The sequence below is a fragment of the Cinclus cinclus genome, chromosome 3 (genome assembly GCF_963662255.1).
Source record: "Cinclus cinclus chromosome 3, bCinCin1.1, whole genome shotgun sequence".
Lineage (NCBI taxonomy): Eukaryota > Metazoa > Chordata > Aves > Passeriformes > Cinclidae > Cinclus > Cinclus cinclus.
Genome location: NC_085048.1, coordinates 60,321,041 through 60,465,219, shown reverse-complemented (window position 1 = coordinate 60,465,219; position 144,179 = coordinate 60,321,041). Strand labels below are relative to the sequence as shown.

At 40.5% G+C, this 144,179-nt stretch overlaps 4 protein-coding genes across 12 annotated transcripts; 2 read left to right on the top strand and 2 right to left on the bottom strand.

The window, feature by feature from the left end:
- The first annotated feature begins 23,288 nt into the window (after positions 1 to 23,288).
- On the top strand, positions 23,289 to 59,281 carry EZR (ezrin). Its single transcript, XM_062490073.1, has 13 exons — positions 23,289 to 23,342; positions 40,912 to 40,995; positions 45,948 to 46,043; positions 46,846 to 47,120; positions 47,924 to 48,007; positions 48,698 to 48,844; positions 52,164 to 52,260; positions 55,224 to 55,387; positions 56,292 to 56,422; positions 57,092 to 57,252; positions 57,527 to 57,619; positions 58,541 to 58,792; positions 59,117 to 59,281. The coding sequence occupies exons 1-13, from the start codon at positions 23,331 to 23,333 to the stop codon at positions 59,279 to 59,281; spliced, it is 1,761 nt and encodes a 586-aa protein (XP_062346057.1). The 5' UTR covers positions 23,289 to 23,330.
- A 2,226-nt stretch (positions 59,282 to 61,507) lies between these two features.
- On the bottom strand, positions 61,508 to 94,178 carry SYTL3 (synaptotagmin like 3). Of its 2 annotated transcripts, none has more exons than XM_062490070.1 (16): positions 94,147 to 94,178; positions 90,239 to 90,792; positions 88,613 to 88,828; positions 85,295 to 85,359; positions 82,715 to 82,766; positions 81,237 to 81,309; positions 80,158 to 80,230; positions 76,693 to 76,817; positions 73,114 to 73,260; positions 70,205 to 70,383; positions 68,022 to 68,124; positions 65,674 to 65,841; positions 65,368 to 65,491; positions 64,036 to 64,144; positions 62,940 to 63,145; positions 61,508 to 61,713 (listed from the first exon to the last, which is right to left on the bottom strand). In XM_062490070.1, the coding sequence occupies exons 2-16, from the start codon at positions 90,346 to 90,348 to the stop codon at positions 61,583 to 61,585; spliced, it is 1,881 nt and encodes a 626-aa protein (XP_062346054.1). In that variant the 5' UTR covers positions 90,349 to 90,792; positions 94,147 to 94,178; the 3' UTR covers positions 61,508 to 61,582. The 2 variants fall into 2 exon arrangements, with proteins under 2 accessions (XP_062346054.1, XP_062346056.1); XM_062490072.1 differs by having other exon boundaries at positions 65,368 to 65,467.
- Positions 94,179 to 96,814: 2,636 nt separating this feature from the next.
- Positions 96,815 to 101,937, top strand: DYNLT1 (dynein light chain Tctex-type 1). 2 transcript variants are annotated; one of them, XM_062488889.1, is made up of 5 exons: positions 96,815 to 96,877; positions 99,604 to 99,645; positions 100,813 to 100,936; positions 101,158 to 101,235; positions 101,524 to 101,937. In XM_062488889.1, the coding sequence occupies exons 1-5, from the start codon at positions 96,851 to 96,853 to the stop codon at positions 101,592 to 101,594; spliced, it is 342 nt and encodes a 113-aa protein (XP_062344873.1). In that variant the 5' UTR covers positions 96,815 to 96,850; the 3' UTR covers positions 101,595 to 101,937. The 2 variants fall into 2 exon arrangements, with proteins under 2 accessions (XP_062344873.1, XP_062344874.1); XM_062488890.1 differs by lacking the exon at positions 99,604 to 99,645 and having other exon boundaries at positions 96,837 to 96,877.
- A 6,661-nt stretch (positions 101,938 to 108,598) lies between these two features.
- On the bottom strand, positions 108,599 to 139,781 carry TMEM181 (transmembrane protein 181). 7 transcript variants are annotated; one of them, XM_062488884.1, is made up of 17 exons: positions 139,651 to 139,781; positions 126,821 to 126,924; positions 122,863 to 122,924; positions 121,570 to 121,654; positions 120,887 to 121,005; positions 119,733 to 119,852; positions 117,632 to 117,712; positions 116,587 to 116,686; positions 115,743 to 115,873; positions 115,046 to 115,137; positions 114,035 to 114,092; positions 113,281 to 113,383; positions 113,134 to 113,185; positions 112,417 to 112,499; positions 111,221 to 111,310; positions 109,572 to 109,638; positions 108,599 to 108,677 (listed from the first exon to the last, which is right to left on the bottom strand). In XM_062488884.1, exons 1-17 carry the CDS (start codon positions 139,779 to 139,781, stop codon positions 108,599 to 108,601), a joined length of 1,557 nt encoding a protein of 518 aa, XP_062344868.1. The 7 variants fall into 7 exon arrangements, with proteins under 7 accessions (XP_062344868.1, XP_062344866.1, XP_062344867.1 ...); XM_062488882.1 differs by having other exon boundaries at positions 119,733 to 119,874; positions 120,885 to 121,005; positions 121,570 to 121,660; positions 122,869 to 122,924; XM_062488883.1 differs by having other exon boundaries at positions 121,570 to 121,660; positions 122,869 to 122,924.
- Positions 139,782 to 144,179: the final 4,398 nt, after the last annotated feature.

The following is a 144,179-nucleotide window of genomic DNA, read 5'->3' as shown; positions in this document are numbered from 1 at the left end:
CATAGTTTAAGGTAAAAATCAAAAACCTGAAACTTGAAATGCTAGTAAAATTCTGCCTTAGGGCTTGTACCGAAATGGTTCTAATGGGCAACAGAGGATTAGGATCATCTTCAGAGTGACAATCATAGAGATTGATGTGGCTGTTACCACAGGGCTACCAGCAGCCATCTTCTCCCCCTTGCCCAGGGCACATGGAGCAGACAGACCCAGCTAGGATGGGCCTGGGGCTAATAGGGAGTTGAGAAATTACTGACAGGGAACTGAGAAATGACTAATAGGAAAGCTATAATCACGTCTGCCTCTTCAGCCCTGACAGAGTCTCACACAGGCACCTCAGCAGGCAATGGAGCAAAGGGCACTGTTCCTAAAGGTCTTCAGAGTGTTGTCTGCCACATGTGCTGACCTAGCAGGGTAGATCCCAGTCTGAGAGTGGAATATCAGGAATGACACCATCCAAGGACCTCATCCACACCACATACCCTCAAAAGTGGACCTCACTGGACCACTTAGATGTGTGACCTCAAAGGCAGGCCCTGCCTTCCACCCATCCTCAGCTAGAACTACAAAGGGATAATCAGGGTAGCTCTTGCTTAGGTGGAAAAGCTCCCTTAGAAGGTGTCACCCTCTCTGTGGGTGGCTAAAAATCAGAAGTAATGAGATGTAACCACCAACAAATCCACTCAGGTGGTTTGAGGATCATCAGGTGTGAATGTGTTAAACTGAGAGTCTATATATGGTTTGAGGTCAAAATTAGGCTAGCACAGCACAGGTACAAGTTCTAAAGAGGAAATGTTCCCCTGTAAACTCTGGGGTTTATGTCACAGTGATTCAACATACAGGGCTATATTTTTCCATTTATCATTAATTCCTTAAAGTATCCTAGTAGATGTCATCTCTCTGAAACTAGAATTTTCCATGCTCACCCCACTGCTTGCTAGTATTTGAGAACAATTACTCTGGTTCTTTTGGTGACATGCAAGATGAGAGTCAAAGGCTAGCAGTGAAAATTTGGTTTAGGTGTTGAAGTCAATGGGACCAAGACTTTACAATGATTTTGTTTGAATGAGAATGGAGACTCTTATCATGACTTCATATAAATCAGTCTTATTATGGCTTATTTTATCTGGTTTAAAATAAATAAGAAGGACATTAAGGTGTGGCATGTGAGAACCATAAATATTTTAACTTCTTTAGTGGAATATTAAATGTCAGTTTTTAGGGATTACTCATTACTGGATGTCCTCTTGTATCTTTACAAGAGAATTAGCATCACTAGGAGGATTGCTGTGGATATCTGCAAAAGGGTTCAAGTCACTGAATGCTGACTTTAATATTTCTTTTAAAAATAGTCCAAATCCCAACTATTTAGAAATAGTTGGGATTTCACCCCCCACCTGCTGTAGTATGGGTGGAGGGCACTTGTAGAAAGCTATGTGAAAACTTACATGTAGATATTTTTCCCATAGCATCATTCATATGCGAGTGCTATTTTTACTTCACTAGAATTTACAAATACATCCAAGCCTGTAAATAATACCTACACTTCAAAATGTGCACTTAAGAAAAAAAAAATTATGTGAAATTATTACTACACTGAAAAAATTACCTTGCAATAAATTTGCAGAATATATTAGAATAGGAAAGCAAATTCTCTTAACCCTAAAATATGGTGCAGTCTCTGTTCTTTTGTCAACAGCTAATGGTTTTATTTGATAAAAAACCTCATAAATCTGTTTCCATACCCCCTAAATGACATATTTGTTTAATGATAACAGCAGCACAGGCACCAGGAATGCTTATTTGATGAAAAATATTTCTTCACATGGATAAGGCGTACCTAAGTTTAAAAGAAAAATATTATAATGGCCATTCCCAAGACACATTTTGCAAGTGACTCTTGGTGAAAGGACATGACTGTGCTCTGCAGTCAGCCTGGCAGTCACATTCCTTCAGCTGAGTGGGAATTATTTAAGTTTGCTCTAACTTAAAGATAGCAGTAGCAACAGAATTTACTTAGGAGCCAGACAGGCTCCTGTGCCAATAGAATTGCACTGCACTGACCCAGAGAGGGCATCTTGCTAGTAGACAGATCAGTGGTTGGGCAGGTTCTGCTGCATTTCCTTCCACTTGCCCCAAAACATTTGCACAAAGCAGCATTAAAAACATGCAGCAAGGACAAGCCGACAAATGGGCAAGGAGCTGGGGGTACTAGAGGGTACAAGAGCCCTGCCTGACAGGTGACAGCTGGCCCTGGGGTCTCTGCTGGGTAGCAGAGGCAAGTGAATGTCCTGAGGCTGGAGAAGTGAGTTTACTCTAGGGTGACCAGCCTTGCAAGATGCCCACCCTCATATGGCCAAAGGTTAAGGAAGAAGAGAAAAGCTCCAGCGTGGGTTTACCTGATCCCCATGGGCCCATGTTCTCCATGGGGCTGGGGAGCCACCTTCTTCTGTGCTAATCTTCTTCTTACAGCACAGTGATTGTGCCTGAGGTTCCCTGGCAGTTTTGACACACCCAATGAAGAGCAAAAATATAATTCACTAAAATGTAAATATTACAAATCCAAATGAATGTATTTTCACGTGTATAACTGCCCAAATAATAAATACTGTCTAGTTCTGGTTAGTGAAAAACACTGACTGAATGAAAATGTTATATATGTACCTGTAAATCAGCCCTGTCTGAAGACATACCAGTGAATAAAGATTAATTTTTCTCCTGGTAAATTAAAAAAATAATAACTTTTCTTTCTTTATGCCTGTGTGGCACCACCTCTGTACCCTTAGACAATTTATCAAAGATTTCCTGTTCTGAAGTCTCAGCTACTGCCCCACTCCAAGAAAACATTGCTGCCCTCCAAACACCATTGAGACACAAGATCTCCTGTCATCCCAGTCACGGATGACTTGCAGTCCCTACAAAAGTGCTGATGAACTGCTCCATGGGAACCTACTCCCCGCGGCTGGGCTGAAGGAGCTGCCTGGCTTTGCAGACACTACAGGGCTATAGCAGTGTCTGTGAGAATGCACCAAACAAGCTGAAGGAAAACTAAAAGGGAATCTAAGTCAGGTGTTGTTCAGGAGCTGAAACTCACAGGAGTCAGGAGAGCTCTTCCCTAGTACTCTGAGAAATTTGCATGAGCTTAATAGGTGCCACAGCAGCATGGGACTTGAGACTTTAAAACCCATCCACCACAGGGATGCAGTGCCAGAAGCCCTGACCTCTCCATTCTTCCTATGTGATTTCAGACTTGGGACTTTTGGACACCTACTAGCAATCTGAGGCTCATTAAAAAGTTACTGGAAAGTACAGAGGGTGGCTAGGGAAGTGGTATATGGTATAAATGTATGTTTAGTGTGGGGCAGGTGGAATAATTGTTCTGCAGCCCTTTTTTGGGGATGAAGCCCAAACCCTGTTGCTGGTTCTGTGGGACTGAGTTCCCTATTCCATTCCTTCCTGGCCTGTGTCCTCCAACTAAAGAATAAATTCAGTTTTACTGTCTTTATTTACAGTATGTGCTAACTCACATCTGGAGAAAAGCACTAGATAAAGCATCCAAGCCCAAGGTAGCTTCATGTCAAAGCAGCTTTAGAAGAACTACTCATCCTCATGAAACAGCTGTCTCTGAGGGGCTGCTAAAGCCACAATCTGCATGGTTATCAGCAACAGAGGTGGCAATCATGTAAAAGAAATATGGCTTCTCAGCAGGATGGGCTTGCATGGTCAATCTCTGTAAGCAGCTGCTGTCTCCCATTCCATATGAAGCCTCTTGCTGATCTCCTATCAATCAGCAGAGCAATGGGAACACAGGTGAGACAAACAGGAAGAACAACAGCTCTACTGTTTGGCTTTTGCCCACATCCATCCTGAGCTGGATCCTTGTACACATGGGAATTTGTGCCTCCAACCCAAGAGGACACTGCTATCAAATCCAATCCTTATGGCAAGGACACTCCTCAACAGAAACAGGTCCTCTTTTCACTTCTTAGGGAAAAGGCCTCCCTCATGTTATTACCCCCTGCCTTACGACTGATACACTGGATTTCCACTATGTTTAAAAAAGCACATCAGAATCTTTAGCAGTTCTCCAGCCTTGACAGGAATATTTTTCAGAAGACCTGTGCCTGAATATTGTTCAATACCATGGGATGATCATGCTCCTTTTCTCCATGTGATTTCAGGGCACTTCCACCCCTGAGCGCTAAAATTCATCTTGTTTTTAAAGAAAAAAATAAAAAAAAACCCCAAAACCTGCAAACATTCGTATGCCCAAACTGACTCCTCAACAGGAAGTGTAGGTGGTGATCCATCTCCTTCCACAGCGAGACTGGAATAGGAGCTCCCTGTGGGGCCTCAGCCAGACTCCGGCAGAGGTGTGGGGCTGGCACCACTCCACCCCCCACACCACTTCTGCTATGCTGGTACCTCATCCTTGCTCTCACCCTTCAGTGTCAGAAGGTTCACAAGGTCTGGTCCCGTGCCCCAGATAATAAATACAAGCCCTTGCAGATGTGGAGTGTCAAATTTATAACTGTTCAGGCAGGTATTGCTGGTATTTTAATCACTTTCTCAAATGGCCCATCTGTCTCATTCTGCCAGCACATGAGGACTGGAGCTCCACAGTTTCTAACTTCTAGTGTTTAAACAAACAGCAAACCTTTTGGCTTGTGGCCACCTTCAGAAATACAGATTATTAATATTTATTTATATCAAATAATTAACTAGGAAATACAGGCACGACCAGCGCTCAGCTTGATAATGTGGTATTATACAAACACAAAGCAGAGCAACCTTCCATCCCTCAATCGAAGTAACAGGCAGGAAAGAACAAGAGAGGCACAGAGCATAAAGAAGGAGCATTTCTGTGTCACAAAGATTTACTGCAAGAATAGTTGTCTATGACTTACTAAAGATAGGGGGAGAAAAAAAACACGTTGAATGAAATGGTTAAGTGTAGGGGTGACTGTGCTGGGTCAGAACAGCAGCATTTGAAGTCCAGACCAGGACTATCTCCAGAGCAGCCAACAGTAATTGCGTAATGATAGCATGAGCACAGGGGAGGCTGCTCCCCAAAATGCTTCCACAGGAGGAGGATTTGCACCTCGAAGAGTTCCTGAATCAGAGGTGTTTGTGCTGAACATCCCTGCGCAGATTTTTCTTCCATGATCATGTTTAATTGCTTCTTTAATTGCTTCCCGATATTCTGCAGCAGAAACTTCCAAGATTGTTGTATGAAGAGGTACCTTCTTTTGAACCTGCCACCTCATAATTTCATTTCACAATCACTCTTCTCCCCCAGCTGTTATGCTAAGCATTTCAGTAAATACTTCTCCTTTAATACAGTGGCAACTAAAAAAAGAATAAATTCCTATTTAGAGAATTCAGCTGTATGAAATTACATAGGCATGTATAAAAACTACATAAGATACTCAGAAAGATATCTTCCCATGAGAAAATGCATATTCTTTATTATCTTACCAAGGTCTCACAAAAAAAGTAAAAAACCCCGCAAAAACCAAAAACAAACAAAAACAAAAAACCAGACAACAACAAAACTAAACAAACCAAATCCAAACCCAGTGATCCTATTGTAGATACCGTATCTGAGAGTAGCAAAGGACTATGTGCAAGTATTAGAGTGAGAACAGGTGCAGTTGCACAGTGCAGACCAGGAACACGTGTTGGGAGCATTTCCACAAAACCAGCACAGCTCAAGCAAATAGGAACACATCTTTGAAGGGGTCCACTGCAATTTCAGCCCTTGCAGTCTCCAGTATAGTCAGGAACTTGGTATATTTTTAACATTTCCCTTATTGTGTGTTTTTAAAAGAGGCACACATCTTCAAATAGGAGACTATCTGCTTTCATTCTGAGTCACGTCAGTTTCCACCCTTCTGCTCTCCTCACCTCCTGGTGATGCATCTCCATCTTTCCCAGCTGGAATAAAAAGAAAATCCCACCTTAGGTTTCTCCATGGGTGGGTTTGGGTTTATTCATTCATCGTACTTGTCTGTACAGGCAGGGCAGGCCTGTGTCTTCACAGCAGCAGCATCTTACCCAGAAAGGGCCTAGCCTGTGCTATCTCTGCGGGCTTCTCACACTAACGCAGGACAGATGGAAGAGCTCGGGCCAAGGCGATAAGCTTTATCAGCCCGCTTCCTTCGTTGGTACAGGCAGTCTCAGCTCTCAAACTGATGCTGTTTTAAGAGCACACACACGACACGGCTGCCAGGACGGGCTCGGGCTTTTCCCGACGGCGCGGCTCCCCTCGGCTGCTGTAGAGGGGGGTGAAGCGCACCCTTTGAAGGCGGGAATGAACGAAGACCTGCAGGAAGAGTCAGCGAGTCCTTGAGGGAGGACAAAGGGACAAAGCCACACACCAAAGGCCCCGAGGGTGTCACACCCTACCCTAGGGCTTCTCCGGCGGGCTGGGACCGCGCCCAGTCGACCGCTCGGGGCGTGGGTGAGCCGAGGGCAGGGCGGTGGCAGGGGAGGGCCTGCGCTCCACCTCCGCCACACCTGCGCCGGGCGGGCGGCGCCATTTATAGCGCGCTATTTCGGGCCGCCCAGGGCCATTGGGCAGCGCCGCGTGACGGCACCGCCGCGCCCGGGGCAAAGTCCCGCCGCTCCTTCCCCTCCTTCTCTCCCCTCCTTCCCGCCGCTCTCGCCGCCTGGGGGGCACGGGCGGACACCGGGGCTGCTCCGAACAGCCCCGCCGAGGGGCCCCGTGCCGCCTCCCCCTGCCCCGCTGGGGCCCGGCCGGCTGCGGGCGGTGCCGCTGCCCGCTCGGGATGGCGCGGCTGGGGCAGCTCCCGCCCGCTGCTGCTGGGGAGGGGAGCAGCGCCCGAGGGTGGCAGAAGCAGGGTGCCAGAGGCGTGTTTCAGGCCGTTCGTCCTTAGCCAGAGCCACAGAGCGGGAGAACATCGGCAGTCACTTGTCCCTGTCCCGGGGGCAGCTGGGCTCAGGTGTGAGCCTGGTGGGGAGTGGGTGCGAGGGAGCAGTGACAGCAGGCACAGCTGCCCTGGGTGTCGGTGTAACTGTGAAAGTGTGCTATGGCACCTTGATACCCCCGACACCAGCAATAGGAGCGTGCAGGGAGCGGCCCGGCTGTGTCCGTCTGTAGGTGTACAAGCCACCTTCACAGAAACAACTAAGTTGGAAAATACCTCTGAGATCATTAAGTCCAACCTATGACCGAACACCACCTTGTCAACTAGACCATGGCACTCAGTGCCACAGCCAGCCTTTCCTTAAACACTTCCAGGGATGGTGACTCCACCAACCTCCTTGGGCAGCCCATTCCAATGTCTAATCACCTCTTTTGTGAAGGCAATTCCTCCTAATGTCCGTCCTGTCTCTAGGGTTTGAGAGAAGAGACTAACCCTCACCTGGCTACAACCTCCTTTCAGGGAATTGTGGAGAACAATAAGACCTCCCCTGAACCTCATCTTCTCTAGGCTAAACAACCCCAGCTCCATCAGCCACCTCTCATAAGAAATTAGTTGTGTTGCAGGCCCCTCACCAGCTTTGTTGTCCTTTTCTGAACTTTCAAATAACCTTAATTCAGCTTTTCTGATTTGGGGCTCTAGATAGGAGCTTTCCCACATCCCCAGTCCTCAATGACAGGACAGCAGAGAATCTGATGGTTCAAGTCACTACAGATTTTATTTTTTAATACACAGCATGATCTTTTTTTTTTGCATATCTCTTTGTAAACATTTAACAAATGGGCTGAATGTTACCAGGACTCAGTGCCATTCAAAAGTATTCTCCAGAACACCTCGCCCATAAAAGCCATGTGTGACTTTCCTGCTCCATTTATAGAGATAGTGTGTGATGATGGTTGGGATATATGTTTTTTGGCAGCTTCAGTCCCTCAGGTCTCCAGCAGGCCTGGTGGACTCATCGGTGCACACATGAGAGGAGGGTCAGAAAACTCCACCAGGAAAGGTGGAAGAGCAGACTGCTATTTCATGTGGTCAGAGAGCTCCACAGTAAGTAGTGTCAAGATCCAACTGCCCAGTATTGTTACATGAGTGTGGAAGTTTCTCCAGTCCACCAAACTGTTCAGTTAAGACAGCGTTTAAAAAAGGTGCAATTATTGGCTCAGCAAATGTAGCATGGGACAAAACAAGCTGTGCAAACTGAGTCTTAAACGAGTCATCATCCCTGAAGTTCTTGGATGTAACTCTCAGGAGAATGTAGAAATCAAGCCACATGGAGCTGGGTGCCTGAAATCCCCAGTTTTCTACAGCCAGTAGAAAAAAATGCTCCCAGCATCTTCTGGGAGCAATACAGGTTGGAAAAGCAAGAACATATTGGCATAGCCCTGAAATAGTCATTTGTGTAAGTCCTTCATTGCCCACAGGATTTTTTCTACACTGGTAAAATCTGTGTTAATCTGGAGCCTGAGCCAAAAGACTCCTGGGCAGTTTCTGCCAGGTCATAGGTCTATCACATGCTAAGCACACAGACAGGGAAGGATGTTTTACATTTCTTGTCTGCTAGCAGATATAGTAAATAATCAATTAGTTGCACTTTGAACTATTTAGTTCACACCTTTTCCTGACTTAGACTACATTTCTGGCAAGTAGAGTGCAATACATAAACTTTGCAGAAGCTGTTTCTGTTTGTCCATGTCCTGTTGTAGGGTTTCAGAACCCACTTATGTTATGGCTTGAAAGTGATTTCCAGGAGTACTGAATTGTTTAAACTAAAGATTATGCTACTGTTTGCCTGGCAGTGTTTTGTAATGTCTAAAGAACAATCCTGGCTATGTCTTTTGTTCGTGTATTTAGTAGCATATCATTCTTATACAGGCACAAGTTATGTGTATTTGTTCTACATATGAAGCACTGTTAAAAGAAAGAGAAAAGCATTCCTTCCAACAGCTGCTGCTCATTAATTCACTAAAAAAAAAAAATCTACTTCCAAAAAGCTGTTCACTCAGGAATTAACATGTACTATTCTGTAAGTGTTCCTAAGGTGCCGCACTGGGACCACTATCAAGCTATATACAAGTGTAATGTAACATTTTATACATTTCACAAAGCTGGGCACTTCCACCACTGTTGATCATATCTAGAAAGTGAAATTGTTGAATTTCTTGATGCTCACATTCTAAACTTCATTACGAGTCTGTTGTAGCCTATGAGAGTCTTTTCAGGAATTTCACTGTGCTTGAGGACATGCCCTCAGTGCATAAAAGCTCATGGAATCTTTTATAGAACCCACTTCCTAGTTGTCTTTACTGGGAAAAAAGTTTAGAAGGGAGCAGAACGTTAAGTTTGTGGATTTAGTATAGATCTGCCTCATATCTGGTTAGCTCTGCCCTTGCCCATGTGTCTTCAGTTGTTTTATCTAAACAAAAATAAAACTAGATTCCAGTTTTATAAAGGTCTTTTGAAGAGACTTTACAATGATAAGAAGGTCAAGGTTCACTGGCATCATGATTTCAGCTTTATTCCTCAAGAAACTCTTTTGGAAAGATCCACACTTCCCAAATGCTTAAATTTAACAAAGTTTAAGGAGAAATTCAGGATTGTATTATCAGCTTATAAATCCATCTGTCAAGTAAGATCTAACAAAAGCTTATGTTTGGATGCAAAGATTTTACTGCCTTTGAGCTAACAGTATCAATTGCCTGATAAGTGGAGCATTTCTGCTAATATTTGGAGAATAAACCTTGGCTGCTGGGCTTATCCACTATCATGAAGCAAAGGGAAGGATTCTCTAAGCTCCCATTGACTTAACTAGGAATTAAATCAGAACCTGTGCCAAAAGTAAAATGCAAGTAGTTCTGCAACATTAAAATAGTGAAACTGCATTGTTAGTGGAGATGTTGATTTGTGTGGGTTTTATCACTTAAATGTAGTAATTGTAGGGTACTGGGATTGAGCAGTTTTGCCACACCACAAATCAAAGGCATCATCAGGGAATGTCAATGAGGTTTTGTGCTCATGGAGTCTTGTGTGCTGTGGGTGGTGGGAGGGGGGAAGGCTGAGTAGTGCTTAATGATTAGATAGATCTAGTTTCTGCCTTGCCAGTGCCTTGGTCAGCAGTGTAGTGCACACCACTGAGTTTTCTGCGACTCCAGAATGACAAAAAGTGAACTGTAACTGATAAGGAGCAGCATGTGATAGAGGGAAATTTGGAAATTACATTATAGGCATGAAAGAAGCTAATTTTATATTACAGTTGTTTACACAATGTCGTGATAAACTGCATGAAGTCAGATTCTACCTGCCTCATTAATAAACAATTTGTTATGCACAGGAAAGGCAGACTGAGGAGTAGTATCTGCCTTTGCATTCAGAAGGCTCTTTTAACAGGCTAATGTAAAGGGGTGCTTAAATAAAATTGATTTGCCATATGCAAAAGATTTCTTACCAGGCTGGCCAAGTTCTTGTCACCCTAATGAGAGGGCAAAAATATGTTTGCAAAGCCAGTCTTGTTGCAAATCTTGCTGCACTGAAAAATAATTGCAACTTTTTTCATGAAAACATGAGCTCCAGTATTCAGGGAAACAGTGCACCATTTTGCAGAATGGAGCACGAGGTCATTTTGGGTGCATGCTCATTAAGGAAAGGAATTGCGTTGGAATGTAGGAGGGTTGAGAGTAAGAATTCAAAGCTCCTATGCCTGCAAGAAAACAGAGTAGTATGTATGCCACGGTGACTTCTGATGTACGGACACCATAATGAAATTCTAAAAATGTTAAGGATATAAATTAGCTGTACTGAAGATCACAATCACTATAGGCTGTCCATCAGCTCTCCCTGAGCTCATCAGTCAGTATTATCCTTGAGCATGTACAGGAATGCCTGCTGGGCCTGGGCTTTACTCAGGCTCCAGTTCAGCAAGACTTTTGAAGGACATGCACAGGGCTAAACAAGCCTTGTAATTTCACTGAATCCTGGAGAATGCCAGCAAGGCTGAAGTCAGTAGCCTCACAATTAGGTACAACACGCCTTGCCACTGGGTCCCAGAGAACAGTTAACATATGCACATTAAGGCATGGGAACACTGCAAATCCAAGGAGGATCTTGCAGATCCCAGTCTCAGCGTAAGTCAGTTCCATTTGCTGTTCAGAGTGAAGCTGCACTGTGAGAAATCTGTCAAGAAAGAAACAACTGAATAAATGACCTTTGAAACTTGAACTGTGATTTGAGGGATCAAGAACAGAGGAATCTAGATCTGCTTCTAACACAGAGGTAGCTGTAACAGACAATACAGAATGCAGAATGATTTATTTATTAACACTTATAACTTTGAAGAGTATTTTAAGGCACTTACAAGAAACCACCCAGATGCTGGGAAGTAATGATTGTCCCTTGGGCTTCCTTTCTCACCTGATCCTGGGCCTGACCCTGACCCTTGACTGGATGAAATCCATGAGTGTTTGGGGTAAGACCAGGGTCTCTCTAATGCTATATTCAAGCTGCACTGAGCAGAAGTGCTGTGGAACTAACACAAACATTGAATTTTAAAGAGCTGAGGTAATTTTCACTTCCTCAGTCTTTTTAATTAGTAACACTGATTTATTTTTACGCTGTTGCAGGCTGGTAACAGTGCAGTCTGGGGCTGGACTGAAAATGCTTGGTTTTCTCTGAAGCATTGTGTTTGCTCACCCGAATGTGCCAGTACTTCCACAGAAATGCAGTCCTCAATGCAACTCAAGTGTTTACTCAACACTGTTGTAAAGTGAGCAGTAAATTACTTCCTTTATGGGTAGACCTGTGGGTACATTCTGCTTACTGCTATATTAACTGAATATTAATGATTAATGAAAAAAAAGACATTAAGAATAGTTAAACCAACTTGTTATAATTTTTAGGATAATATAAATTTTACTGACTGCTGTGGCAGGCCCTTTGCATCTTGCATGTACTGCCCTGTGCACATGCTCCAGTGAAGGTCCTGGGGTCCTGGCACAACCCACGGTGGCTTTTTCTAGCCCTTGAGCCAGCCTGAGAATCTTTACATTACAGATCAGATTAAAAGGAATCTGTTATTTTAAAGACTTTCTCTTCAGTCTCCGGGAAGACAACAGGCGTAGGCATTTAGTTTGATTTGGAAACAAACAATTGTATTGACCAGGACCATCTCAATTTTCCCTGATTACCTCAGATTTTTATAATTGCTGATTGACTAATTTGTTCCATTCACATCATCTCAAGTTTTCTAAGAAACATAGGACTCACCTCTTCCACCTCTACTCATGTTTAAATAAGATTGCACAAGAAATCAGGTAACAGCACCATGGCTAAAAGTAGCAGAATCAGGCCGGTAAGATCGATTTTCAGATGACTGGCACACACATGGAGTCTAAATCTGGTGTTTGATAAAGCCCCTAAAGAGCTGGATTGCTGTGATCCTGTCATTGGGTTGGCAAAATCAGCCTGATTCTGTCCTCACACAAGTGCAAAATAATTTCTGACTTTTTCCCCATGTGCTTCATGCAGGTCTTTGGATTACACTTAAACCATGAACACAGTTCAAGGTTATCATTTCACATTAACAAGGGTTGGCTGAGAGGCTAATCTAAAGTAACCAATTAAGAATTACCATGGAAGCCTATCACAGTGAAGTAATGGAATTTTCTCCACTAAATATCTCGGTTACTGGCCTGGTCCCACTGTCTTGACTCTGAAGTGTTCTGACAGGATTGCAAGTTCGAGTCCTGTGGGAAGGGGCTCACTTACCAGCATCACTAGCTTGCATTGAAACAACCTCCACCTTTCATTCTCTTCTCTACAAGCAAGGTTTCACTGTAGCTGAGTTTACCATAAAAGGGTTACTCAGAATTACTGTATCTAAAATTATTCAATTACCTTTTCCCAAATATTTTTCCTGATATTCTGAGATAGCTTACAGGATGCAAGTTCGAATCTATCAGGGTGTTGGACACATTGCATTTCTTCTCAAGGGAGAAATAAGCGAGTTACCAGAAAAACAAGAAAATAACTTAAATGCACATTTAAATCTTGCAATGTACTTCTCAGTGTGAGTTTTACTTCTTGGAGTTTTTTAAGGATAGTCATTAGAAAATAAATCTTTTAACCCCGTGTAGTTTCGGCAATCATTTTCCCATGCAATAGCAATTTAAACAAAATTGTTTTGACTAAAGTTAAAAATCTCAATCTCAGAAATTTACAGCCACAGTAAGAATCAGTGGTTAGAGATTTTGGAGCCAGCAGAGATTATTTTGATTATCTGCCTTAGTCTAACATGAAACTCAGGTTGTCAGTCAGGAATTCCAGTAACTTTTGTTTAGGACTTTGTTTGAGTTAGATTGTCCTGCTGAAATTTAACACCTGCAAAAGCAAACAAACTTTTTTTTTTTTTTTAGTTCTTATTTAAGCCATTATTTACTTACCATTGATGTGTGGTGGCATTTGAAACACAATACTTAATTGCTACTTGAAGCACAGAAAAAGAGATCGTTTCAAATGCTATGCATTGGAAACCATGGGGAAAATGGTGGCCATAACCCTACTTGAAACAACACCACTATTTTGAATGTCCTTAGCAGTGCACTAACTATATTGCACGCTGAATTTAAGACAATTTCTGTAAAGTGGGCATTGGTGTTTTTTTTTTTTTTGCTTTAACATTCCTTTCTTTTTTTTTTTTAACTAAGGGTGCAGACTGAACTCTGAGACAAGAAAGAACATTGTGCAATACTCTGTGCTGTTATCTAAAGAATATTGTTTCTTATCTCTCTGGATTTGTACAGCACAGCATGGCTAAACTTCAGTGATGAGTGAGCAGTTATTTCAGGCAACAGGGGTGGAGGGCATTGAGAGGAATGCAGGGAAGGAGTACATTTCGATATCTGGAAAGATAATACATTAGAAAATCATTCCTTGTTGTTAGACTGCTTGCTTGTGGGATCAGGAGAGTTCCCCTAACTTTGAACACAAATTGAAAAAAAAGGTGTGTTGTTAGAGATGATTGCACTGGGAGAGAAATAAAGTGTGTGAAGTGCTTTCGTTAGTCCTGTCCACATGACTTTCTGAAAGCACCTTAGGTGCAGTTCTCCAGATGGTCCCTGAACCCTCCTGGGCACATCTTCTCTATGGAGAGTCCCTGCCTGTGAGACCAGTGTCTTGCTTTGCCAGTGCATCCAGCTGTTACTCCACCCTGTGAATCAGCTGTACATGCACACCCTGTTTTGGTGTCATCTCTAAGGCCCTTTCTGTGTTTTCCTGCCTCACCATGTCAGACAGGTAAAGGGAAACCAAGCCAGTGGCCAGGACTCTCAGTTTTCCCATTCTGTGCTGCTGTCCTGCCTGGTGGAGCAGCCATGCAGGGCTGGGCAGGGAAACCACCCTGCAGGTCTGGACTGCCGTGCAGACACAGAGACAGCTGAGCCTTTCTTGCAGGCTTTTGTAAACAGGGCTCAAAGACCACATTCTCTATGAGGGGCAGGCAAAGAACTTGCATCCCTAGATCCAGGGCACTCAGACACTCTGAAAGGAGTCTTTCCTGCATTCTTCAACATGCTGGATCAGAAACAGGCTATGATAGCTGGCACAGACCTTACTGTGACAGCAGCCTGAGTGCTCGTGGCACTACATCAGAATGCTGCAAAAGAAGGCCATAGCTTGGTGCTGTACTTCCCCCTCCCTCTACATCTGCCGGCAGGCAGAACACAGCCAGGGAGTACAACAAAGGGCAACCCACTTTCTCACAGGAAAATGCCGAACGTAACAGCATAGCATGCCTTAGGGACAATATGGCTCTACACCCAGCACTACAAGGTGTTCTCAGCTTTTGTGTTCCTGGTCTCACTCAGGAACAAACTGGGCCTGGCTTTGGAGATGATCCAAGGTATGACTATGAAGATTTCTAATGGATATATGTTTGTACTAAATTACCCAAAGCGAAGTCCATAAGGAGAAAAAACAAGGTCCATAAGGCCAAATGCCATGAGTAGGAAAACCAGACAAACTTCTTGGATACAGAAACTCTACTTCATTTTTGATTGCTGCAACAACAATGTTTTTACTGTTCCAAGATAATTAAACATGCTGAACAATTAGCTTATGAAGCACCATCTCTGGAGTCACCAAATCCTCACGCTCAACTGATACCAGGTGGAGGGACACAACACCCTACTTCTGGAGTCCAGTCACCCTTCTCCTCCCACACTGGAAGTGCTTGAAGGTGAAAACAACAGTAGACCAATGAATCTGGCTCCAAAGGTGTTACTGGTGAATGCTGAGACATCATATAAATAAAACTGTAGAACAGAAGGTGTTCATAAGGTTACATATGATAGATTTTCCCCTATCATCTTGACATTTCTCTTTTATTAGGAGACCAAATAATTCATCATGCCACCTGCAAAAGATAACCAGCTTATTAAATAAATATACTGCTGAGCTGTTTTCTTCCTAGGAACAAATTGAGTCTGTGTGAAATCCTGGTTACATCCAAGGCAGCATGTCAACTTTATTTTGAAGGCTCGAGTGCTACTCAGTTAATAATACCCAGGTCCTGAGTTACCTGCTGTGAACAGGTGAAATTCACCCAGTATTTTAAAAGAGGCATACTGATACTTTGCAAGGTGTTTTGGCGAGTTGCTAGCCAACATGCTACAAGACTTGTTGTTTATCTTTTGTGTCATGCGTCAGAGGTAATTACTTCACAGGGTAGGTGTGTCACTGGGAAGAACTGAAAACTCCCTTTGTTTCAGGTTACCTGCATGCCTCAGTGTGGCAGGTGAGCAGTAATCAGCCTGATCCTCTTCTCCTCCAGCAAGGCCTCACAGAAGTTATTTGGTTTGGTAGTCTCTTTGTTTCTGAGTTACTGCCTTTAAGGCAGCTGGGGATGATTAGATAAGGTGACTGTGTATTTGCAGCCTTGACATAAAATGGATTTACTTTGCCCTCAGTGTTTAGCAGGGTGGTTGAAAACCAATTAAGGATATATGTAGCCATTTGTAAATTGTATATGAGCTGTTTGCTATGAAACACAAGTATTTTTTTCTCATGAATGAATATTTAATTGAGGTACAGTTCCAGGTAAGCCCTTGCAAACTGTCAGAGTTAAAATTCAGGTCTGGTGAAAGTAGGCAGTGTTCTGCTTTGTTTAGAAATGTCACACTGCTTGTACCTCCCTTGTACTTGGTCTTACGTCTTCATCAGTGCCCGCCTGTTTTCAGCATTATTGCTATCACAGAGCAAACAGAGGATTTCCTAAGAGACAGGTGGATACTTGTACTTCAGACTCCAGCTTGGTGTCTTACTCATGATACACTAAGGTCAAGACTACCCTCCTTTGTCTGCCTGAAGAATCTCCAGTAGTGTATCCTCTCCTTACTCAGTGCTGAGAGCTCCCTGTGCAGCCTGTCCTTCAGTTGGGAAGCTGCAGTCTGAGGGAAGAACAAACAACTTCATCTCCTAATGGCACTTGGAAATGTTCATGTCTGCAGCAAACACAAGTGATGCAGAGTAGGAGAGATAATGTATGGACCAGTAATAAACTGCATCCCAAATATTACGTATTTTCTGTTTCTCTTGCTATTACATGCAGCCTTTAAGGCTAACCAGTCTTAAACTACAAAATAAACCTGATCTCTAATGTTCAAAGGGGGAGAGCCTTGTTGCACAGAGCACTTAAATCAGGCTAGGCAAAATATGGGAAGATATCTGAAAGAGCTAGTCCTGAATGGCAAAATAGGCTAGAGTGATATTTGGGACTTCTGAACCTTACCTAGTAACCTCTGCATCATGGAACTTTTTTTTTCTGTTTCAGTGAGAGAAAAATATGAGAAAATGGTCTGGCACCAAACTGCAGAGTAATGCCCAGCTTATATTACTGACTCAGCCAAGGCAAGAGCCATGTTAGATGTTTTATTTTTACTGAGTATTTAACTGTGAATTGCCTTATAGATAATGCAGCTTCAGAAATTGAATGAGAAATACAAGTACCAGTCAATGCAAACAACTTTCAAAGCTTACGCTGAAAGAGCACTTGGCTCTGGAGAGAACTGATCAGGATATAGAATCACTGCCATTCAGTCTTGAGACTGGGGTTTAAGGCCTTTCTAATGTTACATGCTGGATTTGAGAATCACCAGGTGAAACTCAAGAGTTTAGTTTATGCTGAAAATCAAACAATGTGACCTTAAAACTGATTTTAAAAGGTGTGAGTCAGTATGATATTGCAGGAAAAGAAAAGGTGCCATGTCTATTAATTGCACATTGAACTTTGCACTCTTGGCTCTGAAATTCTGAGTTTGGGCACCCTTAGTTAAATTGAAATAGCTCATTTCTTGTGATTTTGAACTCTTACAGCCTCATTCCCACAGTCAGAGCAATACAAATGTCAGGAATATGTGTAATTATAAAACAACCTGAAGTTTAAAAAACAACTGTACATAGACTATAAACTATTTTTCCCTCTGTCATCCAGTGGGCATGTGTTTTGCCTCCACCTTCCTCACCACTCTCACCTGCTCTAAACACAGATCTGTGCTGTGTCTATGAAGCACATGAGCTAAGTTAGTTAATATTACTTGACATGCAGTTTCTGTCAGCACCATCTTAACATATCTCTACTTTGATGTTAAAATGCAAAACCAACCAAATGATAAGAAGCAACAAAAGCCACCACCAGCAAAATAACAACAAACAAACCCCTCCCCCCCCCAGAAGTCACTAAAAGAGCTGGTCCCATAGAAAGTGCTCAGATATGCAGGGGGTATTTGCAGTATATGGCACTCAGCTCTGCTTTTAATCAGATTTCAAATAGAAAGCACAAAGGAAAATATCAAGGTGAAATAGAGATTACCTAACCAGGGGAACTCCCTTCCTCTTTCCTTTCTTATCATAAGCATTAGGATCATAATTTCATTTCAAGACGTAAAAGCTGTGTTGGCCTTAGTTTCCATTTGCTTTGAGCCTTGGACAAACATGGCTTGATTTACACATGTGGTATAATCTCTACAAATTCAGTATGTCATTAAATTAATTTGTCATTTCACACATTTTTAAACAATGGTTTGTGACATGATTGTTCTCATTCAAGACATTCAGAAAACTCTCAGTGTTTTTTCTATTTGTTTATTTGTTTGTAAATCAATAATTCATTGTGGATTTCAATTACAAAGATGATTGCCATAGACTTTCCTTCCTTGGTCACATTCATGTATAAACCTTTCTTTACTTTGGGTAATATTTTATCTGTATTTTACCTACCCTAAGTCTTGCCTTCCCCTTCCACTGTAAATAATTTTTCAGTCTCAGTGTACACAAAATGTAAATGCCAAATTATGTTTTGTTTCAGTTGAAAATAGGATTTTATTGCACACTTTGCGTCACTCCCTGTGAAAGTTCCCTGTGGAAGAAGAATGTGTTACTAGAGATTACTTAGGCAACTTTCTTGGGAACTGAAAGCAGACTGTGTTTGGGACTTCTCAAAACTTATTGAGAAGAAACATGATCTTCCTTTAAGCTTTTATCTCCTTTTATGATGGGTAAGAGCAAACCAGATAAAAGCCTGAAGTCTTGTCTGATTGTTTTTCTTTCTTACATTTAAAAATAATCCTCCATAAACTTCATCATATATACTTTACATCATAATCTACCATGTCCTCATGGGGCTCCATGATGGTCAATCAGAGAGCCAAATAATCCCAAGGACTACTTGGGGGTGCTGCTGGAAGACAAAATGTTTGCAAAGATGAGGATCTCCCAGCATGTAACTGTTGGATCATTGAATGAGTTTTATTTCCAGGCCTAAATGTACCTAACCTCTTATGGGTGCAGGAATAAAAGCCCCAGTCTATGCTTACTGAAAAAACTAAACCAAAAAAAAAAACCAAAACCAAAAATAAAAACCCAACCAAAAACCAAACCAAAACAAAACAAAAAAAAAAGCCACCAACAAACATCTGAACCTGGAAACAGCTTTTCATGTAGGAACAACAAACAACTGAACTTGCCGGCAGCTTCTTGTAGGAGCAAGCAAAAATGAGGCACAAGCCTTGTGCTCTTTTACACCATTTATCCCCTTCAGAAGAAACCCGGAGAATGTCTCAAAGGGCTTTGCCAATAGATGCTGGTCCACTGTGACCTCAATCTGTCAGGTTTTCAGTAAGCTTGGTGTGGGTAGTGGGGAAATAGCTCTGAGTGCAGACAGAACTACAACTCACCAGATCTTTGGTCACTCTTCCTGAAGTCTGACATTTTAGGAATTATAATGCCAAAATTTCAGAACATGCAATGGGTAATAAGGTGCTTATTCAGTGATGCACAGTGAAAAATAAACTATTGTCAGTATTACCATATTTTTTTTTCCTTTTACAGCTCTTCCAATTGACAGAGAAAATCAAAGACTCTTGACTGTCCTAAATGAAAGCAAACCTCCTTAGTTCTATACGTCTCAGAACGTGGCATCCTTTCCATTAACTACTCTCATGAATGTCCTTTCTTTTAGCTGCTATACTAAATAGTCTAGTCTAATAGCATAGTCTATGAGTTGTCAATAGGACAGAGTTAGCTAGTATGGATTTTTGTTAGTAAAAAATCTGCAAACAAACCAGCAGAGATGCTGCAAAACTCTTCCAAATATGCCTGGCCTAACCTGGATGAAGCTTTCTATTCAGAGAAACAGGGAGTTTAGATCTGTCTTGAGACTATTGATTCTGCATAAGCAACCAATAATGATGGATTTAGCGCACAAGATTGCATGTTTCCTAGTTCCAGGATGATCTGGCTTAGGAAGTTTTGTGTTGACTGAAACTTGGCTCGCACAAAGCCTGTTAAGCAAAAGCCACTTTATAGTGATAGGACTTGCTTGAGCAAACCCAGGTAAGTACTTGGAATTCATAGATGATCCACATCAAATTTAAACATTATTACAGCTTAAGGTATAACAGGAAATTCAAATGGGTCTTCTCTCCAATACAGGGAAGGCAACTTGATGAGGATGACACAGTTTGGTTAGGGGTCAGTAAGTCACAGGAACTGTTACAGGGAAGAAGACAGAAACTGGGTTCTGCTGCTGACCTGCTGAGCAATTGGAATTTGTTCATCACCTCCCCTGCCTTATTAATTCCTGTAAATGTCTGGTAATGCTATCCTCTTAATAAAGCAGGTTAAGAGTAAGTGCTGGATCAGAGTGGATCTTAATCCTGTGATTTAAAGGCTTCATTTTGATTTGGGTCTTACGCTTAATTGTGAGGTCTGACTGAAGATGATGGTGGCCATAAAAGCTCTCTCTTGCTTAGCTAATGCTTAAATCTAGAAGTAACCAAGTTCCTTACAGTTTTCATGTGGAATTTTCCCCAGATTGTGTGTTTGTATCTGTTTTTTCTATGTTTGTTCTTCTGCCCCAGGATGTCTTGACGTGGGTTGATTGTTTTGTGTCCATTCCATGCCTTCTCCAATATTCCCTCGCACACACTCCAAAGGGGATCCAGTCTCTAAGCATTCTTAGACAATGCTTATTGGTATTATACATTATGTCCATACTCTCAAAATTCAATATACTGATTTTCAGAGCACTCTCAGGAAGTCCAGAGAACCAAGGGTTTTTACACCCATTCTGGAGCAGAGGGAAACTGGTTTGTGTCTGGAAAGGATGAGAAGGCTTCCGTATAAAAGAGAAGAAGGGGCTTGTATTATATACAGTCCCATCCTTCTAGGTGGGAGGTGGGGAGAGAAATAAAAAGGAAGGAGCTGAGTGACCCAGCTGTAGAAGAGAGTTTCATACTGTCACAAGGACACATACCTAGCCAAATGTTCAATAAGGCACGGAGGTCTGCAGGCAAGAGGGTTTGAAAACACACCTAGCATGAGACAAAAGCCCAGGAAGGAGACAAAGGGTGTTTAACACATACTCCAAGCAGGCAACTGTTCTGGTTCCTTCCGCTGAAGACAATTCCTGTATAAGCTCAGTATGTTCACGGTGGCTGGTTTTGGGTGGAGTGGTATTGGGCAAGCTGGTAGTTATGGATGCCATTGAGGTATCTACCTTTCCCCATGTGTTGCAGGTGACTGTGGGAGAATGGCACAAGGTTATGTGCTGCAGCAAACAGGAACCTAGAGATTGTATGTTGCCACACTTAATTATTAGTCATCTGAATTCCTTCTTTTGCCCCTAGGTTTGTGTGGTTAGGAAGCAATGGTAAGCGTTAGGAAAAAAAAAAACAAAACCAAAAACAACAATAAAAAAACCCCAAACAACAAAAACCCAATAAAAATGGGTTTAAGCTTGGATATGTAACTAACACATGGAAACAAATACTTACCTGACTAAACATGATGTATTAAATGAGACATCTCTCTGACATGGAGTTGCTTCAACATGAAGCCCCAGGGTGATGGTCTCTGAACCCATGTTGAGCTATGGATAGGGAAGGATTTTGGGAATTAAAATCTCCCAGAATGGAAATGGACTTCCCATTAGATCCATGCAATATTTTGTTTCAAGGGGACACAGACATGTAGACTTGTTTTGACTTTTCTTTTTGCAATAACAGCCAAAATCTGGACTGTAAGACTATGGCTTGAAAATATCTCATCTCTATCATTTTCCATCCCCACCCCCCCCACCCCACCCCCCCTAAAAAAAAAAAAAAGCTGTGTTCTTACAGCACTTATTGGAACAGCTGTTCCTTGTGCTTGACAGCCTATCCAAAACACTGTGATAATTTGGTCCAGCTCATTTCCAGTGCCATCGTACAGCATAAGGCATGAATCCCACCATAAACTTATTGCATAACAGAAGAGCATAGAAAGTGTCCTCAGTGTCAGTATATTTTGTTAAATTAACCTGACACAAGTAAATCTCAGTGGAATTGTTTCAACTGAAAATGGAGGCCATATCTGTTTACCAAGGATGTTTGATCCCATGGCCCTTTTCATGGAAGCTGTTCAGCTTAGATTATTTCTTCTCACCTGCTGTTGCAAGCTGCCACCCCCATGGCTCTGTTTTGATGGTAAAGCTGCCTGTAATCTCTGAGGATCATGCAACAGGAAAGGAATATTACCATGAATTCTCTCAGCCTCCAGCTCAGCTCCCCTCCCTTTCACAGACCTGACACAGTAATGATTCTTATATTTTAATGTGGCACAACCAAGTGTTTGCTTGGCGGACTCTGGGGGAAGACACCATTTGGATCTCTGCCAAAGCAGGACCAGTATTGTTTGGGCTGTCCTTTTTGTCACCATCCCTTGATATCTCCCAGGCTCTCTCCTGCCCTATATATTTTCATGTAGTGGTTTGTTATTCACCTTGTTCTCTGTCTCCCTGTTCCTGTCCTACATCCTATGCCAAACAGACAGTGGTTGAAGACAGCGACTTGAGTACAGGCTGCACGATTTCCTCAATCTCACAGCTCAACTATGTGCCATTGCTGGCACAGTGGAAGAGCTGTGTCCTACAGGCCGTTGCCCATGACTATGTAAATCAATGTGCTCTTGTGACCAGCGAAGCAAGGAGATGCAGTGGGAGGCCAGCAGCTCCTGGCAGACACTATCCACAAAGTGCATTACATTCACGGGTGAGGAGGGAGAAAGAACGAGGGGCAGAGACATAAACTTTGTTATCTGTGTATGCTTATCAGTTGTTATGCTACTTGCATGAACTTTTTTGGGCTTTATGAAAAGTCAGAACCAACTGAAGTATACTCTATAATTTCTGAGCTAAGATGGATTTTCAAAATTTCCTTTTTTGCTGACATCGCTGAAAACATGTTTTACTACACAAAGCAAGCCTGTCTTCTGTTAAGTAATCATATTTTCTGACCTCGCACTTCAATAAACACAGCAATTATTACAGGCATCATCCCCGTGCCGGACGCTTTCCCAGTGCCATCCACCGGCACGGCACCCCGGCAGGTGCAGGCAGGGGGGTCTCCCGCGGGGCCGGGGCCGTGCGGGGAGAGGCCCGCAGGGATCCCCGCGCCGTGCCCGGTGGTCGGGGCGGCGCCGCCCCCCGCACCTGTTACCCGCCCGTCCCCTCACGGCTCGGGGGCTGCCGGAGGCTCCGGGACGCGGTGCCCCCTGAGCCCCGGGGACGCCGAAGCGAAGCCGGCGGAGGTGCCCTGTTTTTGGGCGAGGCCGGTGCCGCGCTCGGCAGGCGCCGGGGGGAGCGGCGGGCAATGGCCGGCGGCGGTGAGTCACGGCCGGGCCCCACCTGCCGTACTTAACCCGCCGCCGGGCGGCCGGCGCCGCACTCGCGGGCTGCGCTGCCGCCGTGGCCGGGAGCGGCTCCTTCCTCCTCCACCTCCTCCGCACGGGGCGCTCGGCAGAGGCGAGGCAGGCGCTGCATGAACGTTTGTGTCGAGAGCAGCAGAAGCACCAGCAGCCCTCAAAATGCCGAAGCCGGTGAGTGGGGCGCGGCGGGAAGGAGGCGCTCCGCGGGGCCGCACCGGGGCCCGCCCGCCCGCCCGCCAGGCGTTGGGCGCTGGGGCTGCCCGGGCGCCCGGCGGGGCGGTCAGTCCCGGGTGTCGAGGCGCGGGCTGTCGCCGGGCTGGGTGGGTTGGGTCCCGGTGCCTGCTCCCCGGGTCGAGACGGGACGGGGCGTTTCGACTGGAGCGCCCTGGGAAGTTCTGCGCGGCGAGGGGAGGGAGCGGCGGGCAGCCCGCTCGGGAGCCACATCAGCGGCTGCTGGCAGCGGGCGGGATCGCTAGGGCGGCTGCCCGCGGGCGCAGGGCCGCGGGCAGGACGGAGGCGCCTCGGGTGGGCTGGAGGATCTCCTCGCTGTCCCGCCGCCGGGAAAGGGGACACGGAGCCCCGGATCTGTGTGCTCCAGAGACTAGGCGCTGGGTTGCTCCGCCTTCCGCGCTAGACGTGCACAGAGCTCCCGAGTAACTCTGAAAAAGAAGAGCTTCCATCACGCTCCTGCTTAACGAGAAATGATACAGCTGCGTTGGCTGCCATTTAGTATGCTTGTGGCCTGTGCATTTATCTACAGGAAGCATGTATACATCTGTAAACATAGGAAGAACCTTGTTCCCTCCTTGTTTTGCGATCTAAAAGCTAAATGCTGGGGACTCTTAATCAAGTTCTCCACACTGGTCTTTACCAGTCATTATCGAAGACCTGTTTCCTTTTTTGGTTGGGTGTTTTGTTTTTGTTTTTGTTTTTTTTTTGTTTTGTTTTTTTTTTTTTTTTCAATTGAACGGTCTTTTTCATCCCTCCTTCTTTCTCTTGACACCACCACCTCCTCACCTCTCCCCCTCCGACCTTCTAGTGGACCTTTTTGTTTGTTTGTTTTATTTTAAAGTCTGCTGCTACTGTGCTGGTCAGAGACAGTAATTCCCTTGGGGAGCCAACTGCCTAATGCAGAGCTCCGAGCAGTCGTTGGAGCAGACGCACTTTTGAAGAGCATAATCAGAACAGATTGTTGTTACTGTATATTTTCAATAGAGGCAATAGTTCTTAAAATGCAATGCAGCAGAGGACTTATATGAGTATTAGCTCACTTAAATGTGAAATAAGAGCAAAGAAGCTTATCTTTGTGGTAATAAGTAATTGATGCTTTGCCACCATAACATTAAAGTTAGTTGAACTTTTTTTTTTTAATTTAAGTATTTAGGTTAACTTACATTGCTGTTTCTGTAAACCTACAAAAAATAAATAACGACAAACAATAAAAACCCCAAAACCAACCCAACAAAAGACAAAAACACGCCAAAAACAAACTGTACTCAGTCCTAAGAAGTTATAAATCTTCAGTCTCCCTGGCTGTATTTCATCAGTAGGAGGTGATATATTGCTGCATATAATAATGTCTAACTGAGAGGGCCCTTCTGTAACTGGGGAAGCAAATATCTAATTTGCAAAGTATGGATATAAAAGGTTGTGTGTGAATAATCTCTTTCTGCCTTGTTAGCTGTTTGCTAATTACAGAGTGCTTTCTTGAAATATCCTGGTTAGAATAGTCTAAAATCCTGGTTTAGGACTAAGTCGCACTGGAAGCCATGGATAGATGAACAAAAACTCTTTAACATTTTTAAAAAATGCAGCTGTGTTTACCCTTTTGCTTGGCAGGGCTGTGTTTGTATTCCCTAAGAGATGGTGATTTTTCTTTGTTTCTTGGCTGACTAGCCAGTGAATAACAAAGGTGGATGGTGTAAACCACCATCCATTTGGGAAGGACAGTAGTACTGTAAAGACTTCTGAGATGTGACCTACTGGCTGGGATTTATGGGCAAGATTCTGTCAATACTTTGCAAATATAAGCTTTTTTCTTATTTAATCTGTTGTTCAGTGGGGCTAACTGCTACCTTATTGTAAATGGAAAAGAGGAATTTTGCAGAGGCTATTTTAGTAAAACACACTGTTCAGTCTGTCTGCTTTAGGCTGAGACTGGATTTGGATCCTTCCCAACTCAGCTCATTTAATCTTAATGCAGTTAAATAGGATTCGTGTCAGTTTGCATGGAGAGAGGATGTAAAGCTGTCACTCCAGAGGCAGAACTGTGCTCAGGACGAATGTGACAACAGCCTTTGGCATGTGTGAGGAATGATAGCACGACCTCTTGGGATGCGCAGGAAAGCAGTGTGTTTCTACTGGGTGTTTGGCACGGATACTAAATATTTATTATCTGTGCTTGTTTGCATGTGTATTGTCTACATGGCATAAGTAAATACAGTGTTGCTTGGCAGACTTCATGCTGCTGTGTGTGAGGTCTCACACCTTGGTCATCAGTTATTTACAAGTAAAAATTACGTTGAGAGAAAGCAAAATTTTGGCAACACCTTCCCCTCTGGCCCCTCCACCAACAACCCAATAAGATAAACCTTTATATGAAACTGTTGTTTCAACAAAAGTTATAAATGCATGCACAGAGTTTATTGACCATGTTTGTAGTTTATTATTTCACACTAAACAAGTAGTAAATCTATTCAAAGTAGGACATTAGTGATTTTGTGTTTTAATTGAGTACCAAAGTGAAGTGCTAGAAAACCAACTTCCCAATCCTGTGGTAACATTTGGTCACAACTGGCTGTATCTGATGCATGCTTACCATGCTCAAAATAAATTTTAGCAAAAGTCCTGAAAATTATACTGAAATAGGTATATTTGTTAATATAAACACATATTAATATATAATTTAAAACAGCCATTCTGTCATGTGTAACAGTTACAAAGTAACGAGAACTCTTCAAGGTGAGCTATAAATATATAACCTATACCCAGTTCATGAGGGTTTATGGCTGGGAGTTCATCAACAGTTCAGATGCACAATTTCTCTCTACTCTGTACAGAGGTTAATTAGGCTTTGCAGGTAGTGAATTGTTTTGTAATGAAATGTAAAATGTGTCGTCTTGTCCAAATCTTGCTGTGTTATCTGGAAATTAGTGAAATGCTAAATAAACTTACTTGCTCAGCCTTGCTTTGTTTCATTACTAGAGTGTCTGTGTGCTCTCTGCATTTTTCCTAAATTCATGGTACTAGTTTATTTTTGGTGGTGTTTTAGGTGGATTATATCCTCTTGCAAAACAAACCAATTAATAAATTGTGGCTAGAACAGCATGGCTGCGGGCTAATGAACAGTGCTTACCAAAGGAGAAGGAAATGTGATCTTAGGTCTATAGAGCTGTTAATTTAATGTGATCTACCAGCATTCTTGGTTACTTTGTTGAAGATGAATTTTTTTTTTTTTTTTTGCGGGGGGAGTTGGTTTTTTTTCTGTTTCCTCTTGGAGGGGAAAAACAAAACGTAAAGCTTCACAAGCAATTAAGTTAGCTTTGTAGCATAGCATTTGATTGATGTAGTGTCACACAAGAACTTCTAATACTTGTGTGAATGTGTATAAAACTGGCAAAGAGGACAGCAGTAAATGCAGTCTAGCAGCTTTTGGCCCTAAAGAGAAAATATAAGTGAATAATATCCAGAGGCACCTTTTTTTTAATACCATTATTAATGGCCTGTGGTCAGAAAGCTGAGCATAGTAATGAAATCTGTTCATGTCATGCTGTTGAGGGGGAAGTATTATTGATGTAGAGGTCCAATATATAAAGGGGATTGAAGGACTGGAGTAATAAACTCCTCTTGCATATAGTTAAACTTGGAGGGGTGGGGAAAGAAAGCCCCTCATTAAATGGGCTAGAAGGTGATGGATTAATCAGTGGTAGCACAACTGTCCTGTTGTGCATGTCATCTGCAATGTGTAGGGCTTCTCTAACAAAAAGCATTAATCAAAGGTTCTAGGGAGAGCTTTCCTTTAATGTAGCTACTTACCTGTGCCCAGGACAGACAAATTTAAAGCAAAGCTTAGAGGGTGGATTTGGGATGACCAGAGACAAAATTCCACCTTAAGACAAGAGGGTGCTTGGCTATTTCAGCCTGGTAGGATTCAAGGAGTTATCTCTTCCTTCACCTGTGTAAAATGTAAGGAATTTGAATGCCAAAGAGGAGAAAGAATTGCTTTAAGCAGAATTTGTGGTTTAAGAGACTTTAAAGTTTTAGAACAGTTAAGCATGTACATGGACGGGGTAGAGGGGGGGTGTGGGAAGAAGAGGGTTATGAGTAGGTAGGATTTTTTTTCTCACTTCCTTGTTGATCTTTTTAGGCTATTCCAAGACCTAACATCCTTACGATAAAATTTGACAATACACAATTTAATGCTGCTGCCTGTAGGAGTGGGGAACTGGAACTTGTGTCTCGAAAGGGTTTTCCAGCTCTGTGTTGTTAATAATGAGCTGGTGTGTGCTAGGCATTAAGTGGTTAGACAAGTCCTCCATACCTGTTTGATGTTGAATATACATACATGCATGCTATCTTCAAGTTGTGTTTTCAGAATACAAGTCTTCTGCCAAACCTTTATCTGTCTGGGAATGGACTATGACATTAAAATTTAACAAGTTTTGATAAGCCAGCCAGAAAAATATGCAAGTGTAGTGACAGGAATTTATTTCTAAATATAAACAATTAATATTAGTAATTGTTCTGAGATCTTCTCAATTTATTCTTGACTATGTCTTCTAACTACACATAATGGTTTTATCTCAGAGCTCTACAGCAGATTCCTGTAACTGAAATAAAAATACTTTTTCGTATCTTTAAGTGTCGCTATCAATTAAAATATTCTTAGCTTATGGATGGCTATAGATTTAGTCAAGAATAAAATATTACCCTTGTAAGCACCAATTGCAGTCTATCAGGTGATACAGTGGATGGTGTATTTGATACCAGGATATGTATACTGACTCTGGTGCAAAATGGAAACCCAAGGAAGCTTCCATTTGCCAAATGTAAGAACTCCCTTATGTTTGCCAAATGTGTCACTCACTGCGGCAAAAGAAAAGTGAAGGATTCTATGAGTAGTAAATTTAAGGAGATGAGTAAAGTTGCAAGAAAATGAGTTCACAGTTTTGCCAAAACACTTATTTACTGCATGAGCTGAGTAAGCATTTCTGAGGGCAGTTTGTTGTGGGATGTTAGCTGCTACAGAGAAACCAAGGGTGTTAACTGTTATGTTAGTCACTAATTAAAGAATTTCTTAGCCTTCTTAAAGGTCAAAAGGAGGAAGATAAGCCTTCCTGTTCTGTTCTCTTCCTCCACCCACATGAACATCTTCCTTTGCCCATGAAAAAAAGCTGTGGTATGTCAGAACGTTTTGAGAATAAGACTTCTTGATGACCACTGAAGATTCCCACATCAGTGTCTTTTTTTTTTTTTTTTTTTTTTTTTTTTTTTGGCACGCTGTGCCCGAAGAGTTTTACATGCGCTGTAAATCCCATAATCACTCGATTGCCCTTGATGGAAGGCAGTGCTGCCCAGGATCACTGAACCATGCTGCACACTGTTAAGTAATGTACTTTAGCTGTGTTGTGTGCTTGCTTGGTTTTTGCAAGAGATGACATTTACCCTGTGAGCTGAGAAGTACGAAGAACAGCAGCATGTTCAACTAGGAGAAGGGAAAATTGTTGCTCTAGGAGGCTTCAAGCAAGGCATAGCTCAGTGTAACAACTAACCATGCTGCCTCCATATTGCTCATCTGTTCTGATCCAGATTTTGTTTATCTTTCAAGTCCTGCTTCATTGTGGGAAATTCACTTGGCTTTTCTGCATCTGCTCTCATCTTTGAGATAGCATGACTAGCCATGTGCTCAACTGAGGCTGATGGACACCTCATAGTAACAGCTGTCCATTAAAGAAAAATCCTGACTTTTAAGAATTAACATTCAGGACTCTGCCTTCTAATTGAGTAAGAGAAATTGTTGCTGATGGCCATGGACTTGTATTTGGGTACCTGCTGTGTAGGCTCAGTGTAAGAGATGGTGACTGCCCTACCCAAGGCTTGGAGCCTTTTGCCTCCTTTGAGAGGAGAGTTTGTGATTGCCCTGTTTCGTTTGTGTGCATTTAGTTATCCCTCTCACTTCCATGAGCAAGTGCTGTAGCTATTGTCTAAAACTCTGGGGTGTCACTATCACCTTCTCTTCCTCTCTTGTTTTTGTATGAAGAAGTCCATGCTTGTAATTGTTCTAACCTCAGTGTGAAATGAGTGTGAGAGTGTGTTCTCTGGGGATGAGTGGGCGGATGTCCTGTTGCTGAATCCTGAACAGGCTTACAAAATTACTCTAGGGTGGCTCAGTTCTGCCAAGAGACCTCTGCCGTGTAGATGCCGAGAGCAGGTCTGTGAGCTGTCTGCTACCTGAAGAAGCAGAGATGAAAAAATCTCACCTCTGAACCCGGGCACCTGAATTTAGCCTGTATAGCCCATAGGTGACTTTGAGCCTGCACTGTAGGTTCTGGGCTTCAGAGTTATTTGTGGGAGCTAAAATTGCTCTTCAATACCTAGCTGAATACACTTGGCTGGCTTAACCTTTTGTCTGTAGAGAGCTTGTACAGAGTTCCTGCTGCACAAACTGTGGTGTGTGGTGGGATGATTTGCATAATTGATACTCAGTGATCTCAATGTGGGGGCGAATAGTTTTTCCTCCATAACAACTGTCACAGCTGTACAGACAAACTCTTGAAAGGTACTTTTTCTGCCCTCACTGTGCTCAGGGTACACTTTGGGAACCATTGGAGCATATTTGTTTGCCATCACACATCTACAGTGAGGGGAGTGGGAAGAGTTTAATCTCAGAAGCCCTTAAGCTGTTTTAGGGGTTACAAAGGGGTACTCTGCCAATTCTTGCAATCACTTTATGATCTGTAACTGCTCAAGAGCAATATTGTTGTGCTTAGGTGACATTCCAGGACTTGTCATGACCTACCTTTATCTGGGAGCAAATAGTACCTATTGAATGCTGTTTGAAGTACCTGCTTGAGAAGTGGAAGCATTACAGTGTATTGCACATAGATCAGATTATCGAGCTGTCAGAGGTGATTACATCGCATAACCCCACTAAGAAATTTCACAAATGCCATGAAGTGTGTTCCACTGAAGTCCCTGAGTAAAATGAAAGAGGTTGATATGGCACAGGTAAAACAGAAGGGTGGAATATCAAACAAGGATCTCTCTGACAAAAGGATTTATATCTAGAATACAGAATGAACAAACATCATTACTGGGTCTTGTGTGCCTTGTTGTGCTGCTATTTCTCCCCAAGTAAATGGAGTTTATTTTCATTCTGCACTTTGATGTCTATATGAACCTGGCTGGCCTTGTAGGTCAAGCAGAAGCCCTTGTAGCCTAACAGCATACTTCTGATGTTGGCCAAAAGCTGATGCCTGAGGAAGAGCATTTCAAAGATACGCACCATTGCTTTCCTCTGGTGTATTGGAGGTTGAAAGCTCCTATATAATGAGTTACTAAATGGAGTCCAATCTCACTTTGAAACCCTGTGAACTCCAGCATCCATAGTGTACTTTAACAAAGGCTGTCCTAGATAACCTTCACATTGTTTGGAAAGTTATCTACAAACCTCCTTGCTACAGTCCTATAGTTTTTTTTTTTCCTTGCTCAGTGTTGATGCCCTGTAGTTATTTTGTTGGTAGAACCATGAACACATGTTCCTTGTCTAGTTTGTTCATGCAGCTCAGGAGTTTATATGCTCTTACATCATAGCCTCAGTTAATTTTCTTCCAGAGTGAGAAGTCCTAGCTAGCTTAGTTGATCCTTGCATGGTAATTATTTGAGCATCCTTGACCTTCTTTCAGTTCACATCTGATGAAAATATTGCTTTGCATCCTGTAACATCTCTGTCTAGGAAGAGTATAGTTACTGAGAACGTTTCTCCAGTAGCTCGTGAATGTCTTAAACTCCCAGGTCATAGTCCTGTGAGAGAGTAAGTGACAGATAATCCTTGTGTTCATTCAGCCCACCCTGGTCCAGTGTAATTTGCTGCTCTTCCATGCCAGAAGAACAACCACCACAGGGTGTATTGAAATTGTTGAGAGCTGTGTGCTGTCAGACTGTGTTGCTGCTGTCAGACTTCTGACTGTAATGGCTCTGGGTTTTCCAAGCCCTCTAGCTCAAATTGCCCTCTAGAACATAGATCTCTGCATAAACATTGGAATAAAAGGCACCAATATTGGTGCTTGGGTTCAGGGGAAGCTCTGAGGATCTTGTAGATTTATTTAGATTATTCACACCTTCACTTAGCACTATTCACACCTGCCCTGGTTGTTGTGAGTTGGTACTGTGGAGTTCACCTTTTGCAGAAATTGTTGTGTGTTTGTTGCTTCCAAGTGAAAAGGCCAAGCAGAGGCATAAAATGGTGTTTGTGTTCCAGATCAAGACTATAAGATACTAATTTATTTTTATTGTTCCTCAAGGGGATTACAGAAGGATGATATTGCTTTATGTAGTATAAATATTGGAGATGCTAAATTGTTGAGAAGACTCTGAAATTATCATAAAACTTGAGATCTCAAACCTCTGTATTGTCTGCACATGGCCCCATGCTTGTTTCTGATGGAAGACAGCAGAAGATCTGATCCATTCTGGATTCTGAGCAATTTCTTGAGATAAAGCTTATTTGAGGATTGTTAGTGGGGCTTGCTGTAAACTTCATGTGTAAAGCCTTAGTCTTGCAACTTCATTATATTTAATTAGATGCAGCAGCTGTCATGATAAAACAGTCTGTGTATGCAGGAGTTTGATCCAGCGGCCTCTAGCTTTCCTCTGTATTTATCCTTTATGTACAAAGGAGCTATTGTTGCTGCACTCTGTGTTCCTAAATCCATCCTAGCATCCATTGAGGGCAAGTGACACATCCAGGCAGTGGTGCTACGTTGACCCCATTGTCACTGGCTGTGTGTTCCTCCTTTAAAGAATAGACTGTTGCTTGTACACAGAAAGTTTGAAAATTCTAATGGAGTATAATACAGCATCAGAGAGTCTTTAAAGTGAACATTAATGTGTTTCAATGAAACATCATAAACCCTCCTGCTTCTTCATAATATCATGTTCAAAGTGAATCATTCTTACATCCCTCGCATAGTGAGGGCAAGTGTTTTGCATGAAGAACACCTGGGCTCCCTAAGTGTACAGGGCTTTGTTCAAGGGCAGTATCCTGAGGCCTTTCAGATTTACTCTGCATTGCTTTATGTCTTGCCAGAACATAGAGCTGTGCCTCGGTAATTTCACATTGGGCTCTGCCTCTCAGTTTTTCAACTTGTTCCTAGCTCAAGACAGAATGAGGCAGTTTGCTTGTTAGGAAAGTACTGGGGGGAATCTTCAGTGACTGGAGAAAGATTTTTTTTTTTTTTTAATTGTTTTTGTTTGTTTGTTTGTTTTGTTTTGTTTTTTCTGGAAAGAGTACTTGCTTGATTTTACTGTTTCACCGAGCAGTTATTGTTAACTATACAAAGCTGACCAAAGGTGGAGAATGCTGGAAGTCTGTCTGGGGCCTAGGCATTTGGGAGCCAGGGCTGTCAGAGATGTACTGTCACTTGCCCTTGCCACACCTGCATGAAATCATCATGATCTTTTGGCATGCAAAGTGTTATTGCTTGACCTAAGATAAAGGAGTGAATTGCAGCCATAGCTGCTTCTTGATTTTTCACGCAGATGCCTACTCTGCAGTTATTACATGCTGACAGAAGAGATAGCAGGTCTTCATTAAGGGAACTGAGATAGGCATGTAATTTAATTTGGCATCTTCTGCACATCTAAACATAAAAAAGTTTGAATTTGCATTCTAGGATTATGTTCATGTTTAATTATAAGGATGTTTTCATGCTATATTACAAAGAAGAGTTAAATGGCATGGCTGCAATACTAAACTTGATGGATTTGCTTTCTTGTGACCTGTTTGTATGTGTAGGCAGGGAGGGGGAGATTAATTCTAAAAATTCCAACTGCTTTGTTAAAACTGGAATTTCTGGATAACTCCCCACACCTGGCTATTGAGGGTTTTCCTACTCACATGAACCTCCCTCCCCTCCCTCCACTTCACCCAGAAGTCTAGCTTTCAGATTACACTCCAAAATTTTTCTTGGCTTCCCCTCAAAGTACTTTCTCTTCCGAAAAGCTGTCACAAAAGAAGTCGTGTTTTTCACCATAAATGAGAGCATCAAATACCTGGGCTCCTATTGCCTTGACTAAACTTTAGATATTTCAGTTAAGTATAACTGATATATCTATTGCTCATTAAATACTGAGGACTAGTACCCCCAAAAATATGGTTCTGCCAGCTGTTGCATTAAAGCTGACTAGTAGTTAAGGCTAACAATTGTACTGGACAATTTTAAAGTAACTGCTAGATTACAGATTATTATATACAACTCAATTTAACCTCAGTGGTATTTCTCCCTCTCCTGGGGAGGTAAGCAAGATTTTAAGGAACAAAGACCAGGCAACTCAGCTCTAATTTTACCTGTTGCAAATGCAGCAATACCTAACTGCTTCATAGACTCTGAGGAATTCCATTGGAACGTGACTTAATGTTCCCATTTATTTGCAATGAGGAAGCAATGTTTAACACAATGAGATCTGAAATGGAGCACATCCTTCAGTTCACAGATGGTTTTTTTGGTTTAGCATGGTATGCTGAGAAACTGGGCCGGTCAAATGGGTGCAACCAGCTTGCCTTGTCGGCCAAGGGGGTGACGGTGAAGCTGTCCTCTGTTCCCATTTTGTGAGCTGCTGAGGCTCTTTTCTTCCTTGTCAGCTAACTGCTCCCCAGTGTGCCAAGGGAAGGCTCGTGGCTGCTGTGCTGTGCTGCCACTGCCCTCTCTGAAATGCTCTGTGTTGGGCAGGTAGTGCATGGAAGGTTCTGTCATGGGAGCAGGGGAGGAGTGTGTGAAAGGCTTTCTTCATTGCTGGGCAGTGCAGTTCTTTCCCATTCTCGTAAGAATCAGATTCTCCTTCCCCCAGAAGACAAATGGTGGGTCTGTAATTTGCCTTCTCATTTCAGGTTCTTGGACATCCTTTAAATCATAAAAATGTAGCACTGGGAAGGACTTGGACCTACGTTTTCTGAAGGCTGGGTGGAAGTGGCTATGTTGTATCACAGTATCTTACCATTCCAGTAATTATTGTTTCTTGTCATGTTACCCAGCCTGCAATAAGAGGGCTTTTTGCTGGTTTTTCTCCATGTGGGTTTAGAAGTTTATATAGTCTTCCATATAAAACATGTCATGCTTCAGACAACTCCCATTTGGAAAGGGGTCAGTGACATGTTTAAAAATAAAATCTAGTTTGGAATAAACAGAAAACCCCCACAAACAAATAAAAAACCCCCAAACACACACAGATTAAAAAATCCCCAACTGGCAATCAACCCAGAAACACTAGACCTGTAGATCAGTGTAGACTTTCCTTGATTAACTTGCCCCCTTCCAAAAGAAGCATTCAAATCTGGGTGACAGCATTCCATCTAGCAAGTCATCAGGCAGGCAGAACAGAATATTCACCTTCTGTAATGCTTCCGGTGACAAATGCACTCAAGAATGTAGTTTTCCCTTCTATGTAATAGCATCACACCAGGAAATGTGGTGTTTTTCTAGGGATTATAATAAACCACATCCTTGTCTACAGTTCTGCTGTAGCCCATTGTTTGCAAGCCTGTAATTTGTTCATCTCTGCCTCTTGTCCATTCTCACCTCTCCAAGTGTAACAATTGTAGCCATTTTTCAGACCTACCAACATCTTTGAATTCCAGTCCTGTCCTCCCAAATGACTTATTTGTTCTTGACTAGGTGCAGTTCATTATCTTGTTGGTTTATTGCATCTTCCAGGGATTGTGAGAAAACTTGGTTTTCTTATTTCCTCAATTCCACCACACTCACATCCCCTTTTCAAGACCTTGGCTTGACAGGAAAAGGTTAGAATATGTGTCCCTGCAGTAGTTCCAGCAAGATGAAGGTGCTGAGCCCAGCTGAGAGGGAAGCTGTGTTTTGGCAATCCTGCAGCGGTGAACAGAATTGATAATTTGCTTGATATTCATGACCTTCTGCTCTGAAAGAAGCTGTGGAGAATGTAGGTGCACAACTTGTTTGGTTGTAATTTCACATGGCTCAGATTTGTTGAATGCCTAGTCTAGGTTGCATGGCACCACATCAAATATGTTATTAGATGTTATTTGATCCATCAGGCAGGTTATTTTGTCAGAGAAGAAACAGAATTGTCTCCAAATGTTGTGTTCTTGGTATGCTGGTGTTCATAAATTCTTAAGAAGTGTATATATATCATAAATTAAACTAGTATTTCTGCAGTTGCTTCTGTGTTATTTGTGCTACTTACTTCTCAGAGTCCATTACCTGTTGACTTAAGTAACATGTGGCGTACAGAGGAATGCAGATCCTGAGGTGTTAATAGATCACCTCTTAGCTGTGAAGTTGCTAGGATTTTTTTTCCCTTTGGAAGTTGAAAATTTTCCCATAACAGTTTCCAGGAGCTGGGACAACAGTTACTCCATCAGTTAGGACAGTATCTTTCTTCGTTGTTGGACCTGGAACCAGTGAACACTACTGAGTGGAATGTGGAAGAATAGAGAGCAGTTTCAGTGCCCTTCTGATGCTGCTACATGAAGCTGTTTTTCCTATTACCAGATACTTAATCGCTACACACGTCTATGAACAGCTCTGGTTGCTAAGGTCAAAATGAGATTACTTTGTCCTTGCAGATGCATTATAGCCCAGGCCAAGAAGCTTGCCTATTATTTATTCCATTATTAGTTGCTGCTTGCCTGGTGAAAGAGTAGACCTGCAGAAGTGAGGATTAATGCTACTACTTTCTTAATACTATTATTACTCCTTGCTTCCTCCTTGTTAAGACTTCTGTATTCCTTCAGCACAAGCAAGTCCATATCCATACAGTCCTGTGTGTGTGCAAGAAGGCTTAACAGCTCTGCACACCATTTTTCATAGAATGTGCTGTGCAGTACAGCACTTCAAAATCTGTCTGATCTGCTTAAATGTACCAGTGACTCCTGGGATTTCAAGACACCCAGTGACTGAAGAAACCACGCATGTCTATCTGAGTTTCTCCACTGGTGATTGCCACCACTTGGAAAGATACTGCACTTGGAAACCTGCTGTTTAGGAGACTCTGGTCTTTCTTCCTCCTTGGAAAGAGGAAGAAAACATTCCAGAGCATTGTCTAAGGCATTTAGACCTGCCTAATGATAAGTGACACAGTTAAGTACCGGTTTGTCCTGTGTTAATGGATAAAAGTTGGTATTTAGTGCTCTTTATCTTTTGTATTCACTGAAATTAAATTGTATGGTCTGATTTAAATGACTTGCACAACTTCATGGTTTCACTGAACTATTTTATTATGCAAGTGAACTATTAGATTACATGCATCAGAGTGCAAAATATCCACAATAGCATAGTGTGTCTGAGAGCTGTGGGTTTGTTCTTTCCCTGTTCTCCCTGCCCTTTTCCCTTTAGTGTGGGATGTTTTTCAGTGGAGCTGCAGTATCAGCACAGCGATGGTTAACTTCAAAGATACCATGTTGTCTGCCATCGGAGACTGGTTCTGCACCAAGACACTCAAGAATCTGATGTTAGAAAAAAATACAGCTGTGTGTTCAGAGTGCCCAACGCACCTGAAAACTGAGTGTTTGTGAGAAGATGGGGTTGAAGACGCAATGTCTTCTTGGGTTTTTATTTAGGTCTTGAATCTTCCACAGAGATGCCACTCAGCTGGTTGGCAGTGTTTTGCCTCCTTAAAAGTGTGTTTTCTGAATGTTTTTGAAATGGCACTTTAATTTTTCAGTTTACTCTACTGATGTGCATGGGCTCTGAAAGGCTGCACCTGCCCCACAGATTGATCTACTGATTTAGCATTAGAAAAGATGATGTTTTAGTGAGAACAAAAGAACAAATGCATGACTTAAGGGCATTGCTAAAGCACAGAAGATTCCATTCTAACTACCATTGATTTCCATAGTGTTACAACCCTTTAAACTCTACTCTGAAGTTCTTTGTAGCTCTGGTCTTCATCTTCTATTCTCTTGTCCAAGTCGATAAGGTAGCTAACATGTTACAGTCCTGTATGAAGTCATGAAACTAGTGTTCAGTCTTTCAGTGTACTAAGTTCTTCAGTTTCACAGAGTTTCCTTTTAATGCAAACGATGTTGCCTTTACAACAGCATGCTTTTACACTTCTGGATCAAATTTGTTAGCAATTTTATGCATCTTAAGATGGGGAAGAGGAAAAACTTGTGTTCTATAATGTTTTTGTATGCACAAGCAAACCTTAAAGGCCCTATTTGTCGTTTTAAGTATGTTAGCCTCAGACATAAAAGTAGAATTATTGAATAGTTAAGGTTGGAAGGGACCTTAAATATAATCTGTTTCCAACCCCCAGAATAATGAAGTGTTGTGACACTGACCAACAAGAAAAAAGTCACATCTTACTGTCCAGGATTTTTAGTGTGCTTTGTGCATAAATGCACATATTTTTTAATATAAACCTTATTTCATGTATAATAGCCATGTGCTGTTCTCTTCCCTCCACACCCTTGTGCTCTTAAAAATGAAAAGTTGTTTTCATTTTGGTAATATTTGCAACATTGTCCTGGATTACTGCCAGGATTTGGTAGGATCATACAAAGGACATGCCTTGCCTAGACAGGGTGAACAGGACTTGTGAAAGTTGTTCTGTGTCTTCCTCTTTTTGTTGCTCATGGAAATTAGTTTGAGTTGCTTGCTGTTTTCTTCCCCAACAGTACCTGAATTGGTTAGCACCTCGGGTGTTGATTTAATCATCCTGGCGCCATGGGGAGTTCCGTCTGGTCTGAGCTGAGTGCCAAAATGATCCACTCTCAGTGTAACAGGCATCAAGGTTTCTTCAGGCTGTCTAAACTAAGGTTGCATGTGGGTTAAGGTCTGTTTGCTGCTTTAGTATGAGTTTGTCTGTGGCTAAAAGCTTGTATGGAGTGGTTGTAGGACATCCATTTGGAAACACTGTTAAAACCATTATGTTCTTGAAGTCAAGGCTATGGTTTAGAGATGAGAAGCAGGAGAGCTGAACAGGGCAGGAAGGAGACTCAGAGGATATTCCCAGGCAGTCATCAACTCATTGAAGGGACAGAAGGCCCTGTCTCTTCTTGTTCTGCCTGTCATGTGGCTGGCAGTTTGTCTGAGGGCACATCGGGGAAATTTCTCTCTGTCCTGATGGTTATGCAGCCCTTAAAGAACACCAAAATTAACCTTTACTGCAGGCCCCAAGTGTCCTTGAAAGCTTTTTGGATAACCAAGTAGTCATGTTCCTGCATGCTTCTGGCTTTAAATGCTTTCAATGATTGAAGTGGAAAAACAGATTCCTACAATTTTTGGTCTTAATACTAAAATAATTCTTAAAATATGTAGCAGCTAAATGGCTTTACAACTAAATAGCTCACTATATAGCTGATCCTACAGTCTATTAGGGCTGTAGTAAAACAGGACTGGGGAGTTTAACTTTTTCTACTAGCAGATAACCACTAAGGAGAGATAGAGGAAAAAACATACTGGTGTGAGCTGGAGTTTTGTACTCAGCAGCATTCTGCAGATTTTCTGGTAAGGATTAAGAAGTACTTCCTTTTAAGTTCTTTAGTTTGTAAAGTGATACTTATCTTACACTTCTATGGTGTTTCAGCCATAAGTACAAATAACTTGCACAGCACAAAACTGAAGATGATGAGCAGATGTTTTCTTGAAGTGGGTAGAAAGGGATTAGAATATGATTAGGGATTTATTGTTGAGAGGGATTAAGCAACAGGTGTTTTTAAGGTCACATCTTTGAATTGCAGACTTGCTGTTCCAGAGAATCTGATATCTGAACTCCCCCTCCCTTCCTACACTGGAAATATTTCTTAGGAAACCTTTGGTTTTTAGGGCACAGGACACAAACCTTAAGCATAATTCTGAATCTGTTATGATCCCAAATGCTACAGTTAGGTTTTCCAAGAACTTTTACCTTCTTGCTTGTTCTTCCATTTTGCGTTTAGGGATTTATTATTTTTTTAAAATCCTCATTTAAAGGACAGTGCTTTAAAAACACAACTTGAAAGTGGCATCACTAAGTCATGTCTAGTTCTGTTCTGGGGTCCTTGGAAACTGCCTTCAGTCATCTTTCTTTGGGAGGGTCCTCTGTCATACCGGAGCAGAAGAAAAGGTACAACTCTATAAAGATACTTGATAACTTCATAGAATCATTTAGTTTGGAAAATATTTCTAAGACCAAGTTCAGCCATTAACCTAGCATTGCCAGGTCCACCATTAAACTGGAAAAGGTTGGTTAAACATTGTGTCTCACTGAAAAAGGAGTGCAAAGCTTTGTAATGTTTTTTACTAAAACTAGCTGAAACAACTTGTTTTATTCACTGTTCTGTGTTAATTGTAACATTGTTACACCTGATATTTATCCTAGAATTTAAACATACGTAATTAAGTTGCTGGATGCTGCTTAAGGCCAAAGCTTTGTAGTGAGTGATTCTGTTCCTCTCCTGCCTCTTTTGCCTCTCATTTCTTCAGATGTGTGCCAGGCTCTCCTGGTCTCTTAGCCTTAACTTTCTGCATTTACTAATTATTCGGAAATTGTCATGAAATCTCATCTACCTGTACCTGGCATGTTGTCTGGCCTTGTGTTTACATTTCTACTTTTTTGTCTCTTTTCTTTAAAATACTGAGCTTAAAAGCTAGTTGTTAGCATAACCATACTACACAGTCATACATGTTTGAGGTTTTTAGATTTGTTTTTGGACTGCTGGATTTTTTGAGAAGTAGTGTAATATTGCAAGCTGTAGTCAGCAGTTGGAGATAATCCTTTCCCAATTTGCCATTTTACTGGTCCTTGTGCCATTCCTTGTGAGATTAGTTGCTGCTTTTGCATCCTGATTAACTGCTAATAGACTTTTTGTAGTCATTAAATACTCTTACCTTCTGCATTCAGTAGTAACTTCTGTCTTGCAGCCTAGTGTCATTGCAGTGAATCTGGTTATATTCTTCCTTCACTGACAGCAAGAGCTTATTGTGGTATCATTCAGTGCTTGTTACTGCTGTTTTTATGTGCTGAGGAGAGGATTTTTTTGAGGGAAAGAATGAACGTGTATCAGTTTAACGCTGTTTGCTTTATAAGAATAATCTGCAGCCTTTTGCCTTTAAAACCTCAGATTAATTCCAGCTCTAATATAAATGGAAGTTAAATTATAAGTCTTAAATTTAATTTAGTCATTAGGGCCTTTCGTAATCCACGGGATGGCCTGCAGGCAGCTATACTGTTCACTCACAGTAGCTCTTGGTCCAAGAGGGTTTAGGCCTGGAAAGGGTCAGGTCTAAAATACCCTCCTGTTGAACCAGAAGATCTGTCCAATCCTGTGCTGAGTAGGAAAACCTGTGGAGCAATTTGGTTAAAGCAGCAGAATGGGTGCCCCAATTAAGTTTGCTGGTGTGATAACACGATTCTAATTGAGGCTTAAGTGTGTTTATTATAGAGGTTATTTATAGAGGGAGTGCATCAAAGCATGGAGACTCTTGTACACAAAGTACTGTGTTAACACCTAGAAATAACTTTCAATGCATATTAAACAATGCTTTTTTTTTTTTTTTTTCCTTAGATCAACGTTCGAGTTGTTACTATGGATGCAGAGCTGGAGTTTGCCATCCAGCCAAACACTACAGGCAAACAGCTGTTTGACCAGGTCAGTGGAGGGTTGGTGTGGGCTCTTGTTTAATTTTGGAGTATGTTTTGGACTATAGTGTGAAATTTCTTAAGATGGATTCCAAATCTTTCTTCTCTCTGCCTCCTAATCAAACGGCCCCAGTCTGAATTAAGATCTCTAAATTCCATCACAGTAAAAAAAAAAAAAAAAAAAAAAAGGCAAAAAACCCTTGCAGGTATGTTATGTTCCAGTGAAACCTGTCTTCCTAGCATGTTGGATGATGAACTGTCACAAGGGATCTGAAACACTTAGCATAGGTAGCATGGAAAAATGTACCACTTGCTTTGAAATACTGTTTAGCTCTTATATAATTCTTAACTTCTAAGGCTGAAATGTTGCTCTCGTGCATAAAATTCTTCAGAATCAGGTCTTCAGGTGGCTGATGAGGGCATTGGCATTGCTGCATTCATTCAAATGCCGGGTTGAAGGAACCACTTGTCATAGGTGTTTGTGTTTGTCAAAAGACTGGAAAACCAGAAGAGTTTGTGATCTCTGTGCAGCATTTACAGGTAACATGCCTTGTAAGAAGCCCCTGTTCATCAGGATGGAGTGGAGATTAGTGCAGCCTGCCTTCAGGGATTCCCAAGGAAGTGGAGGGCTTGAGTGGCCAAGACTCTCCTCCCTTACTGTTATTCTTCCTGTTACTTCTATAACAATACACAGGTCTGTTTGAAGATGGACCTGCAAAGATAAAGACAACTAAAACAAACTGTGTGTTATTTGTGAAACTTTTTTGTTATTGACTTAAGTAGCTGCTGTTATAAAACTGAAGCAAGGTCTAGATTTTAGCAGAAAAAAAATTACTTACTGCTCTGGAACTAAAAAAAAAGTTTGCTTCTCGCCATTTCTGCTGTAGACCTGAAAAAATAAGAATTGGTCGATGAAGACTTCAGTCACACATTTTAAGGTGTTCACAAACTGTTATTTGCACTTCTCCCCTTGAACCCACTAACCTTGATAGCTACGGGTGGTTGAGCTTTAACTCAGGTAGGCAGTACTGGCCAAACAGCGTCCATTCCTTCTGAGGTATTGTTGGTACAATTTCATGTTTCAGTGAGTTAACTAGAACTTGCTAGGCCTTATGGCAGTTGTGCATTGAGGAGTACTTAAAAAGAAAACCCAAAAAAAACCCCAAAATAAACAACCCATAAACCAGTTAAAAAAACCCCAGAATTCCAAACCCCCCAGCAAACAAATAGGAGAATAAAGGTTTTGGTGAGTTCTTGAAAGAATGAGAGAAGGAACTCAAATATTAATCACTGAAGAATTTTACAGTACAAAACAGAGTACTCTAGCTTGTGTTTAGCATTAAATCTAACTTTAATTCCTTTTGATTACTACTGATGTGGGATAAACATCAAGTATTCATTGAACACAGAGGCCAAAGGGTTCATATGGGTCATTCATTTTAGAGTTGAGGTCGATGACCCTTGTGGGTCCCTTCCATCTCAGAATGTTCTATGATTCTGTGACTGGAAATTTCCTGAAGTGTGTTTGAAACCTGCATTTTTATGTAACCAGTGCCAGTTGTTTGATCTTCCAGAGGAGAGTCACAAAGTTGATTAGGGAGATGGATCACCTCTGCTATGAGGAAAGGCTGAGAACTGGGGTTATTCAGCCTGGAGAAGAGAAGGCTTTGGGGTGACCTAATTGCAGCTTTCCAGTACCTGAAAGGAACCCTCAAAAAAGTTGTAGAGACTATTTACTAGGACATGTAATGACAGGGCAAAGGGGAATGGATTCAAACTGAAAGAAGCAAGTTTATATTAGATACAAGGAAGAAATTCTTTACTGTGATGGTGATGAGGCATTGGAGCAGGTTGCCAGAGAAGCTGTGGATGCCCCAACCCTGGAAGTGTTCCAGGCCTGTTTGGAAGGAGCTCTGAGCAACCTGATCTAGTGGAAGGTGTCCCTGTGCATGACAGGGGGGTGTAACTAGATGATCTTCCAGCCCAGGCCATTCTATGATTCAACGATTCCATTCATGCTGATCACAATGGCATCAGAGTAACTTCTTCCCCCAACCCTTTCATGTTAATCCAAAGGAGAGAAATTGGATTTTATCTCCTACAGTATGAAAATCCAAATTACTGAAAGCCAGGGTTTTAGAAGCAACGCTTTGTTAGACTGTAAGTATGTCATTATGACAAGCATTCAACAAGTACTTCCTTCCTCCAGATATATATTAACTAATGTTTGCATCTACTGAGAGTCAGGGTCATCTCTCTGGCAGAAGAGAAACTACTTTCTCTGCTTCCAGTTGAGAGGTTTGAAATCCTGAGAACATGGAAAAGGCAGGATGTTTCGGGTTCAAGATATTTCTATTTTAGCTTGCTGTATGGGTACTTTGGGATTTCTGAAGAATGCTTATTGCAGTGCATAGTGCATGATTGGGATCGACCTACTCCTCACAGAGATTTGCTCCTTACATCCAGTGGCACGGGTTTAAAACCTGTGATTGTAAATTCTTATTCATATATCATACCTTGTTGGGGGGTACTTCTGCATATCAAGGGAAGGCTGAGGGTAGAATTGTGCAGCACAAAACCAGAAAAGGTGAAGACCACACATTCTCTCTTCAATTCTGATGAGCAAGCCTTTCACTAGACCCTTATCTCAGGTGGAGTTTGCACTCAGATAAGCCCTGTGGAGGCAACAGGTTTTCACAGGTATGGGGAGTGGCCCAGCTGGAACTACAGAACCACTGTGGGGGTTTTGAAGAAGCAAGCTATTTTTAAAAACTACAAGGTGGTCTCTTGGCCTGGTTGTCAACTAACAGAGCTACTCTGGCAGTGCCCTTACATTTTAGACTTTGCTAGCATGAATGTATCCTGCATGTAAGGTGTATTGTAACTCCTTTTACAGGAGAGGGAAAATAGTGGAAACCTGTGAATATTAAATTCTGCTCCACTCAAGCCAGTCCTGTGCAGAGTTTATTCTGCAGTGAGGTCTGAGGTGTCCCAAGACCCATCCCAGTGGGCTCTGCAGCTGGCTGGAGTACCTCCAGGTAGTCATGTGCCCTCCTGACCATGAGTAAAAGAAATTCAAATGGAGCAGAGTGTAACTGGCATTTTCTGGAAGTGAATGCATAACTGGATGGAATGAGCAGACTCAAGATTTGCTGTTTCATGCATTTGAGGAAGCAGAGGAGGTGTCTCTCATCTTGTATATAATGCCTCATTTCTTATTTCTTCCTTGTGTTGCCATGGAGGAAGTTTACAGAACATTTCCCGATACAAGCTAAAGCATTCCTTGTTCTTTGTATTGAAACTCAAACAGTCAAATTATGAAGATTAACGTAATACTTTCTCCTTCCTTACTTTTAAATTTTGGGAAGAACTTGAGGGGTTGTAATTTCTGCAAGCTTTCTAACTCTATTTATGGGAAGTGTACTTTTTCTCTTTTAAGAGACATTCGGAGATAATGACCTGATAACTGCTTGATTTATGCAACATTTTATTTTAACAAAGTTGCAACACTCTTTTGTGCAACAAGAAGTACCACACTCAACATACCCCTGGTTTTCTGCTAGATTTCATAAAAATACATCCAGCTGTCAGAAAACGTGTCTCTTCCATGATGAAACAAGCCACTTTGAGGGAGGGAGGAAGGAACAGGAATTTTAGTCAAGTAAAAGCTGAATTATTTTCAGACCACATCACTTCTTTTAAAAGGACATGGAGTTTGGGGTTTTTTGTTTGGATTGGTAGGTTTTCTTGTCTTTTTGATATTGTTTGGATTGGTAGGTTTTATTACATTTTTTATAAACTCTAGTTAGTTTTATCTAACGTGACATTGTTTCTCTCAAGTCTGCTCTCCAGCCAGAGTGTCTCCAGCAAAACCATAAATGTGGAGGTGAAAACAGATCCTTGGTTGAGGTCTTGTTGAAGTAATTCCACATTCTCGTGTCTGTCCCACTTCCCTAACTCGCAAAGTGGTTTTAAAAACTTCTTGCCTTACACTCAATTGAGCTCCCTGTAGTGATGCCTGCATCACTTTTTGAGGGACTACTCTGCAAATAACATCATGATAATGTTGGATGGATCATTAAATGATCCAGCTATGTTACATAGTAGATCTTTGCAAGTTTTGGCTGTGTCTAGAGCACAGCTTTACAGGTAGATGAGCTGCCAGCCAAGCACGTGACTATAAGAGCAAGCTGTCAAGAGTAGGTGAAGGTCAGGGACTTGCTTGCTGTATCCTCTATGGAGGGAAAGTAACATGTCCAAACAAGACTGCTTTACTAGTAAGTGTGCCAGCCAGTCAATGAATGGTGTTTCTGTGTCTTTTCAGCTGGTAAGTATTTACAATATATGAAATTAAACGTGTCCTAATGTGGGGGCATGGATGTATTTTTGTCCTTTATAAACTCAGCCTTTTGGGGAATTTAGAAAAATAATAACCTTAACTGAGAATACTTTCATCTTGTTTTAACTCTGAGCCTCACAGCAGCAGTATGAAGCACCTCTCAATTGCTTTCTCTAGAAGGAATAGTCTCTGCTGAGTGGCAGACAAGGTCACTTGAGCCATTAGTACTTCTAACTAGATGTAGTTAGTACTAATACCATTAGAGACCCTCCCACCAAAAACTTTGGTGACATAACTCATCTGCTTCACTAAGTACAGTTTTAAGATGGGTCAGGAGATAAAAGCAAGCAGAAGCCCCACCTGCTGTCAATGTATCTGTCTAGCAGTTGGTGGCCTGTCACTTGCAGTTTGTCTCACCTGCTTTTCCCAGGATCATCATCTTCTAGAAACTGTGTAGGACAAGTATATTAGCCTATGCTGTCATTAAATTAAGAGATGTCAAACGAGTAGGTTTAGGCTGTTGCCTGCACCCATCACAGGTGATGTGGGACTCGAAAGGACACCTGGTCCTCAAGTCAAGTTTTGCCTACAATAGCTTTTTCTTTTTTACCTTTCTATTTCAGGTGGTTAAAACCATAGGTTTGCGAGAAGTGTGGTACTTTGGTCTTCAGTATGTGGACAACAAAGGATTCCAGACGTGGCTGAAGCTTGATAAAAAGGTAACAGACTTTGGGCTAATTGCTGGCCAAAGGTTAAAGCTTGTATGATTCCTGATGTGTTATTGGCTGAAACTTTATACACCTTGTGCCTGCTGTTGATTGTGCCCTAATTTTCATAATTCCACGATTGTTTTCAGAGATAACATTGTGATCTCCATGGGCGAGGTGTGGCATGGTAGAAGTCTGCCCTTTCACTCTCTGAGTTGCAGGAAGCATTTGCCAGATGTGCAGCAGCACCTTGATATTGTACTTTGTTGGGAGGAAGCAGCTGTGCTTTCTGTGGCTGGAGGAGCACCTTGTCTGAAGATGGGCTTAGGCTCTGCCTGTGCAGGATCAGTTGTGTGCTAACTGGAAAAGAGACACTTCCAGGCTGGGCAGTCAAGTGCTGATGCCTCTGATGTGCCCCTGTTTGTTTATTCTCATCTCTTATGAGGGCACGAACTGCTGTTCTTGATGGGGCAGTCAGTGACACACCCTGTTTAATGTCAGGGGGCTGTTCTCTGTCAAACACACACAGTGCTGGGTGGGTTTGCAGTCTGATACAGCACAGTGAATCATTCTCCAGTCACCAGTTTTTGCTGCATAAACAGGATTTAACTGACTTAGTCGGAAAACATAATGCATCTCCCCCATGTTCTCTCCTACCAGTAAGCAGCCAGAAATAAGGAATTCCACTAAGGAGTTGCCAGTCACTCGCCTCTTATGGCAAATGCCCCAAATTCTTTTTTTCTGTGTAAAAGCAATCTCTTCTATTGTTTGCAAAAAACCACCTGCTCAGTTGTGGTGTCACCTCTGTCCTCAGGTTTCTGCTCAAGAAATCAGAAAGGAGAATCCCCTCCAGTTCAGATTCCGTGCCAAATTCTTCCCAGAGGATGTGTCTGAAGAGCTGATTCAGGACATCACGCAGAAGCTGTTCTTCCTCCAGGTGAAGGAAGGGATCCTCAGTGATGAGATCTACTGTCCTCCTGAAACAGCAGTACTTCTTGGCTCCTATGCTGTGCAGGCCAAATTTGGAGATTATAACAAAGAGGTGCACAAGCCTGGATACCTCAATTCAGAGCGTCTGATCCCCCAAAGGTGAAGGAATTGGCTGATGCAGTCTCTCTCTCTTTTTTTTTTTTCTTTTTTTAGAATTTCAATTGTAGTTAAATGGAAAGAATTTAATTTGAAAGCATGTTTGGGTTTTTTTAAATTGAATTGTATATAATTGTCTTTCCCCCTTATTTTATTTCTACCTGTCATGTTTGAGTAAGTTTTTGCTTCTCCTTGGGTTGGTTAGAGAGGAAATATAGTTGTGTATTCAGCTTTTATTTCTTAAACACTGCTGCCATGCTGGTAACTGTGGCAGTATGAATGTCTTCTCTTTAAGAAGAGAAGCATGAAGTCAAGAATATGTAATTCCTGAAGAAGGTTGTGTTGGGTTGTCCTTGATGCTTGTATACAGTCCTAAAAAACTTGTATGTGGAAAGCATGTTTTGTGGCTGGCTACGCAGTCCATCCCCACACAGGATCATTGGATGTTACCAGACCAATGGCTTCTGTTTACCCTTTCTGATGATACTGCAGCAATGTCTAATTCCAGGGATTGCACTAACTTTTGCTTTGCTTTAATCCCCTGGTGTCTACAGTATGTGTGTGATTTGTTTGCAGAGTTTTGCTTATACCTCTCATGTGTCTGGTCAGTGTCCAGAAAGGCTTTGCAGAGGGTTATTGCTCATTCTGAACTGCTCTGCTTCACAGAGAACATCTTTGGGCTGAGTAGGGTTTTCCTTTTGGCTACAGTAAGGCTTCCACCAGGATGAGAGAACACTATAGCAAAGATCACCATCAGTGGATACTGCAGGACATCTAATCTTGCTGATATCTATTTCCTTGTGTAGAGTGATGGACCAGCATAAACTCTCCAGAGAGCAATGGGAAGAACGGATCCAGGTGTGGCACGCTGAGCACAGTGGCATGCTCAAGTGAGTGTTTTGTGTTGGTCCTTGGGCTGGTCACCTTGCTGCTTGTTTGATTACCTTAAGTTTGCATTTCTACAGTGTGGTTTTGTTCATCTGTGGTTTAGATTCTGAGTTGCCTGTCTGAGCCTACTCCTGATGAGTAAGCTCATTTTTAGTAAGCCTACTCATTTTTTTAGTTCAGTACTGAACGGAACTTTTTAGTTCAATATTGGATCACGCAGTAAAGCACAGTAGTATATGTTGTACTGGTGCTGAGAACAGTGTGGCTTCATGAAGATCTTGAACCTGTGCACATTGTATTAGTGATAGCTTTGAGTGGGAAAAAGAGTAAAGGTGTATATCAAACCTTGGAGTCATTGAAGCATTTGCATTGACAGATGGGGAAAGCTCAGATCCTATACCTTTCCTACTCACTGTACCCTTGAGACAAGGATGAATGGTGAGAGGGGTGAATGTTGCTGATTTTCTGTCTGGAAATACTAGGGGTTGGTGTGGGGGAGTATTGTGTGTGTGCTTGTAAATATGATATCATAACTTCTAAAGTGAATCCCAAATGGTGAGTGCTCAGTTTTAAGTTCTGTGTTTGAAGTGAGGTTTAGGAAAATTTATTTTTTTCTTCTGAGGTGTTTGTGCTTTCTGAGATAGAGCAGGTGTTGGTTTCTCATTTATCTGACTTTTTCCTATCTCAATCAGAGAGAATGCCATGCTGGAATATCTGAAGATTGCCCAAGACCTGGAGATGTATGGAATCAACTACTTTGAAATCAAGAATAAGAAAGGAACTGACCTTTGGTTGGGGGTTGATGCTTTGGGGCTCAACATCTATGAAAAGGACGATAAGTAAGGCTTTTGTTTTTACCTCTGATCTTCCAAAAAGGGCTGTTTTGGGACATTTCTCATTTACAGGAATGCTTGTGTTCCAGTTTTGGATTAGTAGGTGAAGCTAGGAAATGGGCTTTCACATCCCCTGTGCTTTTGTGTCTTTCCTGACCTGCTATACCTGCTGTATAAAGAGAGAGATGTCAGTTTTACGAAATCTCCATAATTGTGCACAGTGGTGGAGCTGAATCCTGAACTGAGGAGTTTACCAGGTTTTTCCTCGAGTCAGGTCACTAAGTTTGCCATCAGTGGCCACAGCATGAGAACCTGGCTAGGCTAAGGTATCTGCAGTGTTCAGACACCCAAGGACACTCCTGTCCTGAAGTTAATGATGGATGTGTGCGCAGCTGCCCATTTCTGAAAAAGGCAGATTATGGGGTGGACACAAGCAAAGCTGGGTGACACCCAGAACCCAGGGAGAGGCTAACCTATGTAGTTACTGTGAACAAGGAATAAAATGAGGGCTTGCTGAGGTATGCGTAGTTTTAATCAGCCCTTCTGGTAAAGGCAGAGCCATTATTAATTGGATAGTAGGTGGGAAATGATAGACTACTTCTATAAATAAACATAATAAGAAGGTGAGAACAGCTGTGTCTAAACCTGCTAGTCTCTTCTAATACTCTGCAACTGAAGGATTGAAGGGAGTTAAAATAGATATTTTTTAGATGTAGCACTGCTGTCTAGAATGCTTTCATTTCCTCTCCCCAGTGTTTCAAATCTTTGTTTCAAGTCACTAATCTGTAACAGACTATCATTGAAATGCAGAAAAGATTTTACCTGTTCTACATCTTTGCCACCAAAAAGCTTTGAATGCAACCCAAACATTGATTGGAGCTCTCTGGATCTTCTGTTGATAAGGCAAAGAGAAAGGCAGACTTTTCTGCAATGCTAATATGTGCTGTCACCCAGAAAACAAGGAGTGTCACTTGAAAGAAAAGTAGTTTCGCTCATGTAATACTTCAGTCTTGAATGACTGGTCTAGCTATGTAACCATGGTCCAACAAACAGGTTTTTCAAGCTGTAGAAGCAGAGTGTAGCCATTGACTGTAAAGACCTATCGAGAGCCTTTGCAAAACAAATACAGTGCTGAAATAAACTGCTTATTTCTGCTGTAACTCTTGCCACTATATAATTAAGTCTTTCCAGCAGATATGGGGACTAGAAAAATATTAATGTGTATGGCACCTCTGGTTTGTAGGTGCAAAGTTTGGGGACTGAGGGGAAGGATGAAGAAGCAGAGATTTCATTGTTGAAGTTTGACATGAGGAAAATGAAGTTGTACTGTAGGTGTGTGAGCCTCTGTACAGCAGTGCATTTCAAAGTCCCGTTTCAAGGTATATTCAAGCTTTTTTCCCCCCTGCATTAAAGGGGAAAATCTGCAGTAGAACTTATAAATGCATGAATTATTTTAGTTGTCTAGGATTATCTAGGATTTAAGAGTTTGTACTAATGTGTTGGAGGCTGGAGTAATTTGTTAATATTAGCCTACTCAAATAATTTTCTTTACAGTTCTTAATGTTATACACACACACTGTTGCATAATCTTGAAGTTGAGTTAGAGGTTAGGGAGTGGAAAGTTCTGAAGAGGGTGGATTTTATTCTTGATGTCTGAATTTAAATGAAGCGAGGGTTTGTTGTTTTTTTTTTTTTTGTGCTTGAAGCCAGCAAAATCTTTTGATGTAGTAGCTTTCCATCTCTTTGACAAAGAGTGAAATTTTTCCCAAAATTGCTTTTATTTTTTTCTTTAATCATTGTGCTCCATAGAATTCTTACAGAATTTGAGTGGTCTACTGTGATGATAAGCGCTTCTGTAAGTGCTAAACATTAAACACTTGTCTTCGAATCATTTGCAAGAATAATTGTGACAGAGACACATATGTTGGAGGGGTTAGAGAATAACAAGAAATTGCTTGTTGGTATTACTTTTTATATAAGATGCAATTCTTAATCATTAACAGTTATCTCTAGAGAATATACCCTCCACTGATAAGAAAAGAATAAAAGAATAATAATGTGATATTAAATATAAAAATAAAATATTTGGTTGGGGTAATTAAAGGACTTTTATTATAGTCAAGTGCACAAGTCCTTGCAATGTTAGAACTTGCTGCAGAGCTGATCAGGAGTGTGAAGGTGAAGTGTTGGAATGGCTCAGAAACATTTGATCTGGTGACAAGCTGGATGCTTTTTATATGCAAGAGTCTGGAGAAATTAAGGCAGAGGAAAATCTCAAATGTTTAGTGAGTCATATAGAAAAATTTCAAATAAATCAACAGACCTGAATTTCTCAGCAGCGAGGAAGAGCTGGGAGTCTGAATCTTGCTCTTTGCTTCATAGGGGAGCTTTTCAATAGTGGGGAGCCATGTGGCACAGCTCACTGCATGACCAGCAAGTGAAGTTCTGCTTGGTGACTCATGGGATGGGCTGAAAGAGCAGTTTGTATGGAAGGAAAGAACAGGGCCCTTTGTTACTAAACTTGCCTGTAATCTAGGGGAGAGGACATCTGAAGGGAGGGTGTCAAGAGGATGGAGCCAGGCTCCTCTCAGTGGTGCTGAGCAATGGGACAAGGGGCAAGGAGCAGACACTGATGCACAGCAAGTTCCACCTGAACATGAGGAAGAACTTCTTTACTGTGCAGGTGACCATTCACTGGAACAGATTGCCCAGAGAGGCTGTGGAACCTCCCTGACTGGAGATATTCAGGATGCAATCCTGTGCAATGTGCTCTGAGCAGGGAGGTTCCAACCTGACCCACTCTGTGAAACAAAAGAAAATAAATCTTCTCCTACCACTGGTGCCTGTCCATCACTTCAGAGTGAAGGCAGCATGGAGGTGACTGGGCTGTCTGTAACAGAGCAGGCTAGGTTTGCCTGTGGGTGCTGTAAGGTATGGGGAGCAGCTCAGTTACTTTGGCTTGTGCCTCCCATGATGTGTGAGAGGCCTGTGCAGGGAAGTGCTGTAAATGAAGTCTGCATGCTGTGGATTTTGGGCCCAGAGTTAAAAGAAACAAGCTTAAAAGCAGCTGGGCATGTGGCTTCAGTAGAGACTACCCCTATTACATAGCCAAAGGTCAGTAGGGTGGCTGATGAAAATGAGAAGAGACTCAGTAAGAGAGGCTACTGGGCTTCTTTTCCTACTCCCTGTAGTGTTCTGGTTCAATTACTGTCTCGTCTCTGTTGGGAAAGCTTTGTGAAACATTTCATTCCACCAAGTCTCTGTGCAATATGAGAGAAAAATGTTTATTGCATCATCTCTGAAAACAAGTTTTTCTTCTTTCCAGACTAACCCCGAAGATTGGGTTCCCCTGGAGTGAAATCAGAAACATCTCTTTCAATGACAAGAAGTTTGTTATAAAGCCTATTGACAAGAAGGCACCAGTAAGTATATCTAGCAGGGACTCCTGGATACTGCATATGAACAACTGATACTGTTTCATCCCAGAATAAAGTCATCTTGGGAGAGGAGAAAGCCACAGCTATTCTAGATGCAAAATAAGCATTTGTATTTAGAGCTGCTGGTTTTTTTTTATGCAGCATAAATGAAATAGTGATAGTTAACGTAGAAAAAGATAAGAATTTTACAACTGCAGAATCCTTTTTATTTCATATATTTATATATGAAATATATATTCATGCTCAAACTTCAGATTCTTTGCTAATTCACTATTTCTGTGAGTCCTCTGCATATCTTTCAGTGCATGGAAGCTGATGGGTAAATTTTATTTTTGTTTTTTCATTTAAAAAACCCAAACATCAAAAAATGTTCATTAAAAAATTACAGAATTAGTTCAAATCCTACTGCAAAACCACATGGATGCATATGGCTTCCCATCCATTACTGCTCACTTCCACACTACTAAATAAAATGTGGTGTTAATTGCCTTTCTTGAACACCAAGGTAAATCTCAGGGATATGACTTCGGTGGAGAACTGAAATGTAGCTACCTGTGAATGTTGCTTTTCAATACTTAAAAGTATGTTTTCAGAGTTATTTTAGTGAGGAGTTAGAAACTTAATTTGACCTGTTAAGAACATTAAGGTGGAATAACTGGTATAGGTGGATGTCATTCTGTCATTCTTGTGAAATTATTGGAGTAGTTGAGAAAGACCTCCTCTGTTCTTCTTCCACTCCAGTACTTGGCCTTGGTGGGTAAGTACAGCCCAGAGAAATAATAAACAGCCTGGCTTTGGCAAAGGATGATGGCTTATAAATATCTCTAACAGAAGAAGATCCTCCCAGTAATTTAAAGGATACTAATGCACTGTGTGTTGCAGGAATTTATTCCTTCCCCCAGATAAGAACCTGGGGGAGAAGAGCTTTTTTCTGTGATGCTGTTAGTGAAAACCAACAAAACTCCCCAGAGATAGAAAGCTGGTCTGTCAGGCATGCTTTTCTCAATAGAAGAGCCTCTTGCATCTGTTGTACATAATTACAAAACACAGATCACAGCTTACCACCCACTCCCCAAAGAGTAAATCTGAGTTTGAAATGGAAGGCTTGCAAAAGGCTGATACAGAAATGTGTTAGCATTGAAAACCTGTTATGTTTCCTCCTTCTCTGCCAATTGTTATTTTCCCTTGGGCTGGTGGTATGTTTAAAGTTGTGCCTAAAAAAAGAATTTACCTGGGCACTAATTTTGAGTATTCAGGAAGTTGTCTGGGTCTTTTTGTGTGCTTGTGTCTCCCTTGAAAAAGGCAGGCGTTACAATTACAGAAAAATATTCGGTCCACCAAAGTTGTGGGTTGGAAGCTCTCTTTTAATTTGGAGGATTTGGAGGATGCCTGTGTTCAAATTGACAGTAATGTAGAGTCCTGTGGCACTTTTCCCAGGATAAGCTTTTAATTTTTGGGCTTTGTCTGCCCATATACTCCAAGATCTTCAGCACATTATCTTTAAAATATTGAGGTGGAATTCTCCCAGTTGTGTGACATCTAGGGTAGGTGGGGATGAGGAAAGAAAGGGATTCTTTTATATTTGTATTTGGATGTTGTGTCCCTTGATTATGGCTTTTAATGACTAATTCAAGCACTGTCCATATTGTCAGTATTTGCTTCCATGGAAGTGAGCTTTGCCTCAACATGGGATCTGTTCATCATGAAGTTCACAAACTATTTGTCTTTACAGTTACTTGTCAGAAGTAGGAGGTTGGATGAGAGGCTTACAGTCACAATTATCGGGATCAGGCCTGTGCACCTCGGAATGGCTCTGGCAGGATTTAGTGGGAGAGCACAGCTCGCTGCCCTGACTGCCTCTTCTGCAGCCAGTGTGTGCATTAGTGAAATGTGTTGGAGAAAATCACTCTTTGTCAGCATGTTCATTTTAATTCCACTTAGGAAGCTTTTAATTGTTTAGTATGACTTCTGGTTTTCCCTGAGATAGCCACAGTTGTGCTCTTGAGCTCAGGGAATTAAGAACATGATCACTGCTTCCATTGCTGGTTCCATCTCTTGCTAACAGTGAGGCAATCCATTAGAGAGTAGTTCCAAGGAATGGGCACTGGTTTATGATGCTAATGTGACAGCTTTCCCACTGTCCATGTATCCACACAGAAAAGGCACAAGGATATTTATCTACTGTGTAAGTTTAGACTGTGGTTGTGGACTCAGAAAAGTCATCAGGGAGGTAGTTAACTTGGGCCTTCCGTATCCCTTCCTTAGCTGGTTTTCTTCTGTAAAGGTCCGATGATAAGACAGATAATAAGAAATTTGAGAATGTCCTTTTTACTGAACCAGAAATTTTAGAGTATCTTGTGTTGCATTATTGCCTGTGATATTCCAAATAACCTGTGTGGTTGGTGGTCAAAAAATTAATTTTCATTTGACAATTGTAACAGCCTAGGTCAACTTAACTAGAAAATGCCATGGAATGGAAAAGAATTATATTGAAAGGTGTCTATCTCTGAAAAAACACATGTGGAGCCTTGAATGTCGATTCAAATAGATCAAGAAATTCTACAGAGTTGCATTTGTAGTTTGATCTTTTTCTTTCCATCACAAAACTGCAAACTAGAGGTCTGTTGCCCAGATATTTACCTGCCAACCCAGAACCTTCTGCAATATCAAAAAATCTCCATTTAAAAGAGACTTCATTAATCTGGGGCTTTCTCTAAAAGATGCTTTTTCTAGAAGAGTAGTTTGTCAATTCTATGTAGATTTTAAATGGAGAATATAAATTAAAATACAAATTTGGTTTCAGATTATATTTGCTGTTTCTGCTGCTGTGTTTAAATGGCCTCACGTGTATGTCTGGATTAGAATTAAATTAGTGGCAAGATCTGTCTGCAGTAGCTGGGAGAAGAGAAAGTGTCTGGAAGAAACTGACTGTGGTGTCTCTCTCCTAGGACTTTGTGTTTTATGCCCCTCGTCTGAGAATTAACAAGAGGATCCTGCAGCTCTGCATGGGCAACCATGAGCTGTACATGCGGCGCAGGAAGCCCGACACCATTGAGGTGCAGCAGATGAAAGCCCAGGCCCGGGAGGAGAAGCACCAGAAACAACTGGAAAGGTGGGCCTGGATACAGGCAGCTGAGGTGGCATGGCAGAAATAAATGACACCAAAGTGCCAGGGTTCAGCAAGCAGCTGTATCCCCCAGGCAGGGGTCAGTAATGTGGGAGATGCTCTGAGCCATCCCATGCTCAGGAGGAGCACATGTGACTCTGGAGTATGGGCAGGGATTTGGGGTGTCCTGCAGTGGACTGTGTTACTCTTCCTGCTTATGCCTACACAGTCAGCTGTCCTGGCTGCAGCTTCAGGAGCTGCAAGGAAATGTGAAAGTAAAGGCACAGCAGGCTCTGGTGTGGTGATGTGCACCTAGAGTAGGGTCTTCCTGACTCTTGAGTGTTGGCATCTGATTTATGTGCTGGGCCATGGGATGGCTGGGAACCTTCACTGGGAGCACATTGGGAGTACACTGTAAAGACAGAAGGAACTGGGAGGTCTCTTACAGGTGAGGAAAAAGGAGTAGCAATTCTACCACTGGCAGAGGGTTGCTTATGATTCAAGAAATAATGCTGCTTTTCTCTTGAACTTGTGGATGGTTTGTCTCCATTCCCTCAGTGCTGTTGTTTTCACATCTCCTTGGCTTTCCTTACGGCAGAAGTAACAAAGTTACACCTCTTCTGCCTTGCAGTACAAATCCTGTTTTTCCTCTCTGCGTCTAGCAACTATTTGGTGTTCTAAATTTCTGTGGCAACCAACAAAAATACAAATGCTTTTATGAAATGGGGTATCTAAAACTGAACAAAAATTCTGAAGAGATGATGGAATGGCCTATTTCTGTCTTCTGGCTCCTGTTTCGTGGCAGCCACTTTCCCACTGAGCTGCCTGGAGAGATTCCAAGCCAGCTTTCTTGTCTGGCAGTAGCTTGGGTCTGAAAGTGAGCTTCCAGCATGAAATGTGTTTCTAACAGGAAACAACTAGAAGATGAAAAAAGGAGAAGAGAGACAATTGAGAGGGAGAAAGAACAAATGCTGAGGGAGAAGGAAGAGTTGCTGGTGAGGCTACAAGAGTATGAAGTGAAGACTCAGAAAGCAGAGAAAGGTAAAGTACTTGTCCTGGCTGACCAGGCCACACACCTATTGTGCTCCATAGAGGGGGGTTGTATGGGTTGCTGTCCATGCCTTGCCTAAATTTGGTGACACTGGGATCACTTGGCAAGACTTACTAATGTCTGCCTATGCAGCTAAATGTATAAATGTGCATCCAAAGTATGAAAGTAGCATAAAATCTGCAGATTTTATTTGGGAACCAAAGGGCAGGAACTCTTTTCCCCTGTTGCCAGGAGGATTTAAGTAGCACAGCCTCTTCCAGCAGTGAGCAAGAGTTCAGCCCTCAAGTTCTTTTTACTAACTCCTAACAGAAGTACTTTGGGAACAAATCTTTTTAAGTGAAATGGAAGCTTCTGTTTCAATGTACAGAAGAACACATTGGAGGCAGTGACATCTGCTCCATGCAGCAAACTCTCAATTAAGGGCAGCAGAGTCATGTCAATGTTACAGACTTCAGTGTAAGCATCTTGCAGAAGATTTAATTACAGTGCACATCTGACTACTTCTGAATCCAGTTATTTGGTGTATTATGCAAATAATTACTTTGAGGAGCACAGTGAAGGGAGTATTGCAAGCTGGAGTAAAGTCCTGTCATGACTTCTGCAGTTCCTTAGCTTTGACCAGACTTGTAGACTAACCACATTGATGTGTCTCTTTGCAGAGCTGTCAGATCAGATCCAAAGAGCCATTCAGCTGGAGGAGGAAAGGAAACGGGCCCAGGAGGAGGCAGAACGCCTGGAAGCTGACCGTTTGGCAGCTCTGCAGGCCAAGGAAGAGCTGGAGAGACAAACTATGGACCAGATAAAAAGCCAAGAACAGCTGGTAAGACCCAGTTATTTTGAGAACAAGATACACAGGCATGTTATTTTGCCCTTGAGTAAGGCAAAGCCATCATGTCAAGGGAATAATAGTGCAGTGAAGTACTGGACCATCATTGTGGCACTGGTTTCTATCATAAGCAATCTGATTTTTAGTTCTTAGTTTCCTTTTCAGTCTCTCTGTTAGAGCTAACAGTATTTTTTATTGTGTTTGGTGTTTTGGTTGGGTTGGTGTTTATTTTTAGAGTCCTTATAATTCCCATTTTATTTTTCAACAGGCTACAGAGCTTGCAGAGTATACAGCCAAGATAGCACTTCTTGAAGAGGCAAGGAAGCGTAAAGAGACTGAGGTTGAAGAGTGGCAAATCAGAGTGAGTGTCCACTTTACAAATTGCTCTAAAGTTCTGTGCTCAAGCAGAGCATACTGTGGTGCTTAGCCTGCTGTGACTTCTCAAACCTGTAGAGGCATACAGCAGTGAAGAAGATCAAACTTGTGATCAACTTGTGCAATACCTCTGCAAAAGCACCTTTATCCAACAACCCTCCAGTCAAAACTCAGAATGAAAGCCTGTATAAAAACCTAAAAATGTAATCATTGTCTTGGAGCCTTGGAGAGGAAGGGGCACATGAATTAATGATGCATGTAATCCATGATGTAATGTCTGAAAACATTACTTAAGTAAGTCAAGAGAAGATGCTGCAAATGCAGCCACACTGCAGGTATCTGTTTTGAGGAATGTGTGCTGTTGTCAGTGGCTTCCTGGTAACTGGAGCAGGAGAGTTTAATAAACTGCTGCACTAAAACCAAAGACAAACCACACAAGGCTTGGAGTGCTGGTGCTCCCAGTGCACTGTAAGACACATGGGAGGGCAGAACCACTGCAGCAGCAGGGAAGGTGACTGCCTGGTGTGTAATTGCACTAAAAATGCCAAATTAGATTCCCAAATTCTTCCTCTGTGGAGCTTGTGTTTCTCCAGCCCACAGCTCTTCAAATGCATAACAGAATGCCAATGACTGTAGCTTTCCATAGGACTTTGTCCTGGGCTGTTTTATTGGAAGAATATTTTTTGTTCAGGCCCCCTACTCATTACACAGTGGCTGATGATGATAGCATCCCTAGCAAAAAAAAAAAAAAAATCTAATGGTAGAGTACCATGAGCAGCATACATTTAATTCTCTCTTGCTTTTCAATAGTAGATTGAAAAAATTAGGAAGGTAAGCATTTAAGAGTTCATTAAGCTGACTTAAAGCAAGAAATGCATTTAAAAGATTTTTCACTCTTTTCCCAAAGGCCAGGGAAGCACAGGAGGATCTGGTAAAGACCAAGGAGGAGTTACACCTGGTAATGACTGCTCCACCTCCACCCCCACCCCCTGTCTATGAGCCAGTGAATTACCACGTCCATGACAACTTGCAAGATGAGGGCTCTGAGTACTCAGCCTACAGCGCCGAGTTCTCCAGCGAGGGCATCAGGAACGACCGCAATGAGGAGTCGCGCATTACTGAGGCAGAGAAGAACGCACGAGTGCAGAGCCAGCTGAGGGTAAGGCACTGCTTGGAATTGAAACAATCAGTCCTGGACAACAGGTCCTTTAAACACTTGGTTAAACACACAAAGCACGACAGTTTCTCTTTGTTTACAGTTCCTATAGTCTGAAGGTATAGGCAAGATATATAAAGATGACTCTCATTGCTCAAGCTTTGCAATTGCTTAAATCATCCATAATGATTCTGGAGACCCTAGGTCATATCCACATCGTGGTTTTGTCCAGGCATCAACAACTGTCAGCTCTCCCCAAAGAACATGACTGACAGGAATGGAGAGCTTCTCACATATAACCTGTATTTATTGTTTTTCATATTGCAGGCACTGACAGATGAGCTGGCCCAGGCTCGACATAACAACAAGATGACCCAAAATGATATCATCCACTCGGAGAACATGCGCCAGGGACGGGACAAGTACAAGACGCTGCGGCAGATCCGGCAAGGCAACACTAAGCAGAGAATCGATGAGTTTGAGGCAATGTAAAGATGCTTGTAAGAAGACAGGACTGTGGGAAAGGCAGATCTTAATGCTGTGTTCTTGTTTTGGGGTTTGTGTTGTATTGGTTTTTTGGTTTGTTTGTTTTTTTCCCTGAGGAGGTGTCACTGTATGACACTTAACCAATGTTCTCTAAACCCAGAGGTGTTTGAATCTCCCTTTTATTCTGAACCTGCTGTGAAATTTGATATAGTTTAAAACTTATTATACCACAGATCCTGGTAACTTGCTCATGCCTTTGCTTAGTGCCAAAAGGCCTTATGTCACATCCCTCTTTAAGCAAGACAAATTTTAACAGGCCATGCTTCTATTTAAAGATGTGTGTCCTGTGCAGGTGCTGGATTCAGCCTGGTCTAAAAGAAAAGCATCTGTGGGTGAGTTTCGTGCCATATGTCTTTGTATTATTAGCTACAGTGTAAAGTGTAACAGCTGAGAAGACAGGTTGTGGAACTCAGGATTTGCAAGCACCTGTATGTGTGTTGTACATGCATGCACAGGGACATGTAGATCCTGTTTTTACCTTGGTATTGATTCCCATGTTCTACCCTCCCCTGGGCGCCCCCCCCCCCCCCCCCCCAAAAGAACTGACAACACCTCAGAACTACTTTGTGTAGAAATTAGATATTTTCTAGTTGCTGTTCTCAACTGGAGAAATTGTGCAGTGATGGCTCAGAAGTGGCATAGGCACACTGATACCCTCTTCATGTAACAAGTAACAAATACTCCTGGAATATAAGACACCACTGTGTTTACATTCCAGCTTCATTACTGATCAGTTATAGTGTAGTATTTATATATATAAAACATGCAATATGTGAATTGCAATACTAGTTAAAGGGAAATAGTTTTGCTCTGTATATTTTGTTACTTTTCAGATTTAATAACTTACATCTGTAAAAATGCCTGAACAAGACTGTAGTCTGATACAGTGCAACTGATTATTTACTATAAAGCATTATTTGTAAAGATCATTTTTTTACTTAACAAAAACTGTTATATGTACACATGATCCAATATATACAATTTTACTGCACCTATTTTTCTAACAAATTTTCTAATTTTTTTAAATGTTTGATTTAAAGTTTCAGACTCCAAAGATGAAGGGACTACTTGTTGATATCACAGTTGTATTCTCTCTAGTAGAGAGCATTTCTGTGACCATCCTTCCCCCACTCTTCCCTTTTTTCCTTGAAAATCTGTTAGAAAGTGAGATACAGTATGTTGTCACCTCTTCATTTAGAATAGCTATGCTGTGTTATACTTGACTTGAATCTTGTGTGGGTTTTTTTTTTATTTGCAGCAGCAACCATCTAAATAAAAGATCTGCAAAGTAACAAAGGCGATGGAGTGAAGTGTTTCTTGTGTGGGACATATTTTGAATAAGTTGTGCTACTGCTCTTTTAGTTCCTGAGCTTAGTTTATAAGTCTCTGTGTCTTTAAATTTCAAATCCTTAAAAGCTACACTGACCTAGAAAGGAAGAAGGGAGAATACTTGCATAAAAGTATAACACAGCAGCAGTAGTTAGAGTTGTCCACATGAAGAAATTATAAACTTAACAAAAGGTTAGCTATGTGCTGTGTACCTATGGATCATGGCTGTTAATTTTGTCTTACTGTGGCAGCTGATAAGAAGGAACTTGGTACACCTGCCCTTATTCCATTGGCTGTAGTCCCACCCTGTTACTGACAGAGAATCTATAGATTTAACTTTCTGAGCAGCATGCTGTAGCACACATTTGAGAGACATGGCCACAGGCCAAAGCTTTTTAAGGTCACATGAAATAAAGTGGTAGCATAGATAATGCTGAACCACAGAGACATTAGCATCACCCACTTGCAGCAAGCAGACAAAGATAAGCTGTTTTTGAATTCTGTGGCTAAAACATCAACATAAGAGTGAAATAACTTTATTGTCGTAATAGTTATTTTTCTCTCCAGTAGTTCTAGCTGCGATTCAAATTAAATAATAACAGTTCTGCTAGGCCTGCAAATAGAAAGCTGCACATTGTCTGGCTCCTGTTGCTTTGTCAGCATAACGCATCTCAAACTGAGGCTGTCACTCCTGAAGAAACAATATTATCCTTACACTCCAGCTAGAGACATGCTAAAAGCCTTAAGTTTTGAAGAAATAAAACATTCAGAATGTCACATACTTTCAAATACATAATTCTATTCCCAAATAAACTGGAATAGATGCTGTTGCAGTGTACATCTCCCAGACTTGAAGTGTATGTACCATTTCAGTTTAAAACATTGGACATGGGAAAGGAAAAGTTTTGTGATAATCTCTCATGATTTAAAGTTTTCCTTATTTGAATGCAGTACAAGTAGGAAGTCCATCCACGTGTTTGGGTTGTGGAGCACTTCCTGCCATTGGAGCACTCCCTGAGAAGGAAGGTCCATAGTGCCAAAGAATTCCTCTGAAAGAAAGCAAAAGGAAAGATCAGAGTTACTTTTCATTTGGCCACACCCAACTTCTGGCCAACCCTTTCACCCACTTCTACATTCTGGTATTTTCAGCTGTTCTGTAGCTTCTAAGGCACTAATTGCAATAAATAGTATTTATACTTTTGAACTATAATTTACATCCTGTTAAACTGGGATTTCTCTCTTCAGAGTGCAAGCTGCAGCAAAGAAAACATTTCTGGATGTATGAGTAAAAGCACAAGAGAAAGTGTGAATGTGAAATGTGTGAAAGTGCGAATGCTCATAATGGCAGAATGGCACTAAGTCTCCTGCTCCAGTTCATTCCAGTTTTAGGACTTGGATCACTTATAAGCAGATAGTCCCTGCTTGAGCAGAAAGGCAAATGCTGGCTAGGATAAGCAAAAAAAGTTCATGAGGAAGCCTGCATGATAATACTAGTGACAATACTAATGATAACACTAGTGATAATCCTCTGAACTACATGCTGATACCAAAACAACATTTGACCCTTTCCTCTCAAATACTGAAACCCACAGCACTTAACTTGCTGGGAGAACAAGGGTGGCAGACTTTTGAGCAGCCTTCAAGGGACAATGCTTCCCTGCTCAACTACCAGTGAAACAGGGTCCAATTCAGTGAGCAGAGGGTTTCTCAGACATTGGTCCTGGGAAAGAAAGCTCACTCTTATGTTAGAGCTGAGCCCAAAACTTCAAACTTCCAACAGCCCCTTCAGAGCAAGTTTCAGCTCCTGTATTTCACTGATTGGATTGATTTGCAGATATAAAATAAGCACAGACATAAGCAAGGTTGAAGTCAATGATATGATTGGTTGTCCTGCTTCCTTTTGATGAGCAGTTACTTAAAATAAGCCAATTCATAGAAAATAATTAAAGGAATAAGTCTTTAAAAATATGTAGAGCTCTGTGTGAGTCAGAGCCACACCATTTCTGGGCTTGTCTTTGCATGGCTCTGACCCCTAAAAATCACCATGCTAACAAATGGCTTTCCTGAAAATTTCCACTGACAACCTTGAACCTGAACAGAAGCACAAGCATCAGCTCTTGTATCATCAGAGCCCAAGAGGACAGAGGGGGGGACTGCATGTATAGGCACCTGATAGCAGGTAATAAATAGCACAGTGTAAATATTACTGCTTGGGATGGAAACTGAATGCACTTTTCCCCAAATTACCTTCAACTTCCCGTGATAAAAAACTTACTTGCTCCAAGCTTGGCTCCTCCTAGGAACTGATCACTTGCGCTGAAATTTGACTTGTGCCAGACAGTCAGGTGTAGACACGATTGCTGTAGCTGAGATGGGGTCACACCATCGAAGACAAACAAGTGTTTCCACTGTGGACAGGCTTCTTTCTTCAGCACAGGAGACTTCTGCTTTACCTCTGCTTGGTCTGGAAGGGTAAGACAACTTCCCCACCCCCAAAAAAAAGAGTTAGGTTACTGATTTCTCAACCAGAAAACAGAACAATTTTGATAACCATCTAGAGCCCTTTGGTTTGCCTTACATAGCAAAAAACTTCAGCCTTAGTACAAGGTAGAACTCTGTGCTCTTGTGCTTATTTTGGGACCTGCACCTTTCCCCACCAGCCTTTAGTGCAGGTGCAAACAGACTCTTGTAGTCTGCTTTGACTCTGCTGTCACTGACTGCTGAAGGAGTCTTTGCTCTACGTGCTGCTACCCAATAGTGCCCGAAACCTGCCTTTCAGGAGATGAAATGCTCACCCATATCACCAAAGGCAGGTGCCACAATAGGTGAAATGGTTTTATGAGATGTAAGTTTACCCCAGTATCATCCTTCCATCAGCATCTGATGCCTGACAGCAAGGAAGTAAAACAATCCCACATACAAGCTACTCAGCACACTGAAGAAAAATTCAGTTCCTTCTCTTTCAAAATGTCAAGAAGGAAGAAAAGTCTTCAGTGTATCCAGAGCTATACTTCATTCTGCAAAGGCACAGCTGAAACTGTGACAACACCCTCTTTATTTGCACCCTTTTTCCACTCCCCTAATATCTAAGAACACATACTTAAACTAGTGAACTCTACATCTAATGCCATAATTAAAATCTAAAATTCAGGACCAATAGGACAGGTGGGAGCCATCACTACCCTGCAAACTGCTGCTGTTCTGCAGACACCCAAGTGTCATTTAGTAAGTGTCATTACTAGGAAGTCTGATTAAGAGTGTGGGCAATGCCACTTGCCCATGCCAGTCTCCTGCTGAAAACATGTTAATATGTACATTTGCATGGAACGCATGTGACAGTCTCTATTTGAAGTGTTAGGTCTCAGACATACCCTTTAACAAAGGGGCTTGGCATTCCAGCAGATCTCAGCATGGACAAGTTCTTGGCCCCATATATCATAACCTGAAGCTGGCAGTTGCGAACTCCTTGGTCTTTGTTTCCTGAAAAAGGAGCACTTATCACATGAAATGCCCAGTTAGTTCAGCTCATAGCTTAAGATGCTGCTAAAAGTAAGTAGGGGAATGCCCAAGTGGCACTACTGAGATAAGGAGTCATAAGGCTGGACTAGGAACATTTCAAAGATTTGAATGTTTGTACAGTGAATGATTCACACACAAAGCAAACCAAGCAGTGAGCAGCAGGCTGCTTTGTGATCCCTGTTCCAAAGACAAAGCTTTCTGTTGTGTTTGTGAAAAGCAAACACAGGGCAGTACACACAGAAGCATTTTTCTGGAACAGTCAGAAGCAGGGGAGAGAGCCAAACCCATGATGTGATACTGCTCCACTCACAGCTCAAAGCACAGAGCAGAGACCCAAAACACAGGCATGCATAGGGAGGAAAAACAGAAGATACAGAGTTGGTAACCTTGGAGTCATTTGGAACAGGGAAAAAAAAATAACAAAACAGTTTATTAGAGCTTCCTATTGGTCTCTACCTGCTGCTGTGGTCCTGACACAGAGAGCACTACTAGAGCTCTGAATGCCTATACAGTTCACTATGGCCTAGGGAGGTAAGGAAAAAGAGGTTTTCCTCGCCATCCCTCCCTCCCAAAGTGTTTATTTCACTCCACCAGCAGATGCCTGCTCTGACATACTACAGCAATACTTAGTGTACCTTACAAGTTTTCATTACTAGAAACTGAATCCTGACTATGTTTTGAACCTAACACCTTTCAACTGAAGATGAGAGCACTGGGGGAACCCAAGGATGCTGGTCTGGTATCCTTGCAGATACTTCCCTTCCAAATCTTCCCCAAATCGGCAGTCTCTACCTTGGACAGCAGAACTGCTGTTTCACCTCCAGCATAACCTCTGCTGGTAACATCATGACAGGCACAAGTTTGGAAAACAGCTTGATGTATCATACTTCTGCCATTATAATGTACAACTTTTGTTGGCGTTTAAAAGAACAAATATACAAAGCTTGAAAATGCTTTGAATTAAAATAATCTAAGCTATAAAACACCACAAAGCACCATTTGCTGTAGCTGTTAAAAAAAAAAATACAGGAATATTACATGGACACTTTGCCAGCCCTTCATTGATCTCAATTCTTTTCTAGCCAAGGAATTCATAGAATCATTGAAACATTTATGTTGGAAAATACCTCTAAGATCACTGACAACAACTGTTAAGCACTTGTGTATGCCAAAACATTTTATACCTTCAAACTGGAGGTTTTGATACTGGGCTGGTACCGACAGCCTTACAGACACAAGGAGCTCACTGCTGTACTGGATAAGATCATCTTCAGGCTTCTCAAGCTGAAGAAAGGGACATACAGAAGTCTGCATTACTTCAATCTCATTCTCACATCCTTCTCATAGCTTATCTGTGTTTCCAACACATCTTGCTCATGGGCTGGATTGACAGTTTTTTCCCCTCAGTAATCTCATAGGGGTGATCTTTCTCACAGCTTTCACTACGTCTTGCTCTTAAGGCACAATTAAGCACAAAAATTTAGAGTCACCTTGGGTTTGAGCGGGTACCAGTCAAATTGCATTGAGTCCTCTTCAAAATTCCATGCTGCCAGGGGAATCACCACTTCCCCCAAAAACACCCTGTATTTGAGAGCTCCTGCATGCCACACAGAGATCTGAAGCTGCCGACTTCTCAGCTGGGAGTATTCAATCTTGTACTAGAAAAATAAACAGCATTTACAGAGCAATGCACAGGATGAATGCAAGCCCACACTCATCACCTGCTCCCAGGAAGCCCAGCCACAGCATGAAGTAAAGGCCTCTGGATGCAGACAGAACCATGCTGAGTAGGCTGTGCAATATGAAAAAAACCCAACTACTTATATATTATACATGCTGAATAATGCTCATTCAAATAGGAAACAACATTCCAGGAATACCTTGACCTGCCTTACTAAAGTTTTTGATTATAAATTCAAAACTTTAAGTAACTCCAGACCACTTTTGCTGGGGTTTTGGGGTTTGTTGTTTTTATTTTTTGTTTGGGGGGGTTTTGGGGGTTGTGGGTTTGGTTTTTTGGTTTTTTTTGTTTGTTTTGTTGTTGTTAGTTTGGTTTATTGGGGTTTTTTTTGTGTGTGTTTTGTTTATATACATACATATATATACACGTGTGTGTATGTGTGTATATATATATTTCTGTTTACACTCCAGAATATGGCTGCTCTGGAAGCCAGTTCAAGAAGAAGAAACCTAATGATGGTTCTTAAAATCCCATTCTGGTCAGCAGACATCTACTTAATGCAGTCAGCAGGGGCAAGGAAGTAATTCAGCTGACAACTAATTAAAGCCTTGATCCACTCTCTGAACATAGTTGGAGCCCTTTGAGACATTGCTGGGTATCTAATACACCCCCTGAGACTGGCAGACCCAGCCCACAGGTGACCTGCATGGAAAGCTGGAGGCAATGGCACAGGCAAGGAAATCAGTACCCGTATTTAGGCTGCTGAATCACAAGCTGGGTGTGGGCTCTGTGGCAGATCATCCTGACTCACCCTGGGTTCCAGTGACACCCAAGAGCACTTGCACAGCTCTCACACATGCAGCTACCTCCAAATGTAGGTGCCTTGACCTGCAGCTGAATCCCACCCTGTTGGATCTCAGTGTCATGATGGAGTTCATCTGCAGTAGTACTTTGCACTTTTGACCATTTTTGCTGCTCTGGATAAACTAATAATTAAACTCTTTTTAAATATTTCTAAGTAAACACTGTTAGAGTTTATGCAGCCAGCTCAGGCATGGCTCTCACTCTCCCTTTAATAATTTCTGCATGACTGGCATTGAAAAAGGACTATAAAATTAGGACCAATGATTTCAACTTCTGACCGTTTTTTTCTGCTAATTTAAACCCTATAGACAGGCTTTGGGCTGTATAAGAATCACATACATTATAAGAATCCTTTTATGTTATTATCAAACTTTAACTACAGTCTTTACAAACATATTGCTTGTTTCATTCACTATTGATTCTTGATGTTCACATACACCAAGAGTGAGGTAACACAAACTTTTGTGTAGTTCAAGAAGCAACACAAGTTTGCCTCTTAACTAACTTTGCATCATATCTCTTCCAAGACCATATATTACTGAAGTATTCATCTTATGTCCTACTGCAGCTTGCCAATACACACACAAAACATTGGTCTGCAGTGATCTGAGTACACAAGTGGAGCTGGGAAAGCTGGGATCAACCAAACTAATGCAGGCTCCCCAGCTGACAGAACTCAGCTTCATATTTAATGAAGTGTATGAAGTAAGAATAATGATTCTTGTTTCCTATAAACAATTCTAACAAGGATGCAAGAAGCAATACTGAAAGTCATTAAGAAGTTGAAATCATAACTACTCTTCTCTGCTGGGATTATTAATGTTCAAAATTAGACAGTACAAAGAAACTGCCTGGTATCAGTTGCAGAGGGAGAAGGAAGCAAACACTGTTGTGGAGACAGTGGATTTCGCACAGTTAACTGTACAGAGACACTTCCAGTGGCACTGACCAAAAGAGTATCACTTGTGTAAAATTCCAACTATTCTGCAATACACCCAGTTTCTGAATGTACAAGAAAAAGCATCTATGGAAGACAATTTGCTTTTGCCACACGGTAAATCAGAGCAATACTATTCACTAAAAGTACTTTATTGGACAAAAGCAGACTTCTCTAGTGGTTTGCAATTTATTGTTGCAGCTCCAAAAGCAATTCTCTTATTTAGACTGATAAAACATAATTTTAAAAATTAATATTTTCAGTGACTCCTAAATTTTGCCCATCAGGTCAGTTCAGAACTTGCAGAATTGTACCATGGAAAAACACACTTAGCAGCATGGAACTGCAAACCATACCTTCAGAGTCTCATCAAACTCCGGATCTACTGTGCTCTTTTTAACAGCTGTCTTCCTCTTACTCTGAGGAGATTTATCAGGAAGTAAATAAACTTTCACATACCTTGGAGATAAACATACAAAGAAAGCGATCAGAAGGGGCAGGGAGGACCAATTAGATGAGAGGAGATTTTTCTTCAATCTTAAACAACTTTGACTTTGTAAGCTCCCAAGCAATAAAATGACAAAATATCATTTATGTATTTTCTTAATACAAGTAGGTAGGCTATAAGGATCCTTATATACCATTCAGCTAATGTGCTTCAATTCCATTGTACTTGGGAAGGGATTAGGATCTGAACAGGAATCCTGTTGTCCTACTCTTGGCCTCTGATCAAACAGCCCCCTAAAGAAGTCACCTTGTCAGTTGTAGTGACAGTTTTATGATGAAAGCAAACAGCATATCATGTGTTCAAAGAAAAAAAAAATAAACTCAATCAACTTCAGAATCACTGCTGCTTGTCCCCCAACATCCATGAAGAAAAAACTCATCTTCACAACATCAGGTAAATACAGAATAACTCATAGGTCTTACAAAAGCCAATTATTCTAACAGCTACCAGAATGGAAATGAGAGATTGTCTAAAGAGCTCAAAATTGCCCCAACATTGATTGAAGAAAAAACAGCCAAAAATTTTTCTGAAAGCTGAGTTGGATCAATATCAAGCACCAATGATTCATACCCAAAGATTCTCAAGTGTAGGTCAAGTGAATGCTAATACTTAAATATTCCCCTTAATATCAGTTCAGTGGGCTGTACTTGTGTTACAGCTTCAAAACGAAAGAATTTCAGCAACAGAGAGTGCTTCCAGTTTGTCAGGGAAATGAGTGGCTGCTTAAATAATACAAAGCATTTTAAAACTGTACTCATACATATTTCAGATATTATGATTTAAATGAATTTTAAAATAGCCTCTTGATTAACTTACTGGGTAAATAAAATCAGCTGTATATCACATAATCAGAACTTAAACATATTCCCTATTTTTTCCAAACTCATCCACAGGTAAAGTTACTTTTTAAAACATACAGGTACTAGAAGATTTAGCATCTTGTTCTATGAGCCCAGACAATTTTAATTAAAACACAGCCAGCCAGACTTCAAACCAGCAAATAAGCTAAATAATTAATCAGGGTTTAAGCATCAATTAAAAGCCTGCTTTTCAGCAAGCACGTCAAGTAAGCGTGTTGTACTTTTTCAGTTAGCTTGGAAACCAACAGAAATATATAAATATATGCCCACAGAGAACATAATGTTTACTACACAGCACATCCTACATTGCCTTTCAGGCTTCCTGCAACTGTTTGCCTGGCTTAATTACCAGGGGACTTGGAGAACCTTGACCCACTTCTGAAGTGCTCCCTAACAGGCTTTCTCCACAGGCTGTTCTTCCAGCAAGGCACTGCTCATCACCAAGCTAATCTTTATGAACATTCTCTGCAAGATCTGCACAACATCCATCATCCTTCTAGGTGAAGGTAACTGCAAATCCATTATTCCAATGTGGACACTCAAGTGCTCAAACACGGTGAGACAACAGGGGCAAGAACAGGTAGTCAGGGATTCTACCAGGTGATTTTCTATCAGTGGCTACTGCATGGTCAGAGAGGACTCTTTAGTGATAAACAGAGAAATCCCCAAGGCTTAATTATCCAACCAAGATTTTCTATGGCATATTTTATGCACAGTAATATCTACTTCTTCCTCTTAAAATATGTTGTAGCAGCTGAAATTTTTACTTTTATCACAGAAGATGGAAGCACCCAAGTAGTATAGCAACCATTCAGTGACCCACAAAGGGTCAGCAGATGAATTAGAAGCAGGACATCTCATGTTTCAGCCACAACTTCAGAACTAAAAACTGAACAGCTATTCCTGAAGCCCAAAATTACTCACCAGCAACACACACACCCAAACTACCTGCTCACAGGCAGGGCAAGAGAATTCCTAGAAGAAAATTATCATAATGGAACAAGAACTGGTATGAAACCTATTTGTCTTGCAGTGTGTGCATGTTGGATATTCTGAAGGTGCCAGTATGGCATACAATTATTTATCAATCAATTTCACTCAGAACATGTATAAGGATTGTAAAAACCGGAGTATTTTCTTTGTGTTTCTTCTTCTTTACAGAAATACTTACGGGTTACACTTTTTCTTCTTCTCTTCTCCATAAGCCAGGTTCTTGCATCCCTTGATGCAAACTTCCAAGATGCAAGGTCTGAAGTTGTACTTTAAGGCAAACTCTATTTCTCCTGTGATGTTAGCCTTGCCAAAATTTCCAGAGTCAGTGCAAGTGCTGCTAAGACTATATAAACTCCCCTAAGAAAAGAAAAATGTCTGGTAAAAGCAGCTTCAGATCAAATGGGACAAAACATTTATTTCCTTCAATAGTCAGTATCTTTATAGACATCACTGTAAAGCTACTGCAAATCACAAAATTCAGGGTAATCTTCATAAAACATTCCATTGCTTCCATAAAATCCCTGAAAATCATGACCGTAATTGTGATTCTACTGTTTTCCCCTCTTCTCTTAGTAAACTTTCTAGGCTGAGAAAATGCTTTATGTAACTTCTGGATCTAGAAACTGTTTTCGTATAAAACTGCTACGTTGCTTCCCATGAGAAAAATGAGCCAAGTGTCTGAAATGGAGTGAAAAAACCCTCTGAAATGTAAAAACATTAAAAAAAACATTGAATGAGACTGCATTTAATACACAGCTCATAGCAGGGTACACTACCAAGACATTTGGTTCTACTACATATTAGAGGAAATAAAGTGGCCTGCACAGCCAGTAAATACTTCACAAGATGTCCCAATTCTATATAAAAATCATGTAACTCTGTTTTGCAGACCTTTCAGGAGAGATTAAAATATGAATACTTCAGCTGTTGTGTGTGGGTGCATAAAGATGATGCTCCCTAGTTCACCTCAGCCACTTTGTTCTCCATTCATTTTCTTCCGCCTTTGGGGCAAAGGTTTGGATGTTTTATATATATGGTCCCTCCACACATATAAAGAGCATGTGTGTCTAGCATTTACAGAAGGCAGGACACTACAAAGAAGGAAGGGAAGAGATCAATCCTTTGTGTGGCCCAGCCCAGACACAACTCTAGGGTGACATCTTGCCTTTGCCGTAACAAATTACCTACTAAGAACAGTTTGATCTCTATTCATTTATAATGACATTCTTTAAGGTGAGATTTTTACACAGCATTTGTCATGAAGGCACCACTGTTGTGATCAGTCTCTCAGCAACTCTGCCCTAGATTGCTAAGATATCTGTGTTAGATCACTCCTCCCCCTGAAAATAAACACCAACCCACACAGGACTTGTTGACCGAGGAGCTCTGCATTGAACAACCCAGCAGTGTGCAAAGCAGTGTTTGCAAGATTGTATCTCTCTTCCGTGGAGATGCTTTTCTTCCTTTGTACAGCACACCAAATATTCAATTCACACCAATGGATTTATTAGATTAACAAGACCATCTACTCTCTCTTTTAAGCTCTAAGCAACACACATGTCAAAAGAAGGGCTAGAGTGCTTACTGAGGAAATCAAAAGAAGTGCAAGGACTGTTTTGACCTGATGCATGTCGCAAATAGTCTTGCTCCCTCCACAAGAAGTGTATCAGCGTAATCAATCTGACTAGCAGCTTTGTTCAGCTCTGCACTTTCAATCACTAACATTTTTATTCACCAGACCAGAAAATGCTTATTTTCCACCAAAATCATTTATGGCAATGGAATGCAAACAGAGTTTTGCATAAAAATACTCCTATGTCCTAAAACAAAGTTCTGTAAAAGTTCCTCATTTATATTCCACAGAACACCCTACTTATTTAGGAAGGCTGGATAGGTGTTATGGTTAATGATGTTTAGACTGAATATCACTATATGTGTCTCCCACCTGATCAGGCATCCCATACATTCTACATGGAAGTCACCACTTTTGGTTCAGTGAGCAGAGATTTGACATATTGTACTTCTGCTGGCATGACAGGAAGCAATGCCATGTCATGCTCTGGAAGATAGGTTTTTTTATGGAGTGGGCTTCAATACCCAATAATTACCCATGAAGAGAAGTTTAATGGAATTTGACCTACACCTTTATAAGATGGTAGAAAATATTTCAGTTTTAAGCCAGAACTTTCTATAGCCCAGCTCAAATGGTTGTCATTGGAACCACAAATGGAATACAAAACTCTTCCATTTGTCAGCTTAACACCTCAGACTCCACAGTGCAATCAGCTGTGAGAAAGCACCAAGGTCCCTGTGTGTATTTCTGCTTCTCTGTCAAGTGAGCAGGGTGGTTTAATTTTGATTCTCTAAGTCATTCTAGTTCCCTTCTTTACAAGATCAGTCATGAATTCTTTGGATACTTCACCTTGCTTAACCTCATCACTAATAGACAGAAATTAGCTTCTACAGTTAATCACAGAGGCTTTAAAGCATGTGCTGAATTCATTTATAACCAGCTTCCTTCTCTCTCATTTGCAGTATTCAAAATGCCATCCAACAAAGGATAATTCAGTGTCATCCACTAAGCCTATGAAAGGCTCCCCTGGCTTCCATCACTGTCAGTTTCCTCTTCATTCACTGGCATTCTGACATTTGAATTTCCACTGACATTTCCAATACCACAGTTCTTGCAGACTGACAAAACCTTTCTGGTTAAACGAAGCTTGAAAAGAAAAAGTCAGATACTAGGTGAGAAAGCACCACATTCATAATCCTGACCCTAATAATCAAATAGGAAGAATGTTAGCTGCATTTGCAAAATTCAGAAGAAGCTGCTCTATCAATTATTCATTATCAGTGGATGATATATCCATCAATTATCCATTATTAATTTGCCTCATGCTTCAAAAAGTTCAGTGTTACTATGAGGACTGTGCCAAAAGGCTCCAGTCTTTCACCTTTGAGATAGAAACGCAAGTGCAATTCTTCCTTCATTTTGTAATATAATCCAAAATATAAAAGCTTTTGCAGAATGTTGGTGTATCTGTTCCCTTTAAACAGCTCTTCTGGTGTGTTTCACGTTTAACTTACATGTTTTCTGCCATCACAGAAAACCGTATCACTTGTGGGACTGGTTGTCATGTCTTCTTCCTCCTTGCAACAACTACTTTTGCTCTGGGTTTCACTGTCATTTTGGGCTCCAGTGATGAGCTGTTGCAGACTGGGTGTACTTTTCATCTGTAAGAAATTCAGAGAGTAATATTTTTTTTTCACCTTAAGAAAAATGTCTTGATTCAAGAATACTATCAGAAGAAAATTCAGTAAATATCTACAACTGACTGATTAAGGTCATGTAGGTGACACACCTTCAAAGATAATGTAGTACCTTAATTTAAATGTTGATTTATAACTCTCTCAACCCAGTTAGTGATACACTCATTATATTAATTGTTTTAAAATCAACATACCATCAGCTAACCTAAGGGTCAAAAGCACAGCAATTACTGACAGCAGTCTACTAATAACACACCAAAAGTAGCAATATACTAATAAAAATCCTTATTAGGCCTTAACAAAACAGTAATTTTGGAAGAAAACATAATATTGCCTCCAGGAAATGAAAAATTGCATTTTGCAACATACATGACACATGCCCATACTTACCTATGCAAGAATGAAAGTTGAAAGAGATTTAAAAATAGAAACAGACTGGCAAGTTTCTATTGAGCTTTGTTTATAGATAAAGTTTAAATTTCCACAGTGTTCTTGACTTTGCTTTGACAAAGTCCATGCACCTTTCCAATTTTCCCATGAAAACCCTGATAATTTCTGAGAGAGTTATACACATACCAGAACTCCTTGAGATTTATCTTCAGACACCTGTGTTACCAAGAACAATGGCTAATAGAATGAAGTGCCAAAATACAAATACACAGGGCTGGAAATACACTCAAAATATTGGTGTTTCTGGCACACCATTTCCTGGGGATAATACAACCTCTGAAAAGTATTTTGACACCTCACTGGATAGGAAAAAAAGCAAAGTAAGAATTTTTACATGGTTAGGATCTAATAAAATTATTTATTTTGAAAAGTTGTGTAACAGTTTACCTGAAAGACTGAAAAGAATATAGTGTGACTGAATCAACAGAAAGGACTAGGACTTATTTGCAGAAAGGAAACGAGAAATGCGAAAGAATCCCTCCTGAACAGTCAGCAGAAAGCACTACAGAAGGAGGACAAGAGATGAGATAATACAGTGAGATTACTTCTGAAAAAAAAAAACCAAAAGCAAAACAGGATGTGCAAAAAAACCCTAACCAGCCTGCTGTTATTGTAACACACAGAAATAGTGATGTCTATTAAGTGTCCTGCCTTAAGAATAGATGCAAGAATTAAGTTACCATGTGAAAGAGAAACATACAGAAAATGCATTCAGAATACAATCTCCAAAAAAACCCCAAGCAAACCCAAAACAGCAGAAAACTGTCTTCTGCTTTATAAAACCTGAAACACAACCAACTTCACTTGCTAACCAAAAGCTACCACACACAGAATTTTAGCTTCTACTTGGATCAGAGAGACTTTGCTGTTGTGCAGTATGAACATAAGATACTGACAAGGCAGCACAGCTACCAGTGCTAAACTCAGCAGCAGGTCTCACACACCCAGCCCGGCTCTAATGTCTGCTTCTGTTGCCACAGCAGAGGTATCCCACAGCTACCAATGCACCACAAACAGCTCCCAAACGCGGCACATGCCTGCTTGTTCCCCCAGTGAGGCAGGGAACTGCACTTCCCTTAATAAACTTAGTGATTTCGATGATGAGAGGCCCTCAAAATCCAGATTTTACACTGGCTGCTACTTCTTGCCATTGGACTTGATTTTTTCACTAACACTGAGGTTGAGTATAATCTCTTTAAACTTCAATCTGAAGCAATCAAGCTCAGCACACATCACAGATTTAGAAAGCTTACTTAACGAAAAGTGTTCTTGAGGTTTAAGTCTTAAACACTGCGCATTCAAATTTGTGGTTACAGTTACTACTTCACAGTCATTCCTTAGAGAGTTTCTAGGGGGAAAAGCCACTGTTCTGAATCATGCTCTGAAAATGAACGTTCTTTCTGGGGTGGAAACCATAACAAGATTTCAACATGATATTTTCTTAAAAATATAAATAGTTGTTTTGCAAGTGTAATTTAAAACAGATTCTATCCCATAACTTAAGGTATAGTTTTACTAAGGATGTAAACAGCTACCCTTCCTAAAGGAAAATGAAGTTGGACATTTACAAGAAAAATATCAACAATAATTCTAGAAAAATAAAAATTCTATCTTAAATATAGTCCAATTGGTTCAAGAGAAATAGTGCTCTGGCACACAAACATTGAAATCTATTTTTCAAAACCTGCAATGCAAAGTGTGGACATAAGTCCTAAATTGTTAAATAAGCAATTAAACCCCACACAAATAATTTGGATTCTCTTACTAATTCATTTCTGAAGCCAAAGAACCCATATCCATCTTTTAAATGTGCCGTATTATTCATGACCAGCATGCAATGAAGCATAGTCTGAATTCGCATTGTCTCCAACTGTGATGTTTTTCAATGCATTAGAAGAGCAGTGCTCTGTCTGTGGAATAAAGTTAACACCCAAAGTGTAGCTTGCCACAATGAAAGCAGCACTCAAGTAACCAATAATTGTTGCCAATTCTATTGATAACTTAATTGCATACAAAAATCACCACAGCTAATTTCACTGAGTTCAGACCTTGCTGGGCCAATTCAAACTGCCCAGTCCATGCAATTTGGCATCCTCTCTCTTCCATTTATCAGCACCTAACAATTCTGAGGAAAGTGAAACAGTGCACAAAGGAGCTGTGAGCAATGTGTGCCACAAGGTCTGGCCCAAAGCAAGGGCTTTTCTCAGCATCTAATCCAGGCACTTAGCAAACCACATTGACCCCATTCAGATGAACAAGGCAATTCAGTAAGTACCCACAATGTGGAAAACAGTATGGACAAAGTTCAGTCACTTGAGAGCTGAAAGTGTACTAAACAAAATCTTCAGTGTAACTCTAAAGCAGAAATGTGAGATCATCTTCAGTCCTGCACAGCTCTTAGGAAAACAGATGACTGGATTTTTCTCAGACTTCTCGAGAAAACACTGAAAGCTAGAGACTGTAACCAAAGCAAAAGGAAAAGAGAAATTGCTTAGCAACTAAGAGCAATGCTTTCTCCCTGCCAACTTAAAAAATGCTCAGAAAACATCAGGATGGGTTTGGGACGGTCATAGCTTGTCCTGTTCAGCAGCAAAAGGGGCAGGAAGAAGACAAGACAGAGTACCTCCCTGCAGCCCTATAATCACATAGAGCAGGTATTAATTCAGCCTCTAGAGAATCTGTGAGCACCCGAGAGCAAAATGTCTCGTCCGCCCCTCTCTTTGTAAAAATTGCAGTCTAACACTTCAACTCTGGGCTGACATCAATCATGCAGAATCTGTCAAAAACCTTGTGAAGAAAAAGAGTTCCAACCACAGTCAGTGAACATAAGCTACATCCTGTTCATAAAATAAAAGCAAAATTCCACTGTGCACATGATTGTTCTTACAAATATATTTCACTCTGAAACAGTTAGCAGTTAGAGACTGTGTACAATAATATGGATACCTTGCTTGTAATGTTGATTGCAGTGTCAGACTGGCTCCTTCTTTGTTTTCTTCTTTCCACATTCTTCCCATAATCTGTGGTTAGGACACATCTGTCAGCCATATCATTCTGGGACTTTGATATTTCTGAAGTGAAAATAAAGAGAAAAGTTACTATAACAAACTTTGCAAGTAATCCTATAGATTTATAGGCTAATTCTGTAGCTTTCAAACTGTCATCCTGCACCATCAGCATTGATCTCCTAAGAGTAATAAACAGATGAGAAGACAAGTAGTTGTCATATTGTATATCATTATATTTCACCTGCCTAAATCTTTTATGCTGTTTCAACTGGAAATTATACTCCTTGCTGCCTATCCTTATAGCTGCTGCAAGGAATTGTAAGCCATCAAATACAGTTTCATCTCAGAAGCAGCTACTGCAGTCCCTATGTATAGTTTGATTTGGTTTGGGTTTGGTTTTGGTTCAGGATAAAAGTAAAACCATTATAACAACATAAAGCAACACGACAATGAAAAGTAAAAAGAAGATCATATTGGAAAACATCTAGAAATGTATCCAAAATATGGATGAAAGGAAGGCTATTACATACTCTAGTCCCAAACCACGTAGAATTTTAAGAACCTGGGTAGCTCACATTGACTTCAATAAGCTTATCCATATTAATAATGTTATATCCATACTAAGTACCTTGTTGAATTAGCACTTCAGTAACATGTAGCTTATTGGCAAATAAATCAACAGGACAACTGAACATTTAATGCCCTACTTTTCACTTCTTATTCCTCAGTGTACACTCAGAATTTCACTTAAAGGGAAGGGCAGCACTCATCCATGATTTCTGAGGTTGAATATGAGCAGGCTTAACTGCAGATACTTTGTTGTCAATCCCAGATAGACTCTCATGAAGAATTAAAAATTCATAAGTAGCACATGAAATAGCTATCATATGTTTAATTCATACAGAAGAAATAAACACTTCTCTCACAACATGAACCTCTGTGGAAGAACTTCAGACAGCAGACAATACAACATTATGGTATTCAAAAACAATGGCACTCAAGTATGATTTTTAAAGGCACTCTGGGTTAGTTTTGTTCTTAGCAATCAGTCCTCAGATGTTTACTGTACTCTGTGTACACCATTAAGACACCATGTGACCTATTCAAAGGCAAGCTCAATTAAGCCATCTCTGTAAATGAAACCAGGTTTTTAACATACACAGTGAAATCAGAGATCATAAAAAAACTGGAATTGAGAGTTCTAATGGAATACATACAATCAGAGTATCTTGACCAGCAGGAGAGGCAGAAACACCAGCCTTAACTTGCCTCACGCTCTTTTACAAGGAACAGGTTACAGAATGGGTTATTGTGCAGAAAACACAAATGTTCAGTGGTCATACCTATTCCTCTTTTGGCTTCTCCACCCAAATATCAGTAAGACTGACACTCTCTCTTGTGCCAAGGGCAATTTTTCACTGCAAGTAAAACTACAACCAGCAATTCATTTTACATTCACCAAATGGCCACCATTGGATTACAATCTCCTCTTGCTGCCAAACCATACTGGAACAGGAGGTAGCAGCATAAAGGAGCAGACTGTACAATGGCAGCTTTGTGCTGCATGCACTGATCCCTCGCTCCTGCTGCTCTCAGACACACACACAGACACTGGCTCCAGTAAGAGAGTCAGAGGCAGAATGAGGTTCCTCAGGTTTATTTACTGCAATACACAAGAGCTGGGTGTATTAAATACCTCTGCAAACCAGGACACTTATCTAGATAAGATACAGAGTACTAACTTTAGACACTGGTGATCAAAAATGTTTATGAGCACAGTACCAGGTTTCATTTGAGAGGTAATATTGTCTGAAAAAGCTTTTTTAAGTTAAGAAACACAAGTCTTTCTCTCTGTAAGACTTCCTATACTTTTTAGTTACTGACTTCAGTGATTGCAACAGCCTGTTACTTCCTCCCAAATTAAACTGCTCCACAGTAATTGAGGATGAGAGCACCTGAGTGAGGTGTCACCCATAGCTGAACTGAACTAACAACTTGCTTCCATCTCACTCTGCAACTCCTGCTCTGCTCTTCTCCATCTCTTATATGGCTCCTGATCACATGGACCAGCACTCTGTTGTACATGCTCCAACATATATCTTACCTTGAGCCCACTTAACTCACCAAAACAGCAGAAAAGTACCTAGTTTTGTCTAGGTTAATGTTCTTCCCTTAGCTAAACCAGTTTCCAGAGGGTTCCAGATTCTAATTACAGCAGTATAAGGCTCAAAGGAGAGAGAAAAAGATGTGAGTGGAGTAGAACCTTCCTTTTGGTAGCAGGGAACTAATAAATTAGTTTGCTGCAGTCCCGACAGTCTTTATCAGTAACTCTGGGATATGGCCAGGCTTCAAACTAACAGAAAGCTGAGTAAATTACTTTGCACTCAGTTCTATGCTGCTACTATTACTGTATCCAGTGTCTTGCACCACTGCATGATTGTTTAGGAGCAAGTCACCATGTCTCTACATAGCTTTAATGTATTCTCACAGACACAACATTAAATTTGCATATTTAAAGAAGAACAGGTCTTTAAGATCGCTGGAAGAAGCTAAAAGAAAGACCAAACAAGAGCTAAAACAAGAATTAGGGGGAAAGGCAGAAAGGCACTGAAGCCAGATTTGCTCAGGTCTGATCTCACATGGGGTGTTGTACAAGTTGAAGCTAGTAAGAAAATACTACTGTTTGTTCAAATCCATGCCAATCTGCAAGCACCTGTAATCTTCTTAAGGCTCAGAAGTTGTTTTCCTCTGGTCACTGATACCTTTAATTTGTTTCTCACAAAGGCTGACTGTCCTCAGTGTAGTTAGCCTTAGAGGTGCGCACACATTCTGCATCCCTAGCAACAGCAGGCAGTGTAAGAGAATGGGTAGAACCAAAAGCATCAGAACGGAACAGGAGTTGTTTGGACTGGAGAGCACTTAGAAATGTGCACTGAAAAATTCCACACAACTAGACTGAGAAAAAGGAAGGTAGTCCTCCTGAATACTGCCAGTGAATGAAAATATTAACTCCTGCTAAATTATAGACTCTTTGACCATGTCAGTTGGGGTTTGGCCAGATAACATGAAGATCAGAAACTGGTTATTATTCTAACATGAATTAAATACGCTGCATCTGAACACCTGGTAAATGAAAAGAAAAAATATAGTCTTTTCACATCTTTACAATAGTGGCGTTCTGGTTTGATCTCATCAGTTCATTTAACAACTGGCAGAACATTGAAGGAGAATTAGATTTCTTGTATTATTTTTTCAGGTTACTACAGCCTTGGTGTTAATAGTTTCAGCCATTACTTTTTAGCCATTAGTTTTTTTATAACAACTTCTTGGCCAACATTGGCCAAAAAAATTGAAATATTTGACTATGTTATTCTGGAATGACAAGATGGTGAAAGCTACTTACTTTTCATATGCGTTGTGAGAGACAAAAACATGTTTTCCACAGATTTATTAAACCTTTTAGACTCTCCAAGTTCCTGCAAATGGGAGATGAAAAGAGTAAGAAAACACAAAATATTTGTAATTTTAAAGTTTCCATGATTACATATCTACACACCATGTAACAATCAGATGGTAAGGCTGCACTTTACTCCTTTGCTCACTTCTGTAGACAAATACATTTGAGGATGTACATTGACATAGTGGAAAACTATCACACTAATGGATGAAGATAGAAAGTAACCTTTTCAGTTCCACGGTCTTTCACATATAAGTAGAACTCCTTGCAGAAAGATTATAGATTATAATATATTTCTATATTATATATAGAAAGAATAAAGTAAATAAATTAAAAGTAACTTAATAAATACAGCCAATTACATCACTGATTTATTGTAAGGTATTTAATACTTTTATCTATTACAGAACAAAGAGTCTTCATCAAACTCCAGGTAAGTACATAAGAATGTTTACAGAACTGCAATGGGCTTCAAAACCAGGGCCTGAGGATCCAGTCCAAAATTAAATGAAACAGTAATTTAGTGCAATTTCTGTGAGTTTCAAGCCACGTTCTACTATTCTGTCCACTAGAAACTGCAATGCAAAGGCAGCCATTCACTGTTTCTCATTCAGCAATGAAAGTGATATGTGACTACTGAATGTCATAGGAACATGGGATCCTTCAGGTTTGAGCAGAACTCAGATCCCAGCCCAGTCTTCCTGTGATGAGGCACCAAAACCCAGATGCAACATTCTAATGTCAAGTAGAGTGGTTAACCACTTCCCTAAAATACTGAAAACTAATTGAAAACAGCCCTCAGCCACTAAACTTTCTCTCCCAGTACCCATGCAGCATAAAAAAAAAAAAAAAAAAAAAAAAAAAAAAAAAAAAAAAAAAAAAAAAAAAAAGAGACAAAGTAACAAAAGGCTTCATTTATATTGCAGAATGTTACAGCAGATATTTACCACATTTCTGTGCCTGACCTTTTTATATGAACGACAACCTAAGTGGTACACTTATATGTATATTTTGCAGATACATACATTTCCCATCACATTGGCTCCTGCTGTTGATTCTGTGAAAGGAGGTGGAGTTGGAGGTACAACAGAAATTTTACTAGAAATTTAAGAGATAAACAATGCAACTAATTAATATATTATGCCAACAGATGAATAAACAAACCATGTCCATATACGTTATCTTCATTACCTGCATTTCCTGCACTCTATAAAGGTCTAGGTCAAGATCCTAGGTCTGTAAAAGTTGCATCACAGGTTTATTGCCTGTTCTTAGGAATTAGGACTAATTTTCTACCTTCTCAGTCTTGGGACGCTCCAGGTAAAATTATTAAATTAGAGCTATCAGGAAGACCTAAGTTAGAATAGGCTCCCTAGACTTCTATATGGCTGGTAGTGTAACAGTCTGAGTTCTAAAACACAATTCCTGTAAAATGCACCTCATGTCTTGTTCAGAGATGTTTTCAGAAAACAGTCATCTTTATTTACAATACTAAAAGGATCCTCCCTTGCCTGGGTTCAGAGCTGTTAAAGACCCTTTAAACTTTCCTGCCATTCCATCTGTGGTAAATAATCCTGGTCCGTGAAAAAAAACAAAATCTGACCGATTCTGTTAGCACAATCACAGATTCTAATGTAGCTGGTTGTCTTCCCTCTTGAGTCTTTTTAAGTTTTTACCACATCCAGGTAAAAGCAAGTCTTGGTTAAGATCTTATCCAGCTGAATTTAAGTTTCTTTCTCACAGAGCTGTGCCTTGCCAGACAAATCTATTAAATTGAGACCATCTCTTCATATCTTATTTTACACTGGGCTTTTGGGGCTTTTTTTTTCCTGCTTGGTTTGGGTTTTGGTAGTAGTTGTTGCTGTTGCTGTTTGGTGTTGTGGTTTTTTTGCTTGGTTTATTTTAAGGCAGAGGGTTCCTTTAATAACACAACAAGCAGACTTACTTCATTACGTATCACTGATAATAATTTAAGTCTGGTCATGCCTTAGCCTGTAGTCAAAGTATTAATTCACTGCAAACTACATTTTTTTTTTTTTTAAAGTTTGGTAAGTGAAAGTGTCTATCTTCTTGTCTACTATTTATTGTAAAACTATCATATTAGCAATATCTCCCATTGATCAAATGATGCTGTTATGACACCTAGTAAATAACTTTCATTTACAGTAATTTAAAAATATTTTGCAAATTTAAGAGATAATTTTATAAACAGTTATGAAAAAATATAAGCAGATAAAGCAAAGATAATGCACGTCCCTCCATTTCAAGTAAGATGCCATTACTCCAAACATGATACTTACTCTGTTGTATGCAAGACCTGTTCTGTTGATTGCTGACAGCTAAAAGTGAAAATTTTTCTATGCTTTTACTATTTGAACTCCAAAAGTAATTTTTTTTTTCCATAATAAAGGAATACAAACTACTGGTTGGTTTATAACATAAAATATATCACCCATACAAATTCACAGTGTCCTAGGACTGTTTGTCCTTTTATGAGTCTCACCTCAGACTCTGGTAAGATTCCAAGAGCTTTGCACCAACTGTTTCATGTCTGCCTGTGAAGGAGGGAAAAAAAAAATCCAGAGAGCATTTAGTAGCAACATCAGTTACTTATACCTGTATAACACTTTTTAAAATCTGTGCGTTTCAGGAACTGGTCTGTGTTTACAGAAGCTCATGCACATGCAAGTCAGGAATGAAGTTAATTCCCAACTAATGCACCAGCACATGTGCCAAGCAACACAGAAGTTTCTGCTGCATCTCAACCTGTACCATGGTTTCACCCTCCCCTGTTGCAGATGACACACTCAGATGAACTCTTCACAAATGCTAAGGACAACCACACAGAGATCCCAACATCCCCATTCCTACAGGTTGCCAAGTGCTCTCAGCCACTCAGGGTCCAGGAGGCAGGTGGTGCATGGGGCCATTGCACTAAAGAGCACTTCAGCCACAAAACTCAAACACTATGGGAAGCTTGAAAACATGCACAAGAGCAGGCACATGGTCAACTCCTATACCTCATGAAAAATTTTTTACACTTTTCCTGCTAGAAACCTGAGCAATGATGAAAATGCTTGACCAGCTCACAAACATGAGCAAGACCCTTTGCTAAGAGCATCCCTGCAGGGAAATGGCAACCTTGGCACATTCCTCAGGTGAGAAGCCACATGATCTGAAGACACCAAGAAGCAAGAGCTCTATCAGGCATGAACAACGAAGACTCATAAAACGGTCATTTTATCACAAATATAACAAATAGCAAACTGAAATTATCTGTAGTGACTTTAATCACTGATTAAATTCCTGATACAGTAACTAGCATGTGACCCAGCTTTTGCTGAAGATGTCATTAATTATAACATTGCTTACATAAAAGTAACAGACCTTAGTAGTGATAGAAACAATCAGGTCATGGATGTTAGCATTTTCAATCAGAATTCCAGAATCCTCTCTTATTGATAAATAAGATTTGCTATCTTAAATTGATTGGTCGCTAAAAGTAATCTACCACTTTTATGAAAACATTAATTTAGTCTTTAGGTAGAAGATACAAAACATTAATAAAAAGCATAACAATAACCTTTTTTACTACACAACAAGAGAAAACTTCACTTTTTTTTTCCAGTTAAACTTACTTTCTAATGATTACTTCAGTTATGTGAGATTTTCAAACCAAAAGAGGGCACTGTCCCTCCAGGACTGAAGGATGCATAAAGGAGGCTGTGTTTCAGAATCTGTCACTTTTTAAAAACTCCTTTAAATATATCAGTTGGCCTAATCAAAAGAACTAAACAAAACATATTTCTCCCTGCAGGTTTATCTTCTGTATAGCCTTAGATCTGTGTGACTTTAACAGTATTACCATTAGACTAACTAAACAAAATGCTTCAAGAACCCACAAAGCCTTGATAATTCGAAGGGAGAACTAATTTATTTTGCTGGGAAAAGGGACAGTCAGTAACTTGCATTATTAGATACAATACCTGAGAACATAATTTTCCAATAATAGAGAGATTGATAAAATCATCAGCTTTATACTCATTGAAAAGAATGAGGGGAAATTATTATCAGTGGTTATTGGATGAAACTGTTCTTTAATAAAATCAGTCAATTAACACTTGAAAATCAGAAACTGGGTTAGCTGTAGTGGACTTGAGTGAAATCTTTCAAATTTTAAATTAATTGCTTTAACAGGAACTTCTGTTTCTTAAGATGCTGCCTTTCATAAACACCTACTACCCAAAATCTACCTGATTATGCTCTTCCATTTATAAAAATTCTTCCTATTCACATTTCCCAAGAGAGATTTAAGGCCTAGTTCTTTCATTTTTACCAACTGCTCTTCAACATAGATGCAGATACTGGAAGTGAAACTGTATCATTTATGTATGGTCAGGAACAAAATGAAGTAGATGCCTCTCTGAAGTGGCACTTCAAAGAAAAGAGGAAACAAATCTTCTCCACCTTGCTATTTATTGTAGGTGAAAACAAACATTAACAGCTCCTTCGCTAGTAAAACACATTCCCCATAGCGCAATTCATTCACATCCTCTATAATTTTTTAGAGCTTCGTACTTTTAAGGGCACTGAAAAGACTCAGCACAAGCCAATGGCACAGCCAACTGGCTGAAGATAACAAAACAGTGTTTAGCTCTCTGCTGATTTATAGCTATATATGGGGGCTTTTATTCCATTTTATCATTTCTTTAAACTTCAGAACTTCCTCAGTGAAAACAACTGAAGTTTAAACTTTGACAAATTATGAATGCAAGATCATTTTCTTCCTGTATATATAAAATTTCTATATCAATTTCACATCACTATATTTCTTAGAAGCCTTACACACACATTAACTCAATTTACATGGCCAGCAATTTTCTTATTTTTATTACTCAGACAAAATAAGTTCTACTTTTAAATGCATTCTGCTAATTTGCATTGATGTTTTATTTACCGCAGACAGATGCACTGCATGGTAAAATGGAAGAAACATTGGATACAGTGTCAGACTACATTCTGTGTTTCACTTAGATGGCAACTACACTAGACATAGCAGTTTGTGATCTGTTCCAGTGATTACCTTCACCTGGATATTTCTTTGCTCGTTCCTCAAAGAACCATTCACCAGCCTTCACTTTCACATCTCTGGAAAACAATCAAAAGAGATTAGAATCAATATGTTTGCAAGCACATTTCTTCAAATATTCAGTTACCATGTAACAATCCTACATCCTTTATTAATCCTACCATAAAATTAAGATTTCATGACTACTTAATCCATTGGCTCAATCTATTGATAAACAAGGACGAGATGATATCAGATTAAATAGCTCTGTCAAAATAAGGTTTTCAGCAAATCTTACTCTTCCTGAAGCCTGCAATCTGAACTCACCCATTATTAGAGACAAAAAAGAAATAATCAAGGATAGGATTTTCTGGATCCTTCAGGCTCTGAATACTCATCTAAATGTCTTAGTAATTTTTAGGGCATTATATAACACCTCACTTCCTTGTCAGTTTGTGCTGCTTGCTATAAGATGAAGTCTCACTGCAAAAATTTCCTCAGTGCAGGCACTGCTAAACTTTCTTCTCTACCCAGTCATGGATTTTCCTTCTATAAAATTAATCTCTTTAGTACCATTCCCTCTGCCAAAATTGCTTGAAATTGGCAATAGCATACAAACAGTAAATTCATGCAGGGCTTACCTTCTTAAGAAAGCAAAATCTCTAAACACAAGAGCTAAAGTGATATCCACCAATGGTTCAGGCAACAAAACCTCTGGGTCTGCCATTTCACACTTCACCTTATGCTGTGTCAAAACAGACGAACTATAGGTAGAATGCTTTTTGTTCTTTCTGTCACTTGATTTTAACGCCTTTTAGGCATTTAAATGATATCTTTCTAAGTAGTAATGCAGAATATTTTTTTAAATCACTACCCATGTAGACTGTACAATTTATTTTCATACCTAATCATAGACCCTTGTGCATAACTGAACACAGATGAATCTGAAAATTAGGTTTAAATAACTGAGACAGGATAGTTACTCATTTTGGATGGAGATTGATTAACTAATAAATGTCTGAAATATCTGTCTTAAAGGGCTTTGCATTGGTACTGCCTTGATTTTCATTCAACCCCAGCCCTCCTTTCATATTATTTCCACCACCCCCTGATTATCTTCTAGAGTTTAATCTCCAGGTCTGCACAGAATCATGTGATAATTGAATCTACTCAGAGAAGTTCTGGACACCCCTTCCTGGTCTAGTGGAAAGTGTACCCAGATGATCTTTGAGGTTCTTTCCAACCCAAACCATTCTATGATTAATTTGACCACACAGAGAATTAAAATAGATCTGAAAATACCTTTTTCTTTTTTGATAGTGTATTGAGTTAAGACATGATCAAAAGTCTGAAAACAAAACTAATAAAGAGCTTTTGTCAGGTAAAATAGACTAAATTCCTCCAAAACAAATGCCTTTCTAGACTCCTAGAACACAGGATTCCTTTGAAAAACCTCTTCCAGATGAAAAACACAAACTTTGCCGGTTCACGAGGTTTTCAAAATTTCTTATTTTGTAAGAAATACAAAATTTGCCTATCCCCACATGCTCTTTCACTGAGGTGTTTAAGCACATTCCTTATAAACATGACCCCAGTATCTAGGGGAGAACCTCCATAGTGCTGCTGCTATTTGGTTCAAGAAAAATTACTCTAGTGATAAACAAGACCCAAAATTACAGTTGCTTGGAAACCAGCTCTTACCTTTCTTAGCCATCCTACTTTCCCCTCACCAGGATAAGCAAAAGGTGCTGAGTACCACTTAATACATTGCAGCACTCCCTACCCTTCTTCAGATTTGCAGCTTTGATGTAAAGCTCACTGAAGGCAATGGAAGAAGTCTGACTGAATTTAATTGATTTTACACCATGACTAAAGATCAAATGTACTCTCTCTTCACTATAAAGAGAAATTCAATGACAGCTGGCATATCCATCTTTTATCTGTGAGATTAAAAAAAAAATTCCTGAAGGAAAAACATCTTTTAATTAAACTAAATAATGTTTTCTTGGTTTCACCATTAAATATCTGGACAAGCTTATTAAATAATTAATGGTATACAGCACTAAACAAAGCAGTTTAACAACCAATGACTCCCTATCGGGGATTTCTGCTGCGGCCATCAAATAACTGGAAACTAATCTAAAACAAGAGGAAGTGGAGAGGGTTATCTAGACAAGGATATGGAAAGCTAATTTTGAATTTTCAGTTTAGTGCATGTAGCTTGAAACACAACAAAATACACACACCAAATTCTAGTAACTATTTTGTATCAAGTGTAAATAGCACTGAAGTACCTATTTTGCATATTAGTTGCTAAATAAACTGAAGATTCATAGAATGTCTTGTTGACAGTTTACAACTCTCTTCCAAACTAGAAAATATTACTTCAAACTAGTACAAATTTGTTTAACTTGAGACCAATACTTTCCCTTATATTTTCCTCTGTTTAAATCTCATTTTGGCACCTGCAGAAGGACTGGAGGATTCAGCTTGTGTTGGCATAAAGTAAATTTTCACCCAAACCCTCACCCTTTCTACAGGGGTATTTATTATCCAGCAAAGCTTTTGAATAATTTCCCAAATGATCATTTTTCACCTACATTTTATTTTTCCTCAAATGTGGGTATACATCGAAACCATTTTGCTTAGAAAGACTGCAATGAAAAGAATGGACTATGATCCATTTTTGGTATTTTTTTGATATTAAAAAAAGATGGACCAACACAGTAAAAGAAAGATTGCTTCCTGTATCCTGAAATACAAAAATGTGATGCAGCAAAAGAAGAAAAATCATTTCAAAGTAAACAAATCTGTATTTCTAACCATATTTGAATAAATCCTAGTAAAGTTATTAATTGGTTTTGCTCTTTAAAATTTTATAACGCATGACTTCAAATTATTCATCAATCAGGTTTCTCACTCCAGTGGTAACAGGCAGAAAATAACAATTAGGAAATTGCTAAGAAATTGCCAATTGAAATTGAAATACTACATCAAAGCACAGCATCTTCAAGCAGGTTGTGAGGATGCATTGGTTCAACACTGCGTAGGGGAAGGAGCTCTCTCTGTGGCTCAGAAACTCACAACTGTTTCTATGCTTTGCTATTATCATCTTTGTCACACTCCCAGTACCTCTGGCCTACCCTGAGGATCCATTTTGCTAAAGACAGGAAGGGAAATATCAGCTACGTGAAGAATAACATGAAGTTCCCATCCATTTCATCACTACCAGGACTTCAGCCAACATTCTCATTACACCAGTGGCTTTAACTGCTCAAGCAAAACCAATGGGGATCCATCGGATGAGTGGCGCAAACCAGCAAAATTCCTTACCCATGAGCATAACAAATGGTGCATTTCCAAAGGCAGGGGCTCAGGCAGACACGGCATTCGGAGCACACACGATGACTGCATCCATTGCACACTGCGCCTCTGTTCATCAGCAACCCCAGCGACTTCTGACAGCGAGCACAAGATCTCTCCTGGTACTCATGCCTTGCACTTTTTGCCCCCTTCCACCGAAGTTGCTGCAGATGCAGTTTCATTTTCCTAATTCCACAGGTAAAAAGGAGGAAAAAAAATTACAGAGGACAAAATCCTCATGTAAAGCACAAGTTAATAATACCCTGGCTGTGCAATACCATTTCTAGTGGGAGATATGCCCTCAAGCGTGACCTCTGTTGAGCACTGTTTCAAATGTGCACACACAGCATTTCTGCAGTGTGACTGTGTGTGTGTGACCAGAATTGTGCACACTAACAGAGAAATAGTTAATTATAATTGGGGCTTTGTTCATTTCAGGCCCACTCAGCGCAGACCACTGAAATCATTGTATGCAAGCTGTTATACATTCACCTACAAAAATTAGACTAAATGATGCTCCCTTTCATTTGATTTTTTAAAAAAAAATATATTTATCCAAGAATTAAATATTCTACCAAGTAAAAAAAAAAAAGCATAATAAATGCATCATCTGAAAGCTAAAAACCAAACCAAAACAGCACAAAGCCCAAAATATCAAAACCTCTCATTGTCTTCAACCTTGCTTCCATTTCACATAACCAATAATCAGGATCTATGTTTTTAATTGATAGTAACATCATCAGCAGTTGGGATTTTCTAACCAATTCAGACTTTCTATAAAGCTCTTCACATAATTACTATTGTTTTAATGTTGTTTTATGTTTAATATGTCAAATAATACTTACATAAATGTTGGATGTAAAGAAAGTTTAAGTTTCCACATTTAATAGACTAAAAATGTATATTTTACACCAATACCTAGTTTTACAGGGGGATGCAATATCACAGAGCAGGATACAAGGCACTGGGAAACCCTTGTCCTAGATAAGATATAAAGGAAATAAAGTGCTGGAGAATTATCCTTTATCCTCACCAGCTGAGATACTGTCATAGTGTGAAATTAGTAAATAAAATCCTTTCCTAACCAATGACACCTATTGACACAAGTAACAACCTCCAAGGTGGAGTGGTGTGTTTGCTGCCTGTTGTGTGTGAGAAGGGACTGGGATGGATTTCGCACAATGAGCAGGAATCCAATGATTCTTAATTCTTGGCACAATGTAAGCTAAACAAGCCAGCCAAAGATTTGAACATGTTCCATGAACATGTTCAAAGACTATACATGTGCATACATAGGAACATGATGAGAATACCATAAAGCCTTCATAAAAAAGATGCAGCCAGCAACTAAACTTTCTATGAAGGCTGGAAGTAAAATTCACCAAGTACATTATTCAGTGAACAGGATTTGCTGATCTTTAGTGTAGAATCAATAGAATGGCAAAACCAAGAGACTCTGGATAACCTTAGATTTCCCAGAGAATAACAAGAAGTTAAAAGACGGAGCATGTTTAGAGGGACAACAAAGTGGAAGAAGAGTAATTCAGAAGAGAAAACAACAAAAAAAACCACACAAGATTAGGGGAAGAGCAATACCTTATTCTTTCCTCCTCCATTTTTCTCACCATCTGGTCACGGTATAGGACTTCCAGAACAGCCTCTCGTTCTAGTTCCTTAAGGAAGTTCAGATTAAATTCACAAGCCATTTTTGCCAAATTTCACTATTTCACTTATTTCATAGATTCCTGTCCTATGAGTTTCACTACATCCAGAATGCTGGTCTGGGTGTTTCCTAAATGCCTGTGGTCTTACTTAATTGTTGATGTGTTTCACTGTGTCATACCCTTGAAAAGAAGAGTAACTTTGCCCATCTTCACAGGGATCATCATTTAAGCATCTGCTACCCAAGGAATACAAACAGTTATCAAGGCTACAACAGTCTTGACTTTTTCACATGTCCTTTAGCTGCCTTTTCTTTTATTTTTTCCACTGAAAGCGGTTCCAAAAGAGATGAGAGCTTGCAGCAATGTTCCAGATAGCACTTGAACACCCACCAGATGGAGGAACAGTTTGGCAAGAGATGGAGTAAAGAAACGGCAGAAATAGTTTGGGTTTCTTTATCTGGTCTTGTAGATTTGGGATTTCTGGGCCTAAGGAACAAAAGAAAAAATAAAAAAAACCACAAACATTATCTCTTCTCTCCAAGACATTTCAATTAATTTGAAGGATACATTTTGTTATACCCAAATATTTCATGCAGCAATTAAGTCACAGGAGAGGTTTTAAGCCAGTCCTGTTCCTCAGAGGCTCACCATTTTGTCCATTAACACTCAGGCACATACCTTCACAGATTTTGCAGAGTCAAAATAAAACAATCAATAAAAAAGCTTAAGTTAGTTTTGAATATAGGCCTACAGGCCCCATGACAGTCATACTGCTTGAGACAAATTTTTTGAGAAAAAAATGTCCCTTTATAATCTCATTTTACTGAAAAAGACATCACAAGATTAAGAGGAAAAAACCAAGACCTCTAAGTCACTTCCATCAATTACCTGTATCTGTTAAGTCTAGATAAGCAGTTTGATACCAAAGAATGTTATCTTTGCTAATATAAAGACACCAAAAAGTTGATATATATTATTTCTAGCTGAGTTCACTAATGATTTTGGTCCCAAACTGATTAAGTTAGCATATGCAAATATAAAACTGAAACAGAATCACAGCTGCAGTTTGGATATATTCTGTGACCTCCACTTTTGCAAAGCTCCACTAAAATATAAAATAATTTTAATATACTTTGCAGCAAAGTCAAGAAAAAAGATGATTATTCAACCTAAACCAGCTTACACACCACATTAATTTTCAATATTACTAACATTTAGTGCATGTTACTAGAAATGCAAGACAATCCCACTTATGGTGGTATATCCCCCAATATTAAAGGTGTGCATAAGAGAACTGGTTAGGTGTTTCAAACTTTATCAAACTTATTGGTCTGGCTCTCCTAATTTATCTTAATAAAATCTTACAGCTCAGTTCTAGGCAGGTGCAGCCAATAAGACAGAAGAGTAAAGCTTTCCCAAAGCAGTTACTGATGCTTCACTGATGGACCCCAGCTGAGAATCTGACCAACCATCTGCATTGCTGGATCATTATTTTCAAATACTGAGTTTTAAATTTAAAACAACAAAGGAAAAAAAAAAAAAACTCAAACCTTAGACCACCAGAAGTACCCACTAAATCATCAGATATATACTGACAAAGTATTTCTGTCAGTGCAGGGAATTACTTTACATGCAGCTTGCCCCAATTAAGTTACTTAATTTTCCACCAGAAAAAGCAGATGGTAATAACATGTATACATAAACAGGTAGCATTCCATTTGTGTATGGGGGTTTTTTTTGGTTTTTTTTTTTTTGGGGGGGGGGGGGGGGGGGGGGGACGACACCTTTCAAAAGACACCAGAAGGACAAAGTATTTCAAAGAAGCTTGTGTTCAAGGAAAAAAAAAAAATGGTTTCCTGTGGAAACAAAAGAGACAGAGATAGGCATAATCATATTTTATTTCCTTAGCAACTGCAATTTCACAGGAAATTACTCATTTGAAACAAAAAGACTGAGCAATTTTTTAACACAATATATGTCATTTTTAAAGGCCTCTGCGTCCTTCACCTGCTTTCATCTTCTACCTTATGAATACCTCCTGGGATTGATGAGAACGTTTCAAACCATCAATGCCATTTAAGTCAACATAATCTAAAGAGGAGTCAATACAAACTCTAGTGTCTCTGGCCTACACAGGATACCGAAATAGCCATTACAGGGCAAGCTACACTTGCCATAAACTCCCAAGATTTCAGGCAAGTCTAGACCACCACCAGAAAATCCTACTAAAGCATCAGTAAAAGCTAGCAAGTACATGGCAGTCAATACTAAGTGCATCCAATAAAACTCTGCCCTGATGATCTTATAAGAAATACATGAATGTCTTATAGAGCTATTAAGAACATACCACAGTAGAAGAGTTACAAAGAGTAACACCTGTAGTTAAGCAAGCACAGAGAGAGTTGATATCTGATGTCTCCTTCAAATGCTGTTCAAAAATCTAGCTGAATTATGAGGTAGCTTTAAGAATAAAGAAAGTATTATGACAGCATTACCACCCCCAAGATGGGGGGGAATCCTTGGCCTCACGACAAACTTAAACTTGCAATTATTTCACAGAGGTGTTCAAACTGGACTGAAAAGCTCTCTACCATTGTGACATAAGAATACTTCTCTTACACCAAAGCTATCTACACTAGAGTAGTTTTTGGCAGTAATAAGAAGTGTTTTCAGTTATGACCCTTTTTGACAGGGAAAAATATTCATGAACCTTCTGAAATGCTGTCCTTTCATGTTCACCCACTGAATCCATCTCGCTAGCTGTTTTACACAGCCAGCTAACCTCCATGCTGAGTATCTTTTGCATAAAACCAAAAAGTAGCAGCAACCTCTTTATACCACAACACTTCCTTTGCAGCATAAAGTTCACAAAAAATATTCTATTGAAGCATTTATTAAATTATATATTTATCATTATTATTATTACATGTTGTATTTAAACTAATGCAGGGTCAGGGACCTTGCAGATGGCTCGGTAACTGAAAGTATCTTAAGAAATCCCAAAGCCATTGTAAGGGCGAAGAGATGACTAAAGTGGTTATACCTTAGCACAAAGATACATGCATGCACCAAGTACAACCTCAAAAAAACATGTTGGTTTTTTTTTTCCTATCAGGATAGAATAGTATGTAGTTATGTTACTGAAGATCAACCAAAAGGCCTACCTTACACTAGATTAAGTTTGCAAAAACAACTTCTTTTCAAAGGTTTTAAACTTAAAAATGGATGCCTTAGCAAGCTTTTCCTCCAAGCAATTTTACATGTAATGTATTATTGATCTTCTTTCAGATTCTTAAGCATCAGCAAAATAATGGCAATTAAATAATTATAAATTAACAGAACTTCTAAAGTCACAGTCTTCATTTACTTGAGATAATTGGATGACTTCATCCATTAACCCAGAAAATGGCTGTAATACATCAGTGACAAGGAACAAATTAAGAAGGTTCAGAGTAAAACCAGTCTCAAAAGCTACTGAAATTTGTGGCTATTTTCTATTCTGCTGAGACCAATCACGTAAATTCATTCTCAGTTAAGAAAATTACAAGTGTTATTTTGTACTACCTGACTGCAACAGTTTAGCTTTCACATCCCTGCATATGAAAATTACTTAAGTTCTTTGATAATGCTTTACCTTAAATTAAGTCTGTGATATTCATAACATCCCACCCCAGAATTCAAAGTAAAATACAACCAAATAACTAAACCAAACACAAACAATTAACTTGCAGGTGTGATTTTTCCATTAAATCTTTTCCAGCTTGAAAAAAAAACATGCTGGTAAATAAAAATGCATCCCCCTGTGCTACGCCATACAGAACAGAGTAATGATGTCCTCACCTCTTCAGCAGCCATCAAACAGAGACACCAGGAAGTGAACTGCTTATAAAAGATGAGAAGCAGTCTTATTATTTAATTATCTCTCCTTAAAGAAAACTGGTCGCTGTTCTCCACCCCCTTTCCTTCCTTTGGGCACTGATACCACTGATGTATATTTAGAGGAGCCCCTCAAAACAAAAAGCAAATGCGCCCAACAAAGAGCCCCAGTGTTACAAGAGCTTTTTCCAGGTCTCTGGTTGTGTAACCAGAAACAAGCAAAGATACTTGTGTTCCTAACATTAAAAGGAGGCTTAGCAAAAAACACTACAAAAGCTGACTGATATACCAAAATATGCTCAGTCTTCAAGCCACACACAGGAAGACAAGTGGCTTTGAGTTATATATATTTCTTTTTCTGACACCATAAATGTGAAAATACTTCTAACCTCAGTGTCTCCAGGACTCGCACAGAAAGCTTGGTTTGTATCATAAACAGTTCTTTCCTGGAAACAAAACAGTTTTCTACTTACTTAGGTCTATAAGATATAACAATTAGTATAGATAAAAATTCAAGATAATTCAGTTTTTATGCATCTGCAAGAAGACAACAGCTTTTTTATCTCACAACTGGGAATTTGATCCCAGATAACAATTGGAAGTTAAAACATTATTCAGATCGGACATCTTAAGCCTATCACAGAATTAAGTGCAGATAATGAAGTTCAAAATTAAATCCTCAAAATTTTTTAGTCTGGAGAAAAACAAAGAGGTTATTCTTACAGCTCTATCTCCTTTCTATCAAACTCTGCATGTAACACAGAAGCCTTTTTTAACTGTTTCAGGTGTTTTAAGATTGCTGATTTCTAGTGAAAATGAAACAAAGCACAGCAATTCTATTCACATGACAAAGTTTAAGAGCCTGCATTTTTATAACCTCATCAAGCTAAATAGGTTCAAACATTTCCACCTGTGTATGATAAGTTTAATCACTTCTTCAACTGCATCATGGAAAAGAAAGCAACTGTTATTGAGGCATAGAGCTATGCATGTATGCACCATATTTGGATAATTTGGGCCTTAATTTTAATAAATTGGACCTTAATAGGCAAAACTTTAACTGAATGAGATGCCAAAAATAACCTGAGTATTCTAACTACCCACAGTGACAGACTAGCTGTATCCCAAATCCAGGCTGCAGAACATTAGCCCTACTACCAGCTTCCCCCTAATATTTAATCAAAGCCTTAATTGCCACATACTTAACTATCATATTTTTGTCTCTCATCCCTAGACATGGAAAACTGCTGCAGTATTTTATACATGCTAAGAACATAACCAAATACATAGCCTTTTATGCTTTTGTTCAAACAAGCACCACTTGTTCAGTCTTCCCATAATCTTCACCTTTTTGTCATTGCATTTTGGAAGCAGCAAGCACAAGACTTAGAATGGGGCTGAGGATGTGCTCAGCATCCAGCCACGGTCCCTCTGTATCCCTCCAGAGTGAGCGGAGCTGGTGCTGCCTGCAGGGTGCCCACAGAGCCCCAAAGTGAGGCGGCTGGTCAGGGTCTCCTTTTTCGGGAGAAACACAAGGCAGAGCCTGACACAGGACTCGAGACAGGATCAAAACTGCTCAGTCAGCACACTCAGGCCAAGGAGCCTCCCTCAAATTCTTGAAATCTTGAAATACAATGACCAAAACTGGACATGGTATTCCTTGTGCAGCCTTAGTGCAGAGAGGGCAATAGGAACACTGCCTCTATGTATTATTATTATTATATTTTATTTTATTTTTTTTAACAGCACCATACAAGACATTGAGATAAATTGTACCTAAACACCTCCCTGCTCTATGTGTCTACAGAACAGCTACTGAATGACCTGGTCCTGCACTTGTAGAGCTGGTAATTTCTGCCTCCATATAGCTCTTTGCACTTGTCCCCACTGTTATTTCTTCCTCTGTCCAGATTCTTTCTGCAGTTCATCCAGGCCCTTCTGAGCCTGAACAGCGTCTCCCACTGCCTAAAGCAGCTCTCAGGGCCTGCTAGCATCAGTGATTTGGACAACCCGTGAACACTGCACACACAATATCCAGGAACTGTGACAGGTGTGCCCTTTCATTTCATTCTCCTGGTTCTACTATGTCTGCTAAAAATCACGTGGTCTGCTTAGAACTGTAAGAATTCAGATATTCTTCTGCAGTGGTTTGGCCCTGTCTGGATGTCAGATGCCCACTGAAGCCGCCCTGCCACTTCCCTCCAGCTGGGCAGGGGGTTGTGGGGTGGAATTTAATGAAAAGGCAGGGAGAATTTTTCTATGTTTTGATTTTTTCAGCTTGTGGCGTAGGCCTTCTTTTAAAGCTGTTTTCAGAAACAAGAAGCGAATCCTCCCTCCCTCCTTGGGGAGCAGAGGAGGACCTCCGACGGGAGCACCTCCCGAAGAAGGACCTCTTGGATGGCCTAACACGGACGCCAAGCTATCGATACGAAATGCACAGCCGTGACAAGCCCCTCCTCTCTCAGCCACACGCTTTGGGACGCTCGACACCACCACAACCGCCGCGCCGAGCGCCATCTCCCGCCAGACTCCCGGCCGCGGTCGCCGTGGTAACCGCGCCATCTTGGAAGGCGCCGGGCCGAGCCCAGCCCCGGCGGGTGCTGGCGCGCAGGCGCAGTGCGGGCGGCGGCCGGCGAGGGGCGCAGCAGCGCGGGGCTCCGCCGGGAAGATGGACGAGTTCCAGACGGGAGAGGAGGTAACTGGACGGGAGACAGGGGCGGCACGGCTTCCCGCCTGGTTTCTCCTTTCAGGGCCAGCGGAGGGTCTGAGGCGGTGCCCGTCTGCCCCGGATCCCACCCCTCGGCGTCCCCCGCCGCCATCCCTGTCGCTCTCTCCCAGGGTGGAGCCGCGTATCCCGGGCACCGGCGGCAGACGGGCCCAGCCTTTGTTCTGCGGCCTCGGGAGCCGGCCCCTTGTTCGGGTGTTCACCGGGCTCCTCGACGCTGGCTTCTCCCCCTGCCGCTGCAGGTTCCTTGGGGAAAAGGCGTGAGGGGTGTCGTGGCCTCGGGCTGCCCCGCCGTGGCGGGAGGGTGGCCGGTGCTGTTTGGGCCGGGGGAAAGCTCGAGAGAGCCGTTTGTGTGCGGAAAGACGAGTCCGACCCTCTGGACCGCGTGTTACAGGAGCACCGATGGGGCGTCACACCCCATTCACGAGATGCGGAGTGGGATACATCAAGGGTCTCAACCTACTGTCTGCTAAATGACCACCTGATGTCCCCCCGCTGAGGAGGAGGAAGCAGGCAGTGCAGCTTTTGTGGCACTGGGCTGTGACACTGTTGGAACAGCCGCGATGTGACTGCGTGACACAAAGGCGAAGCAGCGAGAGGGGCGAAGGTGTGTCAAGCCTTGTCCTCATAACAGGGCCTGGCCTGTGCTACAGTCACAGGCTGTTGGAGTTTTTTGAAACATCATTCTTTCGAACATCATTCTTACAGCTGTTTTCAAAAACGTCTTCAATACTACTAAAAGCTATAGCACTACTCTGCAGTTTGCATGTGTTGTCTGGGAGCACCCCTTTTAAACAGGGAGTTGGAAACATTGTCTGCTTGCTTTGTGCTGGAGAGGTACTGCAGGGAAACTGTAAAGTAACCGATTTCCCCCCCTTTAGTTTTTAATACAAAAAATCGTTTATGTCATCTTATTAAAAGATAAATGATAAAGACATAATGATAAAATAGGTAGTGCTGTGTTATTTCATAGCTCAATTATAGCACATATATTCCAAATCTGGACATAAGAAATTTCGATTCATTTTTGTCATTCCAAGAAAGGAAAAAGGTTGAAAAGTAGCATCAGCCCTAGAAGTGAATTCTCAAATATCTCTATTGTTTCAGTGCAAATCAGATATCAAAATACCTTTGAGACCTTGGGTTGAATTTAAGTAATTTTACTTTGGTGAGAACCATGTTTGTACTCACTCAAAGGCATTTCTGAGCAGATTTTGTGAAGAAGAAAACCGTGTATGATTTATCATCTTGCTTGACAGCAGTCTTCATGTCTGCCAGCATGGCATATCTGCCATGCATATTCTTAAGCTCTGTGGGAGAGAGTGTATTTTGGTAATTGTAGCTTTTACTTGGTTAAATACACTGGTGCACCTTAAAATGTAAGCGTATGTAAAATGTAGTACCATGAAAATAAATGAGGCATATTAATATTAAGTCCAAGTCCCGAAGCTGAAAATAAAAAGCAGTTTGCCACAGCACATAAAAGCTTTTAAAAACGTTGAGTTGCACCAGCAAGTTGGTGCCTCTAGATAGGTATAGAAAAGGAACTGCCCAGCTTGTCTCCCAGGATGTGATGTTTCTTCTGTCATGGAGAATGATCAGCTTCTCTCATCTTTCTGAATGTCACATGCCGTTGAAGCTGCCTCGACTGTTCACCTCCTGACCAAAGGTTTATGAATATGATGTTGAGATTCTCCTGAGCAGGTGTAACTGCATCCTGCCTGCACACATGAATTACTACGCTGTTGTTCATTTCTGTCAGCTGGGGAAGCTGACTGACAGCCCCCCACCCAGTGAAAACCCAGTCAACATACACCTGGTTAGGTTCATTTTTACATTCTTATTCAGTCTCTTGAAATTAATCAGTTTGTCTTCACATGCTCTTCTTTTGTCCTGGTTCATGAGGTGAGGCTGTGAGACACCAGCAGTGGCAGGGTGGGGTGTGAGTCGCTGCTGCAGCACGGCCCTGTCAGTGCTCCCTGGCCCTGTAAGGGGCTGCCCTAGCAGTGGGGACAGCTTGTTTTAATCCCCTAATGGGAAGCAACAGCAGCAGAGGGAATAAACCGAGAAAACGTAAACTACTAACCATACATGTAAATGGGTGGTAGTTTTAAGGTTAGTAAAATGTTGGGGCCTGAAGGCTGAAGGTCCTGTGAGCTACATTTCCCGTTTGGTTTCCAAGGGGCAGCTTTCTTCTTATCCTGGGCCAAGATTGTCAAAACAGTTTCTCCTTCAGCTCTGAACTGATATTTTGTCCACATCGGTGCCCTGGAGATGTCAGTTCCATTTAACTGCCATCTGAGGTTATCTCCTTGAGCCCACTGTGATGTGCACACATTAGCGCTTATTGGGAAAGGGGAATATATGTGTACACAAGTGCCATACATGTTATTTTAAAATGCTTCCAAGTTAAAATTTAAAAGCTTTCTTGACTCAAAAAGCCAGCCAATATTAGTTCGTCTCTTATTTTTCATTACTTTTCTAAGAAGGTTAACTTGACTAGGCTGAAGGAGCTAGAGTACATGTACATGCAGATAAAGGCAGACTTGGTATCTTCTGACTTGCCAGAAATCTGACAAGGATATAATTTTCCAAGTATAAATTAAATTTCTAGCGCATGTTCTTGAGCAGCTCGAACATCATAAACAGAAGAATGTGTCCACTCATTATTTAAAATTCTTCTCTTTCTTTTGTAGACATCTTTTGTTGTTGATGAAGTCAGCAGCATCATTAAAGAGGTAATTTAAGAATTTTCACTCTGTTGGTGTGGAATTTCATATGTTGTGTGCTGTGTATTAAAAGGCATTCAGTAAAGTGTGATAACTGATATGCAATAGATTTCTGGATAGGTTGCTGTCAGCATGCAGGTAACTGTTGATTTAACCAGTGTACAGACCTCAGCGGAAATTATTCCAAGCTTTAGCTGTCATATACATAGCAAATCCAAGTGATATTTAAAGTAATTTCATACCCTCCTCTCTGGTTGCAGTGCATCTCTATTAGAATTTCTAGGGGGATATATTATGTTAAACACTGTAGGAATAGATTTTATGTTTTAGTAAAATAGAGGAGTTTTTCCTAAACTGTCTGCATATGTGTGTTACTGTGTTCTTTCAAGATGCCTTTATCCAAAATAAGTTCTTGTTTGTTTGGAATGATTGAAATACTCTTGTTGCTGAGAATGATAAATTTTCTGTCTAGAAAATTTCTAGCAGGATTTGGAATTCCTCTTATAGTCTAGTGCAGTCTTTTTGTTGTTGCAAAATAACTGTTTTGGTCAAACTCTGTAAATTGAATCCACATGCTTTAATACATGCTCCTCTCTCTTCTGAATTCAATTTTGTGGTTATTTAAAAAATAATTTCTGTGATGAAAAAATGTGCCAATGAAAAACATGTAGGTTTAACATACTTTTATTTGTATCTCAAAGGGGAAACTGTACTCATAAGTAAAATGGATTATTTGGCTGGAGGTTTCTGCTCTTAGTAACCACCAACTACATGGGTCTTCTGTTCTAGTCCGGGGGTTTGTTTCCCAAAAATTATTCTGCTCAAAAATTGGAATTTAATTTCCGTAGAATAATATGTGAATGAACTATTGTACTACTGTGCCTTATTCTCTTCAGGACTGTTTGAATCCAGAACCCTTTTCATAACTATGGCTGTAGGACATTACAAATAATCTAAATATCACACAACAGACAGAGGGTAGGACCTACGATGATTTCCCCTATGCCTGGCTCAGATTCTGACCTGCATGTTTTTAATAATTGAAAACACTTCCAACAGCTGGTGTGGACCAGCAGTATTTAGGATTTTTCTGTGGGTATGGGGTCCATGTTGGAAAGGGTTAACGGAGTTGCAGTTGATGGCAGAGTAGTTCCTTCACCTCTTTGTCCCCTGCAGGCCATAGAGGGTGCTATTGGTGGCAATGCCTACCAGCACAGCAGAGTGAACCAGTGGACAACAAGCGTGGTGGAACAAACCCTGAGCCAGCTCACAAAGCTGGGGAAGCCCTTCAAGTACATTGGTGAGCTCCGCTGCCCCTTTTCTCTGAAAGCTGGGACAGTGAAGTGCACCAGTAGGCAAGGGGTGGGGGAAGATGTTGGGAAGAACCTTGTCTGTAAACTGCTCACAGGCATACATGTTTGCTTATGTATGTGGATGTGTGTGCTAAGCAGAGTAAAAATGGAGCTAAATATTCATTCATTTTAGTGAGAAATTAATCAAAGCTTCTCTACTGACCAACAGTGACCTGTGTGATTATGCAAAAGAATGGTGCTGGGCTACATACAGCAAGCTCTTGCTTCTGGGACAACTCCAGTGATGGTATGGACAATAACTCTTGCATTTTCCAACTAGCAGCTTAATGCCAGTCTCTTTAAGACTAGGCAGCATACTTTTCCCCTGGCCCAGGTTTGTAGTTTTGGAGTAATGACATACTGTTTGGTATTTTTTCCATTTGGCTGTGATGCTAACTGGGCTGTATATGAAATGCTTGACTGTTGTGAAAGCTTAATTCTTAAGATTCTTAAAGGAAACAAGTATAAAAATTACAGGGGCATGTATGCACTTTAACTTCCTTCTGTTTCTGAAACCCTTTTTTTGTATTTGCAGGAACCTGCACTGTGAGATGGGAGAATAAGACCATGTACTGTATTGTCAGTGCCTTTGGACTTGCAATATAATTGCCTTGAAATTGTTCATTCTTCTCTTTTTTAATCCAGCACTTGATTCCATCTCCACTCAAACTGTGAATACCTGAACAACTTGTTTTTAATGGAATTTTTTTAGTAACTTTTCTTCAAAGGTAGAAATTTGAAAACATGCTGTTACCTGTTTTATGTTTGTACCTAGTACCATACCAGTGTTTTCTATACTTTTTATCACTTCAAAACTTCTCTTCAAGGTGCTAATACTGAAATCTGCTGCAGAATAAACACATTCTCTGGATTTCTTTTCTTATACCAATATAAATAAGACACTGACTTTCACACTTTGTACTTTTGGTTAGCATTAAATTATTGAAATTCATAACCATTGGTGCGATTAATTTAAATATTTTTTTATTGGGGGGAAAGTTTCAGTTTTTTCAATTCTCTTGAAGGTAGTTGAGGCACTTCCATTATGCCAAAGTCACTACAAAGTTGCAATCAAATTAGATTATCAAAAAGTAGCTCGACTGCATTTTTGGCTGCATTTTTGGGACCTGTTTAATCTTCCTGTACAATATTTAGAGCATGGAATGTGCTCAGCAAGCTATACCTGGGTAATCATTCACTTCCACAGTCAGTTACATGTATTAAGTAGGTCTTGAACTCACTTGGTACAGTCCTTGTTAATTTTGCTCATAGCGAGGGTGATGAGTTCTGGTAGCTGATGAGTTCTGGTTGCTGATGAAACACGATCCTTTCTGAAAGGGGAAAAAGCTGCCTTGAGGTGATGTGATTAAATAACATGTGAGTCAGTCTTCTGCCTTCTAGAGTAAAGCTGCAGAAGAATAACAAATTAAACAAGTTTTCAGCATAGGCTTGGGTAATGTTTTGTCAGCTAATTAAAGAAATGAGAGCATACTATGAATTTCAGAAAACCTCTGCAAATAGCTGTGCTGCTGTTTGCAGCAGCATCTCACTGCTAATGAAGCTGAGTTACAGACCCATGTGAGAGAGCATCCCTGGGCTGGAGTCAGCCTGAGCAATCTGTGATTTGCTTCTTTGTAGGAAGCCCTGTCTAGTATGTTCAGAATCTGTCCTCAGCTAGAGCTGTTTAAGAGAGAGATGATTGCTAATACAACAAACAGTATGATTCCATGACCTGGAGAGACATAATACTGCAAATTGAAATGACAGGAGAGCATTTGTTTGTCATAGTGTTACGTGCTCTGTGCTAACTGCTCAGTGTAGTCAGACTGTGGAAAGCTCTGTGCTAGGCAGAGCTTTGACCCTCTTCCTCTCTAGCTATATCTGCTGTCAGAAGAGCAAAACAGGTGTATGCATCAGCAGCTTTAGGCTTGGTACATTTAAGACTTCTAATAGAGCTGTAAGACTTCTGTATTTCTGCTGACATTCCAGTTTCAAAACAGCTCTTGCAATTTCAAAACATCTCCATGACAAGCCGTTTCATTCTTCTCATGAATGTCCTAGTGGGTGCTACAGGCTATACAGAGTGCATATACGTGAAGTGCATATCTTAGCCTGAGGAGCACATCCCTTACGTTGCTGTAAGAGAGTTTAGTATGAGTTCAGTCTTCAGTCAGAAATGATACAGCACCTGTAAAAAGAAAATACTAAAATCAGATTGAATATCATGCCTAAAACAGTCCTAGAGAGAAACTTGTCAGGAAAAGAATAAATCTTTGGTGTCTTGAGTTGCCAAGGAAATTTTCCATCTGGATGCTTATATACTTCTCCTTTCCATCATGCCAGAATGATGCAATGTAGTACATACTGAACTATTTATTAATACTTAAACAAGTTTTGTGTACTTTGAGTCAAGATTTGCTTCTTGGTGGTGTCAAAGCCATTCAGGCATTCCTTGTCCTTCATTCATGTTAATAATAGCAAATCCCTTGCTGTTTGTTGGTTCATGCGTATGCTGAGCTGCAAAAAAAACAAACCCAAAAACCAACACATATTTGAAATGCTTGTCAGTGTAAAGGCTGCATGGGAGGAGAAACCCCTGTTACATTGAAACAGGTGTCCCACTACAGAAAGGTAGATACAGTTTCATAGTTGGTTTTACATGTGAGCAATAACCAGTACTTCCAATGTAAGTTTTAGGACTACAGAAAGGGAATTAGAGGTTGTGGATATTAGGCTGGTGGTTTCTCACTCCCATGATTAAAACAGTGCTTTTCTTTACAATTGCATAGCAATTGTATATTATTATTTTGGTGTTCTACAGTAACTGATTTTTAAATTTTCATCACCTTCGAACACCAGTTTTAATCACTTTTTCCAGAGGCTGATGGCCAGTTCATCTCCATGCCCAAGTAAAGCATTTGGGTGATGAACTGGCAGAGTCCTGGCTCTAGGTAATTAATTTGCCTTAAAAAAAATAAACCCAAACCGTAGATGAAGCATTCAAGGTAATTACACAGTGAGTGTCTGCTGTCTCTTGCTTACTGCTGTGGTTCTTCATGATTACAGCTACAGAAATGGGGGGCATGACAACCCCAGTCTGCAGCGGATGAGGAGGAAGAGGGAAGCCATTTCCCGTTGCTGCCACAGAGGAGTCTGACCTGGGTTAACTTAAACCTAAGGAAAGTGCTCTGGGATTAACTGCCGCTGCTAAACGAGCAGCACTCTATCTGATACTACAGCCAGGAGTAAGCTGTATATCTATTTGTGGAGGGACTTCTGTGGCCCTTTTATTCAGCAAGGAATTTCAGTCTCCCCTTGAGTTTATCTAAGAAGTGGCATCACCCTAAACAGCAAGTGATGTGCTGAGCACTCTGCAGTCTACCAGCTGTGAGCAGAGACTTGGAAGTTAAGAGTTATAAGAAGTTGATGAATGACATCAGCTCTTCACCATCTCTAAACCTGTTTTTTATTGCTGGTATTAGCATTCACCAGGAGAGTTCTCACTAGCAGCCTGGCCACAGCAGGTTTTGCAAAGCCACTGTGAAGCCATTTGAAAATGCCAGGTCCCTTATGGAACCTGGCTGGCATATTTAAAAAATTTAGCAACCTGTCCTTCCACCTTCAAGTCTGGGCAAGATAATAAAAAAACCCCTAATAAACAGTATAAAACATCTGTGATGACACAGCCTCTTGGATCCCATCCTCATGCAATTAACCAAGTTTAAATATACATAAGAAAATGCATGTAAACTGCAAATATGTGTAAGTAATGAAAACAGCTTATGAGAAGGAAATTTAGTAGAAGGAAAATAAACCCAGGATACAATATAAAGATATAAAACTTTATTATGAACATATTAAACAATGATTGCGCACATAAAGTCTTCCAAGAAACTTCCTTGAAGTAAAATATTCAGTTTTCCTTCATATTCCACATTAGCATGAAGTTTTACAACATAAATGGATAATTTGCTGTTACTAACACAACTTACAGATACACAGAATATTTAACGTCCTCATGCACACTTTCCCAAAGCAGCATTTAATTACAGCTTCTCATTAAACAGAGCATTTATCTTACACATTTTTATACCATTTTGGTACACAATTTTTCCATGTTTTCATTTTACATATTTACAAACGCCTAAAAAAAGTTATACAGTAATGCAAAAGTTACTACAGGCATAAGCAAAAGGAAATGGATGGGGAAATTACATGACTGGATAAAATGTCATTTGGCTCAGAGAAAGGTAACAGATCGAAGTCTTTCCTATCTGGAACTGTTCTCCCCAATACTGGTAGCACAGATCCAATGCACAAGCTGTTTCTTACTGGTGTTAAGCCTTAGGCTTCTTTGTCAGTCCTAGGAAAGCTTTCCACCAATTTCAACATCAGTTGTATTTGTAAAGCAAATACTACAGAAAGTAGCTGCTATGACTGCCTTGCACTCAATTATTGATTTCTTAGAAGTCCCTTGTAATCACTGTGTACATGGAAGTCTTGCAGTTATTAATGGATGATGTCTCCTTTAGAGCCAGGATCGCTATGTGCTGTGGGGCCTTCCTGTGTACATTTCTCCTTTTGTATGGTTTGAGTAGTGATGGAAATAACTGTTTAACCATAATAAAAGGAAAGGCAGGCTAGCTTCTTAGACACATTTCTTCTGTTTGACCCATAGATTTCAATACTTAGAGGTGAATTTATGCCGTCTACTCCCACAAGATGTTTACAATCCAGACTGAAATATTCTTCAAATACTGTCTCTGTTCTCCAGTCATGGAAATAAGAGGAGTCATGCTAGAAAAACTAGTTCCTCATCTGCTTCATTGCTTTTGCCATCTTACTGTATATTGAATTTGATGCAACAGTGATTCAACCAAGCTACCATAACACTGTAGCACTTCCAAAATAGAAAGCTATTTTGCATGGCAAACATCGCTTAAATATAATCTCTAAAAATGACCACAGAAATTATTTTCTCACTATTTTCATAGTGAGATACTTTAAGTACACATTTCCCATTCTTAGCTTTTCTATTTCCATTTTGAATGTAGTGATGTAGTGAAGTTTATTCAAACACAACAGCAAGAGACACGGGTTGAAAACAGCTTAGAAAAAACAATCTCCAACTTAGATTAAAAATATGATTTTTAGTTAATGAAATCCCAAGGCATGACACTATTTGAGAGTTAACTGTAATAACCAGCTCAGACCTGTGATAAGAAACAGTGTACTTTGCACATTGGTCAAATTTTATCTCTTCATAAAAATTTAGGAGAGAATCAAACAGTATCAGAGGAAAATAATCTGAGTATGTAAGAATCGTGTAAATACCAGATTTTCTAAACCTACTTCTGTACCCACTGTTACTTGAATGGAACTTGAAAAGGTTTGGCTTATGTAAACAGTGCCAAATTGTCTGCCAATCAAGTCTGACTCAGCACATTCAAATAGGGAGAGTTATCTCAGGAATAGTAAAAATGAGAACAGACTCTACAATTTTAGGATACAGAGCATCTCCCATTCCCTTTCAAAATAGTCTAAAAAGAAGTGCTGAAGTTACAATTTACTGGAAAGAAAACCACCACTAACTTGAATTAATTCTTTAGTGTTTTCCTGTATGTTCTTCTGAAGTAACACCAATTAAGAAGTTAAAGGGAAAAACCTGCTTTTCCTCCCCAGCAATTTCCTTGCTTTAGCTGTCCATCAGTGCTTTGGCTTCTAACGAAGAAATGATCCCTGGCACAAAAAGGTTTTAATTTCAGATACTCTCAAAAAATTTCACAGCTCTATGTAATTCTAGAAAGTTTTCCCTCTCTCTCTCTCTCTAACACACACACACACACACACACACACACACACACACACACACACAGAGTGTTTCATGACACATCTTTAGCAGAGCTAAAGAGAGATTAAAGAAGTAATCTGAACTATTCTATGACAGCAAGGATGCAACCACATGAAGCAGTTCCTTGGTCCCCTCGAAGTGAGTTGCTGCCGTGTGCAGCCTCCCCTTCATGACTTTGAATAGCCATATAGGAGGCTATTGAAATGGCCACGGTCTAGAGCAGTTGTTGCATTAAAGCACAACAAATCTCCTTTTCCCCAGTATGATTCAGCAAGTCTAGCAGGACTTCATTGCACTATTCTGCTTAAACTATTCTAATGATGAGGACAATTCCCTAGTGCAACCCAGCACCATATCATAGTGGATTAACAGTGCTTTTGAGAGTCTTCTAAAACAGCAGGACAGAGAAATTTTACAAGAGTAAATCTCTGTTACAAGTACATGAAAAAAAGATATACTTTTAGAAAGGTCAAGTATCTGAAAACAAAAGTAGTTACAAACAAACATCTTAAATAAAGAACTGAACAATGGTGTAGGAGAAAACCAACTTCTAAATAGAGAAGCAGCAGCATTGTACAAGGAATACTTAATTCCCATATAACTTTGTTCCAGCTCAGACTGGAATACAGATAATCACAAAATGTGCTAGCAAAAGTTCCCATCATACAGGTGGTGACTGGTATGACAAAGAAGCTGAACTGTGCACAGAACAGGCTCACAAGCTGACTCTCAGGCACTGTTAATACATGAGAAACCACAACTGTGCCTATTCATACAACTTAAGGGAAGATTGATGTAGGAAAAAAAACCTCTAAAAATTCAATGTTTGGAAATTTGAAACTTAATTCATTAGAAAACTTTCATACTCTATTCTCTGCAAACAATTTCCTCTGGCATACAAGATCAGTAAGAAGCCAGCACTAGCTTCCTTCTGAGATTCCTGTTGCAGAATTACTTCCATTTGAAAGGGCTGTTTAAAAAAACCAACAGACACTTTTGCTATGGCAGTAAAGCATGTAATGAAACATAGTATACAAATAATTTTACACCAAGACTATTTTGGCTCACAACTTGCCTATTTTCCCGTATCTTGCACTTACACATCCTGCAAACTTACTGAAATGTATTTTTAAAATGGCCTTAAGTCTATATCACTTATTTGAAGGAAGAATAGAAAGCTTGTGTCTTCTTGCACTGATTAAAAAAAAAAAAAAAGACAAAAAACCATCAAACAAAACCAAAATACTTCATTCCCTACCTCCAGCTCAAAAGGCTAAGGTAGAAAATTGAAAGGGAAATGAGGCACTTCATACCACGGTGGACAGTATACAAAACAGCTAATGCAAAATGCAACAGATGAATGGCAGTATGCTGTACATCATTCTAAAGAGAAAAAAAAAAGGAAAAAAACCCAAAACTGAGCAGCAAGGAAGCAATTAGAAACTCAGTATACAATCGGTGAGGCTTTGAAATGGAAATAGATGAAGATTTTAGTCCACAGACATCCTGCTATCAGGCATTTTATAAGACATGTAAAAATTTTGGTTTCTTCAGTTTTTACCACAACCAATTCCATCATTTTTTCTGCAGTTTTATCCTTGTAAACAGAAACAGAAGCAGGATGTCCTTCCTGGGAGTTGATGTTCAGATGACAACAGACTGTAGGAAGCCAAAGAAGTTGTCCATCTAGGAAAACTTCAGAATTGGCTGAACTCCAGATGAACAAGTCTGTCTGCATTGAGACCAGTCAATCAATCAATCAATCACTGTCTGACTCTTCTTTATACTTGGCTCTAATAGCTTGGCCGTTCTGAAGGGGCATCTCTTCATAGTCACTCCTGTGAAACAGACACATGTTGTAACTCCTGATCATGCTGTTCAGATAGGAAGTTGAATATAAAGAGGAAAGTTCTAAACTAAATTGAGTCATCAAACTGTTACATGGACAAGAAGCTGGTATCTGTTTTTCTTCCTTGTGAGAGCTATGAACACCACATGATTTTTCTCCAGAGGATGATCCATTATAAAAGTTATTTCAGTGAAAGCCATTTTTCATACAGATTTGCAAGAAGCAAGCTGACACTACCACTACTCATCTAACTGACCAAAGGCAAGCCACCCCAGCATGACCTTGTGTTCAGGTTAGTGCAATGTTGGTCCCATCTTCACTGTTCCAGCCACTTCAGTATCTTTGGTAAGAGGTGAAAACATCATGGGTGTATTTCAGCACAGAGACACCTGACTGGGACGGGTTTCAAGCACTACTATGCTTCTCATATTACATAAAACCATGCAAGGCAAGAAGTTCTGCTAGACTTGATTATTCTTCATTCTGTAAGTGCTGGAGACTTAAGAAGCACCACTCTCCTTCCCTGAAGCATTTACATATGAGCTGACTCTTTGGTAATTCCATCTGACTCCTGCTGTCCTTCCCAGTGTAAAAGGGAAGCCCCTTCCCTTCACAGCTCTTACTGCCTTTACTCCATGAGCTACCATCATCATAATACTTTTTTACCTGTTTGTGTCAGTGCCCTGGCAATCCCTTTTAGAAACCAAAAACCCAAGAAAAAAAACATGAATCCTCATTATATTTCTGTTTCAGAAAAGACTACATTTCTATTCTTTAAGCAGAAAACTTTCACTAACAAACCCTTCACTGAATTAATATGTAAAAGGACATTACAAAAATAACACACCAGAAGTAACTCTTCATAGGTATTTCATAATCTTACCCATAAATCACATCATCATCTGAATCATTCAGCATAGAAAAAGCAGGATTGTCTTTCAACTGTGATTCTGGAAAACACAAATAAGGGTTAATTTAGTATGTTAAATATAGAAATGTGGCTGTAGTGCAACACTGTAGCAACAGACACAACTTCCAAGGCTGTCACAACCACAGTTCAACAAAACTACACCAAACAGGAATTCTCTCCTTTAAATTCATTACCCTTCAGCCACATACTTATAGCGCTCTGAAGAGTTAAGGAGACAACACAATTATCTCATTTATAATAAGATATTCTCCATGTTGCCTAAGTTCATTTCCTCCCCTCTGCAATTTCCTGTGTTGTATTTCAACCTGCACATAAATTGAATATTCCTAATCAAAATTTTGTATTCATTTAAAAAGCACAGACTTCTCGGTTATTTCTAAGCTAAAAATATAGTAGAAAGAAGTTGGAATCCCTTGATTGCAAGTCAGTGATTATTCAGTTATTTTCTATCCTTGAAAGAGATGAAGGAAGGACTTTACGGTGAGATGAAAAGAAACACATACTTTGCAATTGCTATTAATGACAATTCCCTCTAGCTTGTTTTAGGGCCTTCATTTCTTGCACAATCTGTGCAGTTTAGCTGCAGTTCATAGCTATATACAAGTAAAATTCAGTCTAGCAATTTGCTATAGAAGCTTTTTCCTGGCAGCATTTTACCTTCTGCTGTCTACAAATGAGTATTTCTGCAACCCAGCAGAAGGCTCTCAACTTTATCTGCACCCAGGCAGTTCTTCTTCCATTCTGGATGCAAAACCAGCATTTTTCTGAAACAGGTCTGTCTATCTCAACTCTAAATTAGAGAAATGATGAGCTCCACTATTTAGTGCCTTCCCCCTGCATGCTCTCAGCATACAAGATATGATACAACAGGTTGCTAGATAATCTCATCTAGGCCTCCTTTCCCATGAAAGGTTGGGATACGTCATCTTTCCAGGTCTCTTCCATGGTTCTGTACCTTGAACAGAATATTTAAAGCAGAGAATGCACTCAGTAAAAATATTTATTTTAATGATCTTTATCTGTTAGTGAGGGAAATGCTTTATAATAATCATGTAAGTCAGACTGTATCCTTTACATCAGAATGCAAAAACAGAATTGTCACTGACTCAGTGATTTATCTCCCTTTACATGGGCCCTGTGCAGACCTCCCCATGGCAAGTTCTCCAAAAATCCTCTCATATTAGAGATCACTTTCACTCCTACTTTTCCAACAGCACTTGGATTTCAGAGTCCAGTTTGCCAGCATGCCAATGCATAAACTTTCGTTAGAACAAAGTACAAATGAAGTGATGTTGTTCCTTAAGGGCTGTCTGTGAGTCACTTCAAAGGTTGGTGCATCACATGCAAAACTCACACTAACTGTAAACTTGATCTAAGTGCACAAGAATTCAAGCCTGGCTAATCAGCTGATTACATTTTATGCATTCCTTCATATTTCCAATACTAATTTTCTCAGGAGCAGTGAGTGCAGCTTCTGCTTATGTTAAATCAGAGCAAACCAGAATAGTAATGAGACAACCAGAAAACAAAGACACTGCACAGCATCTGCTAATATGGCAGCTCTTGTCACCCACATTTGCCAGACAATGGCTCACACTCACCATACAGTGCATTCTTCGAGGGGGAGTACACGAAGGCTAATGTGTAGAGATAAAAGTTCAGTAACCCATAAAATGATAAGAATTCTGCTGGTAGCAAGTGTCAAGGATATTGCTCAATGTAGTTCCATACATATTAACTTTGGAAACAAGACCCAACCCATACATAGGCTGTTTCAACTGAAAAAATGTTTACCTTACTGAAGTATTTGAGCATGAATGGCTAAACAAAACTGCAGGTTTTAAATTCAATGACAACTAATGTACTCAAGCTATTTCAAGGTAAAGCTCCCACTGAAAACAAAGCTTTCACACAAGCAACATTTGCTGAGGTGCAGTTTGCTCTTGAGCAGTGGAGTGCATGGTCAATCGAATAGCTCTGCCTTGAATGCTGAAAGAAAGCAGAGTAAGTTGGGTGTTCAGGTGGGTTTGGACTGGTCTATTTTTTAAAAAGTTTTTCCTTGGCACAGTGATGAAGAAGGAAGGAGAAAGGACTACATGTGGATGGAACTCTGAAGATGGTTTCTTGCCATTGTTTTAGGTGAATACTAAAGGTTTACATATTTCCTCCTACCTCCCAACTCACACCTAAAACCAGAGCAGCTGCAGTCACACAAGCACTCTCAAAAAGTAGAATGTATTAGGATCTCATGGTTCAGGGCCAGAAATACAGGTCATAATCCTGTTGTCAACTGACACTGGGAGAGAAATAGTCTCTCCCAAGCCAATTAAATTCTCTGTTGTGACCTGTATAACATGTAGACTTGGAGCAACAGTTAAATGCATTTTCAGTGACATCAAAACTATTAATTCCTCATATTTTAGCACCCCCCATGACAACTGGTAAGTATAGAGCAAACAACTGAGGCAGCAAGTACAGCCAAATCTGCCATAACCTCTCATTAAAATTAGTTAGATATGCACTGGGCATGCATATCTAAGACTTCATTCCTCTTGGAGAGTATCACAAGCAGTTGTGATGCATGTCATGTGGACACACTAGATAAGACTGTCTAGGTCATAATCTTTATGAAGAGCCATTACAACATGCTGACTGAAAACCTCAAACAAAACAGACTCAACTTCAGGAATCAACCTAGAAGTCAAAGGTCTCACTCTTAGATACATAATTTTAAAGCACCTTCTGCATGAAAACAGACGAACATTCCTACTTGAGCAGTATCACAACACAAGGATATAGTTCTGATAATGAGTTGACAGCTCAGCAACAAAGTTGTCCTGTAGAACTTGTGCTCCAAAGCGTAGGTAGAGTATAACAATGCTGTGGGGGAAAAAATAAAGCATATAGGTGTACTGTGTCCTTAGGCTGCAAAACTGAAATAGTAGATTGATAGAAGAGTATAGAAGAGAATAATTATGTTAACATGCTGACCATTTATTTTAAGATATATTTGCTTTACTAGTTCTAAATTACAAATTACTCATTTGTGGTTAGAAGTTAGCATTCAGCTGAGAAAAGCAGAAATCCTCAGATTTCATCCACTACAGACCAATCCAACAGTCAACAGCTATTTGAAATAACAGCTTGGTGTAGGGAAAACAGTATTAACACTACTGTAAGATATTAACAGTAATATAAGTAACAGTATTAACAGTAATGTAAGAAACTAACTGTAAACTTCTGTTTTGACTAAGTGAAGCCTACAAAGCTCTAGAAGAGCTCTGCCAAATAAACTTCTAAATCTTGTGCACTGCCACGGTAATAGAAATAACAAAGTTAGCTTAAAAAGCCTCAAGAAGGGTTAAAAAAATAAGAAATGCTTGCCATCACAATATTATTAAAAGGCCTTCTTCAGTTTAACTGACTAATTAATTAGCAACAAAATGTATTCAAAGCCCCCCCAAAAAGGTTAGAAAAGTTAGAATACTGACAAATGTACTTCAAAAAGCCTTACCTAATGACAAGCACTACAAAGGTTAATGCAGTCAAGAATTTTAACCTGAGATCTGAAAAAGATTGAGAAAAGTTGTTATCAGTGAATCTACACCTACATCTAGGAGAAGCAAGCCTATTTGGAAAGAATCAGCAAAAGTATTCTTACCAACATAAGGCATGTTTCGAAGTTCTGAGCATGCCCTCACTATCAGGAACAAAAGGTAGAGAATGTACATGGTTGCCACCACAAGGAAGAAGATTTTCATTCCCTAAAAGGAAAGTGTTAGGTTTTATTATTTAATAAGATTTCATCTATGCCTTCTTCTGTCAATAGAAAAAAATTAGTTCCCAAAAGCACAACACAGAATTGGTCCATTTATGCAAGGAAAGTAGGCTCATGAAACAAGGATGGTGATACATTCAGGGAGGTTTTTGAGGAAGGTAAAGCAAGGATGCTTAACAGCATGCAGGACTTTTTAACTGAGTTCAGAGTTGGGTGAATCTCAATAATATTCTAAAAACACAGCTCCCAAGAAAAATACAAGGACCTATGTACATCAAATCCTCCTTTACAACAAGAAAGTCTCAAATTTACTACAGTAGGGGACCTTGGCAGGAGTTAAGATGTACAAAACTAAATAACAGACTTAAAACCTTTTCTTTCAATCCCAACAAACTCATGGTATTTAGTCTCCAAATTTGCAAGACAATTTACTTTTTCAATGGGACAGATCTTATTATGGTCTATGAATGATCTAAAGCAAAAACAAAAGTACTCTAGTCAGAATAAGACTGTCTGACCAGCATTTTATGTTTTCTAAACCTTGTTATACATTTTTATAGAAGAACAAGCCCTGTATCTCCTTACATTGCCTTACTGTACCTGACAATTGGACAGCAAGAAGTAATTTTTGACTTACCTGGAAGTTGCCTGTGTCAACCCTGTATTGATATGTCGGGTCATGTACTTCATTCACTCTAGAAAAGATTCAAAATTAAAAAGTGGTACATGCACAATTCCAGACAAGGCTAAAAAGACATGCTGACCAAGAAACCCACTCACAAAGACGTTTAAGGTTACTATACAGAGTTTATAACAAAAGGGTTTGGCTGTGTAAGTTGGTGCAATGCCACTAATTCAAATGTAGTCATTTGCCATATATGGCAAACTGAATTAGAAGAAATATGGAGGATTTAAACTGGAATCACATCTTATTTCCCTACTTGTTATTTAGAAAATGTACACCTTGTAAATTCCTACAAGTCTTCAGGATTCAGTGTCTACATTTTATCCTTAGAAAACTGTGGCATGAGGCCTTCCATCATAGCAATTTTACTAATAGCATGAGCATTTCCTGCAACTGCACTGCTTTCAATAATGTACAACGGCAAGGAAAAGGTTAGAAGGTATCTTCCTTCTGAGAGATAAAATAAGAGGCAAACACTTGAGACTAAAACAGTCTAGAAACTACAAATGTACTAAAATGGATGAAGTTTTCTGGGTGGGGAGGAGTGACACCTAACACAACAAATTGGAAAAAAGGGAGAACCACTAAACCAAGCAAAAGAACAGAGGTCTGAGTAAAGACAGCACAGCTTGACTAAGTCATGTTAGTACCAGTTGGTTGCTTCAGCTACTAAAAGCTGATTGAGCCATAGCACTAGAGTGATTCTTGTAGGGAGACATAATATACTCACAAAGTAGTGATTTCTAGATCGCACTCAGATTTATGAAATTATTTACTAGGTTGTCCATGGAGAACTGTTTTCAAATCAGTCATAATTTGCAGAACAAAAAGATGTAAGAACCTGAACGCCATTCTTGTATCACCGTGAGGGCATTAAGAAACAGATACCACTAGATACACACAATCTTCTCATTCTTGGACATTCTCAGCTCATACTTATGCAATACATTTTAAATTACTTACGTTTGCCATATTCCCAGTGTAACAGAGGCCAGCCACAACAGTCCAACAATAAAGAATTTGGGCAGATAGAAAGTTAAGCACTTTCTTTCCCCCTGTTAAGAAAACAGCAGTGTGGTGAAAGTGTGAACCCACACTTGAGATTTTATTCATTCTTGACAGAATAAAATAATTATCATCTCTGTTTCACTCAACATGAACTGAATTAAGAAACTCATCTTCTGTATTTTTATCCTGCACAAGTGACTAGAAAAGACATTACATTGTATCATCATTTGTGTTAATAAGATGAAGTAGAGTTGGAGCATCCCATTTTTAATATCCCACATATTTCACTGATAATGCAAATACAGGAATAGACTCCAGAATTCCTATTTCTCTTATGTAGTATTTTAAAGTAGTTTAAAAAGCCAGTCAATTACCACATGCAACATCAAAACCCTTCAAGCAAAAATGAAGCATAATGGCATCATAATTCTGACGACTGTTCCATCTATTTCATTTAGGCCTGGTTGACTCAAAATAATCTACTTCACCATAATTCATTCTAACTCCAAAGCTTCATGTGTCACACTGCACTTTATGTAAAAGAAATGTCTATTTTGTAAGAATTTGATTTCATTTTTGTCACCTTTTGAAAGAACTAAACAAAACAAGTCCTGCCTCCTCAGTAAGTAAAAGATACTGTTCCATCTCTTACCTGTACTCTTATACCATGGTAGACACAAAGCCAGAACAACAACAATGCACACAAAAACAGTGACTGGAACAGATCATCCAGCATTCCAGGAAACCAGCTGTTCACCAGAAAAGAAAGGGGAAAAAATGGATCTGTAACAAAGAAAAAAAAAATAGAGAGAAAAAAACACCTTTCAATATGAAAAGCAAAATAGAATATATCTTCAGCAGAACAAACACACCCTAGATTTTTCCAAATTACACCAGTAAATGAAACTGAACCTTGTTTTTTTTAAAAAGAAATTAACAAAGAAAATGGTGCCTCCAGCAGAAATCCACTCTACTGTAGAAATAATCTCAAATGGTTGTCAACATTTCTAGAAGATTTCAAGTTTTTAGACTTTCTACTAAACCACTGTTAGTGATGATGACCTAAAAACTTATTGCATAATGACTAAAATGCAAATATTCTTCCAGTACTGCTAGAAAGTGCTAGATTTTTTTTTGTGTGTTTGACTGGACTAAAAGCAGCCTCCATTTTTAATTAAAGCTTGAGTATGTAAAATATGAAGAAGTAAGACAGCAGACAAGCAGAAATTGAAAGGTTAAGTACAGCAGGACTTCCAGTCAGAGCATTAAACAAATAGCTGACATCCATGTGACTGAGAACAACAAAATCCACCCACTCATTATGCCCTTGAATTTGCTACACTTAGAAAGGGTCAGGTTTTTTAAAATTTAATTTTCTGAAGCTTTATAAACAACTGCTTATAAGTTCAGGGAGAAATTCCATTTTGCCTTCTCTTTTTTTTTTCCTGCTTCTTGTTTAAAAAGGTGCCTTTCTAAAAATTCAAGGACACAAGTACCATTGTAAAGTAGCAAGAGAGGAAGTAGGATGGACATCCATTTCTGTTCAATACCCCAGTCTCTCATGGAGAATTTCCGCAGGGAATGTGCAAACAGACACTATAAAACAACAACAACAATTTGTAAGGAAGGAATACAGCTGTCAATGGTTTAACCAGAGCTAAGAGAGAGCACAGCAGACTGCAAAGGCTACTTTGCCACTAAGAGCACTGTAAAACGGGAGCCAGGCCTCCTAGTTTCTATTTCAAGTTTGCTCGCTGACCCCAAAGCAAATTACTTAATTTGTCAAGCAAACTGAGAAGTAAACCAGCCAGTACATGAAAATCAACAACATGTGAAAAAAAAAAAGATATTGCCTCATTACTGGTCACACACTATCAATGACTTTCCTCAGTTTTTTAAAAAGCAGATTGCATTTTATATTCACAATTATATGAGCAACATCATCTACTAGAAAAATGCTATGGAAGCATGCAGTACTTTGGCATCCCTACTCTGAAAATTCAGGATTTTAGATTTTATGTCATATTTTTTCTCCAAATACTTCTTTTCCAGAAGCCAAGACAGGTTAGGGAGGAGACATCATCTAAATCACAGCATAATTTAGTTTGTAAGGGAGCTCTGGAGGTCATCTGGCCCATCTTCACATGCAAGGCAGTGGTAACTAATGTTAGATCAAGGTCAAACAACCCACACTCTAGGCCATCCTATTCCTAAGCCTAGCTACACTGCAAAAAAAATACTTTTCTTTAGCATCTCATCACAATTTCATTTGTCTAAGCATTTTTTTTTCTGTTTAATTCAAACCCAGAGTTTAGAAAAACAAGTTTTCCCACTTCTAGTTTCTTAATGTCCCTTCAATACCACTTGTAAAAACGTAAAAGCAGCAACTACATAAGTATTTCAGAAACGTTTTTACACCCAGTAAGTGACATGTCAACTTAGCTGTCTGGGGTTAAATTCCTAAACACAGGATTACAGAGCAGTGTTATCAGCTGCCTACATAATAAACTCCAGAAAAGCTGAAAAAAAAAAAAATCTTACCGTGACCATAAAAGTAAGAACTACAAAGACAAATCGGAACCATATTTCCACTTGTGAAAAGGTTGGATTATAGGTCTTCCACTACAAGAAAACAAAAGAGCCCTGTGAGTAGTATTTTGACAGACTACATATGACATCAATAATTAGCACTTTATTGAAGATACTGAAAAGTTCTGTGTCTTTTCAAAATGTAAAGGTAGAACCAAATTTCACTATGTCACCATGGAAAAATAAAGATAAATTTGTACTCATGGGACTATCTGATAAAAAGATAAGCAAAGCAGCCTAATAGCTTTGCTTCTCTTTTATCCTGCCACTTCATAACATACTCAGTGCTGTCATATGTTAAAGCACTCGCAGGACAAATAGGATAGTCTCCATTGATCTCAATTGCACTTTCAATCAAACTTTGAATGAAATGAGTAAATCCAGTGTGCTGCTCTGTACTACCAAGGTCAGATGGATAAATTGATTATGAAGAAGTCAGAAAGATACAGGGGTACTTCCTGTGAGTTTATTTTCTTAAAGTTTACTCATTTGTCTCAGAAGTTAAAAAAGAGAAAATCATATAAAGGAAGCTTACTAGAGCTAGTAAGATACTAGAAGTACTAAGTAGCTTACTAGTACTTACTAGTACTTACTAGTACTAGTAGTACTAAGTAGCTTACTAAGCTACTAGAAGTAGCTTACTAGAAACACAGAAATCTTTACATAGGTTAAGGGGGAAAGCCTCCTTCTTCTCCTCCTCTAATTATTAGAGGGGCATAAATATTAATTATAATATGGCAGTTTGCATGAACTCTGCTCTGTTGACAATTTATCTCATACCTGGCATGCTTCTGAAGCCATTTTTGAAATGTAAGCTCCCTGGCACAACATATGCTCTGCTCATCTGAACAAGAAGCTTTACCTTTCAATGTATTAAATCTGTCAACCTCTGTCTTGGCTTTTTAAACTGTAAATGTAGAACGAAAATTATATGTACAGAAATCTATTATATGAAAGGCAACCCACTGATTTCAACTGAGATCACCATAAACAATTGTAGTAATGAAATAAAAGTAACAACTTTAGTTGCTGCAGGAAAGTTTGGGTTGGAGTTTTTTTGGGATTGCTTTAAAGGCAGCCTGCAAAGCAAGACAAAAACTGTACAACTATAAATGCCCTGATACTTTGTTCTGTTTGAAATCTGGGACTAAATAAACGGTTTGTAACCCTAGGGGATTTTTCCCCTAAGAGGTTATTTTTAATTATATGTTTTATGCACTAGAGTATTAAAATATTAATATTTATAAAGTTAATTTGATATGTTAAAAATATTTTCCCTTTATTTTTCCAGCAAGATTTTTTTGGTTGCTACCTATTCTAACACACTGCATGCTATACAGGTAAATATACCAGAGTAACCTGTATTGCCAACTTGGTTTAGTTCCCTTTTCTCCCAATGCAAATGTTTCTAAATTTCTTCCTGGAGTCAATCAATTTACATGATATAAGTGCTTTATAAGCAACCTCTAGCACTATTAACTGAGATAGTTATTCCACTGGAGACCATTTGAGTGAATTATTTTAGCAACCTGCTTGTGTTAGCTGAAAAAAAAAAAAAATATCATCCTAATAAGCACAGTGCCCCATAGAAAAAAATCTCTCCATTTTTCTTTGATTTAGTTAAACATTTTCAGCCCACACTTTGATGAATTCTGAATAATTTTGCTAATTCAGTTACACCTTGTGGAGAGGCTGAAAAAAATACCATCCTGCAGACAGGCAACATCTCTATAAGCAAATGCAGAAAACTGGATGTTCTAATCTACCTTGCCTATTGTATAAAATATTTCCCAGCATTCAGACTAAATTTATCTATTACAGAATACAGCAGCAGTAGTACTGACAGAAATTTTTTTCCTTATAGTTAAAAAATTGGTCTAGACCTATCGACAGTAAATGCTATAATAGCTCTGACATTAGTAGTGACAGAAAAAATAATTATGATGCATTTTTTAATTTATCTTCAAAAATTGGATACTTTTTTGTTACAGTTAAAACACACTTCTACAGCATTAAAGAGACTTATTTTACTAGTATAAATCTTTATACTTACTGTGAAAGTAATATTCTGGATGGTGTATGCTAACTTGTTTAGATCTTCAAAACTAACAAATATGTTGTACTGAGTGTAGTTCAGGTAGCCCAGGTGAGCAACAATGATTTCACTGCATTTCTGTGAACACACACAGAGAATAGTACAGAGAAGTCTTCAAATTATTTCAGAATATGCTCTGTTAGTACAGGTTGGAGAATTTGTTCCTAAATGGTCCAATATTGATGATGTTTATTATGTATCTCACCAAGCTCAATCAGTCTGATTAAGACTTTCTTGAAAGATACCAAAGAGAGCAGAAGAATCAGATAAAATCAGTCAGATGGATCAGTGGCTGAACAATAAACAGTGGCAGCTTTTCACTTGACCTGGTGACATCAACTGCTTGTAGCACCAGCATGGAACCAAATAAGCTGGTGAGATGGGGCTACCTGGTAACAACTAATTTTTTAAAGTTAACAGGAGGAAAGAGAAAACCCAAGCATATTGCTCTCTTGGCTACTGTAATTAAATGTAATGGAGCACTATTAATTTCTGCAAATTTCATATATCTATATAAAAAAAGAAAACACTTGGTTTACTATACATAGTTAAAATAAAAAACTTCAGCTATGTCCTTCCTAAGGGATTTGTATCTGGAGAAGCTGTTTTGAATGTCTTTAAGTTTAAAAATTTCAGTGACAATTACATTAGAATCTCCAGATGTTTCTTCACAGTGGCAAAAAATTTGGCTTTTTCAGAACACAGTGCCAGCTGATTTCAAGCAGATTCTGCAAGGTGTTGGAGAAGAATTTTTCTCTCTTCTGGAACCCCTTATCCAATCTTCTGCTACAATATCCCTTTCTTCAGTACTGATAACTTGTTTAGGCGACTGAACAGAACCCACTGCTTTACTGACCAAGAGCAACTTTAAGAAGAAAGAGGGGTCTTTAAAGGGCAATAGACACAAGTCACAGAAGTAAACAGAAAAACAATGCACAGGTAGGGGTCTTGTCAGCATTACTGCCTACATTGCCATTATAAATAAAACTGTCCTGTAGAGTCTTTCCTGAGATGTATTTAAAATGTACGTTCTTATTTGCAAGGTAAAGTTGCATGCACACAGATTTAAAGAAGATTCACTGCATCAGAGTTTTGTTTAAGCAAGTGCATACTTGTGCACAACTGAGTAATCTCGTCCGCTTGTGAACTTGATTGTTAATGTATGGCGTGCTTGCATCCTTCACCACTCCCAGGATTTTGACTGTCATAGTCACATTCTTATTGAGGAACACTGGAATTAAAACAGAAAACATTAATCTACTGCTACATGCAGAAGCTGAATCTCAAATGGAGTTCCAAAATAATTTAAAACACATATGCTACCCAAATACTAGGAAGACTTATGCAGTTACACATTATTGGAGTAGGGGTACAGTATTTTATACATAAGCAGTAGGTCACAAGCTCTGTACTGAATCTTGATGACAGGTTAACAATTACTAATGCAGTATTTCTCACATATATACAGGGAAGCTGTATTGAAAAATCAGTATCCTTGAAACCTACACATCTAATTCCCCCCAAAATGAAGACGGAAATACACAGATTATCTAGATACTACTGTTTTCACAAAAACAACAAACAACTTTTCCCCTACTCCTGTTGCTGACAATTCAATCAGTGCTGTCCATGTCCTTACCAATGGAGGGGGGTGAAGTGGAAGAAAAGTGTATCAGTGGAAAAACCAATCAACCACAACCAGAAAGCAACAGGATCAGGTGTGTGACAGATGGAATTAAAGATACAATAGAGAGGTTGCTACAACAGTTTCCTGAGAATTAGGTCAAATTCTCACCATCATGCTGATCCAGCTCAACCACACAGGTCAGCCACAGCTGCTGGTTGTAAGTTGACAGTGGTGGTGAACTTAAATTAAATGGCTTCAGCTGCAAAAAACCCCACAAGGTTAGCACCAGCCTTCACATTGCTACATGACATATCTGTAGTTACAACGATGAGAGGCATGTTAATTATGTTTGTGACAATGCTTTTGAGAAGAGATTCATACCTGCTGCTCTGTGCCAGCATGATAAGCAGCTCACATATAAGTCTGCCAGAGAAGTACCTTAAACAGCACATGTATTTTGCAAAGCACTGAAGTGCAACTACCTAAACCCCATAAAAGCAGCAGCACTAAAACGGACAAGTTCAGATATGAAAAACAAAATACTGAGGCCAAGCCTGAATGTAAGAAATAATTTTCAGCCCTTTACATCAAAAAGTAGATTTGTGGGCCTTCATCTGCTACACAGTTTTAAACTTGTTAAACAATAATTACAAAAAATTTCCACTGTTTTCCACTAGGTTTTCTAAAAATCCCACATTCAGTTCAAAAGAATGAAAGGTATCACTAACAGATAAAACCTACATGCAGGAAAGGCTTCTCTAATTTGAAATCAAGATGTACTTTAAAAAAAAATAAAATCCACCTACAGTACTGTATCAATCCAAACATATATAGGTGAAAAAAAAGAAACAATGTACTTTAAGAAAAAACCCACAACAAAATCTTTTTTGTACTTTCACAAAAAATGTTTTAGATATTAGGTTGACAGTGAAGAGCTAGACAAACAAATGCAAGAACCCAGAACCAAAATATGAAAGCATTTGAGAACATGTGACTGGTCCTCTCAGGAAGCCAGACCCCATGTCTTGGTCACATGATAGTGAACAATTAACAAGAAATATTTCTTTACAGATGATAGAAAGGGAAATTACAAGAGGGACAGCATTACTTGCCACTGAGTGCATTGATGCTCTCAATTCCTATTTCTGAAGCCCCTACAAGAATCTCCAACATTAATTCACCAGGGAAAAACTCATGTGAAACTGCTGTGCAGAAGCATCCTAGAAATCTCTACCTGACCTGCTCTCAACAGTAAGAGACCAGGAATTGCTGCTGGGCTATTCATGAAGTAACACAGTGGTAGTACAATACTGCATGTTCAGCTTCAAACTGGAATGCCACCACTAAGACATTCTGCAGTAGAAGTTTAAATATTTAAAATAACTGTTGGGAAGGAGGGAAATGTTTAACATTACTAACATCAAATAAAGCCATTCATATAATCCAACAATATTTATTAACTCTTACCTTTAGGCTGTTATTTAAGTCAGTTCTTGCTACAGAAGTTTCAATTACATTAGGACCTACACAATATATAAGAAGGAAGAAAGAAAATAACAATGAAGTATACTTACAAGTGATGATGTAAATATAGGTTTTCAAAAGACTTTATGAAATACCCCCTACAAAGCAGGTAAATAGTATTCCACTTTTCAGATGTTTCAGATAAAGGCTAAAGCACTTGGATATTTCAATATGATTTATAAATTTGACCTGCATGTTCCTTTAAGCATCCCTGCAATGATATTTCTACACGTTATTAAATAAATTATAAATCAAGAACTCCATGTCAAAAACCCTGAATATGTACTCTAAACTACTGCAATTTTAGTAGTAGTTTTTTATTAATATATATCTGTATTTATCTATGCATATATATCTTCCAAGATTTTATGGGAATGCAGTCAAGAAAGCACTCAGCTACAGAGCCCCCTTGTTTAATTAGATCAGGTTGCTGAGGGCCATGTCCAGTGAAATCTTTGACATCTTTAAGGACAGAGACTCCCACAACCTGTCTGGGAAACCTGTTACAGAATTTAACCACCTTTACAGTAAGAAGAATTTCCTAATATCTAACTGGAATTTCTTGTGTTCCAGCTTGTGTTGCACCTCTGAGAAAAGCCCCATCTTCTGCATAACCCCTTATAAGGTGGTTCCAAACATTGATACAATTTCCCTTTAGGAATGAAAGAGAATGGGGTACTGAGAGCAAGAGGAATGCACACGTGTTTTTATGTACACAAAACACAAAGGACTAAACCAGGCAAGTGACAGGGAAGAGTAGGAAAAGAATAGAAAAGTATAGACACCTGCTGTGCCTATACAGCAGGTTGTGAACACAGAGAAGATGTATAGCTGGTAGGAACATGAGCAAGACATATACACCTGCATTTGGGCCAGGAAGATCCCTCTGTCCAAATGGTCTCTCCCTGTACATATTTGGTCTGGCAGTTCAGTGAAACTTTTTTAACCCTCACAATATGCTCATTCAATCACAAACTTGGTATAATAAAAATGAAGCAAGAAAAGCAGTTTCGCACAAAGTCCAAACACTTCAAAGTTACTACAGAGAAACAATGGAAAAGAAGGACATTTATAAATGAGCAGCATGGGATCACTATATCCAAGATAGGTTAGCTGTCATGACAGCTCTAAACATGCAGCACTGCTTGGGCTCCTACAACCACCCCAGTAACAATATTAACCATCTTACAGACTTAAAAGGAAAAATTAAGAATTTCAGCCATCACAGCTAGAATTTCATATTAGAATTGCAGTGCAACATCACTAACATCCATTCACTGTAAAATCAGTTCTGCATCATTGAACTTTTCAGTTCTCAAGTATAAAACCAGATTTTTGAAAGGCATTTCTTGTTTTAAAAAGCAAAACTGAGTTTCAGTAGGTGTTCACAGTTAGTAAGTCACCACATACCAGTAATTAAGTCTTGATGAAACAATTAGAATTAGCCTTTTTTAAGGGTTGTTTTTTTATTTTTTAATTGGAAGATATGAACCAGTATTGGGACAGAAAAATCACAGTGAAAGTCTTGAAGAACAGCAACAAAACAAATAATGAAATTCAAGTGCTATAATGTCTTCTCCTCTAGCAGGTAATATAGAAAATCTTTTGAAACAAAATGATGCTGTGGCTGTGTTACTAACAAATGGTAACTAACTTAAATAGTTACTGTTTTTCTTTTAGTCTTGCTCAGTTAACATAGTAACAGATGAAGACAAAGAACCACCCTGAGCTGATGGACTGCACAACTACAGAAAATGAGTTCTTGCACCTTGGATGTTCTTTGAAATGTCTCATCCCAAAGACAGCACAGATCCATTGTGAAAGGAGAAAGAAAGTGACTGCAACTTGGAAAAAAGACCAAATAAGTCTGCATCTGTTTTGGGTTACAGGAACTGCAAGAGCAGCATCCAGCCCCAATCAAACTGTCTTGATTTCTCAGATGAAAATCAAGAGCTCTGCTAGGCTTCCCAAACTGTGGGTATAGATGTTGAGTGTGGGCAATGGCATATTTAAGTAGCACAGAAAATATGGATGTATCTCCCACACTTTCATTTACTTAGTGGGTTTGGTGAACCTTTCTCAGACTGTACCTTTTAACGAGGGAGCATGCCGTTGTTAGGGCCCCTCCTATTCACAGGAAGTAAGCAGGTGTCAACAAAAGCCATGAGGAATATCACAGTAATTGTTCAGTGGGTCTCCTCCCAAGGTAAACAGCATTCTTTTCAAAATATTTAAGTTATAATAATGAATAGTGTCAGCCAAACTATCCAGCAAACCAATCTTACAAGGACAAGAATCCCACAGTCATGCCAATTCCTAAAGGGGATCACAGACAAGGCGTGGGACGACAGTGTGGTTCAGATGACTAAGTGTTGCTTACAGCAGCCAAGTCCCCTGGGCCAAAGGTAACCATATCACCAGATTGCTCTGCATGCAGGCACAATACACCAGCACAGCTCCCTCTCAGGTTCTGCTAATGATTAAGAACAAAATGCTTGGTTTTCTCCACCAGGAGCATTGCTTTTTGCCTAGTCTTACATGAAACAACTTTCTTTCATTACTTGCAGCCTGGCATTATAAGTATACAACTACAAATATGGTTCAATTTTAAAGCCAAATAGCCAAATTACACTAAATTTAATAATTCCTTTCTTTTTTCCTTTATCATAAAATGCACTTTTGCAAATGTGCTTATGTAGTATTTTAGTGGCCAAATAATGCCCTTCAGCATTCTTCACCAAGTCATGGAATATCAGCAGTTAACCTTTATGAACTGAAAGCCTATTTAGACCTTCGGCTGCTGTAATAAATCATACAGCAGGAAATAAGGTTTTATCTCACAGACAAATTTTATTACTGAAGGCTATTATGAAAGATGTACTGCTTACAAAGCACAGATGGGCATAAAAAGCTCGAACAGCTGTCTCCAATTAGCCCACCCTTCTTGCCAAGGCAGGCAGGCAGGACTGGATGGCTCCCAGGCCTGGGCAGCCCTTCTCACTCTAAAGGAGGTGACAGATGCGACAGAGGTGGGAACAACCTAACAGACAGGTCAAAAAATGTCAGAGAGGGGCACAGGAGAACCCACTGGACATGCTGTGTGATGTGGAAGTCAGAAGTAAAGTAGAGGAAGATGGTAACAACCTCAAGTAATTCTTAGATAGGGGGTGGGTTGCTTAATGAGGACCAATCCCACCTTTTATTTCACTCCGTCACTTAACTTCTGTATTGACCAAGTTCTCCCGACAGCAGAGTGTAAGCTCTGTCGCATGAAATAAAGAAGGATCCTATGCTTTTCAGCTTCCTTAGTGACACTGCATCTTTGTTGACCAGACTACCACAAATCTCTCCGATCTCTAGGATGAGTACCCAGGCACTACAAGCTTTGCCTCCCAGGTCATGTCAGCACTCTCACAAAGATCTCTGAAACCAGAGACCTAAGTTCAGATATGTTTGACAAGTGAAGTTCATGTTTTTACACTAAAATATTTAGTAGTTACGTAGCATTTATCACCCAAACATTTAGAAGGCTTTACAAATAGTTACCAGTTTCCTCACAGGAAATCAAGTACTAGCGCTACCATTTTACAGACAAATAGAAAGAAAAACAATTAATGTAGCAGTCTGCTGAAAAATTATGTTACAAGTAAGCTGCTTTTGTTTCATTTTATCAACTCTCCCCTGCAAAGCAGTTGCACATACAAAGCCTTTGTAGGTAGTACTCCTATGAAAAAGTGAGATGCAAGAAACATTACCCTGTCCCTGTCAAGACTAATGCTCTCTCAGACATCTCAGGAGCAGTAAGCACATGAGCATTTTAACACATCTGTAAATACCAACAGGTTTAGACAAAGCATATGAGAACTGTAATCTTTTGAAAAGAGAACATGCTTACCTGCTATTCCTATGAAGACTGTCAGACCAAAACAAATAAAGAATACTACAAAGACTAGAACAAAATGCCTTTTGGACAGTGTATACAATCGCATCGGGGCCAGCCTACAGGAAGCAAAAGAAATCACAGAATTAGTGTTGGTCATATTTCTACAGGGGTAGAAAACAAACCCCATTTGTTCTCCAACAAAGAAAATTAAACCAGACTCTGAGTTAACACGTAATACTAAGAAAAATTATACTAATGTTGTTTCATAGAGGAAAGATAACAGGAATTACTAAACATATGTATGCACACACACATCTCCAAAATGTATGAATTTTGCCCATTTTTTTATGCTAGGGTTTTCTCTTGTCCTAAATCTTGAGCAATAGAAAACACTTCCTAAAAGGAGAAAAGGTTGTTTTTGTTATTTCATACATTGATAACTTAAATGTCCAAGACCCTATGTCTCCTGCAATGAGAGCTTAATCTAAAGGGACAGACATCACAAACAACTCAGTTACCGGCACAGGATCTTGATGAGTTGTCTATACCCTATAAATATACTTCAACCCCATAGGATCATCCCTAACAAGGAGTAGGGCAGAACTCCAGATCTGCTAGATGCTCATGCTCAGCCTCTGAATTCTTGTCTGAGTTCCACCAAGGCTTGAGAAATAAAAACCTGAACCCTAGTTTACTATTGGACACCTAAATACAAATACCCACACAAGTAATGACATCTCTTGCACTACACGCTGGTGGTTATCATTAGGTTACAGACAAAACGAGGGGGCAGGGGTGTGGGTGCATTGAAAATATCAATTGCATTCCCTGGAAAACAGGTAACTTCCAGTTCTGTTAGCCTAAGGGGAAAATGATCAAATAACTAATCCTACATATGGTGGACAAATCCACCATGTTTCAAAACACAGCCAACATTTCCTCTTGAGTTACGCCAGAACTGAGCCACCACATACTTAACTTTCTACTGCTGTTTGAGGAGATATGATCACAGGAATCTGTACAGTTTATATGGGGAAGATGTAGGACTGGGGTGCTGATGGGGTGGTGGTGGTGTTTTTCAATAAATTTGTATGAGCACCATCATGGGAAGAAATGAAACCATAAGACTTTAATGACAGTGCTCCCTTTTACTTGGAACAAAACCTTCTTTTTACCAGCTGAATGGTGCTCTTACTGGTTCACTTCATTAACAAAGAATTGCAGAAAAGGTGGTGAAATCCTTCCCATAAGCCCAGGCTAAACTTTGGGACCAGGTAGCATGTGCTGCATGCATGGCAGCCCTTAAAAGCAAGGCAAACAATTCAGTTTAAACCAGTGCAAGGATTTAATAATAACCTCTATTTTCTTTGAGAATCACCACATTTTTTCCAAATGAAGTACTAAAAAAAACAATTTGCATTATTTCTTTTACTGTAGAGTTTGAGAGATTCAAATCTTAATTTATTAATATACAAAGGAAGTGAGAAAGGGAGGAAAACTTTGCAGAAGTAAGGAGAACTGCAAGCAAGTAGCTGCAATGTTACGAGTCCGCACAAACTGGCTGTGCAGGACGCCAGGCACAGCACCTGCAAAATACTTGCCACACACCTTCACACACAGCAGAAACTCTGCATCAGTCTAGAGGTCAGAACAGCTGATTGTACAGCCAAAAAAGGCAAACCATACCTGAAATGACCAAGTAATTACTATATAAGCAGTATCAGATCCTCCCAGTCAAATCGGATTTTAAGTCAACTTTTTACAATGCCAATTAATAGAGGCATTTCAAACCAGAACTTGTCTGCACAAACTTTTGCAGGGTTGTAACTGCAGTATTTTTCTTTTATCAATGTCTTAAAACCTCAGCCTTCATGCACTTAAACCATGTTAAAGCTATTCAATCTGTACTAGTACTAAAACAACTAAAGTGCATTTTTCCATCAGCTCCACAGGCTCATTCAGTTCCACAGATGACTTGGTATTCCCTGTCTAGCTAAGTACACCAAGTATGGGATATTATCTTGAGATACCAAAGTATTAATGAGAAAATTCCTCACATATAAAAACAGTACATAAAATGCGGACATGCCTAAATTTACTGTAAGAGTTAAGTGAAGACCAAATGCTTCATGGAAGAGCACATACTGAGGATCTCTCAACACAGGAAAGTCCATGGGCAGAGCACAGCTGACAGCTGGAAGAGTACTGTGTTTGCAGTAAAGTATAACATGCACCTGTGCTGTTCTGAACAGCTCACATCTGGGCATCCACTCAACAGCTACAGGCTGATGCAGGATACTGCTGACTTACTGTGCATGTTCTTGGTTCTCCTGATAAATTCCCTAATTTCAAAGTTTTTGCACACATTTCACGGGGCAGTGATGTGAATGTGAAAAGTAGCTCCCTCTCCACACTCCTTACAGGAAAACTATCAGCTCCTCACCCAGCCAAGAGTGTTACAACCGCTGGCAATTAGCACCTTGGGTTACTCATAGGCCAGAGCAGATGTGCTTGTGAACTTTTGAAGAAACACATTTCAGACATTGGCTCATTCTTCATTCTAATTGCTCTCCAGATGGTGCAACACCTAGCAGTAGGAATGAGCAGGTGTACACCTACCTACCAACAGAGATGTTGTACCCAGCCAAGAGTGGAGACACAGACAGGAGGGAAACACCTCATGTTTTCCTTTCATTCACACCTGTACTCCTCAAGCCTCATTTAAAACACTGACTGAATGAGCTGCTTTAGAGATCAGTAAGACAACCTGGACACCTTTATTAACAGCAAATGTAAGAACTCAGCCAAATCTTAACTGCATTTCTCATGAGAGCAAACAACCATTTGCAGCATTCCTGTCAGGTCAGGCAGGTTTCACTGCCCCTCGCTGCAGTCACAGAACTTCCTCATGTAGATTTAAGTGTCTCGCTGCACCTATCACCAGCTGACATACAAAGCAGGTAAAATCACCTCCCCGTAAGTTCATTGTTTAACACGTGCCTTTTGGAAAGAGATTATATAATGTTTATGAATATACAGAAGTGCAAGTTGGTGATGCCCCACTGATAGCCTCATCTGAAAGGCCCAATGAAGAATGAAATGTTGGAAACACACGTATAGGACAATCACAAAGATTCCTCACTCTGGATCCACCTGTTCAAACAGGTAGAGAACTGTGCTTTGCTTTACCAAGCAAAGTGGAAGATGCTTTAATCAGCCCAACCTCGGCAGTCGAAAGCTCAAGATTAGCCATCCAACTGTCTGCAGGTCTTTCAGGCAGCTTTTACCATATACACTCAGCTTTATCCTGACTCAGAGTGGTTTATAATTAACCTATGTCTGAAACTGACAGCAAAGGAAGAGAAAGCACTGAGATGCAAACAGAGAAATGTTAAACTCAGACATGTCAAACAGAAGTCAGTAAAACTAAACTTCTCTAGTGCAGCCTGAGACAGAGTTAACTTTGGAAACACACACTCATAACAACTGCAATCTTTTAGTAGCCATTCATATGTGAGATGTAAAGGTGGGTTACATCTTGCTTTTGGAGTGAAGTTTTGTCTCAAAAGGTTCAGCAAAACCTTTCTCAGGATATTCTTCCCCTTCAAATCACCTCTCATGACTGCACAATGTCTTTAATGAAGACCATCACGAAAAATGGTTATTTAGCAGTTTTCATTTAAGACTGATTTTAAAGAAGGGAAAGCTGTGGTGAAACTGAGATTAAGTTTAAAAATCAGAAATAACTCGCTTTTATGCACAGCAGCTTTTCTGAAATCCTAGCCTCAACATATCTGCCTCCAACTGCTCTTCTCTATTTTTGGCTCACTCCCAAATAGAACCATCAAACCCACTTTGAATAATTATATATGCTATCTACGTTCCCAGTACTGGGGCTGTCCATACACCCTGCACTTGCTCATGGTTTAAATACATTGCTTGCTTCGGTGTCCCCCAGAAGACCTTGAATTTGTTCTTGCAAATGTATTCCACAAGGGTTAATAGCTAAAGAGGCAGCACATGACTACATAAAGAGGCATAAAATTGTCCATGCTATACAGAACTGCTACATGACAACGGACAGATAAACGTGGCTATGTTTTACCTTTCTATGTGAGAACGGCGTGAGGTTGGCTTTTTGGTTTTTTAGTTGCTGTTTGTTGTATTCATTTAAGTCTGAATAATTAATCATGGCTATGGCTCTGTCCATGCCAAGAAATATCCGGGAAAACAAGTTTTTCTTTTTCCTTTAACAAACAATCCGAGAGTGGAGATACCGGGAGTGGGGGGAGGTTTTATTCGCCATGTAAAAGGCGAACTCGCAGCGTTCCTCTAAAGAAAAGGGCAGTCACGCTCGGGGTTCCGAGTGCCGAACCACGACCTCAGAAACATTCATTTAACCCTCGGCGAGCCGATTTCCTCGACGAGGATAGCGGGTATAAACTGAACTAGATCCAGACTGCCCGAAGAGACTGAGGAGCCTCCTTCCCTCCCTGTCGAGAGCTGTCCGGACACAATCCCGCGCCACGTGCTCTGGGACCGACCCTGCCTGAGCAGCCAGGCTGGACCAGCTGCCCAGTGACTGCGGTCCCTTCCAAGCTTGCCCATTCTGTGACTCTGCGAATGACAGCCCTCAGCTCCTCCCTCAGAGAAAGGAGTTTGTTCTCCCGGACCCGGACGCAGCCCCGAGCGAGCCGGCTCCCCTCAGGCTCGCGCGCCCCCCGCCGCTCCCCGCCCCCACTCACGGCTCCATCGCGGCGCCGCGCGCGCGCTGCCGGCACCCCCTCCGCGCGCCGCCGTGGCACAGCCGGCGCCGCGCGACGCCTTCCGCATGCGTCACCGCGCGGCCGCCACGCGGCCCCACACACGTCACGGGCCCCGCCGCGCCTCGGACGCGGGGGGAGCTGATGGGGGGTGGGGAGGGGGAGCTGAGGGGAGCTACGGCGAGCCCGAGGGGACACGCGGCCGCGCTGCGCTAGGGCGGCGGGAGGGAGAGGGAGAGAGAGAGAGCCCTCGGCAGGGAGAGCCATACGGCGCTAGTTTATCTTTGGAGAGCCGGCGCATGGCTGGTCCTGGCCTGCCGAGCGCTGCGGGTTCAGAATCACAGTAACACAGAATCAGGGAACCAGTTAGTTTGGAAAAGACCCCCAAGATCATCGAGTCTAACCTATGACCTTACACCACCGCGTCAGCTACACTGTGGCACGCAGCACCACGTCAGACTTTCCTTGAACACTTTTAAAGAATCGTGATTTCACCACCTCCCTGGACAGCCCGTTCCAATGTCCAATCACCATTTCTGTGAAAAAATTCCTCTGATTTCCAACCTGAATCTCCTCTTGTGCAGCTTGAAGCCATTTCGTCTTGTCCTGTTACTGGTTCCCTGGGAGAAGAGACCAACCCCCACCTGTCTGCCCCCTCCTTTCAGGTGGTTGTCAGGAGCAGTGCAGGCTAAACAGCCCCAGCTTCCTCAGCTGCTCCTCATCAGCCTTGTGCTCCAGACCCTTCACCAGATTTGCTGCCCCTTCCCAGGACTTGCTCCAGCCCCTCAGTGTCCCTCCTGGAGTGACAGGCCCAGAACTGAACACAGCACTTGAGGTGTGACCTCACCAGTGCCCAGTACAGGGGACAATCCCTGCCCTGCTCCTGCTGGCCACACCATTGCTGATCCAGGCCAGGATGCCATTGGCCTTCTTGGCCACCTGGGTTCAGCTGGCTCATGGTCAGCTGCTGTTGACCAGCACCCACAGGTCCTTTTCTGCCAGGACACTTTCCAGCTACTCTTCCCCAGATCTGTAGCACTGCTTGGAGTTGTGGCCAAGGTGTAGGACCCAGCATGTGGTCTAGTTGAACCTCATACTGTTGGTTATGAGGCCAAATGTGTCATTGTGGCGGGATAACAGCAGTATTTTCCACATTTCCAGTGTACTTCATCAGCTTGTGCTGTAGTAGTAGCAACCATAGGTAGCAGAGGGAAATGTAACCATATAAACAGAAAACACTTAAGACAGAGAAGTGGTTCTGAATCCAGTCTAAACCCATCCATTTTAGGCAAAAGGCCCAATGTGATGTATCCATGCTAAACACGCACGTGTTTAGTGCCACCTGGGTTGCAAATGATTTTGTTTACCAGCTCTTTCAGTGGAATTAAAATACTGTCACTGCGGTCACCGGTACGAAGCTTTGTAATATTCAAGGGATGCAACTGATGTATTGTGTTTGCAGAGAATTCAGGCAGCTCATAAGCAACAGAAATTAAATCCTAGGAGTAAGCAACTACTTTAAACACACTATGTAATAAAAATCTCTGGTTCATACCTAGCAGTATTTTGTTCTTGCATGATGTTAAATTAAATTAGATAAAGTTATTTATATAGATAAAGGATTTCTGTTAAAGGTCCTAAGACTGGGCAACAAAGGTTGTCAACCTGGGTAGCGATGGTAAAGAGTAGAAAGATGTAGGGGTTAGCCAAATGATATTTTATACTCATTTTTGATGGTTCTAACATATGCTCATAGAAAGTCAGTACTGCAGTTACTAAAAAATGTGGGACTACCTGATGTGTAGTCTTGAATGAAATTCAGAGTAACTGCCTGGCTTTGATGTTCATCATATACATAAGGCAGAGTCACTTTGGGATGACCTCAGAAATGTTTAGATAGAGCAGTCAACATACAATTTAAAAATTATCTCTTCAACAGTCAAATAATTTCATTAAAAGCTTATTTGGATGATACAATGGTCTTATTGCATTTCCTTTTTAAAAGTACTTAGGATTAAGAATATTATTAATTTTATTCCATTACTCTGGGGGCAGTTATGTCATTATTTGTGACCTGTGGGACCCAGTATGACTGTGCTGTAACACCACTGAACCTAAAAACACGCTGGGAATTAATTTAGTCATTGATACTGGTATTTATCCCATCTGTGATTTACAGCACTGATGATCACTTAGAAATCTCATAAAAATAGCTGCCTTGGGAAATACATAATACTAATTGAAGAAAAGATGTCCGTGCATTTTAAATCAACAAGAGTTTAAACTGTAGACAAGAATTAACTGGGGGGAAGAAAATAAAGCTTTGAGTAATCAGGACAACTTAACAAAGTGGTATCTGCTCAGAACAAGTTATCACTGCCAAGCTACAACGGTCATGAGGTCATGTATGACTATGACATGCATTGTGTTGCTTTCAGCACACTTCACACTTCACCAACAAGTTCTCCCTGGCCATGAAATGATGGAATGGTGCTTACAGCATCTGTAACCATTCCCAGTGTTCTGAGAAGTATGGTTGTAGAGTTTTGACTCTCTGCAGTTACATTTCCATTTATGCGCACACAACTGAGCTGTTCCAAGGACTGCTCCAATCCCCGTGGCACTCAGGCATCTCAGTAACATGAATTTATTGTCCTCAAACAAAAAACATGTTCTTCTCATTGAGTAGGAAGGGAACTTGAAGCACAGAGATACTGAGCCTTGCCAAAAGTCAGAGAACAGTGTAGGTGGCAGAGCTTGAAATCCAGCTCACTTCAGTTAGCCATGGGACCACATTTCTCTTTGCCATCTACCAACTTTCAAAGGGTTATGAATACACTACAAACATGTACATTGCATATTATTTTTTGTGAAAATTTTTGCACTGAGTTTACAAACTGAACACCTGGAGAGAAGATACTGTGAAACTCCTCTCTCTCCACAGAGTCAGTCAATCTCACTGCTTCTTCCAAGAAGATGCCACTCTGTGCCTTGTCTGACCTGCTCCAGGATGAAATAGTGCAAGAAGCTGCTGTCTGCCTCATCTGTTGTAGGAGCTGGACAGTGTGTGATGAATGAGGCTTGCAAGAGAAGGCAGACTGAGCTATGAATAAGAGGCTGAATGCTCACTCAGCTGGGATTCTACTTATACTGACCACCTTAGCACTAAAGTTGTACTTTCATGGACAGTTTACACTTTCATAGCTCACATCTACAGCTTCAGTGATAGCAGGTGAAATCCAGCCCTTTCTCTAGCTGGAGCTCCTTGAATTTTGCCAGCACTTATGTTAGTGCAGTAGACGGGTGAATCGAATAATGGAAATTATCTGAGTTAAAGGTCACTTGGGAATCAGTTGCTCCGTCACTGTACAAATAAAGGATTAGTTGTGGGCAGATGAGGAAGAGAGCAGAAATGTGTGACCAGGGAAATGAGAGCTAGGATGGCTTCTTTCAGCCACAGAGCCAGTTTATGGCAGCTTAAAGCAATCATGAAGCTACAGTGTTAGTCTCATCCTCCTCTCTCTGTTTCAAGCCTTTCTACCCTAGCTATAAACTTCATACTGGTGTCATTCAGGTTTCTTCCAATTGCCAGGACCCTAAAAGAACAAGAGAAGGGCACCAGCTGTGGCTCAAAGCAGCCACTGAAGATCCTGCCTGGATTGAGGCTGAAGGAAGCATGAACCTTCCAGGAATTTGACTGCAGATGTCCAACAAGGTCTTGTTGACCCCATGGCTTCTCACAGACTTGTACTTTGAGCCCTGGTAGAAGATTTTCAGGTGTGAAGAAAGGTATATTTTATCACAACAGTCTTCTCTGGCAATTTCAAGTTTCTTCTCTGAAGCACACAGGTACTAGTTCTCTAAGGAAAAATTAACAGCTTCTCCTTATTGCTGAGTCAAATGATGTGGTATTCTCTGGTCTTTTTGCCAAAGGAGTAGAACCACAGTCAATGACATTTTCCCACGTGGTTTGAAGATTGTCTATGTAAATATCAAGCATTAATTAAAGATGCAAGCTAAAAAATACTTTTCGTGATGTCCTATATATAGTCTCTTTTTTATGTACAAAATGTCATATGATAGGAGTTTAAAATTTATCCCTTGTTTAAAGCAGGACAGATTCTAGGTCATTTATCTCAGTCTCTGAGTATTATTACTAAATTCAGCATCAACACTGTGCTTCCCTGTATAAGCTGATTGGCCAGTGGGATGTTTTCATTAACCTAGAAATTGATTTTTCAGGAATGCCATGTTGCAGTTATGCAACTGTGATGTCAGACCACAATTTGGCCACCCTCCTTCTCTCTCCTGTCTATCAGACAGGCACTTCAATTCCTATCAAAATGTTTACAGCAAGCTGAACTCTTCAACATCAGCTAGGTGATAGAGTTATGAAATTCCTGCTGAAAAACATCTGTCTGATTGGGAAGCCTGGTGTCTTCTGGTAAGCTTTATTACCTCACTGCTAGCACATCAAAGAGATAAAAATGTTTTAGTAACATTGGTACTAAGTTCTTTTCATACCAGTAGTCTACTCAAAATGGCTTTGAGAAGCAAGGGAGTTGTCATCTGCCAGCCCTCTGCCAGCTCTCCCTGCCCTGCCATCCCAGCCAGGAGGCATGCTAAAGCAGGAAGGAACATATTGGAGTGGGAGGGGGAGACACCAGGCAAATGAACAAACTGTTCATTCAAAGGGGCTTGTTTGGAGCATTTTTCAGAGGTATAAATTAGAGCAGTCCAGAAGTTGTTGCAATAAATCTGATGTGCTTTATGGCAGTCTACACCACCCATGGGAGAGGGTAACACTTTTTCTCCTCTGTCTTCTCTGAGCTCCAGGTGTTTTACCACAGACTAATCTTCACTGCACTGAGTCCAGCCTGGACTTGTGCTTGGGTTACAAATGAGTTTATTGAATATCACACCTACTAGTCTGTAAATACACAGTCTCTTTGACAAGCACACCATGCAGTGCCGTGCCTGCCTTAGGGGACCCCTAACCTAGACAGATGGGGTCCATTGCTGTACTGAGCCAAGGCTAGCTCTGATCTCTCAGTCTCTCCCAGGTGACTCAGTGAAGTAGCTCTTGCTCATGGGGAAATACACCCAGAGGCACAAGGTGCAGACTGTTCTGGGCTACTGGGAAATACAAACTCACTAATGTGGACACCCCTCCATTTCTGTAGTGTGAATGAGTGCCCTGGGACTCTGCAGAGTGAGGATGACATCAGTTGGGATGGCCAAGGACTCCGTCAGCTTTAGTTGTGCCCCGTGTCTAGAGAACAGGCTGCTCATAGAAAGTTGCTGGACCATATGTTCCAGAGCACTGTGCATTAAAGGAAAAGATCACCAAAACCCATCACTAAACTGGGATGGCCCCAGAGCTGAATCAGAAATTACTCAGCCATCCATGACACGAGAAGATATTTACTTGGGATTACAGCTCTGCTAGCCATCTCTGAGCTAGGTCATCCCCTTGTATTGAGTCTCCTGTCACTAAAGATAAGTACATACAGCACAGCTTACAGCAAGCACTCCTGATCAAGAGTCACGAAGGGGACTGACTGTTTGGTGTTTTTCCAGTTCTGTATCGGCTGTGCTCCAAAGCCTTCCAGTTTTGTGTTTTGTGGTTGGCACTCAGAGAAGGGTGAAAGGGAAAACATGTTTTTATATGGTTTTACCATCTCTTTGTTTTTTTTTTTCTTTTTGGTCTAGTATAAGATGTTATTTGCTTTTAGTAACCTGATTACTTCAGAGAAACTCCTTGGTTTGAAGTAAAGACAAGCCACACAGCATTTCCTTGTTCAAATTTCCAAAATTCTTTCTGCTGTCAGAGCAGTAAGTCTCTACATTACATCCCAGAGTGCGCTCATTTATAACCTGACCAAACATCCTGAGTAAAACAAAGAGGGACAAGAGGATCAAGAATCTAATTCTCCTTCTGGTAAGTGAGAGTTGCCTGTAAGAAGAATGCATGGTAGCATCAAGAAACCCTCTTCCACACCAGGAATCTAAAAAGCAAGGTGCCATTGCTAAATCCATCCATACTGCTGAAGGGAAACACTCGCCAGAGCAGCACCTATGCAGTGGCAGTAACAGAAACTCACTTTACACCAGGTCACTTAGGTTAAGATCTTGGGAATGCAGAGAAGTGCTAGCATGACTTGTAAATCAGGAAATATTATTTCCATGCTAAGAGTCCAGTATTACTCCATTTCATTCTATATGACTGTCAGCTAATATCTCCTAATATCTCACTGAAGAGAAGGCAATCTAGCACTAACCCTACAAGCTCTTTTGATTCACTGTGGTAGCATCTTTTCTTTTCAATGCAGGAAGTCCCTCCATACACTCTTAAGGTCATAAAAATGAATTAATTACAGTTTATCTTGGAGAGCTCAAGATTATTCTGGAAATAAAGCTGAAGAAATGCCTCTCCCACGACCGCTTATTTGTTAATTCCACAAGTTAATGTCTCCCCTCTTTCTCCATTCTAGTGCAAATATTCCTCATCATGCTGCCAGCTGCACAGTTTTCATCACTCCTTTTCACCTCCCGTGGCTTCTCACACCGCGCTCAAGTGGAAGGAGCCACTGTTTTTCCAGGAAAGACCGTGGTTTTATTAGATTCTGCCAAGCTGTCAGGCAGTGTTTCCAAGCTCTGTGACTCCACAGTCTTTGATGTTGTGAATAATGAGACAAATTCAATCTAATGGACCACCTGCCCCTTCACTGGGAAAAACCACAAACTGAAGTCAAATTACTTAAGCAGAACAGCTGGGGTACTGTGCAGAAGCAGACTGCCCAGATGCACAGTAAAATAGAGCTGGATGAGACCTTACAAGGCACCTCATCTTTCTTTCTTAGGACAGCATCTGCCAGATCTAAGACTTTCCTGGCATGCGTTTGTCAAAAGTTTTCAAAATCCTCCAGTGATGGAGATGCTAGAGTCACTCTGGATAATCCTTTCTGGTAGTGTTTTCCCATAATTCCCACTGAGATTTTTTTTTCTTGATGTCTAACAAGAACTTTTATTGCTTCAGTTAATATTACTCTGTAATGTTTTGACCAAGATGAACATGAAATTTCTCTTTACAGAAATTCCTATTCCTCCAACTTCAATGTTTGTTCTTTTGGGGGAGTAGTCTCAAGTTTTCCTCAAAGCTGTATTTTCAAGACTTTTCATTATCCACATTCCTGTGTTATCCTCTCTTCCACTAGTAGGCCCTTGAAGTGTGGTGTTCAGAATTGGACATAGCTTGCACTAAGGTCTGGAGTGTTTACTATAGTAGGTGCTGTAACTCTCACATTTTAGGCTTCTGCAGTACATTTACCTTCTTCATATGTATAAGAAAATGTCATTGTTGAAAGAGGTTATTTTATAAAAGATGACAAGTTCTATACCCTTTTTAGACAAAAATGTCATACAACTGTTCCCCAACTTGTGTGGCTGAACACAAACCCGTGCCCATTTGTGTGGCTGAACAGCATCCATTCTCTGCATAGTTCCTGACACCTGTTTCTCCTGATGTTCATTCTACTTTTTCAGAACCTTCCTCCAGTTCAAAAACTCTTTTCATTTACAACCCAGGCATCAAACACCCCTGAAGCCCTTCCTAGCCTTGTGTAGTTTCAAACCATCCAAACTCTCCATCCATCACTGGTCAGTCACAGAAACAGCAGACAGGGCAAGGCTCAGAAGAAATGTGGGTGTAGCCCACGCAGTGCATCTGTCCCTTTTAACCTCAACCTTTGCCAACCATTCTCATTTTCCTAATCTATTCTTACCTATTCCAGGATTGTTTCGCGGCTGCCTCTAGAACACACCCCCCTGGCTTGCTACGACAATGGCACAGAGGGACCCCGATGGAAATTGCCTGTATCAAGGTGTTCTCAGGTGAGGACGGGAAGAGCGGCGTGGGGCTGTGTGATCGGGCGGCGCTGCCAGAGCACAACCCCAGGGCGGAGCAGCCCCGGGGCCGGGCTGCAGGACCCGGCGCTCAGCCGGGGGCTCCTCGTGTGATGCCCGGCACCCAACCCCCCGCTCGGCCCCGATCCCGGCCGGAGCCGCGCCCGGCAGTACCGGTAGTAGCGATCATCCTTGTAGGGCGTCAGGTCCTCCTGGATCTCCCGGTAGGTCTCCCGCACCCGCCGGCAGAAGCGCTTGACCTCGCCGCAAAGCGGGCTCCCGAAGGCGGCGAAATCCGCCTCCATGCCGCCCAGGCCGCTGCCTCAGGCCCCGCGCTCCGCCATGGAGCCCCGCCGGAGCCCGCCCGGCGCTGCGCGGCCGCGGGGCGGGGGCGGCGCAGGAGCCGCAGCGGCGGCGGCGGGTGCGGGGGGGAGCGGATGCAGGAGCGGGGGATGCGGGGAAGAGGGATGAAAGGGGCCGAATGCAGGGGGCACGGAGGCAGGAGCGGGAGGCGCGGAGACGAAGGATGCAAGAATGGGGGATGCAGCAGCAGGGGATGCAGGGGATGCAGGGGATGCAGGGGATGCAGGGGATGCAGGGGATGCAGGGGATGCAGGGGATGCAGGGGCGGGGGATGCAGGGCGGGCCCTCGGCACACGGCCCGCGCCCTCGGGGGCGGCGAGAGCCGCTTCAGCACCACGGAGAGGGGCGGCCGGTGCCGGGAAACTCGTGAGCAACGAGCTCGCGTCACCTCTAAGATGACAAAAAACATCTCTTTTATTATTATTTTTTAAAATAAAACTGTTTTGTCCTCAGAAGCATACCAGCTCTATGTAAAATATATGCCCTGATTTTTATTGTTTATTTTCCCTAACGTAGCAGGTATATAAAAGAGACCCTATGCTAAATCCACTTTTCATGGTCATGATGCTGTAAATGGTCCAAAACTAAGAATGATGCTGTTTACATTGTCTAAACCTAGAAACTCCGAACTGAACTCTAGTCAGTTTACAGAGCTCCATGTTAGCTTAATTCATATTAAATTTTCCTTCATAAACAAATTAACATTTAAACTCGTTTAAATTATTCAATCAATCGAAGCCTTAATTTGCACTAACTAATGGCAGTGATGAGATCCATATTAAAATCAAAAATCCAGTTACTCTTGGTATGCAATCATTGTGTCTACATGGGATAAATATAGAAGTCTTCTGTACTGCTCCTCTCGAGTAAATATCTTCCCTGTTGACATTCAGGAAGCTGGGTGAGGTAATTTCCCAGCCTTGCCCTTAGTCTGTATTTTATCACATACTAAGACTGGAACATGCATTTTTACTTAAATTGATCTCTCACAAATGTGTGCTGGCAAGAGGGCACTCCCGGTGGCGCAGTGGGAGAGGGACAGACAATTCGTCTTTCCCAGCAGGTGGGGGAGAAAGGGAGGGGAAGGTTCATCTCTGACCAAAAATTTTCTATTTCCTACGTGCACATTTAAGCCAGAGACAAAGGGGGTTTTGTTGGTTTGCTGGTTGGTTTGTTTATTTTTTGAGGGCCTAGAGCAGCACCACTCCAGAGACACAATGTTCTTTGTTGTTTTAAACATTATCCAGGCTGGCTTCCAATGGTGTTTGTCTCCCTGCACCTCAAATGCCATGGGAGGGCTCCACACCTTCTATGGAAGGCTGACAGGTTACTAACAGAGAAGGTGTTAGCATTGATCACATATTAACCCACCAACTTCTGCTATCAAAAAACCAGACAGTGTTTCAGCCAACAAATACCAGATATAGAAGGATTAAAATTAGGCTTGCAAATAGCAAAGCTTGTGGGAAGACACAAGCAACTGTGTATTCCCATTGTGGTCCACATGAAATACTCAAAAGACTCTAAGGAGGTCAAGAATGCATTTAGAGTCTCCAAAACATGTCAATGCTTTGACAAAACAAGCAGTACACAGGGTTGTTCGCAATTCCTAGGCAACATTTTAAAAGTAAAAAAAACAAAAAAAAATTAGGTTGCATCCAAACCTTTTCATCAAAGAAATTTCGGGTTTCCTTATTTTAGCACATGAGAAAAGCATTAAAACACATTTTTAATATCGAACAGACACTTCTGTTAAAACTGCCAATTTATTTTCTTCTGTGAAGATCTGGTGTCTCTTGAATAGAACATCTCAGCTTGCTGTTTACTTACCCCTAGCCCTGCAGGCCTAACAGACCATGCTTCTCCCATTATTGTGTGTTTGTCTTTCCTGTCCAGTGAGTCACAGCACAGACTGGGCTGGCACAGAAATGTGATTGGTTCTGCAGGAAGCACAACTTGAGTAAAAGCAAAGGGAGGTCAAGGTTTCATAGACAACTTTGCAAATAAGGTAACCAGCAGATAACCTGCACTGGAGCACGACTTACCCCACTCATTTCAAGGTACCCCAGCTCATCTATCCAAGCACAGCACCTGATTTTGCTGATTTTCACAGCACGTGATAAAAGAGAGGCAGCATCAAACTACATCTAAGAACAAACCAATCTAAAGTACTACAGAGAGTCTTACAAATCTCAGTTATAATTTAAGCATCTGGAACTCAATTCATCCCCTGAGTGCTTCAGGATTTCATGAGGGCAAGAAAAGCCCCAAGAGTCTGAGATGTGATCAAGCTCAACATCTGCACTGTATCATATCATGTAACGTGGAAAGAGTTTATTTTTGAGGCTGGAGTTTATCAGAAGTCCCCCTTCTAATTTTTCTTCCTGGTTCTCTCCCAGGGTATAGTGAGCCTTTTGCAGCATCAGCCACATGTATTTTGTTGTGGTAGTGGTTAAATTCAAATCTTGGCAATCCATGTAAAAGCACCAGGGTTATTACTCTGGGCTTTCAGAAGCAATAGCAGCTGGTGCTGATAAGTTAAGGGAATAAATGCTGCCAATTCAAGTCCCCTTCTTCCCCTCTTTTTTTTTTATTTCAGCAAAGGAACAAACCCCTCAAAGAGAAGTCCACCTGCTTAACAAACACCTTCTCTCTCAAAACTGTTTTGAGATAAAGGCAGTAGTGGCAGCTGCTGGTTGAAAGAAGCAACTGCTTTTTTCCTTCCAAGTGAAATTAAGGATGGGTACAGATGACACAGAAACAAGCACATGTCTGCACTGACTGCCAAGATAAGAGAACCTGTGCTGCCTTTACACAGCTTAATTTATGCCCCTGAGTCTCAGCATATATAGGAGTTGTCACTGAATAACCCCAAACTGCAGAGTAGAAACCATGCTGAGCCCCACAGAAATCTCGTGAGTTTGGTCCACCTGCCCTGTTATTCACTGCTGCCTTAACTCTGGAAGAGAATATCCCTTGCCTTGTCCCCGGCCATCATGGGTTGTCTGCGTTCTCCTGCCAGAAAGCTGCTTTGTGACAGCTAACCAGCGATGTGCGGATGATGTGACTCAGCTGCTGTCACATAGCCCTTGCTGGACACGTAGAGGATGGCAGCAGCGATGGCGGGGGACAGAAAGGTGATGCTGCTCAGCAGGAGGGCGGTGTTCACTGTGATGCAAAGCTTCTCATTTATTTGAAGAGGTGGCACAAAAGCACAGCTGGGACAGCCCGTGACAGATCACCCATAACAAATCATCTCCGAGCTGACAGCAGCTTTAGAGCCACAGCTGCTCTTGTCATCGCTGGGAGGAATAAAGCTCTACACAGGCAGCTGCATCTGGCAGCCCTGACCCTCACAGCAGCAGCAAGACTCATCACTCTCTCCCTGTATCTTTGGAGATGAATCTTCCCTGCATCTATCCTGCTTTGAAGAGATGTGAGGACAGGAAAATAAAATAAGATTTAAAATCTCTTTTGATCAAAATTGAAGAAGAATCTCTTGTGAGGTGATTCCAAGGAGGACAAAGAGGAATGCTGATCACACCTGTTCATGCTCTGTGTCTCTCTTAGTATGGCTGGGTTGCTTTTCTCTTGACTATCACGTTGAGAGCAATGGGAAGACTGAAAAGGGAGCAGAACTAGATTGCCTGTCCTATATTTAAATTAACATTTTATATGGTGTTTCACTGTGATTATTTGCTTTCAAATGTCAGGTACACTTGGAATAATAATTACCAGTGGCATTTATTAACTTAAATGTCCCACTGGTATTAAAAGGAATACTACTAAGAAAAATAAAAACTCAACAACTTGTGATATCTAGATAAAAAACAGTGAAGACTTTAGACCAACTGCATTTTTTTAACTGCAGTGACTTGTATTTTAGTTACATTAGTCCATTAAATAGATCACCATATTTACTTTTCAGTTCTCACACAGCATATTGCTGCAGGCACATTTCAGAGAAAACTTTAAACACAATGTTCAAAATACATAGATGTATTTTTCTAAAAAGTTTCATAACGTTTGAGAAAATACCTGTAATGACATATCCTGCAGTTTTACTATGCCTGTTTTAGGCAAAACACCTTTGTTTTGCTTTTAAGATGCCTATTACTCTTCCTTTAAAATTCATGTCTCTTGTGAGATACAGTCTTATCTCTCAAGAATAATTAGGATTGACTAATAATCATGCAAATTTTATAACCTTGAACTAAAAATGTGTGGTGGGTTGACCCTGGATGAGTAGTAGAACTTCCATCCTCACTCCTCACTCCTCACTCCTACTCCCTTCCCTGAAACCAGCTGGATAGGGGAGAAAATAAAAAGGACCAGAGTAA

Bases quoted from the DNA above. Each gene is read 5' to 3' on its own strand.
- EZR (XM_062490073.1), top strand. The intron at 48,008-48,697 runs GTGAGTGTTTTG...TATCTCAATCAG, and splicing joins GAGCACAGTGGCATGCTCAA to AGAGAATGCCATGCTGGAAT. The intron at 48,845-52,163 runs GTAAGGCTTTTG...TCTTCTTTCCAG, and splicing joins ATCTATGAAAAGGACGATAA to ACTAACCCCGAAGATTGGGT.
- SYTL3 (XM_062490070.1), bottom strand. From the start codon at position 90,348: ATGGCTTGTGAATTTAATCTGAACTTCCTTAAGGAACTAGAACGAGAG. The intron at 65,492-65,673 runs GTGACTCTAAAT...GAAGTAATGCAG, and splicing joins GGTACCCGCTCAAACCCAAG to ACTTCTGTATGTCCCTTTCT. The intron at 63,146-64,035 runs GTATGTCTGAGA...GGGGTGGGGAAG, and splicing joins CCAAGCCCCTTTGTTAAAGG to TTGTCTTACCCTTCCAGACC.
- DYNLT1 (XM_062488889.1), top strand. From the start codon at position 96,851: ATGGACGAGTTCCAGACGGGAGAGGAG. The intron at 96,878-99,603 runs GTAACTGGACGG...TTTCTTTTGTAG, and splicing joins AGTTCCAGACGGGAGAGGAG to ACATCTTTTGTTGTTGATGA. The intron at 99,646-100,812 runs GTAATTTAAGAA...TGTCCCCTGCAG, and splicing joins TCAGCAGCATCATTAAAGAG to GCCATAGAGGGTGCTATTGG.
- TMEM181 (XM_062488882.1), bottom strand. From the start codon at position 139,781: ATGGAGGCGGATTTCGCCGCCTTCGGGAGCCCGCTTTGCGGCGAGGTC. The intron at 119,875-120,884 runs ATGCACTTGCTT...ACTTCTCTGTAC, and splicing joins TTACTCAGTTGTGCACAAGT to TATTCTCTGTGTGTGTTCAC. The intron at 116,687-117,631 runs GTAAGATTTTTT...GTTGTTTTATAG, and splicing joins TTCTTACTTTTATGGTCACG to TGTCTGTTTGCACATTCCCT.